Consider the following 140,606-nt stretch of genomic DNA (forward strand, 5'->3'; position numbering starts at 1 on the left):
AACTGAGCACAAAAAGGGGAAATGAGGAACAAAAGGGGAAACTGAGGCACAAGGGAATGAGGTAAAATGGGGGAAACTGAGGCAGAAAAAGGGAATGAGGTAAAAAAAGGGAAACTGAGGCACAAAATGAGGAAACTAAAGTAGGACACGGGGAAATTGAGGCCCAAAAGGACAGGAGGGAGTTGGCGAACGATGCGGGGAAACTGAGGCACAATGTGAGGAAAACAAAGCAGGACGGAAAACTGAGACACAAAAGGGGACAGTGAGAGAAATTGTGAGAGAAAAGGGGAAACTAAGGCACGGTGGGGAAATCAAGGAATGACATGAGGAGAGAGGCACGACGAGGGGCAACTGAGGCAGGAAAAGGGGAAATTAGGGAGCAACACGGGGGAAACTGAGGCACAAAAAGGGAAACTGAGGCACAAAAAGGGGAAATTATCAAGCAACATGGGGAAACTGAGGCACGAAAGGGAAACTGATGTAGGAAATGGTGAAATTAGCGAGCAACATAGGGAAACTGAGGCACAAAAAGGTGAAATTGAAGAGCCACAAGGGGAAACTGAGGCACAGAAGGGGAAATAGCGAGTAACATGGGGAAACTAAGGCACAAAGGGGAAACTGAGGCACGAAAAGGGGAAATGAGGGAGCAACGGGGGAAACTGAGGCACAAAAGGGAAACTGAGGCACACAAGGGAAACTGAGGCACGAAAAGGTGAAATTAGGGAGGAACATGGGGAAACTGAGGCACACAAGGGAAACTGAGGCACGAAAAGATGAAATTGGGGAGCAACATGGGGAAACTGAGGCACACAAGGGAAACTGAGGCACACAAGGGAAACTGAGGCACGAAAAGGTGAAATTGGGGAGCAACATGGGGAAACTGAGGCACACAAGGGAAACTGAGGTACACAAGGGAAACTGAGGCACACAGGGGAAACTGAGGCGCGAAAAGGTGAAATTAGGGAGCAACATGGGGAAACTGAGGCACACAAGGGAAACTGAGGCACGAAAAGGTGAAATTAGGGAGCAACATGGGGAAACTGAGGCACACAAGGGAAACTGAGGCACGAAAAGGTGAAATTAGGGAGCAACATGGGGAAGCTGAGGCACACAAGGGAAACTGAGGCACACAAGGGAAACTGAGGCACGAAAAGATAAAATTTGGGAGCAACATGAGGAAACTGAGGCACACAAGGGGAAACTGAGGCACACAAGGGAAACTGAGGCGCGAAAAGGTGAAATTAGGGAGGAACATGGGGAAACTGAGGCACACAAGGGAAACTGAGGCACACAGGGGAAACTGAGGCACACAAGGGAAACTGAGGCACGAAAAGGTGAAATTAGGGAGCAACATGGGGAAACTGAGGCACACAAGGGAAACTGAGGCACAAAGGGGAAAATAAGGGAGCAACTCGGGGAAACTGAGGCACACAAGGGAAACTGAGGCACGAAAAGGTGAAATTAGGGAGCAACATGGGGAAACTGAGGCACACAAGGGAAACTGAGGCACGAAAAGATGAAATTAGGGAGCAACATGGGGAAACTGAGGCACACAAGGGAAACTGAGGCACACAAGGGAAACTGAGGCACGAAAAGGTGAAATTAGGGAGCAACATGGGGAAACTGAGGCACACAAGGGAAACTGAGGCACAAAAAGGTGAAATTAGGGAGCAACATGGGGAAACTGAGGCACACAAGGGAAACTGAGGCACACAAGGGAAACTGAGGCACGAAAAGGTGAAATTAGGGAGCAACATGGGGAAACTGAGGCACACAAGGGAAACTGAGGCACACAAGGGAAACTGAGGCATGAAAAGGGAAATGGGGCAACAGGGGAAACTGAGGCCCACAAGGGAAACTGAGGCCGAAAAGGATGAAATTGGGAGCAACATGGGGAAACTGAGGCACACAAGGGAAACTGAGGCCAAAAGATGGAAATTGGGCAGCAAAAGGGAAATAGGGCACACATGGGAAACTGAGGCACACAAGGGAAACTGAGGCGCGAAAAGGTGAAATTAGGGAGGAACATGGGGAAACTGAGGCACACAAGGGAAACTGAGGCACACAAGGGAAACTGAGGCACACATGGGAAACTGAGGCACACAAGGGAAACTGAGGCACGGAAAAGTAATAGAAATTGGGGAATGAGCAACAAGGGAAACTGAGGCACAAAGTGAATGGAAACTGAGGCACACATGGGAAACTGAGGCACACAAGGGAAACTGAGGCACACAGGGGGACCCTGGCCAGCCCTCCCGGTGCCCCCCGGTCCCGGTGCCACTCACGGCTGCAGGGCGGGCAGGGCGGGCACGGCTCCTCCGGCTCCTCCTCCGCGGGGCTCCGCGCTGCGGGGTTGGAGCATTTTGGGGTTTTTGGGGTCGTTTTTTTGGGGTTTTTTGTGGGTTCGGGGTGGTTCTGGGTACTCACTGCGGGCGCAGGGTGGGCAGCGGCTGTCGCAGGGCTCGGGGACCCCGCGGGGACACGGGGGGCACCCCCCGGCCCGCCCCGGCACCTGCGGGCACAGCGGTCCTGCCTCAGTTTCCCCTCAATCCGATTCCCACCCCCAACCATGGGAAAGGGGTTTGGAGGGGGGGATTGAGAGCAGTAAAAATAAATAATGAGAAGGAGAGAGGAATAAAAGCGGGGAATCAAACGGGAAGAGTAAAAAAAGAAATAAATAGTAAATAAAAATGAGATAAAAGGCATTGGAATGGAAAGGAATGAAGAGAAATCAGCGAAATAAAAAGGAGGAGAAAGGAAGGGGAAAGCGGAACTGAATTAAAGTGGAAGGAAGGAAAAGAACGTGAAATGAAGGAAAATACAGGAAAATAAAGGAAAAGTAAAGGGAAAAAAAAGAAAAATAAAGGAAAATAAAGGAAAATAAAGGAAAATACAAGAAAGTAAAGGAAAAAAAAGAAAAATAAAGAAAAATAAAGGAAAATAAAAGAAAGTAAAGGAAAGTAAAGGAAAGTAAAGGAAAGTAAATAAAGGAAAATAAAGGAAAATAAAGGAAAATAAAGGAAAATAGGATAAGTAAAGTAAAATAATAAAGTAAGAAAATAAGGAAAGGAAAACAGGAGAAGATGAAACAAACCAGGGAAAATGAAAAAGGAAAATAAAAAATAAAAGAGGAAAATAAAATGAGATTCAATAAAAGGAGAATGAAATAAAAGAGGAAAATTAAAAAAAAAAAAAAAAAAAAAAAAACGATGATAAAAATAAAACCATAAAAAGGAAAATAAAAAGAAAACAAACCAGAAAAATAAAAGAAAATAAAGGAAAAAAAGGAGGAAAATGGAATAAAATGAAGGAAAAGGAACTGAACCGAAACGACCCAAATTTAACCGAACCAACCCCAGAAAACTTCAACAAAAGCCAGGGAGCGAAGTGACCCGGAGCGCCCCGGGGCAGCGGGAGACCCGGCCCGTCCCATCCCGCTCCCGTCCCGATCCCGTCCCGCTCCCGTCCCGCCCGCACCGGGCTCAGCAGCAGCAGCAGCAGCGGCACCGGGAGCGGCCGCATCGCCGCCACCGGCCCGGGACCCGCTGCGGGCCGGGCCGAACCGGGGCCGGACTGCTCCGAGCCGCTCCGAACCGCTTCGGCCCCGTCCGGCACCGCTCGGCCTCGCTTCGGCCCCGCTCCGTCCCTGCTCTGTCCCGTTCGGTCCCGTTCGGCTCCGCTGGGTCCCGGTTCGGCTCCGTTCAGCTCCGCTGGGTCCCGGCTCAGCCCCGTTCGGTCCTGGTTCGGCTCCGTTCGGCCCCGCTGGGTTCCGGCTCGGCCCCGTTCGGGCTCGGTTCGGTTCCCTTCGGTCCCGGTTCGGCTCCGTTCGGCCCCGCTCGGCTCCTCTCGGCCGCCCCGTCGCGCCTGGGCCGGGCCGGGCTGGGCGTGGCTCCCCCGGGCAGGGCCGGGCGGGGCGCGCTCCCATTGGCTGCATGCGGCTTGGTGGGCGTAGCCAGACGTGGAGCCCCGCCCCTCGCAGCTCCCTGGGTCCCGGGTTCGAGTCCCGCCTAACTTGGACCGGACCGGTCCGAACTGGGATGGACGGCACCGAAGGGACGGCGTCACCCACTCCTCCCGCCACCTCCCCACGGCTCTTCCCCGCGGGAATAAGCGCCTGGAAGCGGGAGAAGCAGATTTATTGAGCCCCAGTGTGGGTGCAGCGTCCTGGAGTGGGTGTAGGATGTGGGAATGGGTGCAGTGGGAGTGGGCGCAGAGTGGGAGTGGGTGCAGTGGGAGTGGGTGCAGGGTGTGGGAATGGGTGCAGGGTGGGAGTGGGTGCAGGGTCTGGGATTAGGTGCAGGGTGGGAATGGGTGCAGTGGGAATGGGTGCAGGGTGGGAATGGGTGCAGGGTGTGGGAATGGGTGCAGGGTGTGGGAATGGGTGCAGGTGGGAGTGGGTGCAGGGTCTGGATTAGGTGCAGGGTGGAATGGGTGAGGTGGGAATGGTGCAGGGTGTGGGTGCAGGGTGTGGAATGGGTGCAGGTGGGAATGGGTGCAGTGGAATGGGTGCAGTGGGAATGGTGCAGTGGGAATGGGTGCAGGTGTGGGAATGGTGCAGGTGGGAATGGGTGCAGTGGGAATGGGTGCAGGGTGTGGGATTGGGTGCAGGGTGGGAATGGGTGCAGTGGGAATGGGTGCAGGGTGTGGGAATGAGTACAAGATGTGGGAGTGGGTGCAGGGTGTGGGAGTGGGTGCAGCATCCCGTATGGCCGCAGGACCCTGTTGTGGCTCTGTGACCCCAGTGTGGGTGCACAGAGTGACTCGGAGTGGCTGCAGGGTCCCGCTGTGGGTGCAGAGCCTCGGTCCAGGGTGGGTGCAGGGTCTGGGTGCGGCTGCCTCCCCCCGCCATCTCCTCTCTCTCCTCTCACCAGCCGCGCACGGGGCGCCAGAGCTCCACCACCTTGCCGCCAGCGTGCACGAAGTACACGGGGTGCATGGCGGCCGTGGCACAGGCCTGCGACAGAGGGGACACCGAGCTGCGATGTGACACGGCGCTGGCACAGAGGGGACACGCGGGGGTGACACTCACGTGGAACGGGATGAGCGCCAAGGTGCTCCCCAGCGGGAATCGCTCCAAATCCAGCTGCCCATCCGCGGCCTCCACCAGCCCGTGCTCCTGGGTCAGCCCCACCAGCCTGCACGAGGGGACACGAGGCTGTCACGGGTGTCCCCCCCCCGGCCCCGCTGTCCCCCCCGCTCCCCCGCGGGTGTCACCTGAGCTGGGGGTGGCCCTCGATGGCCGCGCAGCCCGCGGGTCCCTGCTCGCGGCCGTGCAGGCTCAGGGCGGCCCAGCCGCAGTCCAGCAGCAGCTGCCCGCGGTGCGGGTAATGCCCGATGACCCTGCTGAGCACACGGATCGCCACCTCCTCGGGCCGGCACGAGCCCAGCTGCGTCTGCTGCAGGTCTGCGGGGGGACGCGGGCTCAGCCTGGCCGTGTCCCACCCTCGCGGGTCCCTCCCGCTCCCCCCCAGCTCACCATAGAAGAGGTAATTGCCCGGGTGCACCTCGGTGAGCTGCGACATCTCCGGCACCGGGTGGCTGCACGACGGGGTGGAGCCGATGGTGGCCTGGGGACACGGGATGCCCGCCTGCCGCAGCCTGGGGGGACACACGGGGGGCACCCTCTGGGTGATCGGGGTGCGGGATGTCACCCCCGGGGCACCAGAGGTGGGTCTGTCCCCCCCGGGCACCACAGGGAATAAAAGCAGAGGTGGGTCCTGCACATCTGGGTGCCCCAAACACTCAAGGGAGCCATCCAGATGTGGCAGAGCCTCTCCCCAGTGTGCCAGGGAGAACTCGGGATGTGACCAGGACACATCCAGATGTGCCCAGGTGCCAGCCAGATGTGCCCGAGAGCCCCCTCAAAGACTCAAGGCTGGTGGGTGTCCCTCCAGATCCCGCCAGATGTGGCAGAGCACCCTCCAGATGTGCCCAGCCATGCCCAGATGTGCCAGAGAGCCACCCGTTTGAGCTGGACAACCCCGCCCAGATGTTTTGAAGCACTCCCAGATGTGTCTGGGAGCCCCCAGATGTGCCTGGGATCCCCTCCAGGTGGTTCTGGGAGCCCCCAGATGTGCCTGGGACCCCCTCAGCTGTGCCAGGCCGTTCCCAGATGTGCCAGAGATGCCCCCCAGATGTGCCAGGACACCCCCAGTGGTGCCTGGGACCCCTCCCAGATATTTCTGGATCCCCAGATGTCTTGGAACCAGCCCCAGATGTGCCCAGATTTTGGGGAGGGGGTGGAATCCGGGCTTTCCCCGCCACCACCCGGTGCCACCACGGGCCGGTGGCCCCCGGGACGTGTCCCCAGGTGGGCACATCGCTGTCCCCGGCGTGGCGGGGGTGGCGGTTCCTCCCCCTTTTCCCAGCAGGGCCCATCCGGCCGCAATTCCCCGCAGGATGCGGCCCCCGCCGGGATGAAAGGGCGACAGGCGGGAGGGAGGGGACAATGCCCCAGGTCACAGCCACATCAAAGGGCAGCGGCGCCGCCACCACCCCCCGGTGCCCCCCGGGCGGGCTTTGAGGGCCCCTTTATGGGGGCGATTCGCATTTACAGCCGACAGCCGCGCCGTGGCGAGGGGACAGCGGCCGCCTTGACCCTTCCTGTCCCCAAATCCCCAAATCGCCAAATCGCCAAATCCCCAAATCCCCGCTCGTCCCGGCCACTCACGCGGTGACGAATTCCAGCACGGCCGCCGTGGTGTCCCTGGCGATGGCCTGGACGGCCGCGATGTCGCGACAGCCGTAGGTGTTCCCGCAGTGCGCGTAGACCCCCACGAGTGTCACCAGCTCCGGGGAGCCCTGGGCGATGGCCCGGGCCAGCGACAGCGCCTCGGGATCCGTGGGGCGAATCCCGGCTGGGGAGGGGACACGGTGTGACAGGGGGTTGGGGACATGGGTGAGGGGACAGCGGGACATCGCCCCCATGGAGCGTCCTGGCGGTGGGAATGTGGGAATGGGGTCTGAAAGTGCCTTGGTGGGGATTTGGGGCCGTTTCTGCTGCACCAGAGGTGGCTGGGGAAAATGACTTTGGAGGGCTGAGGTGTTCCCGTCGTGGTTGGGATGGAGAATTTAGGGGGCTTGGAGGGAAATGGGGATCCCTTCGCATGCAGCACCCTTAAATGATGATTTTAGGGGGAGTTTAGAGGGTCCATCATGGTTGGCATGGAGGATTTGGGGGCTTGTAGGGAGATGAAGATTCCTTCCCATGGAACATCCTTAAATAACGATTTGGGGAGGGTTTAGATGCTCCATCATGGTTTTGATGGAGGATCTGGGAGGCTTGGAGCGACATGGGGATTCCTTCCTACAGAGCACCCTTAGATAATGATTTTGAAGGGGTTTAGATGCTCCATTGTGGTTGGGATGGAGGATCTGGGGGCTTGGAGGAACATGGGGATTCCTTCTCATGGAACATCCTTAAATAACGATTTTGGGAGGGTTTAGGTGCTCCATCATGGTTTTGATGGAGGATTTGAGAGCTTGAAGGGAGATGGGGATCCCTCCCTATGGAGCACTGTTAAATAATGATTTTGGGGCACTGAGATGCTCCATCATTGTTTTGATGGAGGATCTGAGGGCTTGGAGGGACATGGGGATTCCTGCTCATGCAGCATCCTTAAATAACAATTTTGGGGTGGCTGAGATTCTCCATGGTGGTTGGGATGGAGGATCTGGGGGCTTGGAAGGACATGAAAATCCCTCCCTATGGAACACCTTAAATAACGATTTTGGGAGGGTTTAGATGCTCCATCATGGTTTTGATGGAGGATTTGCGGGTTTGTAGGGACATGGGGATCCCTCCCTAAGGAACACCCTTAAATAATGGTTTTGGGGGGGTTTAGATGCTCCATTGTGGTTGGGATGGAGGATCTGGGAGGCTTGGAGGGACATGGGGATCCCTCCCTATGGAACACCCTTAAATAACGGTTTTGGGAGGGTTTAGATGCTCCATCATGGTTTTGATGGAGGATCTGGGAGGCTTGGAGCGACATGGGGACTCCTTCCCATGGAACATCCTTAAATAACGATTTTGGGAGGGTTTAGATGCTCCATCATGGTTTTGATAGAGGATTTAGGGGTTTGGAGGGACATGGAGATTCCTTCCTATGAAGCACCTTAAATAACAATTCTGGGGGGGGGTCAGATTATCTATCGTGGTTGGGATGGAGAATCTGAGGGCTTGAAGGGACATGGGGATCCCTCCCTATGGAACATCCTTAAATAATGATTTTGGGAAGGTTTAGATGCTCCATCATGGTTTTGATAGAGGATCTGGGGGCTTAGAGGAACGTGGGGATTCCTTCTCATGGAACATCCTTAAATAACAATTTTGGAAGGGTTTAGATGCTCCATCATGGTTTTGATGGAGAATCTGAGGGCTTGAAGGGAGATGGGGATCCCTCCCTATGGAACATCCTTAAATAACGATTTTGGGAGAGTTTCGATGCTCCATCATGGTTTTGATGGAGGATTTGAGAGCTTGAAAGGACATGGGGATCCCTCCCTATGGAACACCCTTAAATAATGGTTTTGGGGGAGCTGAGATGCTCTATTGGGGTTGGGATGGAGAATTTGAGAGCTTGAAGGGAGATAGGGATCCCTCCCTATGGAGCATCCTTAAATAACAATTTTGGGAGGGTTTAGATGCTCCATCATGGTTTTGATGGAGGATCTGGGAGGCTTGGAGGGACATGGGGATTCCTTCCCATGGAACATCCTTAAATAACAATTTTGGGGGGGTTTAGATGCTCCATCATGGTTTTGATGGAGGATCTGATGTCTTGGAGTGACGCAGGACATCCTCCTCCTAGGAACACCCTTGATCAATGACTTTTGGGTGGCTTCAATGCCCATCCTGGTGGAGATGCCGGATCTGGGGGCGCTCAGAGCACCCCACCCCACGGGCCAGCACACGATGTCCCCTCCCTGCACCCCGGATGGGATTTGGGGCTCACCTACCCCGGGCATTGCCGCAGTCCAGCTTGAGCCAGACCAGCCAGCGCTTCCCGCCGGGCAGGGGGTTCTGCAGCAGCATCTCCAGCCCCTGGGGGCTGTCCAGGAGCACCTGGAACTGCTGCAGGCGCTGGGCCAGCGCCGAGCACTCGGCCAGGCGCCAGCGCGGCACCGGGAACGCGTACAGGATGTCATCGAAGCCCCCGGCCGCGAAGAAACGCGCCTCGGCCAGCGTGGACACCACGATGCCACGGCGGGAGCCGCCCGTCGCCAGCTCCGCGCCCTCCCTGCCAACGAGGGAGTGAGGAGGAGGAGGAGGAGGAGGAGGAGGAGGAGGAGGAGGAGGAGGAGGAGGAGGAGGAGGAGGAGGAGGAGGAGGAGGAGGAGGAGGAGGAGGAGGGAATGGCAGGGGGTGCTGGAAGGTGTTCTTAGAAGGTGCTGGGGGATGTTGGGTGATAAGGGAGAGTTGGGGGATACTGGGAGTGTGGATGGGGGGATACTGGGAGTGAAGATGAGGGGATAGTGGGATGGAGGATGGGGATACACTGGGAGAGAGGATGCGGGGATACTGGGAATGAGGATGGAGGGGTACTGGGAGGGAGGATGGGGAGATACTGGGAGGATTAGGGGGATCCTGGGAGTGAAGATAGTGAGATACTGGGAGTGAAGATGAGGGGATACTGGGAGGGAGGGTGGGGGGATACTGGGAATGAGGATAAGAGGATACTGGGAGAGGGGATGAGGGGATACTGGGAGTTAGGGTGAAGGGATACTGGGAGGATGGGGGGATACTGGAGTGAGGATAGCGAGATACTGGGAGAGGGGATGAGGGGATACTGGGAGTGAGGATGGGGGGATACTGGGAGGGAGGATGGGGGGATACTGGGAATGAGGATGGGGGATACTGGGAATGAGGATGGAGGGATACTGGGAGGGAGGATGGGGAGATACTGGAAGGGAGGATAAGGGGATACTGGGAGTTAGGGTGAAAGGATACTGGGAGGATGAGAGGATACTGGGAGTGAAGATGGGGGGATACTGGAGTGAGGATAGCGAGATACTGGGAGAGGGGATGAGGGGATACTGGGAGGGAGGATGGGGACATACTGGGGATGAGGATGGGGGATATTGGGAGTGAAGTGGGGGGATACTGGGAGTGAGGATAGCAAGGTACTGGGAGTTAGGGTGGGAGGATACTGGGAGAGAAGATGAGGGGATACTGGGAGAGAGGATAGGGGGATACTGGGATGACAGGTGGGGATGGTGAGAGGGAGGATGAGGAGGCTCCTGGAGGGATACTGGGGGAGAGGTTGGGTGCAAGGGAGAGGATGGGGAATACTGGGAGGATGGTGGGGGGATACTGGGAGGGAGGATGGGGAAATACCTGGGGGGGAGGTGGGGCTGGGGGGGATTCTGGGGAGGGGCCTGAGGGAAGCTGAGGGGTGCCAAGGGGGACACTGGGAGGGATCTGTAGGAATAATGGAAGATACTGGGGAGGGGGAAGTTGAGGAATGCTGAGGGGGGATTTGGGGAATGCTGGAGGGATTCTGTGGGGGAACGTGGGGAGGATGCTGCAGGGATGATGGGGAGAGGCTGGGGGTGAAGCTGAGGAAAACTGGGGCAGGACTGGGACATGCTGGGTGGGAAGGTGGGGTGTCCTGAGGGGAAGATGGGGAGACACTGGGATGGATACTGGGAGGATGCTGGACAAACTGGGGGATACTGGGGTGGGATGCTGATGGGGAGGGTGGGAGATAGTGGGATGATGGGGAGGATGAGGAGATGCTGGGGGGAAAACTGTGTGAAGGCTGAGGGGTACTGAGGGGAGCCAAAGGGATGGGGGGCATTCAGGGGAGACCCTGGGTGGCTCCGGAGTGGCACTCACAGGGTGTTGGGGGGCTCTGGGGGGCACTCACAGGGTGTTGGGGGGCACTCACAGGGTGTTGGGGGGCTCTTGGGGGGCACTAACAGGGTTTTGGGGGGCTCTGGAGGGCACTCACAGGGTTTTGGGGGGCTCTGGGGGGCAGTCACAGGGTTTTGGGGGGCTCTGGGGGGCAGTCACAGGGTTCTGGGGGGCACTCACAGGGTGTTGTGGGACCGTGGGGTGGCACAGGGTGTTGGGGCACTCTGGGGTGGCACTCACAGGGTTTTGGGGGGCTCTGGGTGGCACTCACAGGGTGTTGGGGGCTCTGGGGGCCACTCACAAGGTTTTGGGGGGCTCTGGGGTGGTGCAGGGTGTTGGGGGGCTGTGGGTGGCACTCACAGGGTTTTGGGGGGCTGTGGGTGGCACTCACAGGATTTTGGGGCACTCTGAGGGGGCACTCACAGGGTTCTGGGGGCTCTGGGGGGCACTCACAGGGTTTTGGGGGGCTCTGGGGGGCTCTCACAGGTTGTTGGGGGCTCTGGGGGGGCACTCACAGGGTTTTGTGGGACCGTGGGGTGGCACTCACAGGGTTCTGGGGGGCTCTGGGGGGCACTCACAGGGTGTTGGGGGACCCTGGGGTGGCTCAGGGTTCTGGGGGGCTCTGGGGGTCACTCACAGGGTTCTGGGGGGCTCTGAGGGGCACTCACAGGGTGGCACTCACAGGGTTTTGGGGGGCTCTGGGGGGCACTCACAGGGTTTTGGGGGTCTCTGGGGTGGCACTCAAGGGGGGGCACTCACAGGGTTTTGGGGGCTCTTGGGGGGCACTCACAGGGTTTTGGGGGGCTCTGGGGGCACTCACAGGGTTTTGGGGCTCTGTGGTGGCACAGGGTGTTGGGGCACTCTGGGGTGGCACTCACAGGGCTCTGGGGGGCACTCACAGGGTGTTGGGAGGCTGTGGGGTGGCACTCACAGGGTGTTGGGGGGCTTTGGGTGGCACTCACAGGGTTCTGGGGGGCTCGGGGGGCACTCACAGGGTTTTGTGGGACCGTGGGGTGGCACAGGTTGTTGGGGCACTCACAGGGTGTTGGGGGCTCTGGGGGCACTCACAGGGTTTTGGGGCTCTGTGGTGGCACAGGGTGTTGGGGGGCTCTGGGGGGCACTCACAGGGTGTTGGGGGGCACTCACAGGGTGTTGGGGGGCACTCACAGGGTTTTGTGCGTTTTCACGTGGGGCCGCAGGCGCAGCCCCAGCGCCCGGCAGCGCTCCCGCATCCTCTCGGCGTTCCCGCGCAGCGTGGGCAGGTCCAGGGTCAGCGCCGGGGTGGGCAACTGCTCCAGGGGGGCTCCGAGCCACGAGCTGGGAATGTGGGGATGTGGGGAGGGCCGGGAGAACCTGCTGGGAGCCCCCTCCCCAATATAAACCCACCCTGCACCCTCAGAACCTGCTGGGAGCCCCCTCCCCAATATAAACCCACCCCGCACCCTCAGAACCTGCTGTGAGCCCCCTCCCCAATATAAATCCACCCCGCACCCTCAGAACCTGCTGGGAGCCCCCTCCCCAACCTAAACCCACCCCGCACCCTCAGAACCTGCTATGAGCCCCCTCCCCAATATAAACCCACCCCGCACCCTCAGAACCTGCTGTGAGCCCCCTCCCCAACCTACACCCACCCTGCACCCTCAGAACCTGCTGTGAGCCCCCTCCCCAACCTACACCCACCCCGCACCCTCAGAACCTGCTGTGAGCCCCCTCCCCAATATAAACCCACCCTGCACCCTCAGAACCTGCTGGGAGCCCCCTCCCCAGCCTAAACCCACCCTGCACCCTCAGAACCTGCTGTGAGCCCCCTCCCCAATATAAACCCACCCTGCACCCTCAGAACCTGCTGGGAGCCCCCTCCCCAATATAAACCCACCCTGCACCCTCAGAACCTGCTGTGAGCCCCTGCCCAACCTAAACCCACCCTGCACCCTCAGAACCTGCTGTGAGCCCCCTCCCCAATATAAACCCACCTGCACCCTCAGAACCTGCTGGGAGCCCCCTCCCCAATATAAACCCACCCTGCACCCTCAGAACCTGCTGGGAGCCCCCTCCCCAACCTACACCCACCCTGCACCCTCAGAAACCCCTGTGCCCACCTTACACCACCCTGCATCCCCAGAGGAGGGGGCTGGGGGTCCCTGTCCCCAGGTGGGGCTGTGGGATCCCCCAGGGATGTGGCCCTGGGGGGATTTTGGGTGGGGATGGGGCTGGGGCAGCTCCAGGGTGTCCCTTCCTCCCTGGGGGTTCCCTGGAGTCAGGGGGATGCTGGCACTGGGGTTTGGGAGAGTGGGAAATGGAGCGGTGGGACAGCTGGGACAGCTGGGACAGCTGGGACAAGGACACCCGGGTCACCTTGGAGAGAGATACTGGAAGCAGGGATACCTGGGACTGGGATCTATGGAACAGGGAGGGACACCTGGGACTGGGAAAGCTGGGACTGAGACACCTGGGACTGGGAAAGCTGGGAATGGGACACCTGGGAATGGGAAAGCTGGGACTGGGACACCTGGGAATGGGAAATATGGGACTGGGACACCTGGGAATGGGTGGTTTGGGATGGGGACACGGGGCAGAGGGACACCTGGGACTGGGAAATCTGGGATTAGGAAAACAGACTGGGACACCTGGGATTGGGAAAAGTGGGACTGGGACACCTGGGATTGCGACACCCGGGACTGGGAAAACTGGGATTGGGACATATGGGACTGGAACACCTGGGAATGGGTGGTCTGGGATGGGGAACGGGCAGAGGGACACCTGGGACTGAGACACCCGGGAAAGGGACACTTTGGGGGCGCTGCTTGGGACAGGATGCCCTGAGCTGGGTCACCTGGGATGGAGCCAAAATCCGGGATCAGGGACACCAATCCAATCTCCATCGGGACGGGAACACCGTCCAGCAGCGTGTCCCCTCCATCCTGGTGTCACCTGCCCCGCGCGTGTCCCCCCCCATCCTGGTGTCACCTGCCCCGCGCGTGTCCCCTCCCGGCCGGGCCCTGCCCACCTGTCCGTGTGTCCGTCCATGGCTCCGTCCCGCTGTCCCGGCGGTGCCGCGCTGTCCCCGCGGGTGCCCTCGGCCCCACGTGACGCGGTGGCACGGCCGGCGGAGCGGGGACAAGGGTCACTGCCAGCCGAGGGGCCTCGCGGGGGTGGCAGGGCCAGCGCAGGACACGCTCGGAGCCGCGGCCAGCACCGGACGCGCTGCCAGCTCCGGATGCGGAGCGAGCGCGGGAGACAAAGGCGGAGCGGGGCGGGGGCGGCCGGGACCCCCCGGGCTGGGACACGGGACAGGGGGCTGGGGACACTCGGCTGGTGACAGGGGTGAGGGGCTGCTGGGGACCCGCTGCCCTGCCTGGGACACGGGGGACACGGCTGGTGCTGCTGAGACCCCCAAACTCGTGACACATGTGGGGAGCTGCTGAGACCCCCCTAAACTCGTGACACATATGGGGACCTGCTGAGACCCAACTGTGACAATTCGTGAGACCCCAACTGACATATGTGGGGACCTGCTGAGACCCTCTAAACTCGTGACACGTGTGAGGACCCGCTGAGACCCTCTAAACTTGTGACACATGTGGGGAGCTGCTGAGATCCCCCAAACTTGTAACATGGGGCTGCACAACTGCTGAGACCCATCCACACTCATGACACACATATGGGGAGCTGCTGGGACCCCCTAAACTTGTGACACGTGTGGGGACCTGCTAAGACCTCCCTGATAAACTCATGACATGTATGGGGACCTGCTGAGACCCCCTAAACTTGTGACACACGTATGGGGACCTGCTGAGACCCCCCCTAAACTCATGACACATATGGGGAGCTGCTGAGACCCTCTAAACTTGTGACACACATGTGGGGAGCTGCTGAGATGCCCCCCTAAACTCATGACACATGTGCGGACCTCCTGAGACCCCCTAAACTTTGTGACATGGGGGTGCACAACTGCTGAGACCCATCCACACTCATGACATGGGGGTTTAGAGCTGCTGAGACCCCCCCCCAACTTGTCACACCTATGTACAGCTGCTGCTGAGGACCCCCACACTTGTGACAGGTGTCTGTACAGCCACTGAGATCCCCCAAACTGGTCACAGGTGTGTGTGGAGCTACTGAGACCCCCTAAAATTGTGGCAGGTGGGTACAGAGCTGCTGAGACCTCAAAAACTCGTGGCAGGTGGGTACAGGGCTGCTGAGACCCCCTAAAATTGTGGCAGGTGGGTACAGAGCTGCTGAGACCCCTCCCAACTTGTGACACGGAGGTTCACAGTGGCTGAGACCCCCGCTTGTCACCGCTGCCTACAGAGCACCTGAGACCACCCCAGACTCATGACATGGATTCCAGGGTTGCTGAGACCCCTCCCCACACTCATCTCACGTGTGTGTGCAGCTGCTGAGCCCCCTGCCCATAACAGGTGGGCACAGAGCTGCTGAGTCCTGCCCCGCTGGTGACACGAGTGTCCCCATGTCCCACAGCCTGTGCTGGGACCCCCAGAGTGGGGGGACACACACAGGAGGGGGTGTATCCCCACCTTGGGGCAGCCACGGGCCTCACACCTTGATTTCCCACAGATATATTATTATTATTAATTATTATTATTATTAATAATAACAATTCTTTTTCTGTAAAACCTCTAAAAATGGATAGAAATAAAAAATAAGGGGTGGAGGGGGGGGGACACCCACAGGCTGCTGGCTCCTGGCCAGCGGGCACGGTGTGGGGGGGGCTGTGCCACCCCCCTTGCCAGCGAGGGGTCCCCAGCTCCTGCTGTCCCCACCCCCTGTGACAACGGGGGGAGGCGTCCCCCCAAAATCCAGGGGGGCTTGGACACCCCAGTGGGGCTGGATAAGGCCACGGATGTTGGGCAGGACGGGGCTCTCCGGGCCCCCCTCGGTGCCCGGGGGTCCCCCAGTCCGTGTGGGGGGCACGGGGCCCCCAGGATGGGTGATGGGTGGGTGGGTGCCAGCCTAGGCCCTGCCCTCGGCGGGGTTGTATTCCGTCTCTCCGGCCGACACCTGGGAGATTCGCCGCGTGGAGCGCCACAGCCGCCGGTGGAACTGGCCCGGCCGCACCTGGGGACGGGGGGAGCGCCGTTCCCATCCCCAAATCCTTCATCCATCCCCTCCACATCCCCATCCCAGCCCAAGGTCCTCATCCCCATCCCAAGGTCCTCACCCACTTCTCCATCCTCATCCCAAGGTCCTCATCCCCTCCTCCATCCCCATCCCATTCCAAGATCCTCACCCACTTCTCCATCCCAGCCCAAGGTCCTCATCCCCATCTCCATCTCCATCTCCATCCCCATCCCATCCCAGCCCAAGGTCCTCATCCCCTTCTCCATCCCATCCCATCCCATCCCATCCCATCCCATCCCATCCCATCCCATCCCATCCCATCCCAAGGTCCTCACCCACTTCTCCATCCCCATGCCATTCCAGGGTATTCATTGCCTTCTCAATCCCCATCCCATCCCAGCCCGAGGTCCTCATGCCCTTGTCTATCCCCATCCCATTCCAAGGTCCTCATCCCTTTTTCCATCCCCATCCCATCCCCTTCTCCATCCCCATCCCATTCCAAGATCCTCATCCCTTTCTCCATCTCCATTCTCATCCTAATATCCTCATCCCCTTCTCCATCCCCATCTCTGTTTCTCATCCCATTCTTCCTCCTCATTTCTTCCCAGATACCCATCTGCTTCCCCATCCCATCCTCTTCTCCTTCCCTATTTCCATCCTCATCTTCCAGATCCTCATCCTCTTCTCCATCCCAATCCCCTTCCCAAAACTCTTTATCCAACCCCATCTTCATCCCGTTCTCTATCACCATCTCCTTCCAGACCCTCATCTTCTTCCCCATCCCCATCCCACACCCCCTTCCCCATCCCACCCTGGTCCCCCTCAGCTCTGGAGGGGACACACCGATATCCCCACCCTCAGAACACCCAGGGGACACCCAGGGGACACCGAGCCACGTCCCTGTCCCACCCAGCCCTGGCTGGGGGTCCTGCTCACCTCCGCAGGCTGCCCAGCGCCCACCACGATGAGTTTTCCATCCTCCAGCCCCACCAGGATGTGGCTCTTCTCCTTGGTGACAGACACGCTGTGCACGGGCACCCGCATGGGCACGGGGGGCACGGCCGCCCTCAGGCTGGGGACACGAGCCATGGCGTGGGACACAAGGCATGGCATGTGACACAAGCCATGGCACGGGACACCACGGCATGGATATCATGGCATGGGACACCACAGAATGGGACACAAACCATGGCATGGGACACCATGGCATGGGGCACAAACAGTGGCACGGGACACCATGGTATGGGACACAAACCATGGCACGGGACACCATGGCATGGGACACAAACCATGGCACGGGACACAAACCATGGCACGGGACACCATGGAACAGGACACAAACAGTGGCAGGGGACACAAGCCATGGCAGGGGACACAAACCATGGCATGGGACACAAACCATGGCACGGGACACAAACCATGGCATGGGACACAAACCATGGAACAGGACATAAACCATGGCACGGGCCACCATGGAACAGGACACAAACCATGGCATGGGACACAAACCATGGAACAGGACACAAATCATGGCACAGGACACAAGCCATGGCACGGGACACAAATCATGGCACGGGACACAAGGCATGGCATGGGACACCATGGAAAAGGACACAAGCCATGGCACGGGACACAAACCATGGCACGGGACACAAACCATGGCATGGGACACAAACAGTGGCATGGGACACAAGCCATGGCACGGGACACCATGGCATGGGACACAAGCCATGGCACGGGACACAAGCCATGGCACGGGACACAAACCATGGCACGGGACACAAGGCATGGCATGGGACACCATGGAAAAGGACACAAGCCATGGCACGGGACATAAAGATGGCACGGGACACCATGGAACAGGATATAAGCCATGGCATGGGACACAAGCCATGGCACGGGACACAAACCATGGCACGGGACACCATGGAACAGGATATAAGCCATGGCACGGGACACAAACCACAGCACGGGACATAAACCATGGCACGGGCCACCATGGAACAGGACACAAACCATGGCATGGGACACAAACCATGGAACAGGACACAAATCATGGCACGGGACACAAGCCATGGCACGGGACACCATGGAACAGGACACAAACCATGGCATGGGACACAAGCCATGGCACGGGACACAAGCCATGGCATGGGACACAAGCCATGGCACAGGACACAAGCCATGGCACGGGACACAAACCATGGCACGGGACACCATGGAACAGGACACAAACCATGGCACGGGACACAAACCATGGCACGGGACACAAACCATGGCACGGGACACCACAGCACAGGACACCCTGAGGGCGTGCTGGGGACAGGACAGGGCACAGCCATCGCTCACCTCTGGAGCTCACGGATCTCCAGGCCGCACTCCGAGGTCCCCAGCACCACGAAGTCCTCGGTCAGGCACATGGCTGTCACCTCCCGGTCCAGCGGGACGGAGGACAGGAGCTTCCCGTTCACCGAGTACAGGTGCAGCGCGAACCTCTCCTGCAAGGAGCACACGGGGACCGTGGGGCGGTGCTGGTGGCCGGGAGGGGACCATGGGGACACCTGGACGTACCTTGGAGCAGGAGGGCTGCCCCACGGAGGTTTGGGCCACCACCTGTCCCTCGGGCCCCACGGCCAGGTGGGACAGGACGGCGGGGGGACAGCTCTCGCCGGGCGGCCGCAGGGAGCGGATGAAGAGACCCCGGCGCACGGTGTGGGTGATGATGGTGCCGTCCTGGGGGAGGAAGGGGACACAGGGTGACAATGGTGGTGGTGGCACTGCCCATCCCACGCCCACCCCATGGTGTCACCAGCTCACCTTGGAGCCGGACACGGCCATGTCCAGCTCGGTGCTGATGGCCACACACGTCACCTCGGCGTCGTGGCCGTACAGCACCTGGACGGGTTTGGGAGCCAAGCCGCTGGAAAAGCCACCCTGGTTGTGGGGACACGGGGACATCAGTGACACTGCTGGCAGTGCTCACCACGAGCTCCCCCTGCTCCTCGAGCCCTTACCTGCTGTAGGACCTGCCACACCATGCAGGTGGTGTCCCGTGAGCCAGAAATGAGGTAGATGCCACACAGGTCGAGCGACAGGCAGGTGACAACATCTGTGACAGCCAGAGGGACACCATGAGGTGCCTGTCCCCTCCCACCACACTCGTCCCCCTGACACCATGGGATGGCACCACAACGTGTTTTTGGATGTGGAATTGCTGCCAATCCCATTCCAAGATGTATTTTGGGCTGCTGCTCCTCACCCCACTCCAGCTCTGTGGATAAAACCTGGATTGTCCCCAGGAGATGGAGACACTGGGAGATGCCCCTCATGGTGTCACCTGCCTCCCACCATGGCCCTACAACCCCATCAGGGCATTATCAGATCATCATCATCATCATCACCACCACCACGGGAGGAGGACGTACCTATGTGCCGGGTGATGTGCCCCACGACCTTGCCTTTGGCCAGCGAGGTGACACGGAGGCTGTTGTCCCAGTGTCCCCCGCTGAAGAGCAGCTTCCCGTCGGGGGACACGGCCAGCGTGCGCGAGCTCAGGTCGGCCCCGGGGGCGAAGGGGCCCTGCAGGAACCGCTGGGTCCTGTGGGGAGGACGTGGGATGGTGGTGGTGGATTGGTGGCACCTCCAGGGACCATCCCTGGGGAAGCCGTGCCCCAGTGACTCACTTGGCGTTGGTGACAGTGGGGTCTTTGGTGAAGCTGAAGTAGTTGGAGATGTTCTTGTCGTAGGGCAGCCAGTTATGGGTCCCCAACAAGCCGTTGGCACTCACGGTGACCTGGGCAGAGGAGCAAGGGAGGTGACACCACTCTCACTGCTGGGATCCTCCCTGGTCTGGTCCTGGACCCCCCCCGGACCAGCAAAATGCCCTTGTGCCTCAGTTTCCCCACACTCACCAGGATGTCGGGGGATCCCTGAGTGATGAAGGAATGCGCCTGGTTCTTGGGGACCACGGCCTGCACCAGGGCCACCCCATCGCTGATGCCCTGTGGGGACACAGCAGCTGCTGAGCACCCTGCTGGCCACCCCACCCTCCCGGGGCTGCCCAGGGGGTGTCCTCACCTCCACAAAGAAGGACTTGAGCTGGCCCAGGTTCTCGAAGACGTTGGGGGAGCGGGTGTCGAGGGCGGCCAGCCTGCGGGCGGCGCTCTCTGCCGACAGCCGGGCGGGGTGCGGCTCCTGGGGGCGCAGGCGCCCGTCAGAAGTGGGGAGACCCCCAAAAGGGGCTGGTTTTGGGGGGTGGGGGTCTGAGCTACCTTGAGCAGCTGGCAGGGCGTCTGCCCAAAGTTGCTGATGATGCCCTCCAGAGCCTTGCGCTGCGTCTCGTCGGTGATGGCGTCCAGGTCCACGGCCCCTGCGGGTGGGGATGGTCATGGTCACAGGGGGACACACCCTTGGCAGTGTCCCCCTGCCTCTGCCCCTCACTCACCCTCATAGGTGCAGTAGTAGAAGACATTGAGGGCCTCCACGGCGGCCGGGCCGCGCTGCTTGTACCCAAAAATGAGGTCGATCCACTCGTGGAGGTGGGCAGAGACATATTCCGACTCCTGTCCAAGGATGGGGGCTCAGGGCGGGGTGGGAATGGCCCCGGACACCCCCCGGGCTGGAGGGGCTCCCCATCTCACCAGGGCTTTGCGGTGCTGCTGGATGAAGTCCTCGCGGGAGCGCGCCCACCGCGGCAGCACCACGTCCCCAACCTTCTCATTGGAGAGCTGGAGGCAGCCCAGGTCAAAGCCTGCGGGCAGGATGAGGATGATGAGGGACAGACACAGACCCTGCTGTGCTCCCCTGGTGGTGACAGTGGTGTCCCTTACCGTTCTGGTTCTCCAGGAACTCCGGGAAGTAGAAGAACTCTGGGATGAGCTCCTTGACATCCACCGGGTTCTCCATGCGGGCTTGCCACGCTGCCGGCACCGAGTGGAACTGCCGGTCCGAGCAGTCAAACCTGGAGGCACAGCACACCTGGCTGCAGCCTGGCTGTCCCCACGATGTCCCCTCTGCAGGACCCACCTGCCAGGTGCCCACCTGCCGCTCTGCAGCTGGATGTGCAGCGTGGTGAAGGGCTCGGTGCGGATCAGGTAGTGCATGACCCCGGCGGCGTTGGAGTAGTGAGTGCCGTAGTGGAACTTGTCCACCGTGCCCGTGGGGTCCTCGAAGCTCTCGTACCTGCAGGCCAGGTGGGATGGGGTTCACCAGGAGCTGGCCAGGTGCTCCCTGCACCCCCAGCCCTTGGTTTGTGGGGCACTCACTTCTCCTTGACGTCGCGGGCGTGCCGCTCGTTGGCCACGCCGATGGGCTTGGACAGGTCCCGGAACACGGCCGGGTTGGTGAGGTCCAGGGTCTCCGAGACATAATCCCGCAGGATCCAGGGGAACTGGGTGGGGGCGGGAGGTGGGTGAGGTGTGGGGGCACCGGGTCAGGGTGGGGACAGGGGGGGACACAGGGGCTCACCACGGGGTACTGGGACAGGTCGTTGTAGGTGCGGCCCGCGATGGTGTTCAGCTGCATGAGGTACTCGAAGTTGGAGATCTCCCGCAGGACCCATTTCTGGAGAGAAGGGAGAGGGAGGAGATGGGCTTGGGGGCAGAGGAGGCAGGGCAGACACCCCCCACCACACAGCAGTGCCTGTCCCTTGGCCATCCCTGGTTCCAAAGTTGTCCCCAGTCTTATGACCATCACCGGCTGCTCCGCTGTGCATCTCCAGCATCGTTAGTGTGTCACCTACCAGCATCCCATCCCATCAAAAGCCATCCTGGTCCACAGTCACCTTGTCCACCATGGTCACCCTCATCCCACAGCCATCCCCAGTCCCATGTCCACTCCCAACAGCCATCCTTCATCCTCTGTCCATGTCCATGTCCATCCCTGGTCCCATGGCCGCTCCCAGCTCCACAGCCATCCCTGATCTCCTGTCCATGTCCATCCCTGGTCCCATGGCCACTCCCAGCTCCACAGCCATCCCTGATCCCCTGTCCATGTCCATCCCTGGTCCCATGGCCGCTCCCAGCTCCACAGCCATCCCTGATCCCCTGTCCATGTCCATCCCTGGTCCCATGACCGCTCCCAGCTCCACAGCCATCCCTGATCCCCTGTCCATGCCCATCCCTGGTCCCATGGCCGCTCCCAGCTCCACAGCCATCCCTGATCCCCTGTCCATGTCCATGTCCATCCCTGGTCCCATGGGCATCCCCACGTTGTCACCCTCCCTCTTCCACCTGGGAAGGGGACACACAGAACATGGACAGGCGTGGTGGGGCCGGTACCTGTGTGAGCCCCGAGGCTTTGAGCAGCTCCTGGGGGGACCGGCTGCCGAAGTAGGTCTGGTTGGGGGGCCGCAGGCCAAGGATGCTGGAATACACCTTGTTCCTCACCTGGAGGGGACGGAAGGAGCTGCCAGAGCTCGGGCAGAGCCGAGGCCCTGGGAGGGAGCTGGGAGGGGATGAGGGGGTCCCCACCTTCTTTCTGAAGTTGAGGAAGTAGTTGGCCTGGTCGATGAAGAAGAGCTCGAGGGCGGAGCGGCGCAGGTTGTAGCGGCGCAGGTGGACCTCGCGCAGGTGGGACAAGGGGCGCTTGAAGTCGTAGCCGATCCCTGCCGAGGGTGGGGGCGCGCAGAGCCCCCCAGGGGTCACCATCCCGCCATTCCCGAGGCAGGGATGGGGCTGGGCGGGGGTTCCTCACACCCCTCAAGGAGTTACCTCCCTCCGTCTCCTCCTTCTCGCTGCTGCCGTCGTAGAAATAAACGTGCTGGGTTGTCACCTCCAGGCGCCCAGGGACCACGGCCACCGTCGTGATGAGCTCGCAGTCCTCTGACACCACCAGCTTCTCCCGCTGGTTCTGCTCCTTGGGCTCGGCCCTGATGGCACAGCGGGGTGAGGACACTCTGGTGACACCCCCAGCCCGGGTCAGCCCGTGCTGTGGCAGGGCAGGGGTCACTCACTGGTTGTCCAGGACAGGGAGGTCCTCCTCGGCCAGCTGGTCATCCTCCAGCTCGCTCACCTTGGCCTCCTTGGCCATGGCGAGCGGGAGGGACTCGGCGGGGTTCTGGAGGTGGTCAGCTCCTGAAATGAGGAGGGGTCAGCAGGACCCTGAGCTGGGAGCAACTCCTGTGAAGCGCCCCCAAATTCAGCGCTGTCCGTGCCATCTCCCAGCCCAACCCCACCAGTGACATCCTTGCCCACGGCACGGAAGGACCCACGGGTGCCCCAGTGCCACCACCTCACCCAGATTATCCCGCAGGGCGCTGGCCTCCAAGTGTTGGTCAAAATTGAGGTTGGGCACCAGCTTCAGCCTCATCCTGGAGTAGGTCTCGGCACTCGACAGCTTCCAGCGAACCTCGGGTGGGTTCCTGGGGACAGCTGGGGGTGAGGCACCCTGGGGACGCCCTGGCTGTGCCAGCCCTCCCTGGGGACAGGGCGGGCACTCACCGGTCGGCCCAGGCGGAGCGGGGCGAGGTGAGCAGGCGGCACAGGGAGCGCCACTGCTTGAGCACGGTGCTGTGCTGGTTGTTGGCCTGCTTGAGGACGTTGGCGTGCCGCGCGTTCTCCGCCTTGCAGCGCTTGGCCGCCGGCTCCAGCACCAGCTCCTGTCAGGGGGGCACCAGAGGGAGGTGACAACAGGGCTGGGGATTGGGGACATCCATAGGGTGACGTCCTCAGGGTAAGGAGAACATCGCCAGGATGATGTGGTTGGGATGAGGAGTGTATCCCTGAGGGATGATAACCCCAGGATGTGGAGCACAGCCCAGGGATAATGTGCCTGGAACGAGGAGCACATCCCCAGCACAGTGTCCCCAGGAGGAGGAGCACCTCCTGAAGGCAATGTCCCCATGGGGTGAAGAGCACAACCCCAGGATTAATAGCCCAGGGAGAGGAGCACATTCCTAGAATGACATCCTTGGAGTGAGGAGCATGTCTCCAGGATAAGGAGCTTATTCCCTGGATGACATCCTTGGGGTGAGGAGCATGTCCCCAGGCTGAGGAGAACCCAGAAAGACATCCTAGGGGTGAGGAGCCTGTCCCCAGGCTGAAGAGTACATCCCCTGGATGACATCCTTGGGGTGAGGAGCATGTCCCCAGGCTGAGGAGAACCCAGAGTGACATCCTTGGGGTGAGGAGCCTGTCCCCAGGCTGAAGAGTACATCCCCTGGATGACACCCTTGGGGTGAGGAGCATGTCCCCAGGCTGAGGAGAACCCAGAGTGACATCCTTGGGGTGAGGAGCCTGTCCCCAGGATAAGGAGCACATCCCTGGATGACATCCCTAGGATGAGGAGAATGGCCCCAGGCTGAGGAGAACCCAGAGTGACATCCCTGGGGTGAGGAGCCTGTCCCCAGGATAAGGAGCACATCCCCTGGATGACATCCCTAGGGTGAGGAGAATGGCCCCAGGCTGAGGAGAACCCAGAGTGACATCCCTGGGGTGAGAAGCGTGTCTCCAGAGTGAGGAGCACATCCCTGGCGACATCCTAGGGGCGAGGAACGTATCCCCAGGATGAGGAGCACCCAGATTGACACCCCAGGGGTGAGCAGAGTGTCCCCAGGATAAAGAGAACCCCCCAGGGTGACATCCTGGGGACAAGGAGGTGGCAGTACCTGGAACAACTTGCGGCTGGCCGCCTTCTCCTGCTCCCGGCGCTGCGAGCTGCTCATCATGGCATCGTAACAGGCGTTCCAGAAATTGGACATCAGGTCGTGGCTCCTGGCAAACGTGTCCATCTCAAACTGGGCCATGGTGGGCTGCACCTGCACGGGCAGAGAGCCATTCCCAGGGCTTGGCACAGCAACAGGCAACCCCACAGCGACCATCCCGCCCCGCGGCACCCACGTGCTTCTCGATGAAGCCCCTCCACTCCGGGGTGGTGCAGAAGAGCTGGAAGTCCTCGTAGAAGGTGGGGCTGCCGTTGGTGGGGGGCAGCGAGGGCAGGAACTGCTGCAGCTGCAGGGTCTCGTAGCACTGGTCCATCAGCGTGCGGATGATGGGCACCAGCCAGGAGAAGGCCTCCGACCTGGAGTGCAGGGAGCGCCGCAGGGGCGTCTCCAGCTTGCCCAGCAGGTAACAGGCCTCGTCCCTGCGCGGGGCCGACGTGGTCTGCAGGAGGCTGTGCAGCTTCACGTAGGCCAGGGAGTGCAGCTGGGGGGACAGGGGACATCAGGCGGGGACGCCTCACTTTGAAGCAAATTTCTTAAAAGAAGGGAGGTCTTAAGAGTTGAAGCCATAATTAGAGGTAAACTGTTGTCCTAGGGGAAGATTTGTTCCACTTCCTCATTCATTTTCGGTAAAGTGTTTTAAGTACACTACACGTTATGCCAGTTTATATTCATTTGTTTTGTGCCTCCCAAGTAACATGATGAAGGCGAACCCAATTTATTATGACAAACTACGCAGGTAATTAGAACCACGTTTAGATCAAATCTATTACTCCACTAAATCTGCATTTAAAACGAGCAGCAAATGGACTTCATGGGGTGCTCAGTGTAGCAGAGAGGGGTGCCCAGGGAGGGTGACCCACCTGGGGGTCCTGCAGCAGGATGTACCCCACGAGCACCCGCAGCCCCGTCTGCGCCATCTCCTTCAGGTCCGAGGTGCCGTTGGCCAGGTGGTGCCACACGCCCAGCTTGTCCAGCAGGCTGCTGACCCCCTCGTAGATCTGGGGGGGACACCGTGAGCCCCCAGCCCGGGCAGGAACCCCAGCCCTGCCGAGCCAGCAGCCCCACCACCCAGCCCTGCTCGGATTCGGGTTTGGGTTCAGGATTAGGGTAGAACACAACTCACGACAAACCAGGTTTGAAATGAGGTTGGGGCTCAGGATTTATGGTCAGGGGTCAGATTTAGGGGTATAGGGTTGGAGCTGGGATTCAGCTTTAGGACAAAGGTATAGCAGTAAGGTTTGGGATTAGGATGTAGGAAGTACAGTGAGATCACAGGCCATGAGTTAAGGTTAGGGTTTAGGTTTATAGAAAGAGTTAGGGTTAAGATTAGGAATTAGGGTTGGGCTTTATGACAAAGATGTGGAGTTAAGGTTTAGGATCACGATCTAGGAGGAACAATTAAACTGAGAATTAGGGGTTAGGAATAAGGTTTAAGGATTAGAATTGGGGTTCAATTTACGATTACAAATAAGGCAGAGGTTATTTCCTAAAATTAGGATTAGGCTTTGAATTAAATCAATTAAATTGAGGCTGAGGTTATTTCCCAAGGTTAGGATTAGGCTTTGATTTCAATTTAGGAATAAGCCTGTCCCTAAACCAGGACAGGTTGTGCTCAAGTTCTGCAGGTGGGGCTGGTTTTAGGGCCAGGGCTGACACTGGGGATTAGCAGAGGAATCCCTGCTCACTCCCATCCACCTTCTCGCTCCACAGGGCCTGGTTGTTGTGTCCCTCGGAGAAGAGGAAATCCTGGAGCAGCCGCAGCAGCTTCAGGGCGTTGTGGGTGAGCCCGGGCAGCGCGGCCGGGCCCGACTCCTTCAGGTCGGTCAGCGCCGACTCCAGCATCATCTCCAGCAGGCTGTGGGACAGCAGCAGCAGCTCCAGAGGGTGCCCTTCCCTCGGGATCCACCCCGGGACGCGGGCGGGCCTCACCTGCGCTTGATCTCGTCCGGGGGCCGCACCAGCTCGCAGGCCGTGCCCAGCTTGGTGAGCACGGAGAAGACCTGGCCCCGCTCCCTCCAGGCCGCCTCGTCCCAGCCCTCCACCCCGCGCCACGTCACCGAGAAGATGATGTTGGTCAGGAGGTTGCACAGCTCCTCCTCGGGGGTTTGCTGCCAGCGGAGAGCGAGGTGAGGGGCGCCCGCAGCGCCCCGGGATGGCGGGGACAGGGGTTTGGGGCTCACCTGGGGGTTGCTGGTGTTGGAGACGTTGTCGCTGGGCAGCGCGTCCTGGTAGCTGCTCTCGTCCAGGACGTTGGACAGGCTGGAGCTCTTGCGCGCCCGCATTCCCGGGAAGGGCTTGAAGCTCTCCAGGGGTGAGGGGGTGCCGGGGCCGCTGGCCGGGGTCTGGGTGCCGCTCTCGGCCGTGGCCATGGAGCTGGTGCTGGCCAGGTCCAGCCCCAGGTCGAAGGGCGACGTGGAGAAGGGGGACAGCGGGTGGTAGACGCCGTCGAAGGCGGGACCGTCGCCGGGGTTGGAGGACGAGCGGCTGGCCCGGTCCGAGGAGTCGAAGGACTTGAAGTTGTAGGAGTGGAAGGACTTGGTGCGGCCGCTCGGGGAGATGGAGAGGTCGGAGAAGCCCTCGGAGAGCTCCTGGTCCGAGGCCTCGTACCCCAGCGGGAGGAAGACATCGAGCTCCTGGAGCTCGGCGGGCGGTGGGCTCGTCCCCGAGGGCTCGGAGAGGCGCAGCAGCTCCGGGCAGCCCACGGGGCTCAGGCTGGGCTGGCGGCACTCGTACGACTCCTTCACGTAGAGCTTGGTGAGCGTGTCCTGCCAGCCAGCCAGCCTGGCCAGCTGCTTCACCAGGTCCTGCTGCGCATAGATCAGGTGGAAGAGCTGCAGGAGAAGGAAAAGGAGATGGGAAATTAAGGACATTGGATGCTGCTGCCTCAGCTCTTCCTCCCCCAGAACAGTAGCACCCCAGATCCTCCAAAACCACCATGGGGTGCTGGAGCTGCACCATCTCCATGCTGGCAGATCTGTGTCACCACCAAGCCCACGGCCACCATTTTAGGGCACAGCTGGGTGTCCAAGGAGCTCAGCCCTGGGGTGACACCTCTGTCCCCTCTCCCAGAACAGGAGCACCCCAGATCCTCCAAAACCACCATGGGGTGCTGGAGCTGCACCATCTCCATGCTGGCTGATCTGTGTCACCGCCATCCCCACAGCCACCATTTTAGGGCACAGCTGGGTGTCCAAGGAGCTCAGCCTGGGGTGACACCTCTGTCCCCTCTCCCAGACCAGGAGCAACCCAGATCCTCCAAAACCACCATGGGGTGCTGGAGCTGCACCATCTCCATGCTGGCTGATCTGTGTCACCGCCATCCCCACAGCCACCATTTTAGGGCACAGCTGGGTGTCCAAGGAGCTCAAACCCAGGGTGACACCACTGTCACCTCCCTCTGTGTCCTGCCCCGCTCACCTTGCGGCAGATGTCGAGTCGGATGCTCAGCTCAGCCCGGTGGGACAGGTACACCACGGCCACCAGGTCCTTGTAGTTGGGAGGGTCTGCGGACAAGGAGAGTCAGCACAGTGGTGGGACACGTCCTGCTGTCCCCAAAAGCCACCAAGCCCAGCTGAGCCTCGTGGGAAGCCACCAGGGATGATGCCATGGCACGTGGCTGGGATGGTGGCCTGCTTTCTCTGGCACACGGTACCTGCCCCCAGGACCTGCTCCGAGAGGCAGCGGAAGAGCAGCATGGAGCCGGGAATGTCGCTGAGGTAGGAGATGAGCCCGTGGTACCCGATGTCCTTCAGCTTCAGGCGGCTCTTGCTGCGCTCGGGGACCTTCTCGTACTTCAGCATCTTGTAGAGGACCTGGTGGGACAGCGACAGGAGGCCACCTGGCTGTGACATCCCTGCTGGGGGCAGCAGGAGGTGGGCGCTGGGGACCTGCCCTACCTTGAAGACCCTTTCCCTCACTTCATCCGAGAACCTCTTCTGCACCAGCAGGGAGAAGAGCAGCTCCACGTGGCCCGGCTCGAAGAGGAAGGCGAAGAGCTGCTCCTGGGCTGGGGAGCCCTTCAGCAGGCTGTGGATCACCTCCAGCGCCCCACACACCTGCAGGACACCGGGATGGTTGTCCACTGCCCTCCAAGTGTCCCACTGGGATCTCAATGGCTTTTCCCCATCCCATGATTCGCTGAGGGGTGTGGGGACCACGGCGTGGCCGGTGACACACCTGCTGCTCATCCTGTGCCCCTGCCAGGTAGTTCAGCAGGCTCTGCATCTCCTCCCCGGAGAAGCTCCTGCAGAAGAAATCCTTCACCAGGCTGAAAAGGGACGTCTGCACCGTCCTGATGTCATCGGTGGCCGCGGTCTTCTCCCTGGAGGTGTTGATCAGTAGACATGCATGGGGACGTGTCCCTTGTCACCCACCACCCACTGCCAGCATCGTCCCAAATCCCAACACAAAGCCTGAGGAGCTCCAGGGATCTTCTGCCACCCCACACATTTGGGTCTGCTTGTTGCAGAAGCCACCACACTCTTGGTGGCTGCTGGGGGTGGATTTTGGAGCTGGGATGGGACATGGAAGGTCCTGCACCCACCACAACGCTCCCAACTCTGGTAGGAGAGACGTTATCTCACAAAAGTGGTGTTTAGCCAAACCACAGCTCCCAGGGGTGAAGCCCATCCCCAGTCCCACCCCGGGATTCCAGGCATTCCAGGAACCCTGGAATTCCAGGATTCCAGCCCCGTGGGGCAGCTGACCCGTAGTAGGTCCGGATGGAGTCCAGGATGAACTGCACCCCGTACTTCTTGCGGATGCGCTGCTTGTGGTCCTTGACCACGCTGGCCAGGTACTGGATGTGACCTGCAGGGAGCAGGTGTCAGGATCCCATGGATGGCATGGGTGTCAGGATCCCATCCCGTGGGATGGACATTCCCAGGTGGTCCCTGCTCCCACCTAAGCGCACGGCGAAGTCGCTGTTGCTCCAGATGCGGAAATCAAAGAGCAGGTGCTGGTAGAGGAGGTGCAGCAGGAACCCGCTGCCCTCGGAGGCCACCTGCTCCATGAGGATCTGCGAGGCCACCAGGGTGCTCATGTCCAGCAGCGTGCCAGGGACCTGCCGTGGGTGACAGGGGACACTTCCAGCCCCTTGGGAACGGCAAGAACGGTGGGATGGGGTTTTGGGAGCCTCCCAGACCTTGTGCAGCAGCGCTCCGATGATGGCCGGCCCGTGGCACTGCACCAGGCTCTCCTGGTTCACGGCGTGGTTCCGCAGGAAGTTCTTCACCAGCAGCAGGAAGGCGGCCACGCTGTTCCTCTCCAGCCTGCTCTCTGCAGGGCACCGGGAGCTGTGAGCCCCAGGCCCACCCAAACCCAAACTGCCTGGAGATCCCAGCTGCCGTCTCTCCAAACTTATCACCCTGTTCTCCTGCTTTCTCCAGATTGAAGGAGATGGAAGTCTCTGCTGCTTTCAGCTTGGGAATGAGCAGCTGGATGTCCGGAGAAAGCACATTCCACCTATGCCAAAGGTTCCTGGAGCCACCCTCACCATCCCAGAACTGTTTGTTTGTGGCTAACTGGGTCATAACAACATCCCAAGGGGTTCCTCCATCACCCCATAACTCCTGGAGCCTCAGACAAGACCTCTCCTGCCCGTGGTGGACACCTGCCAGGCCCAGGAACCCCTCCATGGTCACCTCCACCCATCCAAGCAGGACAGCTCCTGCTTCCCATCGCCTGAACTCCTCACCTGAGGACTTTCCCAGCGGGATGAGCATGCCCTGGGCGTTCCTGGAGGACGTCAGCTCCGGCCCCACCAGGTCGTTGGTCTCCTGCTCGTCCTCGGGCTCCTCTGTCTTGGACACCACCTGCTCGAGCAGGGGCAGGAGCACCCCCATCCCACCCACGCAGTTGACCACGTCCTGGGGGAGGGAAGGAGGGAGGAAAGGGAGAGGCTTTGCTGGGTGGTGACACCAGTGTGGAGGAGGAGGAGGAGGTCCATGGCAGCTGGGCTCCCCAAAAGTCACCTGTTCCCCTGCACCACCCACGGTGTCCACCCTGGATGATGAGGACCCACGGGACAGATGGGTCACAGTGGACACAGTACCACAGTGAGAGTCCCTGCAGGGTCCAGGGGACAGTGACCCAGCAGGGACCCCCTGCCTCCAGGCCATGGGGTGGACAGGTCACCCTGTGCCCAGCCTACCTTGATGTCCCAGTTGACCACCTTGTGTCCCGTCAGCCTCCCGTCCAGGCCGTGGCTGGGGGAGAGGTCCAGGCAGATGTTGTTCCTGCAGGCCTGGAAAGGAACACCATGGGAGCATCCTCATGCTCCTGGACATGTCCCTGGTGGCACAGGGTCCACCAGCGCTGTCCCTGTTCCTGTCCCCAGGGGGGTGGGACAGCTCTCCTCACCTGGGGGGTGTAGTACAGCAAGAGTTTACTGCTGAGCTCCACCAGGTCCCCTTCCAGTGTGAACGGGGATGTCACATTTGGTCCTGGAGGAGAGGGCTGGGGTGAGCTGGGACGTGGTGGAGGAGACCCCGGTCACCACCAGCACCCTGGGGACATCCTCCATGTCCCACCCTGACACACCTGCACAGAAGAGAGCCTTGACCTGGGCTTGCTGCAGAGCCTCGCAGAAGATGGCCACGGAGCCCAGGTGACCCTCCAGCGAGGTGGGGCTGCCCCACTCCGTGTCCTGGCTTCCGGCTGCTGTGGTGGCCACCACGCCCTCCGTGGGCAGCTGGGTGGGGGTCCAGGAGTGGGGACCGAGGGTGGCAGGGACGGACTGGGAGCGCCCCAGCACCGGGTGCTGGGTGAAGACCAGCTCTGGCCCGTGGGGTGCCGGAGGGTGGCTGGCAGCGGCGGCGGCCGTTGTGGTGGTCCGGTGGCCAGCAGAGCCGATGCAGCAGGAGGTGAAGGACTGTGAGGGAGCAGGGATCACACTCAGCCCCCAGGGAGGCCAGGCTGAAGGGTCTGGGGGTGCTGGGAGGATCCCCCACCTCGTGGAGGGAGGGGAAGCGGAGCTGCGCCGTTTTCCGCAGTTGTCCGTCGGCGTAGATGCTGACGATGTTCTGGCCGAAGGGCCGGCGGCCGGCAACGTGGACAATGTCAACGCAGTGCTGAGGGGACAGAGAGGGACATCAGGGCATTGTGGTGTCCCTGATGGGGACAGGGACGGGGATGGGGGTGATCCTCACCCAAGCAGAGTCATTGAAGGCAACCTCGGGCAGTGCCACCGTCATGTAATCCTTCTTGGTGCACACGGCCACCACCAGCACGCCGCCCGCGGTGAAGAACGCCTCGAAGCCCGTCCCGCCCGCCGTGAAGAAGCTGGTGGAGAAAACCACGGAGAAAACCACGGTGGGGATGGTGCTGCTGCCCCTCCCCTCCCTCCCCTCACCTCTCCAGCGAGCATCACCTGTAGAGCTGCCTCCTCTTGGGCCTGGCCGGCGGCTCCGGCTCCTCCTCGCTCAGGCACAGCCAGGCGTGGAAGGCGAAGGCGCCGCCGGGCCACTTCTGGATGGTGGGCACCATGATGCCGGCCATGCCGGGGCTCAGGTCGAAGCTCTGCAGTGCCCGGGGAGGCCCCTCGCCCCTGGCCATGCCAGACAGCGCCCGGATGACCGGAGCCACGTAGGGATGCGGCCCCCGGCCCCGCTCGCGCCGCAGCAGCCGCAGCAGCTGCCGCAGCTCCCCGGGCCGGATGGAGAGGCTGCCCAGGGAGCGCAGCAGCTCCAGCAGGTTTTGGGAGCAGGCGCTGGGAAGAGCTGGCTCGGCGGCCAGGGCGGCCAGCAGGGAGCCCACCATGCCCGCCTTGACGCAGGTGAGGCGGCTGGGCAGGGAGGCCTCGCAGAGGCGCCGCAGCCACGCCGACAGGAACTGCTGGAGATCCCGGCACTGCAGCGCCGGCAGCCACGCCAGCAGGATCAGCAGGGGCTGCTCGTTGCGGATGGGACGCACTGGGAAGGAGCTGTGGTCGCCCTCCACTGCCTGCAGGGACACAAGAAGGGGTTGGTGCAGCTGCAGTGCTTGGAGAGGGATGGATCCATCCCAGGCAGAGACCTTGCGTAGGCCCTTGCACATCCAGAATCTTGGAGACTCCCATGCAGCCAGAATCTGGAGACCACAGACATCAAAGGGTCTCATGGATTAAAGATCTTGGAGACCCTGGTGCATTAAGTATGTCAGAGACCTTTATGCATCAATCCTTCTGGAGATCCAGTGCATGAAGAATTCTGGAGACTCCATGCATCAAGAACCTTAGGTAGCTCCATGCATCAAGGATCTTGGAGATCCTCATGGATTAAGGGTCTTGGAGACTCCCATGCATTAAGAGTTTTGGAGATACTGTGCATCCAGAATTTTGGGGGAACCCAAGCATCTTGGAGACCTCCAAGTATCAAGGATCTTGGAGATCCTCATGCACCAAGCATTCTGAGGATTCTTGTGCATCCAGAATCTTGGAGCATTAAGAATCTCTGTGCGTGAAGTGCCTTGGAGGCCTCCACGAATCAAGGATCTCAGAGACCCTCATGCATGAAGCACCTTGGAGACCCTCCTGTGTCCAGCAGCACCAGAGTGAGCAGCTCCACATCCAAAAGGGCTCAAAACTCCCAAACCCAAGCACAATTCCGAGTGAAAGATGGACCCAGGACCCGCTGGGAGGAAGCTGCTGAGAAACCAGCAGAGTGGAGAGGATGGGGGGCTCAGAATGGGGGCTGAGATCCACAGGAACCCCCAGTGCCGAGAGCTTTGCATGGAGTCAGGAGAAGTGGGAATGCTCACCATGTTGAGGAGCTCCTGGAGCAGACGCTGGGTGGGCTGGCCCTGGCTCCTCAGCACCTCGTAGAGGTGGGTGTAGCCGATGCGCTCCTTGAACACCTCCTGGAGGCACAGGGACACTGTGAGCTGTCACCTGGGGCTGAGCCACCTCAACCCGGGTGAAAACACCCAAATCCCTCTGGTTTTGGGGTGTCCTCCTCAGGGGAGGTCTCCTGCCCACCTTGGCCGAGGGCGAGTTGCTCATGATGGCCGTGAGCACCCTGAGGGCGTGGACAGCGATGGCATCGGAGCTGCTGGCACTGACCTGCGGGGACACGGGAATGGGGACGTGGGGATGAGGGGACACAGCCCACCAGGGGTGGTGGTTGGGTCATGGGTACCTGCTGGGATGTGGGGATGAGGGGACACAGCCCACCAGGGGTGGTGGTTGGGTCATGGGTACCTGCTGGGATGTGGGGATGAGGGGACACAGCCCACCAGGGTTGGTGGTTGGGTCATGGGTACCTGCTGGGATGTGGGGATGAGGGGACACAGCCCACCAGGGTTGGTGGTTGGGTCATGGGTACCTGCTGGGATGTGGGGATGAGGGGACACAGCCCACCAGGGGTGGTGGTTGGGTCATGGGTACCTGCTGGGATGTGGGGATGAGGGGACACAGCCCACCAGGAGTGGTGGTTGGGTCATGGGTACCTGCTGGGATGTGGGAATGAGGGGACACAGCCCACCAGGGGTGGTGCCTGGGTCATGGGTACCTGCTGGGATGTGGGAATGAGGGGACACAGCCCACCAGGGTTGGTGGTTGGGTCATGGGTACCTGCTGGGACGTGGGGATGAGGGGACACAGCCCACCAGGGTTGGTGCCTGGGTCATGGGTACCTGCTGGGATGTGGGGATGAGGGGACACAGCCCACCAGGGGTGGTGGTTGGGTCATGGGTACCTGCTGGGATGAGGGGACACAGCCCACCAGGGGTGGTGCCTGGGTCATGGGTACCTGCTGGGATGTGGGAATGAGGGGACACAGCCCACCAGGGGTGGTGCCTGGGTCATGGGTACCTGCTGGGATGTGGGAATGAGGGGACACAGCCCACCAGGGGTGGTGGTTGGGTCATGGGTACCTGCTGGGATGTGGGGATGAGGGGACACAGCCCACCAGGGGTGGTGCCCGGGTCATGGGTACCTGCTGGGATGTGGGGACACAGCCCCCAGGGGTGGTGCCTGGGTCATGGGTACCTGCTGGGATGAGGGGACACAGCCCACCAGGGGAGGTGCCTGGGTCATGGGTACCTGCTGGGATGTGGGAATGAGGGGACACAGCCCACCAGGGGTGGTGCCCAGGTCATGGGTACCTGCTGGGATGTGGGAATGAGGGGACACAGCCCACCAGGGTTGGTGGTTGGGTCATGGGTACCTGCTGGGACGTGGGGATGAGGGGACACAGCCCACCAGGGGTGGTGGTTGGGTCATGGGTACCTGCTGGGATGAGGGGACACAGCCCACCAGGGTTGGTGGCTGGGTCATGGGTACCTGCTGGGATGAGGGGACACAGCCCACCAGGGTTGGTGGTTGGGTCATGGGTACCTGCTGGGATGTGGGGACACAGCCCACCAGGGGTGGTGGTTGGGTCATGGGTACCTGCTGGGATGTGGGGATGAGGGGACACAGCCCACCAGGGGTGGTGGCTGGGTCATGGGTACCTGCTGGGATGTGGGGATGAGGGGACACAGCCCACCAGGGGTGGTGGTTGGGTCATGGGTACCTGCTGGGATGTGGGGATGAGGGGACACAGCCCACCAGGGGTGGTGCCTGGGTCATGGGTACCTGCTGGAGTCCATCCCCATTCCGTGTGGGAATCTCGTCCTGGGCTTCACCCGCCTCCCGCGAGCTGCCGAGGTAGAGCTGTGGGACACGGGTGGGCGTGGGACACTGGGAGGGGGCTCTGGAGGGTCCCCACCCCAGGGATGTGTCCCAGGATTGTTCAGAGCCAGAAATGGTGAGGATGGAGATGGAGGTGCCCAACCCTGGTGTCACCAAAAGGGACACATCACCCTGTCCCATGATCAGTTAGAGGAGGGGAGGGTGAGGATGGAGATGAAGGTACCCAACCCTGGTGTCACCAAATGCCAGTCCCAGGGTCATTTAAAGAGGAAAGGGAAAAGGAAAAGGAAAGGGAAAGGGAAAGGAAAAGGGAAAGGGAAAGGGAAAGGGAAAGGGAAAGGGAAAGGGAAAGGAAAAGGGAAAGGAAAAGGGAAAGGAAAAGGGAAAGGGAAAGGGAAAGGGAAAGGGAAAGGAAAAGGTGAGGATGGAGATGAATGTATCCAAACTTGGTGTCACCCTATCTCAGGTTTGTTTAGCATCAGAAAGGTGACAAGGATGAAAATGAGGATAGGGATGATGATGGAGATGGAGATGGAGACGAGGACAGGGATGAGGATGGAGGATGGACATGAGGATGGAAGATGAAGATGAGGACAGGGATGAGGATGGAGGATGGACATGAGGATGGACATGAGGATGGAGGATGGACATGAGGATGGAGGATGGACATGAGGATGGAGGATGGAGATGAGGACAGGGATGAGGATGGAGGATGGACATGAGGATGGACATGAGGATGGAAGATGGAGATGAGGACAGGGACGAGGATGAGGAACAGGGGACGGGGATGAGGACACTGCTGTGCCACCCCCTACCTTGCTGTTCTGGAGCAGGCGGATGATGTGCTCGAAGCAGTTGTTGCTGAGGAACACGGCCTGGAGCACCGGCCGGTCCTGGCAGCTCAGCATGGCCGGGATGGCATCTACAGACACACAGACACACAGACACACAGACAGACAGCCTGGCTCAGCCCCATCCCACCCCACACCCCCACACCCACCCTGCTCCCCACCTGCTGTGGTGTGTTCTTAAGTTCGTTAGTTTGCTCCCCCCATTTTCTGTATTACTTCCTGCTGCTACCCTGCCAGTTAGGTTGCTATGGAAATGAAACTGCTCCTCCCTTGGTTTCTCTTATAAAGTGAAAGTTGTTTCCTCCTTGGGCTCAGTCAATCACTCTTTTTCTCCTCCCAGGTTTCGAGAATTTTCTTTTCTCTGGGAGTTATGGTTGGCTGTAGCCCCGGAGCCCCTCCTATGATTTATAACAGTTGGTTACTTTGGTGTATCAGTTATGTTTCGTACCTCCAAATATGTATTTCTATTGGATAGCCGGGTTTCCCTGCCTTTTCCCCCCTTTTCCCTTAAAACCCTCTCCTGCCCCTTGTTCGGGGCCATTTGCTGGGTGTTTCCCCTCCTTGTTGGTTCTTCTGTAATAAACCGACAGTTTACCCCCAGCAAGTGGTCGCCTCCTAATTCGTCTCTCACCGCGCTGCTCCGAGCTATCCCCCAGCTCAGCCCTAGGCCAAGACGCCGAGGGGGGCTGGTTTTGGATGCACAGAGGCCCTGGCCTTCGCCCCTCACCAGAGAGCCGGATCCAGGGCCGTTCACGCCCCCGCTCCCCACCTACCCAGCATGAGCACCCGCAGGGCGATGAGGCCGCCGGGCGGCGCGGGCAGGTGCGAGTTGAGCACCCTGAAGAAGCCGTCCAGGAGGCTCCGCAGGGACACGGGGCCGGCGCCGGGGCTGGAGCCGTGCAGGACGTGCACCGCAGCCACCACGGAGCGCAGCGTCACCTCCAGCAGCGCCCCGCTGCCGCCGCGCTGCAGAACCGCCAGGAGAACCTGCAGGGCCGCGGGCGTGATGGCCTGGAGCGCGTTGGGCTGCGGGATGTGGGAACAGCAGGGAATTCTGTCACCCGTGGGACCCATGGCACGGAGCCCTGCACTGAGCCCTGCACTGAGCCCGCTATTTACTGACCCCAGACCCCAGCGCTGCGGATTTTACCCTGGGGTAGATTTTACCCCCAGCGCTGCAGATTTTACCCTGGGGTAAATTTTACCCCCAGCACTGCAGATTTTACCCTGGGGTAGATTTTACCCCCAGCGCTGCAGATTTTACCCCCAGCGCTGCGGATTTTACCCTGGGGTAGATTTTACCCCCAGCGCTGCAGATTTTACCCCCAGCACTGCGGATTTTACCCTGGGGTAGATTTTACCCCCAGTGCTGCAGATTTTACCCCCAGCGCTGCGGATTTTACCCTGGGGTAGATTTTACCTCCAGCACTGCAGATTTTACCCTGGGGTAGATTTTACCTCCAGTGCTGCAGATTTTACCCTGGGGTAGATTTTAGCTCCAGCGCTGCAGATTTTACCCTGAGGTAAATTGTACCCCCAGCACTGCAGATTTTACCCCCAGCACTGCAGATTTTACCCTGGGGTAGATTTTACCCCCAGCACTGCAGATTTTACCCCCAGCGCTGCAGATTTTACCCTGGGGTAGATTTTACCCCCAGTGCTGCAGATTTTACCCTGGGGTAGATTTTACCCCCAGTGCTGCAGATTTTACCCTGGGGTAGATTTTACCCCCAGCGCTGCAGATTTTACCCTGGGGTAGATTTTACCCCCAGCGCTGCAGATTTTACCCCCAGCGCTGCAGATTTTACCCTGGGGTAGATTTTACCTCCAGCACTGCGGATTTTACCCCGGGGTAGATTTTACCCTGGGGTAGATTTTACCCCCAGCGCTGCGGATTTTACCCTGGGGTAGATTTTACCCTGGGGTAGATTTTACATCCAAGCGCTGCAGATTTTACCCCGGGGTAGATTTTACCCCCAGCGCTGCAGATTTTACCCTGGGGTAGATTTTACCCTGGGGTAGATTTTACCTCCAGCACTGCAGATTTTACCCTGGGGTAAATTTTACCCCCAGCGCTGCAGATTTTACCCTGGGGTAAATTTTACCCCCAGCGCTGCAGATTTTACCCTGGGGTAGATTTTACCCCCAGCACTGCAGATTTTACCCCCAGCACTACAGATTTTACCCTGGGGTAGATTTTACCCCGGGGTAGATTTTACCCCCAGCGCTGCAGATTTTACCCTGGGGTAGATTTTACCCCCAGCGCTGCAGATTTTACCCCGGGGTAGATTTTACCCCCAGCACTGCAGATTTTACCCTGGGGTAGATTTTACCCTGGGGTAAATTTTACCCCCACCACTGCGGATTTTACCCTGGGGTAGATTTTACCCCCAGCACTGCAGATTTTACCCTGGGGTGTGAATTGTTTAAAGCCAATTTTGGAGTTATTGAACTAATTGAATTATTGAGTTATTAATTGAATTATTGAGTTAATTGAATTGATTTTTGGTTGCCGCAGAAGTTAAAACTGATTCCAGGTCCAAATTACTAATCCAAGGGTTTTCCAGCTTCCAGCCCAGAGGTGGACTAGAGGTGAAGCAGCAGATTCAGCTTAAAAGCTTTCCATAACTTAATTATTTAATTAATTTTAACAATTTAATGTGATAGTCCAAGAAAATAATTTAATTCAGTAATTTAATTATTGTATTTAACTATTTCATAATTAAGTTTAAATGAAGTTTAAGTATTATAAAGTTTTAAATATATTTAAAGTTTTAAATATATTTAAGTTTTAAAATAACTTCATTTAATACTTTAACTATTCAATAATTTAATTATTTAACTTAATTATTTACATATTTTGTTTTATTTTATTATTTCTTTTATTTCATTAATTGTATTATTTTATTTCATTTTTTAGTTTTATTTTATTATTTCATTTGTTGTACTTCATTCTTTAATTCCTAATTTAATAAGTGTTTAAAATAATTTTATTTAATTTTAAATTATTTTGTCTTGTTTCATTATTTTGTTTTATTTTATTTTAATACTTTAATTTTATTTAATTTTAAATTATTTTGTCCTGTTTCATTATTTTGTTTTATTTTAATACTTTAATTTTATTTAATTTTAAATTATTTTGTCTTGTTTTATTTTTTGTATTATTTTATTTTTTATTTTAACACTTTAATTTTATTTAATTCTTAATTATTTTGTCTTGTTTTATTATTTTGTTTTATTTTATTTTATTTTAATACCTTAATTTACTTCCTCAATTTAATGACTTAATTTAACGTTTCTGAGCTGATCCCACTGAATTTAAGGCTGGAAAATGAAAGGATTTTTTAAAAGCTTTGGAAAATTCAGTGACCTAATTCCAGCCTTGGAATGAACAACACTTTGGGGTTTATCTCTGGAATGAGGAGCTCCCAAGGGTACCTTGGATCCGGAGAGGATGGCTCCAAAGAGATGGATAATCCGGAGCTGGATTGTTTCTGGGAGCTGCTTCCCGCCTTGGAAACTCTCTGGGAGGATGAGGAGGGAAGGATTTCATCACAGGAGCAAACAGCAAAACAAAAAAAACCCCAAAACCACACAGAAAAAGGTAATTTTCTAGCTAAAAATAGGGAAAAAAATCATTTTTTCACCCCAAAAAACAGAGAAAAATCCCAAATCCACCCCATGGGGGTGCTGGACCCTGCTGGTGATGGAGAGGATGAGGATGCTCCGGGTTTTCCAGCTCTGGTTGTGCCAGGAACGGGGTTTTGGCCCCAAAAAAGGGGATTTCTGCCAAACTCCGGTTCAGCTGGGGGTTTATGGGACGGAGTTCTAGGGGAATTTTACAACGGTGCTGCCTCTAAAAGGGGATTTTTGGGGCTTCCCTGATAAAAATCCCCCTTTGTGTTGATTTTTGTGGGTTCTGCAGGTGGTGCTGGGCTTAAATCCTGCTCTGGGATCCTGTTCCTCTTCCCAGGACACGGGAGCAGGTACAGAATCCTAAATTTCTGAGGCAGGCATTGGATAACCTGGAACAGCATCCTGTATTTGCCTTGGAATCCTGTAATAATCCTGGGATCGGTACAGGATAACATGGAGCAGGTGTGGGATCCCAGATTTGTGGGATAATACAGGATAACCTGAACAGGTGTGGGATCTTATATTTGTGGGATAATACAGGATAACCTGGAGCAGGTGTGGGATCCCAGATTTGTGGGATAACACAGGATAACCTGGAGCAGGTGTGGGATCCCATATTTGTGGGATAACACAGGATAACCTGGAGCAGATATGGGATCCCATATCTGGGATAACCTGGAGCAGGTGTGGGATCCCAGATTTGTGGGATAAATACAGGATAACCAGCAGATATGGGATCCCATACCTGCTGGTTATCCTGTACTTATCCCACAGATATGGGATCCCATATCTGTGGGATAAACACAGGATAACCTGGAGCAGGTGTGGGATCCCAGATTTGTGGGATAACACAGGATAACCTGGAGCAGGTGTGGGATCCCAGATTTGTGGGATAAATACAGGATAACCTGGAGCAGGTGTGGGATCCCATATCTGGGATAACCTGGAGCAGGTGTGGGATCCCAGATTTGTGGGATAAATACAGGGATAACCAGCAGATATGGGATCCCATATCTGTGGGATAAGCACAGGATAACCTGGAGCAGGTGTGGGATCCCATATTTGTGGGATAACACAGGATAACCTGGAGCAGGTGTGGGATCCCAGATTTGTGGGATAAATACAGGGATAACCAGCAGATATGGGATCCCACATTTGTGGGATAACACAGGATAACCTGGAGCACACAGGGATCCTTTAAGGTCCTTGGATCAATACCTACCCCTGAATACAACATTCCTCCATGGATCCTATAAATATTCCCTGATCCCATCCCCCCATCCCTGGACATTCTTCCCATTTAGGGATCCCACACCAACCCTCCCCTTTCCCAAATCCCAATTTTACCTTGGAAAAAGGCACCGAACTCGGGGGGCAGCGGGGCGGGGGCGAACTTGTATTTGCTCTTCTCCTTGGCACTGATGGATTCCCTGGAAAGGGAGAGGGGTGAGGGGGGGGATCCGGGATGGGAGAGGGATTTTGGGGTGCAGGGGGGGGTCCCTCACCCGCTCAGCTGCCGCCGCCAGGTCTGGTAGGGGTCGAGGAAGCACTCGCAGAGGTGCAGGGCGTGCAGCATCCCGTTCTCCAGCTGCACCCGGCCCTCCAGCTGTGCCCCATTTTCTGCCCGTGCTCCCTTCTCCAGCTGTGTCCTCTTCTCCAGCTGTGCCCCATTTTCCAGCTGTGCCCCATTTCCATGGCTCTCCAGCTGTGTCCCATTTACCGGCTGGGTCCCCTTTTCCAGCTGTGCCCCATTTTCCAGCTGTGCCCGGCTCCGCTCGTCCCCCGGGAGGCTCCGCAGCTGCCGGGAAAGCCGAGCTTTAATCCCTGACACACTCCAAAAATGGGATGCATTTTTTGGGGAGGAAACTGCGCTTTGTGGGGAGAATGGGATCATCAATCAATCAATCAATCAATCAATATACCAATCAGAGCCCAGAGCAGCACAAGCTTGGATGTGCTGACCAATCAGCAGCCAGAGTCACACAACCTGTAGGGCTCTTGACCAATCAGAACCCAAAGCTGCACTGACCCAATCAGCACCTGGCACTGCAAGGCTCTCAGCCAATCAGCATCAGCTGCGGACTCATGAACCAATCAAATTACAGAGCAGCACAACCTGTACAGCTCTCAACCAATCAACATCAAGAATCATACAAGCTGTGGACTCATGACCAATCGCCAACCAGAATAATACAACCTAGAGACCTGCTGACCAATCAGAACTCAGTCACACAACCTGTGGATGCACTGACCAATCAAATCCCAGCACAGCACAACCTGTAGAGCTGACCAATCAGCACCCAGATTCACATAATGTATGGACTCAGTGACCAATCAGCGCTGAGCCCCTCCCCTGCCCATTTCCATTATCAGGGCTATTCCCAGTCCTGTTCCCAATCCACTTCCCATTCTCATTCCCATGACTGTTCCCATTCCCACTCCCCATTCTCATGAGCGTTCCCATTCCCATTCCTCTTCCCACTCCCATGATTGTTCCAATTCCTGTCCCCATTCAGATTTCCACGACCCTTCCCACTCCCGTTGCCCTTCCCACTCCCCATTCCCATTACCACTCCCATTCCCATTCCTGTGCCCATTCCCATTTCCACTCCCATTATCATGACTGTTCCCATTCCCCTTCCCACTCCCCTTCTTATTCCTGTGCCCATTCCCATTACTGTTCCCATTCCCACTCCCACTCCTGTTCCCATTACTGTTCCCATTCCCATTCCTTTGACTGATTCCATTCCTGTTCCTGCTCCCACTCCCATTCCCCTTCCGATTCCCACTCCCGTTCCCCTTCCCATCCCCTTCCTGTTCCCATTCCCACTCCTGCTCCCATTCCTGTTCCTGCTCCTGTTCCCATTCCCGTTCCCATTCCCTCTTCTCCTTCCACTCTCATTCCCTCTCCTGTTCCCACTCCTGTTCCCGCTCCTGTTTCCACTCACCTTCCTGTTCCATTCCTACTCCCATTCCCGTTCCCGTTGCTGCTCCCACTCCCATTCCTGTTCCTGTTCCCACTCCCGTTCCCATTCCCACTCCCATTCCCATTCCCCCTCCTGTTCCCGTTCCCATTCCCACTCCCATTCCCCTTCTGTTCCCGTTCCCACTCCCATTTCCACTCCCGTTCCCACTCCCATTCCCATTTCCCCTCCTGTTCCCATTCCCATTCCCATTTCCCCTCCTGTTCCCGTTCCCATTCCCACTCCCATTCCCATTCCTGCTCCCTCTCCCTCTCCCATTCCTGTTCGATTCCTGCTCCCACTCCCGTTCCCACTCCCATTCCTATTACCTCTCCCACTCCCATTCACATTCCCGTTCCCATTCCCATTCCTGCTCCCGTTCCCATTCCCTCTCCCACTCCCATTCCCGTTCCCCCTCCTGTTCCCGCTCCCATTCCCATTCCCCCTCCTGTTTCTGTTCCCATTCCCACTCCCACTCCCCCTCTGTTCCCATTCCCACTCCTCCTTCCACTCCCGTTCCCATTCCTGCTCCCTCTCCCATTCCTGTTCGATTCCTGCTCCCACTCCCGTTCCCGCTCCTGTTTCCACTCCTGTTCCCACTCCCATTCCTATTACCTCTCCCACTCCCATTCACATTCCCTCTCCCACTCCCGTTCCCATTCCTGCTCCCATTCCTGTTCCCATTCCCTCTCCCATTCCCGCTCCCATTCCCGCTCCCATTCCCGTTCCCATTCCCATTCCCATTCCCGCTCCCATTCCCATTCCCTCTCCCATTCCCGCTCCCATTCCCGCTCCCATTCCCATTCCCACTCCCATTCCCTCTCCCATTCCCGCTCCCATTCCCATTCCCATTCCCGCTCCCATTCCCATTCCCTCTCCCATTCCCGTTCCCATTCCCATTCCCACTCCCACTCCCATTCCCATTCCCTCTCCCACTCCCATTCCCATTCCCGCTCCCATTCCCGTTCCCATTCCCGCTCCCATTCCCATTCCCGTTCCCGTTCCCATTCCCATTCCCATTCCCTCTCCCATTCCCATTCCCTCTCCCATTCCCATTCCCGTTCCCATTCCCGTTCCCATTCCCATTCCCATTCCCATTCCCATTCCCTCTCCCGCTCCCATTCCCGCTCCCATTCCCGTTCCCATTCCCGTTCCCTCTCCCACTTCCATTCCCTCTCCCATTCCCATTCCCTCTCCATTCCCTCTCCCTCTCCCATTCCCGCTCCCACTCCCATTCCCGCTCCCTTTCCCATTCCCGTTCCCACTCCCGTTCCCATTCCCATTCCCGTTCCCATTCCCGTTCCCACTCCCATTCCCACTCCCGTTCCCGTTCCCGCTCCCGTTCCCACCTGGCTCCCGCAGAGCCGCAGCAGCCGCAGCACGTGCGGGAGGCAGCCGGGGCTCCGGTCGGGCTGGATGTTCTCCAGGTTCCTGGAACGGAAAACATCGGGAATTCACCTGCACGGCTGGGGAGGGAATCTGGGAAGGGGAAGCGGGGAATCTGGGGGGGAATAAAGTGTTTGGGACAGGGAAAATGCCACAAAAATTTCTTCTATTTTACACAATTTTTATTATATTATGTTGTGTTATTAATTTTTTGTTATTAATAATAAAAATAAATTTTTTTAGAGATGTGATGCAATTTGGGGGGAATGATGGAATTTTGGGGAGAAGAATGGTTTCCTATTCTTATATTTTCATTACATTATATTATTTATTATTATATTCAGTATTACCGTTAAATATATTGACTACTAATAATAGTAATTATTTTCTTTTTTTTTTTTTAAATATATAATGCATTTTAGGGAGGGAACTCCCCTGGGAGAGAATGATGGAATTTGGGGGGAATGATAGTTTAAAATTATTATATTTTTATTAGATTACATTATTAAACAATATTATTATTAATAATCACGATTTTCTAATTATTAGTTTTAGAAACATGATGCACTTTTGAAGAGGCACTACATTGGGGGAATGACAATTTTGAGGGGCAATAACGCTATTTCTTAATTATTATATTTTTAAAATAGTTTGTTATTTTGCACTATTATCAATAACAATGCAAAATATTTACATTTTAATAATTATAAAAACATAAAAATATATAAACACAAACATATAGAATATTTATATTTTTACAATTATTATTAATTTATTATTATTATAGGTTTATTATTATATATTATATATTATTATATAATTATTATATATTACTATAATATTATATATTATTATTATATATTTAAAATATTTTTGTTATGTTGCATTATTATAATTATGGCTAGTATTATTATCGTGACTATTATTATTATTATTACTACTATTAAATAATATTATTATTTTCACTACTAATACTAGTACTACTACTACTGCTACTACTTATTATAATTATTATTATATTTTTCTATTATTATTATTATTATTAATAATAATAATAATAATAATGAAAATAAAATAATAATAATAATAATAATAATAATAATAATAATAATAATAATAATAATAATAATAATAATGTTATTATATTTTTCAAATTTTGTAAGATTTTTCAATGCACTTTAGAGGGGATGCTGTGATTGGGGGGATCCCAGATTTCACAGGGGGATGATTCCCCTCAGGGAAGAATTCTATGGGATTTTTTTTGGGGTGGGGGCCGCACACCCCCAAAGCCACCGGACACTTTGGGACAAACGGGGACCTGGAGGGGACACAGAACCCCCAACGCTGGGGCTGCTCCGTGCTGGGAACAAAGCGGGGGGCACAGAGGGATTTGGGGTCACCCACCTGCAGATGATGATGAAGAACTTGAGCAGCAGCAGGGCCTGGCCCAGCCCCTGTGGTGTCCCCTGTGTCCCCTGTGTCCCCAGGGCCACGCAGTGTCCCAGCCGCTGGCTCAGCACCTGCAGCACCTCCCGCGGCAGCGCCGGGATCTCGGAGCCCGGCTCCTCGGGCCTGCCCAGGATTGGGGTGCAGGATGTCACCCCCCCGCTGTCCCCAGGGCCCCCCTGCCCGAGGCACCGGATGGCTCCGACCACGGCGGGCGGATGAGGCACCACAACGCCCACGGCGGCGCGGCTGGGGCCCCACGGGGGGTTTGGGGACACACGAGGGCTTGGGGGACACTCGGGGGTGTTGGGGACACCTACAGGGGTCACTCGGGGGTGTTGGGGACACCTACAGGGGTCACTCGGGGGTGTTGGGGGGCACTCGGGGGTGTTGGGGACACCTACAGGGGTCACTCGGGGGTGTTGGGGGGCACTTAGGGATGCTGGGGGCATCCAGGGGTGCTGGGGTCACCTACTGGGGTCACTTGGGGGCGTTGGGGTCACCCAGGGTGGTCACTCAGGGTGCTGGGGTCAGCCAGGGCTGCTGGGGACCACTCAGAGGGGTCACTCAGGGATGTTGGGGTCATCCAGGGTGGTCACTCAGGGGTGCTGGGGTCACCTACTGGGGTCACTTGGGAGTGTTGGGGGGCACTTAGGGATGCTGGGGTCATCCAGGGGTGCTGGGGTCACTCAGAGGGGTCACTTGGGGGGGGTTGAGAGTCACCTACAAGGGTCACTCAGGGGCGCTGGGGACCACACAGAGGGGTCACTTGGGGGTGATGGGGGTCATCCAGCGTGGTCACTCAGGGGTGCTGGGGTCACCTACAGGGGTCACTTGGGGGTGTTGGGGGGCACTCGGGGGTGTTGGGGGACACTCAGGGGTGCTGGGGTCACCTACAGGGGTCACTTGGGGGTGTTGCTCAGGGATATTGGGGTCAGCCAGGGATGCTAGGGGTCATCCAGGGTGGTCACTCGGGGGTGTTGGGGGGCACTCAGGGATGTTGGGGTCCGTCAGGGATGTTGGGGTCATCCAGAGGTGCTGGAGGTCACTCAGAGGTGTTGAGGATCTCCTCCATGGGTCACTCGAGGGTGCTGGGGGCCACTCAGGGATGTTGGGGTCATCCAGGGTGGTCACTCAGGGGTGCTGGGGGCACTCAGGGATATTGGGGTCAGCCAGGGATGTTGGGGTCATCCAGGGGTGCTGGAGGTCACTCAGAGGTGTTGAGGATCTCCTCCATGGGTCACTCGAGGGTGCTGGGGGGCACTCAGGGATGTTGGGGTCATCCAGGGTGGTCACTCAGGGGTGCTGGGGTCACCTACAGGGGTCACTCAGGGGTGTTGGGGGTCACTCATGGATGTTGGGGTCACCTACAGGGGTCACTCAAGGATGTTGGGGTCATGCAGGGGGATCACTTGGGCAGGACATTTAGGAGTGCAGGGATCACCCAGGGGTGTTGGAGGCCACCCAGGAATGCTGGGGGTCACTCAGAGGGGTCACCCATGGGTGCTGGGGTCAACCCTGGTGGGGTCACTCAAAGGGTATTGGGGTCACTCGGGGATGTTTGGGGTCCCCGCAGGGTTTTGGGGTCCCACCTGCGGGGCTCCAGCGAGGGCAGGGCGATGACCCTCTCGAAGCTGGTGACGAAGGCCTCCAGCCACTGCTGCAGGTAGGACAGGTCCTTCTGCAAGGGAGGGCGGGGCTAGAGCCAGCAGCCAATCACGGCTCTCCATAGCCCCAGCCTGCAGGGATTGGCCAATCACAGCCAGAGAAACCAGCCCCGCCCTCTCAGGTGTGTGACACACCCCTGGGAGCCACTGACCAATCACAGCGCAGAACCGCACAACCTGTGAAGCCACTAACCAATCACAGCCCAGCACAGCACAACCTGTGGAACTCACTGGCCAATCAGCTCGCAGAGCACCTGTCCCTGCAGCCAATCAGGGCACAGCGAGCCCTGCCCGGCCCATCTGGGGTTGTGCAATGGGGACAGTAGGGACAGTGGGGACAGAGGGGACTCACCCAGGGCTGGCACCCCGAGGTGCCACCTCCAGGTGTCCCACGCCCCTGAGCACCCCAGTGTGGCACCTTGGGGTCACCCCAGTCCTTGAGCACCCCAACAGTGCAGTTTTGGGGTGCCCTGTGTCCCTCAGCATCCTGGTGTGGCACATTTGGTGTCACTCGAGTCCCTGAGCACCCCAGGGTGGCACCTCCAGGTGTCCCATGTCCCTGAGCACCCCAAGGGTCACTTTTAGGGTCACCCCATCCCTGAGCACCCCGTGCTGCCCTTTGGGGGTCACTCACAGCCCTGGCGGCCCCAAAGCATCAATTTGAGGTCACCCACATCCCTGAGCACCCCACTGTGGCACCTTGGGGACACCCACGCGCCCACGCAGCACCTTGGGGTCACCCCAATCCCTGAGCACCCCAGTGCGGCACTTTTAGGGTCACCCCCATCCCTGAGCACCCCGAGTTCCCCCATCCCCGGCGTGTCCCCCCTTTTCCGGGATCCCGCAGGCTCCCCCACAACGGGGCGGGGACCCCAAAATCCGCCTCCCCCGCGCTTCCCGCTCCACCCCGAGCGTCCCTGGGGACGCGCCGGGGGTGTCCCCGTGTCCCCAGCGCCGGTACCTGTCCCCGGCGGTGCCCGCGGCCGTCCATGGCCCCGCAGCCGTGGCAGCGGCGCCGGCGCAGCGGGGCCGGAACGGGCTGCGGGGAGGGGGTGCCGAGGGGGGCCCCCCCCTTTTTGTCACCGCTGTCGCTTGTGCAAAAGCCACCAAAGAAAAAAAAAGCCCCAGAGCTCTCAGGAAATGCCAAGTCACCCGCGGCCCCAACGGCGCTTCCTGCCCCGCTGCCGCCTCGGGGACACCGGCCCCGCTTTGGGGACACCGGCCCCGCTTGGGGACACCGCGGTGCCACCGCCGCCCCCGGCCCTGCGCCCCCGGGATGTCCCCGAGCCCGCGGTGGCGGCAGCACCAGGAGCGGCGTGGGTTCATCCCGGAATTCCCGGCAAATCCAAGCCCGAATCCTGCCCGAGCGTTGGGTTTGCCCCGGGATACCCGGGGAGCTGCAGCCCGGAATTCCCGGTGCGATCTCCCGGAGCCGGTACCCCGGAATTCCCGGTGCGATCTCCCGGAGCCGGTACCCCGGAATTCCCGGTGCGACCTCCCAGACCCGGTACCCCGGAATTCCCGGTGCGATCTCCCGGAGCCGCTGCCCCGGAATTCCCAGTGGGACCTCCCGGAGCCGCTGCCCCGGAATTCCCAGTGGGACCTCCCGGAGCCGGTATCCCGGAATTCCCAGTGGGACCTCCCGGAGCTGGTACCCCGGAATTCCCGGTGCGATCTCCCGGAGCCGGTACCCCGGAATTCCCGTGGGATCTCCGGAGCCGGTACCCCGGAATTCCCGGTGCGACTCCCGGAGCCGTGTCCCGGAATTCCCGGTGGATCTCCCGGAGCCGGTACCCCGGAATTCCCGGTGCGATCTCCCGGAGCCGGTACCCCGGAATTCCCGGTGGGACCTCCCGGAGCCGGTACCCCGGAATTCCCGGTGCGATCTCCCGGAGCCGGTACCCCGGAATTCCCGGTGGGACCTCCCGGAGCCGGTACCCCGGAATTCCCGGGGTTCCCACCTGGAGCTGCTGTTCCGAAATTCCCGGGGCGCCCGCGCGGAGCTGCATCCCGAGCCCGGATTCCCGCTGCGCCCACCGGAGCGGCGCTGCCGCGTCCCCGGGGTGCCCTCCCGGTGCCGGTGGCGGTGGCGGTGCCACCCTGCGGAGCTGTCGCAGCCGGTTCCCGGCTGGCAGAGCCGGTTCGGCGGCTTCGGGGCTCGGCCGGCGCGGAGCCGCCTGGGAGCGCCGGGAATCCAAACCGGGAATGCCAACGAATCCAACGGATATCAACGGGAATCCCAACCGGGATACACCGGAATGCCACCGAACGACCGGGAATCCCAACCGGGAATCACGAGACGAAACCCGGGAATCACCGAATCCGAACCGGGAGTACGAACCGGGAATGTCCAACCGGGAATCCGAACCGGGAATGCCAGACTGGAATCCAAACTGGGAATCTGAACTGGGAATGCCCAACCGGGAGTCCGAACCGGGAATGCCGAGCTGGGAATGCCAGACTGGAATCCGAGCCGGGAATGCCAGACCGGGAATGCCGAGAAGGGAATGCCCAACCAGGATTAGGAACCGGGAATCCGAACTGGGAATGTCCAGTTGGGAATGTCGAACCGGGAATCCGAACTGGGAATGTCGAACCGGGAATGTGGAACGGAGAATGCCCAGCCGGGAATGTTCAGCCCGGAATCCAAACCGGGAATGCCCAACCTGAATGTGGAACCGGGAATTCCAACCGGGAATGTCCAGCCCAGAATGCCCAGCCTGGAATCCAAACCGGGAATGTTGAACTGGGAATGCCCAACCGGGAATCGGAACCAGGAATGCCCAGCTGGGAATGTCGAACCGGGAATGCCAGACCGGGAACATTGAACCTGGAATCCGAACCGGGAATGCCAGACCGGGAATGTGGAACCGGGAATGTCCAGCCCGGAATGCCCAGCCTGGAATCCGAACCGGGAATGCTGAACTGGGAATCGGAACCGGGAATCGGAACCGGGAATGTCGCTCCTCCGCCGGGAGCCCCCAGAAAGTGACAGTGACAGTGGCGCGGGGATGTCACCCCTGCTCTGAGCGCCACCGGTGACACCGAGTGACCCCGCGGGGCTGGCGCTGGGGTCACGCTCCCGTGCTGGGACAGCACGGCCACCCCTGGGGACAGCCCTGGCCCTGGCCCTGTCCCTGTCCCTGCCAGGCCGGGGACAGCGGCTCTGTCCTGGTTTAAAGCCACCGCAGGCACCGCGGCCATGCCCGGGCCACCGGCTGGGGGGTGGCAACAGCGACACGGCCATCGAGTGTGACAGGGACACTGCCATCGAGGGACACTGCCATCGAGTGTGACAGGGACACGGCCACAGAGGGACACTGCCATGGAGGGTGACAGGGACACGGCCATAGAGTGACACTGCCATCGAGTGTGACAGGGACACGGCCATCGGGTGACAGGGACGGTGCCATCGAGTGACACTGCCATGGAGGGGACAGACACTGCCATCGAGTGTGACAGGGACACGGCCATCGAGTGACACTGCCATCGGGGGGACAGACACTGCCATCGAGGGGACAGGGACACTGCCATCGAGTGACACTGCCATCGAGGGGACAGACACTGCCATCAAGGGGACAGGGACACTGCCATCGAGTGACACTGCCATGGAGGGTGACAGGGACACTGCCATGGAGGGGACACCGCCATCACCTGGGCCATGTCCCCCATCCTCGTCCTCAGCAGGCCCTTGGGGACATGGCTGTGGCCAAGGCCACAGGGTTTTGCTGTGACCTGCCTGGGGAGGTGACACCGGGGTCTGGCCCTGTCCCTGGGGCCTCAGAGGTGGCACGGCCACCCCGCTGGTGTGGCACAGAGAGCAGGACACCCCGACAAGTGGCACCTGTCCCCACACAACCGTGGGTGACACCTGTCCCCTGAGAGTGCCCTGGCAGGGACCCTGCAGGGCCATCAGAGCCTGGTGGCACCACACGTGTCCCCATGGACATGACAGTGTGACACATGTCCCCTGCCACCACACACCCCCTGATGGATGGCACCTGTCCCCTGTGTGACCATGGGCACTTGGCAGAGTGGCACTGTCCCCACACAGCCACACCAGCTGGAACAAGTGACACCTGTGACACCTGTGCCCCTGACACATCTCAGCAATGGCACCTGTCCCCACCCAACCACGGCCACCTCGATGGTGTGGCACCTGTCCCCACATGGCCATGGTCACCTCAGTGCTGTGGCACCTGTCCCCAGAGCACCACGGCCACCTCGATGGTGTGGCACCTGTCCCCACATGGCCACCCTGACCATGTGGCACCTGTCCCCATGGCACCATGGCCACCCTGACCATGTGGCACCTGTCCCCAGGGTACCACAGTCACCTCAGTGCTATGGCACCTGTCCCCAGAGGGCCACCCTGACCATGTGGCACCTGTTCCCAGGGTACCACAGTCACCATGCCACCATGGCCACCCTGACCATGTGGCACCTGTCCCCACATGGCCACAGTCACCTCAGTGGTGTGGCACTTGTCCCTGTCCAACCACAGCCACCTCAGTGACTCCACAGCCACCCTGACAATGTGACACCTGTCCCCACATGGCCACAGCCACCTCAGGGCACCACAGCCACCCTGACATTGTGGCATTTGTCCCTGCACAACCACAGCGACCCCAGTGGCACCACGGCCACTCTGACAATGTGGCACCTGTCCCCATGGTCACCCTGACATTGTGGCACCTGTCCCCACGGCACCATGGCCACCCTGACAATGTGGCACCTGTCCTCACAGCAACACAGTCACCTCGATGGTGTGGCACCTGTCCCCACATGGCCATGGTCACCCTGACCTTGTGGCACCTGTCCCCATGGCACCATGGCCACCCTGACATTGTGGCACCTGTTCCCAGGGTACCACAGTCACCATGCCACCACGGCCACCCTGACAATGTGGCACCTGTCTCCACATGGCCACAGCCACCCTGACATTGTGGCACCTGTCCCTGTCCAACCACAGTGACCCTAGTGGCACCACGGCCACCCTGACAATGTGGCACCTGTCCCCACATGGCCACAGTCACCTCAGTGGTGTGGCACTTGTCCAACCACGGTCACCTCAGTGACTCCACAGCCACCCTGACAAGGTGGCACCTGTCCCTGTCCAACCACAGTCATCTCAGTGACCCCATGGCACCACAGCCACCTTGACAATGTGACACCTGTCCCCACATGGCCACAGCCACCTCAGGGTGCCACAGCCACCCTGACATTGTGGCATCTGTCCCTGCACAACCACAGTGACCCCAGTGGCACCACGACCACTCTGACAATGTGGCACCTGTCCCCATGGTCACCCTGACATTGTGGCACCTGTCCCACGGCACCATGGTCACCCTGACAATGTGGCACCTGTCCTCACATGGCCACCCTGACAATGTGGCACCTGTTCCCAGGGTACCACAGTCACCTCAGTGCTATGGCACCTGTCCCCAGAGGGCCACCCTGACAATGTGGTACCTGTCCCCACATGGCCACAGTCACCTCAGTGGTGTGGCACTTGTCCAACCACGGTCACCTCAGTGACTCCACAGCCACCCTGACAAGGTGGCACCTGTCCCCATGGCACCACGGCCACCCTGACAATGTGGCACCTGTCCCCACATGGCCACAGCCACCTCAGGGCACCACAGCCACCCTGACATTGTGGCACCTGTCCCAATGGCACCATGGCCACCCTGACATTGTGGCATCCCTGCACAACCACAGTGACCCCAGTGGCACCACGACCACTCTGACAATGTGGCACCTGTCCCCATGGTCACCCTGACATTGTGGCACCTGTCCCCACGGCACCATGGCCACCCTGACAATGTGGCACCTGTCCTCACAGCAACACAGTCACCTCGATGGTGTGGCACCTGTCCTCACATGGCCACAGCCACCCTGACATTGTGGCACCTGTCCCTCTTCAACCACGGCCACCTCAGTGTTCCCACAGCACCACGGCCACCCTGACATTGTGGCACCTGTCCCTGCACAACCATGGTCACCTCAGTGGGGTGGCACCTGTCCCCACGCAGCCACAGCCCTGTGGCACCTGTCCCTGTCCAACCATGGTCACCTCAGTGACCCCACGGCACCACAGCCACCCTGACAATGTGGCACCTGTCCCCACACAGCCACCCTGACAATGTGGCACCTGTCCCCACAGCACTACGGCCACCCTGACAAGGTGGCACCTGTCCCCATGGCCACCCTGACAAGGTGGCACCTGTCCCCACACAGCCAAAGCCACCCCGACAAGGTGGCACTTGTCCCCATGGCCACCCTGATGTAGTGGCACCTGTCCCCACACAGCCAAAGCCACCCCGATGCAGTGGCACTGTCCCCATGGCCACCCCGATGCAGTGGCACTGTCCCCATGTCACCGCGGCCCTGTCCCCCCAAAGGGGGTGTCCCTGTTTAGGGCTGCAGAGGAGGGTCCCAGGTGACACTGCAGGGCCAGCTGAGGTGACAGGCCCCATGGATGTCCCCAGCCCTCCCGGTGTCCCCAACCCGGGCCACAGCGGCGTTTTTGGGGAGCAGTTTCACCCCAAACCCACCCGGGGGTGACACGGAAGGGGGGTGGTGACACTCGGTGCCACCTCCCCTGCAGGACCCGCCCCCACCCGGGGTAATCGAGGACAAAACGACGCCCGAGCGACTTTCGGGGTGGCGCGGGGGGGTCCCCACGCAGGGACCGCCTTGGGGACATCCCCAGGGTCCCCAAACCCAACCCCAAATTCCCCCCCCGGCCGCGCTGTCCCCACCCTGCTGTGCCGCTCCAATGTCACCGCGCACCTGTCGCCGGGCGGTGGCGCCGGAGCGGGGGGGACACGGGGACCCCAAAAACCCTCCCGGGGAGGGCGGGGAGGGGCGGGGGGACCCCGAATTCACCCCGAGAATGGGGAGCGGGGCGGGCGGGGGGGTCCCCAGGGAGGGGACACGGGGGGCTGGGTGGCCTTGGGGACACAACGGGGAGCGCGGGTGGGGGGACGCGGTGACAAACGGGGGTGGCGCGGACACAGCGGGGGGGTGCGGGGTGTGACAGCGCAGGGGGGATGCGACAATGGGGGACAGCAGGGGATGGGGACGGGGATATGGGGGGGTGGGAAGGGAGGGCGGGGGGGTCCGCGGTGGCGGTGGCGGTGCCCGGCGGCGATGGCGGTGGCGGTGCCCGGCTCACCTTGGCGAAGTAGAGCATCCAGAGCTCGCAGAGGCGCTCCCGGGAAGAAGCCATGCCCGGGGCCGGCCCGGCTGGGAACGAGCGGCGGCTCCGCCCCCCCCCGGCCCCCCCCCCCCGCCCGTCCCGGTACCTCCCCCAGGTGTGGGGGGCGGGGACTCCCCCTCCCCTCCCTGCCCTGCACCTGCCGGGGCCGCTCCCCGCGCTCCGCTTCCCCTCCCTATCCCCGCATCCCCGCGCTCATCAATGGGGGCAGCAAGGCAAAGCCCCACCCCACCCCAAATAATTAACGCTAATTAGCGCAGCTCAGCCCTGCTCGCCATCCTAACAAACAGAACTCGACGCTTTCGCCTCGTGTTCCCTTTTAATCCCCTTTTAAAGCGTCCCCAAATATTTAATGGAGAATTTTTTTTTCCTTCTCCCCCCACCCCAACCCCCCCAATCGATTGCTGGCATCGATACGCTCGGCGCTCGGCGCGCCAGGCCTGCCGCGCATGCGCGCTGCGCGCTGTACGGCAACGGGACGCGGGATACAAGATGGCGGCGCCCGGTGGCGGCATGGAGGGCGCGGAGGAGCCCGAGGGGTTCGTGCTGGGGCGGCTGGAGCAGGAGGCGCTGAAGCGGCGGGAGCGGCTCAAGGCCCTGAGGCAGCGCACGCTGCAGGTCCGGCCGGGCTGGGCGCTGCGAGGGCGGGGAGAGCCCCCGGAGGGACCCGCGGTGGGGCCGAGGCTGCGGAAGGGGCCTGGGGGTGATGGAGGGAGGCGGAGGATGCTGAGGATTTTGGGGTATTTGGGATCCTCAGTGCTTTTGGGTGGGGCAGAGTTTGAGGATCCTGAAGTTTTTGGGATATTTGGGATCCTCGATGCTTTAGGTGGGACAGGGTTTGAGGGTTTTGGGGTCCCAGAGCGTCTGGATTGGGGATCCTGAGTTAAAACGGATATTTGGAATCCTCTGTTATTTGGGTGGGACTGAGTTTGAGGACTCTGACATTTTTTATGATATTTGGGATCCTCAGTGCTTTGGGTGGGACAGGGTTTGAGGGTTTTGGGGTCCCAGAGAGCCTCAGGTAGATGCTGGGTTTTTGGGATGTTCTATTATTTGGGTGGGACAGGGTTTGAGGATTTGGGATCCCAGAGAGTCCCACGTGGATCCTGAGATTTTTGGGATGTGGTGGGATGGGATTTAAGGATTTTGGGGTCCCAGAGGGTCTGGAATGGGGCTGGGAGAGAGTCAGAGGGTCCCATGTGGATCCTGAGTTATTTGGGATATTTGGGATCCCCAGTGCTTTGGGTGGGACAGGATTTGAGGATTTTGGGGTCCCAGAGGGTCTGGGAGTGTCAGAAAATCCCAGACAGATCCCGAGTTATTTGGGATGCAGCAGGAAGGGATTTACGGATTTTGGGGTGTCAGAGGATCCCCCATGGATCCCGAATTTTTTGGGATTTGCTGGGACAGGGGATCTGGCCCTTGCCAGCCCTCAGCCCCTCATGTGCAGCCTCTGGGGTGTTTGGGGTGCTGCTCCTGGGACAGGGTGGAATTCCCAATCCCACTAGGAATGTTGGACTCCATCCCAAGGCTTCTCCAACCTCGACAATTCCACAATTCCAGAACTCTTTTCCCATCAACAGTGGAGGAAATTCTTGCCAAAAACCCCATTCCAATGATTTTCCTTCTTTTCCTGGTCCAGGATCTCCCTGTTTCCTGCCAGGGAGGGTTAATTCCTAAAAAATCCCAGCAGAAAATCCCCAGGATTGGATTTCCCTGCTGCCATTCCCATCTCCATGGCAATGCACACGGAGATTTCCCTAATTCCCCTTCTCCATTAAAAAAGGATTAAAAAAAATCTCCTTGGGATCCCAAAGCCCATCCCAGGCTCCTTTCATCTCCTGCAATCCCAGCTGGATTTGCCCTTTTGTGGTGGAATTTGGGATGGGATCCGTGGAAATGAGCGGTGACACTTCGGGATGAGCTCAGAATTCTGCTGGGCCAGAATTCCCAGTGGGAATTCTCTGGGCCTTCTCCTGCTTCCAGCATGGGATGCTCTGGTGGGAAGGACCTTCAAGCTGATCCCATTCCTAGGACAGGGAATTCCAAGCAGCTCTTTGGGTTTTAATGGAGAATTCCTGGTTTTCCAAGGATGGAAAGCTGAGAGTGGGAAAGGTAAATTTTTCCAACTGGGTGGATCCAGTGTCATTCCAGAGGGATGGACAGCTCCAAGCTCCTGGAAAGGAGCTGGGATATAGAGGGAAACTTTTCCCACCTTGCTGGAAGATTCTGGCAGAGCTCAACCATTCCCAGCCCTCAGGGGAAAATATGGGAATTCTGATGTGGAAAATATTCGGATTGAAAATCTTGCTTTATTAAACATTGGAGAATCTCAGAATCCTGGATTTCTTTTTGGGGAAGAGCCTTAAAGCTCATCCAGTTCTGTGGGCTGGGAATTCCAAGCAGCTCTTTGGGTTTTAATGGAGAATTCCTGGTTTTCCAAGGATGGAAAAATGAAGGCAGGAAGCGAAGGGTGGGAAAGGAAAAATGGTGGGAAAGAAATTTTTCCAACTGGGAGGATCCAGTGTCATTCCAGAGGGATGGACAGCTCCAAGCTCCTGGAAAGGAGCTGGGATATAGAGGGAAACGTTGGGAGATTCTGGCAGAGCTCAGCCATTCCCAGCCCTTGTGGAGAAATTTGGGAATTCTGTGATGTTGTGGAAAAGGTTTGGGTCAAAATTCTTGCATTATTAAACCTTGGAGAATCTCAGAATCCTGGATTTCTTTTGGGGAAGAGCCTTAAAGCTCATCCAGTTCTGTGGGCTGGGAATTCCAAGCAGCTGTTTGGGTTTTAATGGAGAATTCCTGGTTTTCCAAGGATGGGAAGCTGAGGGTGGGAAAGGAAAAATGGTGGGAAAAAATGGTGGAAAATAAATTTTTCCAACTGGGAGGATCCAGTGTCATTCCAGAGGGATGGACAGCTCCAAGCTCCTGGAAAGGAGCTGGGATATAGAGGGAAACTTTTCCCACCTTGCTGGAAAATTCTGGCAGAGCTCAGCCATTCCCAGCCCTTGTGGAGAAAATTGGGAATTCTGTCATGATGTCATGATGTGGAAAAAGTTTGGGTCAAAATTCCTGCTTTATTAAACCTTGGAGAATCCCAAAATCCCAGATTTCTTTTGGGAAGGACCTTCAAGCTGATCCCATTCCTAGGACAGGGAATTCCAAGCAGCTCTTTGGGTTTTAATGGAGAATTCCTGGTTTTCCAAGGATGGGAAGCTGAGGGCAGGAAGAAAAGGTTGGGAAAGGAAAAATGGTGGGAAATTTTTCCAACTGGGTGGATCCAGTGCCATTCCAGAGGGATGGACAGCTCCAAGCTTCTGGAAAAGAGCTGGGATATAGAGGGAAACTTTGGGAGATTCTGGCAGAGCTCAGCCATTCCCAGTTATCAGAGGAGAAATTTGGGAATTCTGTTGTAATGTAGAAAAGGTTTGGATTGAAAATCTTGCTTTATTAAACATTGGAGAATCCTAAAATCCTGGATTTCTTTTGGGGAAGAGCCTTAAAGCTCATCCAGTTCTGTGGGCAGGGAATTCCAAGCAGCTCTTTGGGTTTTAATGGAGAATTCCTGGTTTTCCAAGGATGGAAAGCTGAGAGTGGGAAAGGTAAATTTTTCCAACTGGGTGGATCCAGTGTCATTCCAGAGGGATGGACAGCTCCAAGCTCCTGGAAAGGAGCTGGGATATAGAGGGAAACTTTTCCCACCTTGCTGGAAAATTCTGGCAGAGCTCAACCATTCCCAGCCTCATGGGAGAAATTTGGGAATTCTGTGATGTTGTGGAAAAGGTTTGGATCAAAATTCTTGCATTATTAAACCTTGGAGAATCCCAGAATCCTGGATTTCTTTTTGGGGAAGAGCCTTAAAGCTCATCCAGTTCTGTGGGCTGGGAATTCCAAGCAGCTGTTTGGGTTTTAATGGAGAATTCCTGGTTTTCCAAGGATGGAAAGCTGAGGGTGGGAAAGGAAAAATGGTGGGAAAAAAATGGTGGAAAATAAATTTTTCCAACTGGGAGGATCCAGTGCCATTCCAGAGGGATGGACAGCTCCAAGCTCCTGGAAAGGAGCTGGGATATAGAGGGAAACTTTTCCCACCTTGCTGGAAGATTCTGGCAGAGCTCAACCATTCCCAGCCTCATGGGAGAAATTTGGGAATTCTGATACAGAAAAGGTTTGGGTTGAAATTCCTGCTTTATTAAACCTTGGAGAATCCCAGATTTCTTTTGGGAAGGGCGCATGAAGCTCACCCAGTTCCGTGGGCAGGGAACCCAGAACATTCCAGGCCTGAAATCCATAGGGGAGCAAAGCTGAGGCTGTGATCCCAGCAGGAATTCCAGTTTTTAATGGGAATAAATGCTGGATATTCCAGGAGGAGCCATCCTGGGACGATCCTGAGCTGGTGAAAATTCCAGCAGTTTTTGTGGAGCAGCTCAAGGTCCTTGGGAAGCTTTTCTTGGTTTTTCTTTTGGCAGCTGTGAAAGGGATAAAAGCCAGGAAAAGCCTTTCCTTTATTCCCTGTTGGTTCCATTCCCTTTGACTGCTCATCCCTTTGTTTTCCAGCCTTCATTCCAGAAATGCAAATGATCCCGAGCTTCAGATCTCTGGGAAACATTTCAAGGTCGAGGATTTTCACTGGGGAAAAAAAAAATCCTTGGAATTCCCAATTCCCAATCTTCCACCCATCCCTGCCCTCTGGCACTGGGAGCCATTCCCTGTGTCCTGTCCCTCCATCCCTGTCCCCAGTCCCTCTCCAGCTCTCCTGGAGCCCCTCCAGGCCCTGAGAGGAATTTTTCCTCTTTTCCAGGCTGGACATTCCCAGTTTTCCCAGAGCAGAGAGGCTCCAACCTTGGAGCAGCTCCATGGAATCCTCTGGATTTGCTCTGAGCCCTTCCTGCCATGAGAATCCCACCCTGAATCTGTGGGATCCCATCCAACCCCCCTCTTATCTCCAACATTCCCAAGCTGGAATTGTTGGGAAGAACCTCCAGGATGAAGCATTTCCCGTGTTCCAGCCCTTTCCCAATTCCCTAAAAAAGCCTGGATGGGAATGGATCCTTTGGAGCCCTCTGGGTGTTTTATCCTGGCTGGAAAAACTTCCCTGGGCTCTGTTTCCACAGCAACACTTTTCCCCAAGCCATGGGCGCTGCATCACGAGGGGAAAAAAACAAATCCCAGCTCTGGGAAAACACAAATCCCGGCGTGAAAAAAAAATCCAGGGAAAACAAGGAGAGAAGGAGCCAAAGTGTGGGACTGTCCGGGGCTTTGGGAAAGGGTGGAAAAGCAGGAAAAGCCTGAGGAAAGGAGCAGTGCCAGCCCTTCCTCCTGCTGGGAAGGTGTGGAGGAGCAGGGATGTGGCTCTGGAGCAAATCCAGCCGGGAACAAAAGCTTGGGATGCAGCCAGAGGAGTTCTTGCAGCTCGAGGAGCAGCACAGGGAATGCTCCGGAGCAGGGAAGGAGCAATGGGAGACCCTTCCTTCCCATAAAAACACGGAAAAGCTCCGGCTTTTCAAGGATTTGGGGATGAAAAAGCAGGAGAAGGAGGTGTGGGGATCTTGGATGAGGAGTTTTGGGATGGGAGAGGGAATCTGAGCCTGGAATTCCCACAGCGATCCCACCTGGATTTTGCTGAGGGATCCTTTGGGAAGATCAGCAGCATCCCCACAGATCTTAAAGGAGAGGAATTCCCAGGGAATTTTCCATGTGAATTCCCAGGGAATTTTCCTTGTGAATTCCCAGGGAATTTTCCTTGTGAATTCCCTTAGAGTGGAATTTTGAGATATCAAATCCCATAGAATTTCACAGCAAGGGGAAAAGCTGGAAATCTGGCATGTGCCCAATGGGAAATGCCAAATATTGTCCCAGCAAGGAATTTTTTCCTTAAATTATGGTGAAAGTCCCTCATCCCCCAGTTTCTACAGAAAGAAAGGAAAAGTGGGAATCCCAAAGCAGGAATCCCTAAATTCCCTTAAATTCTCTGGGCAATCCTTGAATATATTCCCACAAAAAGCTTTCCCACAGCTCAGCCTCTGCTGGATTCGCTCAGGAATCCAAACACTGCAGATAAAGGAGCAGCTTCCCATTTTTTTTGTGGAATTTTCACTCAGGAATCTCCTTATTCCATTGATTTATTCTCCTCTCCCATTATTTTTTTCACTTAAATATTTTTGGAGAATTTTCCTTGAGGGAATCTGATCCTGAAACTGAAGGAGCAGACAGAAGTAATTCCCTGATTTTGGTGCCTCCAACCCCAAGAGAATCCCAAAAAACTTGGATTTTTTTCCACAGGCAGGACACAATCCGGGTTTCTCCATGAACATTCCCGTTGTTTTCAGTGGGAATAACCCAAAATTCCATCCAGGAGTGACAGGAAAACCCCAATTCCTGACTGTGATGGAATTCCCAGAGCAGCTGGGGCTGCCCCTGGATCCCTGGAATGCCGAAGGCCAGGCTGGAGCACCCTGGGACAGTGGGAATTCCCTGCCCATGGAATGGGATCATCCTTAGGATCCCTTCCAGTCCAAGTCTGTGTGTCCGTGGGCTCAGGGAATGTTGGGAATTCAGCTCTGGGAATTCAGGAGTGCCCCAATCTCCTTCCTCCTGCCCGTGTCCTGCTCCATAGGGATAAAATTGGGATAAGAGCAGGGTTTGCAGTGCCCATCCCTGCTGCCATTCCTGGGGAATCCAGAGCTGTGCTGGCTTCTTTCCTGCCCTTTTGCTTCCTGCCCTTTTTTCCCCACCATCTTTCCCTCACGATTTTCCCCTGCCATTTTTTTTTTGGTCTCCCTCTGTTTTTCCCTTTCCTGCCCTTTTTTCCCGCCATTTTCCCCTCATGATTTTTTCCCCCACCATTTTTGTTTCCCTCTGTTTTTTCCCTTCCCTATCTTCCTGCCCTTTTTTCCTTTCCCTCACCATTTTTTTCCCCCTCACGATTTTCCCCCCACCATTTTTGTTTCCCTCTGTTTTTTCCCCTCCTCTTTTTCCCTTCCCACCCTTTTTCCCTGTCATTCTTCTCTCATGATTTTTCCCCCCACCATTTTTGTTTCCCTCTGTTTTTTCCCTTCCCTTTTTTCCTGCCCTTTTTCCCTCACCATTTTTTCCCTCATGATTTTCGCCCACTATTTTTGTTTCCTTCTGTTTTTCCCTTCCCTATCTTCCTGCCCTTTTTTCCTTTCCCTCACCATTTTTTCCCCCTCACAATTTTCCCCCCACCATTTTTGTTTCCCTCTGTTTTTTCCCCTCCTCTTTTTCCCTTCCCGCCCTTTTTTCCCCGCCATTTTCCCCTCATGATTTTTTCCTCACCATTTTTGTTTCCCTCTGTTTTTTCCTTTCCCGCCCTTTTTTCCCTCATCATTTTTCTCCCCTCACGATTTTCCCCCCGCCATTTTTGTTTCCCTCTGTTTTTTCCTTTCCCGCCATTTTTCCCTCATGATTTTTCCCCCACCATTTTTGTTTCCCTCTGTTTTTTCCTTTCCCGCCCTTTTTTCCTGCCATTTTTCCCTCATGATTTTTCCCCCACCATTTTTGTTTCCCTCTGTTTTTTCCCTTCCCTCTTTTCCTGCCCTTTTTTCCTTTCCCTCACCATTTTTTTCCCGCGTGATTTTTCCCCCACCATTTTTGTTTCCCTCTGTTTTTTCCTTTCCTGCCCTTTTTCCCCTCACCATTTTTTCCCTCATGTTTTTCCCCCCACCATTTTTGTTTCCCTCTGTTTTTTCCCTTCCCTATCTTCCTGCCCTTTTTTCCTTTCCCTCACCATTTTTTTCCCCTCACCATTTTTTTCTCTCACGATTTTTCCCCCACCATTTTTGTTTCCCTCTGTTTTTTCCTTTCCTGCCCTTTTTCCCTCACCATTTTTTCCCTCATGATTTTCGCCCACCATTTTTGTTTCCTTCTGTTTTTCCCTTCCCTATCTTCCTGCCCTTTTTTCCTTTCCCTCACCATTTTTTCCCGCATGATTTTCCCCCCACCATTTTTGTTTCCCTGTTTTTTCCCTTCCCGCTCTTTTTTCCCCGCCATTTTCCCCTCATGATTTTTTTCCCCTGCCATTTTTGTTTCCCTCTGTTTTTCCCCTTCCCTTTTTTCCTTTCCCTCACTATTTTTTCCCTCACGATTTTTTCCCCCGCCATTTTTGTTTCCCTGTTTTTTCTTTTCCTGCCCTTTCCCCCTCACCATTACCATTTTTCCCCTCACGATTTTCCCCCACCATTTTTGTCTCCTCTGCTTTTTCCATTCCCTATTTTCCTGCCCTTTTTCCCTTTTCCTCCCCATTTTTTTCCCTGCCATTTTTGTTTCCCTCTGTTTTTCCCTGCCATTTTTGTTTCCCTCTGTTTTTCCCTGCCCATTTTTTTCCCCTTTTCCCTGCCCATTTTTTTTCCCTTTCCCCTCCTCATTTTTCCTTTCCCTCTCTTTTCCCCCACAGCTTCCCTGGAAATCCTTTGCCTTGATTTTCTAGGAATATCCCCAATCCTTTAAAACACTTTGGATTGAATGGGAAAGAACCCAGAATTGGGAATTTTGGGCGAGCTCGTGGCAGGATTGGAATATCCAATATTCCAACAGCCAGGAAAAGCAGGAATTGTCAGGAGTGGGAGCAGCCAGGGCTCCTGGGAATATTTGTGCCCAGTATTTCCTTATCTTGGAACCCTCTGGATAAAATTCCAGCAGGAGTGAGGGGAATGCAGGAGAGGAGTGGGAAAGGACTCGGAGTGTGGGAAGGGACTTGGAATTCCACGGATTCAAGGTTGGCTGAACATTACCCAGCTCGGAGCTGCAGCAGGGAATTCCAGAGGGCTCTTCCCAGTTTTATTGAATTTATGGAGCAGGGAATTCCTGGGAATATCCCAAGGTTTTAATGGATTTAAAACAGGGAATGAAAACAGAATTAAATTGGGATTTTAGGGATGATTATTGTCGGTTTTCCCTTGAAGAAAAACGGGAATGTTTTCCTTGTCCCCAGAGCAGGAGCTGAACCTGAACAATTCCAGCCCTGGCTCCCTTCCCTGTTTGCTGGGAATGTAATTTTTAACCCGGATTGTGGAGGAATTTGGAAGAAGAGGGATCCAGGGAATGAGTCAGCACTTTGGGAAACATTCCCAGGCCTGGAGGAGCTCCTGGGTAATATCAGGATCCTGGAGCTGGTGCTGGGAGAGGGACTGGGATAAGGGATGGGAACCAGGGAATGGATCCCAGTGCCTGAGGGCAGGGAGAGGGGGGATGTTGGGAATTCCCAAGGAATTCCATGGCTGCTCATCCCTGGAAGTGTCCAACTTGGAGCAGCAAGGACTGTGGGAATTCCCTGCCCATGGAATGGGATCATCCTTAGGATCCCTTCCCATCCAAGCCTTTAGGGAAAATTGGGAATTCAGCCCTGGGAATGGAGAGGGCTAAAATCTCCCCATTCCCAGTCATTTTCCATGGAAATAAAAAGTCAGGATCAATGGAGCAGAGCAGTGTTTGCTGTGTCCATTCCTGGGAAATCCAGAGCTGCTCCTGCTGTTTTTGGGAAGTTGGGATGTTCATTTCCTTCCAGGATTCCAGAATTCCATGGCTGCTCCTTCCCAGCACCATTCCATCCCTGTTCCTGCCTGGATAGTGCATGGAAGTGGGAATTCCTGCTTTTCCTGGGATCTGCTGCTGCCCATGGAGCCTCTTTCCCTATTCCAGAAAAACTGGATTTTGCTCCAACGTTTTCCTGGAGCTGGAATTCCTTTGTTGTGCTGCTCCCTGTGGGATTCCATGTTTTCCATCCCAAATAATAAATTAGAGAAAAAAAGAATCCCATTCTGTGAATTCCCAGATTTTTATGGCTTCTCATCACTCATTCCCAAATAATTTCTTATCCCAAAAATATCCCAGAAATATCCCAGAAATATCCCAGAAATATCCCAGAAATATCCCAGAAATATCCCAGAAATATCCCAAAAAATATCCCAGAAATATCCCAGAAATATCCCAGAAATATCCCAGAAATATCCCAGAAATATCCCAGAAATATCCCAGAAATATCCCAAAAAATATCCCAAAAAATATCCCAGAAATATCCCAGAAATATCCCAAAAAATATCCCAAGAAATATCCCAAGAAATATCCCAAGAAATATCCCAAGAAATATCCCAGAAATATCCCAGAAATATCCCAGAAATATCCCAAAAAATATCCCAGAAATATCCCAGAAATATCCCAATCCCAGAGGATTTCGGGGCTTTTTGCTCTCCTGGTTTTCCAGAGAAGCCAAAATCTGATGGATTATCCCATTTTTTTTAAATTTTTTTTCAGAACAAGGAGGGTGGAGAACCTGAACCCAAAATTCCCAGAGAAGATGAGGAAGAGGAGCCAGTCAAGCACAGGTAATTCCTTCTTTATTCCCACTTTTCCCAGGAGGATTTTCCCTTGGATCTCTGTGATTAAATAGGAATTTTCCCTCGGAATTTGGTGCGAATAATTTGGGATGAGGGGATGGGTGGATTCATGTGGGAGGCAAAATTCCATGGATCAGGAGGGAGTGTTGGGAGCTTCCCTGAATTCCCAGCCATTCCTGCAGGGATTGGGATTTTTCCATGGATTCTTGTGGCTGTTTTCCCTGGAAAATGGAACCTGAGGCAGATCCTGCTGATTCCCGCCAAGAATTTTTTGGGATCAAAAATTTAGGTGGAAAATGTGGAATGTGACCAATTCCTATGGATTTATCCCTAAAAACCTCCTCTGTGGGAGAAACGAACCAGGAAAAAAAATGAGGAAAATCCTTTTCAAAAATTTTATTTTATTTTTTTTTTTGGGAATGACTCTTTTTGGAAAAAGCAAATCCTGGTGGAGAAAATCCCACACGGATTTGGGGCTGGAGGAGCCAAATTTCTTGGCAGAGGGAAATTTCTGTGCTTGGAATTTGTGCCAGAAAAGGCTCCGGGGGTGAAACCAGAGCTTGGGAGGCTCCTGAAAAATGAATGGATCGGGAGCTCTCAGATTCCAGCGCTGCCACCGGATCTGGAGCTGATGGAATCTGGCTTGGTTTTTCCAGGCCTGGTGGAATGAGAAATTCGTCCTCCAAATCCCAGAAAATAAAATCCTGGTTTGGGCTGATTTTCTCCTGGGAATCATCCTCTAAATCCCAGAAAATAAAATCCTGATTTGGGCTGATTTTCTCCTGGGAATCACCTTCCAAATCCCCCAAAAAATTCTGATTTCAGTTCATGTTCTGCTGGGAATCATCCTTCTTATCCCCAAAAAATCCTGGTTTGGGCTGATTTTATCCTGGGAATCATCCTGCAAATTCCAAGAAAATCCAGGTTTGGGCTGATTTTTATCCTGGGAATCATCCTCCAAATCCCAGAAAATAAAATCCTGATTTGGGCTGATTTTATCCTGGGAATCATCCTCTAAATCCCAGAAAATAAAATCCTGATTTGGGCTGATTTTATCCTGGGAATCATCCTCCAAATCCCAAAAATCCTGATTTGGGCTGATTTTATCCTGGGAATCATCCTCCAAATCCCCCAAAAAAATCTTGATTTGAGCTGATTTTCTTCTGGGAATCATCCTGCAAATTCCCCCTAAAAAATCCTGGTTTGGGCTGATTTTCTCCTGGGAATTATCCTCCAAATTCCCAAAAAAATCCTGGGCTGAATTTATCCCTGGAATCATCCTCCAAAGACATCCAGGTTTGGGCTGATTTTGTCCTGGGAATCATTTTCCAAATCCCCAAAAAAAAATTCTGATTTGGGCTGATTTCATCCTAGGCATCATTTTCCAAATCTCCCAAAAATCCTGGTTTGGGCTGATTTTATCCTGGGAATCATCCTCCAAATCCCAGAAAATAAAATCCTGGTTTGGGCTGATTTTGTCCTGGGAATCACCTTCCAAATCCCAAAAAAAAAAATTCTGATTTCAGTTAATGTTCTGCTGGGAATCATCCTTCTTATCCCCAAAAAATCCAGGTTTGGGCTGATTTTTATCCTGGGAATTATCCTCCAAATGCCCAAAAAAATCCTGGGCTGAATTTATCCCTGGAATCATCCTCCAAATCCCAAAGAAATCCAGGTTTGGGCAGATTTTATCCTGGGAATCATCCTCTAAATCCCAGAAAATAAAATCCTGATTTGGGCTGATTTTATCCTGGGAATCACCTTCCAAATCCCAAAAAAATCCAGGTTTGGGCTGATTTTTATCCTTGGAATTATCCTCAATATCCTCAAAAATATCCGGGTTTGGGGTGATTTTTCTCCTGGGAATCATCCTCCAAATCCCAAAAAAATTTTCTGTTTTGGGCAGATTTTCTGCTGGGAATGGTGCTGGGATTGCCTGGAGGGATCTGAGGGCTCTGTGAAATTCCTGGAGTTCCATTCCTGCTGTTCAGCAGCACCAGGAATTTTTCCATGGATTTTCCTTCATCCAGTGGCAGATCCAGCCAAAATCCTTCCCCTGCCTCCAAATGATTTCCTGGAAAATCCAAGGAAGTTGCAGGTGGAGAGGGAAAGTGCGGAGTGGGGAAATTCCATCCATCCTCAAAATCATGGAATTCTTTGGGATTCTCCCTTTTCTGGGGGAAATCTTCACTTCCCGATGGATTTCCCTGTTTTCCCCACCCTTCCCATCTCCTTGAGCAAAATCTGCTCCATGGGAAATGTTTGAATCCCAAATTTTGCCTGGATAATTCCCAACTTTTGATGTTGTTTTGCTTTTCTTGTGGAATGTCTGCTTTTCCCATGGGAATTGGATCTGGAAGAGCCCATCCCTTAATTCCTTCATGGATTTGGATTTCCCAAGAATCTCCCTATGGAAAAGGGAACTTTCCCTGGGGAAAATCTGCTGGAATTTCACCTGGATTTGGGAAATGAGGAATCCTGGTAGCTGGAATCTCTTTTCCCTCCAAAGCATTTCCAGGAGCTGGGTTGGATTTTCCAGGCAGAAGGAATTCTGTGGGATAGGGAATGTGGTGGTTCAGGGAATAATCCCGTGGTTTGTGGAGCAGAATTCCAGGATTTTCTCTCCTGGCTGCTTCACTTCAGCTCCATCCCAGCCTATCCAGGGATGGAATTCCAGGTTGGATTGGCTTGGAATCCTTGCTGGATCCCTGGGATCCTGAGGATTCTCCACAGGCTCTGGCTAAATCCCAGGAATGGCTGGAGAGGGAAAACTCCAGGAGTCATCCCAAGGATTCTTTTTTCCGGCTTTTGCCTTTAGTTATGAATGGATTTTTGGGAATTCCCTCTCAGCCACTTGGGATAATGGGGAAATCCCATCAAATTCCATCCCTGGAAGTGTCCAAGGCCGGGACAGTGGAAGTGTCCCTGCCCATGGAATGGGATCGTCCTTCCAAACAATCCATTCTGGAATTCTGGGATTCTCCCACCCCTTCTCCACACGTTTCCCTCTGCTCATTTTTCCAGGAATCCCTGGCAGATCCCACCTGCTCTGGGCATCCCAATGCTGCTGGGAAAGCTGGAACAGGGAAAATTCTGGAATGGTTTGGGTGGGAAAGGATCCAAAGGATGATCCCATTCCATGGGCAGGGACAGCTCCCACTGTCCCAGCCTGGCTTTGGGCACTTCCAGGGATGGAGATTCCCAACTTTTCTGTTCCAGTGGCTGCAGGAAGGACAAGATCCTCTCAGCTCTGGTTTTCCCAACATTTTTCCCAACATTTTTCCCATTTTTTGGCCACATCCTGCTTTATTCCTGCTCCACTCCAACCTCCCCATCCCCTTTTTCCTTCCTCATTTTCCTGCAAATTCCCAGCCCTGCAAGCCCTGCTCTTCTCCCAGGAATTCCAGCTGCCATCCCTGATCCAGATTCTCTCTGGAGCTGTGGAAAAACTCGGATCCTTTGGATTTTTGTGCGGACCAGGAAGCGGAGCCGCTGCTCCGCCTTTCCCAGGAAAAGGGTGTGGGAGGATTTCGGCCTTTCCGCCTCATTCCCGCGGGGTAAAACGCTGGATTTGGGAATCAGGGACCTGCTGGAGCCTGGAATTCCCATCCCTCAGCTCCCAGCCTTGGAATTGGGCTCCTTGTGCTCGTCAGAGGTGGGAAAAGCGGAGTTAAAAACCCAAGGAAAAGCTTGGAGAGGGACGGGAGAAAAATAATCCTGAATTTCCCAGCTTTAGGAAAAGTGAATCCACACTGGAGCCTGCCCTTGGACACGGAGTTATCCTGGGAAGTTGCAGCTCCTGGTCTGGGGGAGGAGCGGGCTTGGGAAACCCGATCTCCCTGAGGAATTCCTCCCTCTGGAATGTCACCAGGCAGGTCCGGAGCGCTTTTGTTTGTTAATCCCTGCCTCAAAATCCCTCGGGATTCTGCTCCAGACGGGGGGTTGGGCTCGCCAGGAGAATCCAGGACCTGATTTCCTTCATCCCGGAGCGTGGAAATCTCAGGGAAGGGGTTTAGGACAAGGAAAAGAATGGGGGGGAAAAAAATAATCATCCTCCAAATCCCAGAAAATAAAATCCTGGTTTGGGATGATTGTCTCCTGGGAATTATCCTCAATATCCTCCTGGTTTGGGGTGATTGTCTCCTGGGAATTATCCTCAATATCCTCCTGGTTTGGGGTGATTGTCTCCTGGGAATTATCCTCAATATCCTCCTGGTTTGGGGTGATTTTTCTCCTGGGAATCATCCTCCAAATCCCAAAAAAATGTTCTGATTTGGGCAGATTTTCTCCTGGGAATGGTGCTGGGATTGCCTGGAGGGATCTGAGGGCTCTGTGAAATTCCTGGTGTTCCATTCCTGCTGTTCAGCAACACCAGGAGTTTTTCCATGGATTTTCCTTGATCCAGTGGCAGATCCAGCCAAAATCCTTCCCCTGCCTCCAAATGATTTCCTGGAAAATCCAAGAAAGTTGCAGGTGGGATCTGAGCTGGGGACCCGGGCAGGGTTTGGGTGACACTTCCCGGGATCTGCTCCTGCTTGGACACGGACTTGGAGCATCCCAGGGATCCCTTCCCATCGGGAATGTGCTCAGGAAAAGGAGTGGGAATGGGTAAAACTGGGAGCTGCCACATTTTGCTCCAAGCTGGAAAAGGGAAAACAGGGATTGAATCCCTCTGGAATCTGAGAGCACCGGGATCCAGGCTGGGAACATCCCTGAAGGTTCTGATCCATGTTTTGGGCCTTTGTCCCTCTGGAGCTGGAGGATTTTCCCTCAGGATGGAGCTGATCCATCCCTAGGGAAGGATCCATGGATCTTCCCGTGATCCTGGATTTTCCCTGGGATCGGGATGAGCCTCCAGAGGTTCCCCCTGCTCCTTCCAGCCCTTGGCTCTTCCCAGCACTCTGCTCTTTTCCAGAAAACATTCCTGGGAATTCACCCACCCCACGGTGTTTTGGGCATGGATTTCTGGGTGCTCAGACTTCCAGCTGCCCATCCTGGGGGAGAATTCTGGGAATGGGAGCACATCTGGAGCACCTTTTTGCTTCCAATCTTTGTGCTGGGATGGTGGATCTGATCCCAGGGATCCCAGCTGTTATCCCAGCTGTTATCCCAGCTGTTATCCCAGCTGTTATCCCAGCTGTTATCCCAGCTGTTATCCCAGCTGTTATCCCAGCTGTTATCCCAGCTGTTATCCCAGCTGTTATCCCGTGGCCATCTCGGTGCTCCCAAGGTGCCTCCAGGGCTCCTTTTGGTTGAACCTCAAGGGTGGAAGTTGGGTTTGGATCCGTCCCAACCCGGAGGAGCCGCAGGAAAACATGGATGAGGTTTGTCCTCGTTCCAGCCTTGGTGTTCCCAGCATGGCTGGGGTGGGAATGGTTTGGAATATCACCCGGCTCCAGCAGGATCCCACGCTCCACATGGAATGTGGGCTTTGATTCATGGATATTGAAATTCATGTCCACCTGGAAGAGCTCAGGTGCTTGGGAAAGCCCCGTGGGAATCCTGATGGATTTGGGATCTCCTCCAGCTCTCCTGGAACACCTGGATGTCTCCCAATCCTTGCTCCAGCAGGGAGCACGTCCTGGAAAACCAACCGGCCTGGCAAGTTTGGTGTGGAGAGGGGTGGGATTTTTTTGGGATTCCTTCCTTCTGGAGCCACTCTGGGAGCAGGACAGGCTTGGACACGCTCGGGCAGGAGCGGCTTTTCCAGGGAAGAGCTTTTCCCTCTCCTGGATCTCTGCCTGCTCCTCCTTTGGTGCCTTGGGTGAGGAACCCGGGAACGTCGGCAGCACCTGCTGGAGTCAATCCAGGGGATCCCATGGAGCTGCTCCAGGCTGGAGAGCTGGGAATGTTCCCCTGGAGAGGAGAAGCTCCAGGGAGAGCTCAGAGCCCCTGGCAGGGCCTGAGGGGCTCCAGGAGAGCTGGAGAGGGACTGGGGACAGGGATGGAGGGACAGGACACAGGGAATGGCTCCCAGTGCCAGAGGGCAGGGATGGGTGGGAGATTGGGAATTGGGAATTGTTCCTGTGAGGGTGGGGAGGCCCTGGAATACAATCCCCAGAGCAGCTGGGGCTGCCCCTGGATTTCCAGGTCCAGGCTGGTCAGGGCTTGGAGCAGCCTGGGACAGTGGGAGGTGTCCCTGCCCATGGCTGGGGGTGGCACTGGAGGATCCTTGAGGTTCCTTCCAACCCAAACCATTCCAAGATTTCATGTCACTTCATTCCCATCTGTGAGAAATGAATTTGTAGAGAATTTTTAAAGTTTGACAGAGGAGTTTGGAGAGGAGAAGCTCCAGGGAGAGCTCAGAGCCCCTGGCAGGGCCTGGAGGGGCTCCAGGAGAGCTGGAGAGGGACTGGGGACAGGGATGGAGGGACAGGACACAGGGAATGGCTCCCAGTGCCAGAGGGCAGGGATGGATGGGAGATTGGGAATTGGGAATTCCACCCAGAGCAGCTGGGGCTGCCCCTGGATCCCTGGCAGTGCCCAAGGCCAGGCTGGAGCACCCTGGGACAGTGGAGGTGTCCCTGCCATGGCAGGGGTGGAATGGGATCACCCTTCAGATCCCACCCATCCCATTCCAGATGATTCCATGATCTCCATCCATTTTTCCTGCTGTTCCTGGAGGTGAAGCCTCATCCTCCGAGGGTGGGATGGGGAATCTACTCCTGAAGCAGCTCCAGGGATCCCTGGATCTGGATCAAAAGTCATTTGTTATTCCAAATGACTTTTGGGAATAACAACAGCAGCAAGGGACCTGTGGCACTGGAAGAAATCCCTGTTCCAGCTTTTCATGGCACAGCCATTCCAGGTGCTCCTGCCTCAAGGATTTTGGCAGCCAGGAGGCTTGGAAGAATCTGTGGAATTGTTTGTTCCATGAAAGCCTTGGGGCTGGAGCAGAGAAGCACAGGCCAAGCTCGGAGGGGCCTGGTTTCCATCGGGAACACTCCGGGCATTCCGCGCATTCCCGGCGTGCCGGTGCCAAGGGCCTCCTCCCAAAAAAGCTGGGATTCCTCCTGCTTCCCCAGCCAGGAGCCCTGGGCCTGAGGGAAACACGGATTTGGGATATTCCCCACCCAAACCAGGGAATGTGCTACCCCTGGCAGTGTCCATTGCTTCCCTCTGGAATGCTGCACTCCCCAAATCCTCCCAAGTCCTTTCCGGGAGGGAATTCCTGGCTGGGAGGGTGGGGAGGGGCTGGGATGGAATTCCCAGAGAAGCCGTGGCTGCCCCTGGATCCCTGGAAGTGTCCAAGGATGGGGCTTGGAGCACCCTGGAATCATGGAAAGTGTCCCTGGCCATGGCCCTGATCCCAAGGGTCACTTCCACTCTGCAATTCCATGATTTACCTCAGGAGCACATCCCAGTGTTCCCAGCCCTCCCACGGAGTGGCTCAGACTCTTGGCCAGGAGATTCCCATGCTGGAGCAGGAATGGGATGCAGTGGGAAGCGTTGGATTTTCCACCCGTGCCCTGCTGACTTCCAAGGTTGGATTTTTGGTGCTTTCCATAAAAACCTGGTCCTCTGCTTCCCAACCTTCCCAGCTTCTCCTGGAGCCTTAATCCCGATTAATCCCATCCTTGGTGGTTAATGAGCTTCACCTCCCTCATTATCCCCGTGGGCTGAGCTTTTCCATGGATCCTGCAGCCTCCGGAGTGTCCTGGAGCTGGGATGAGCTCCTGCAAACCGGATTTTCCAGGGCTGTGGCTTTGGGAATTCCTCTTGAGGCTTGCAGGGTTTGGTTCCAGTGAGGAATCACTCCTGGGAATGAGGGTGTCCAATTATGGCCCAAATTAGATGGGAATGTCCTGGGATTGTGGCTCAGTCCTGACTCCTGAGCTTCCCTGGAGGAGAGGGAAACATGGAAAAGCTTCCAGGTGATGTTTGGGTCCCTCATTCCCTCAGCTCCACCATCCATTTATTCCAGAACCGGGATTTGCTCCCTGATTTTAGCACTTCCAGAAATGCTTGGATAACCACTTTGTATCCTAAATAATAATTTTTTTTCCCCTTGTCTTTCCCTGTTATATTTTTTCCATTATTTTGGATCTTCCCTGGGGTCTCCATCCGGAGTATCCCAGATTTTAGACCCAAAATGTTGGAGCCAGGTGGGAATTGGGTTCTTCTCCCAGGGAACAGGGACAGGACAGGAGGGAACAGCCTCAGGCTGTGCCAGGGGAGGCTGAGGTTGGATATTGGGAATATTCCTCATGGAATGGGGAATGGGAGTCCCCATTCCTGGTGGGATTTAAAAGCCATGGACGTGGCGCTTGGGGACACGGATCCCTGGTGGCCTTGGCTGGATTTGATGATCTTGGAGGCTTTTCCAGCCTCAACAATTCCATGATTCCAGCTGCCTCTGGCCCTGACTCCAACATTCCTGCTTTTCCTGAGTGCCCACTGGGCTATCCCAGACTTTCCTCACTGCTCTTCCCACTTTTCCCAGGGAGATCAAGCTGCGGAATTACGATCCCGAGGATGAGGAGCTGAAGAAGAGGAAGCTGCCCCCGGCCAAACCTGCCTCAGGTGGGAGAAACCGGGAATGTGGGAAGGGAAACCAGGCCTTGGGAAGCTCCGTGCCCTTCCCAAGGTGGGAGATCCACTGGGATGAGGTGTCCATGGAGGGGCTGGAATATCTGATCCTGTCACCCTCACGCCCAGCATTGCACAAGAGGGGTGGGAACACTCCCAGGCCCAAATCCGAGGATTCATCCTCAGAGGAGCCTCCCGGAAATTCCGGCTGCTTTTTGCTGGATTTATCTTGAAGGAAATCTCAGGCAGGAGTTGAGGGCGTTGGGCTGGAATTTCCTCACCCGGAACTTCCATAAATCACCTGAGGGGGAAGTGAAGGAGTTCCCCGGATCCTGAAATGTGGAGTTTGCCTGGAATAAATCCCTTGAAAAAAAGCCCTGAATAAAAAGGGAGGGCTGGGAATGGCTGGGAATTCTGGCACTGCCCTTTCCTTGTATTTTTGTAGGAGCTTAAAACTTCCATGTGAAAGGGAAGTCATGGGAAGGCTGGAGCGTGTCCAGGGAAGGGAGTGGAGCTGGGGAATTCCTGAGGGAGCTGGGAATGTTATCCTGGAGAAGAGGAGGCTCTGGGGGCTGCACAATTCCCTGGCTGGAGCCCAGGGGGAATTGGGATCCACTCCCAGGGAACAGGGACAAGGAGAAGGGGAATAACCAGGTTGGGTATTGGGAAAACCAGTTATCCCACAGTGGTGGAGCCCCATTCCTGGAGGGATTGAAATCCCTGTGGATGTGGCACTTGGGAATGTTTGGACTCAATCCAGGAGGGCTTTTCCAACTGAAATTGTCCTTGATTCCACAAAATCCATGTGCTGGAGTGGGATGTGCTCCCTGGTGCTGCAGGGTGGCTTTTTCCATGAGGGTTTTCCCGTTATCCTGGATATCTCCAGAGCTTTCCCCAAGGCCTGGGCTGGAGCTTGACTCCTCCAAAGTGTCCCAGACCTGGAAATAAATCAGGGAGAGGAAAATTTCCTTTGGAGCAGCTGATCCCTGCAGATGTTGGGAGAAAAGGCCTTGATCCCAACTGGCTTCCGGCTGCCATTCCTGTTTGTGGGATTTCCATCCTTCCCAGATAATTTCCAGGATGGTTGGGATACCAAAGGGATGTACTCAGGTGTGGGCACCATGTTTTCAAGTAAAGCTGTGGGAATGGGGTTTTAGGGAAGCTTTTGGGAGCCGAGCCTGGAGCGCTGGTGGAATTCCTGGTTTTCCATCACTGATCCTGTTTCCCCATCTAGTGGAGGACACGGTGAAGGAGCAGCTGGAAGCGGCCAAGCCGGAGCCAATCATCGATGAGGTGGTAGGTAAAGCTGGAATTCCTGGGAATCCAGAGCTGGGAAATCTGGATCAGGGGAATCTGGAGCTGGAAATCCGTATTGGGAAATCCAGAACTGGAAATCTGGATCTGTGAATCTGAACCTCGGAATCCAGGTCAGGGAAATTTGGATCTAGTAATCCAGATCAGGGAAATCTGGATTGGCAAATCTGGATCTGGGAATCCAGAGCTGGAAATCTGGATTGGGGAATCCTGACTGGGACATCTGGATCTGGGAATCCAGATCTGGGAAATCTGGAGCTGGAAATCCGTATTGGGAAATCCAGAACTGGAAATCTGGATCTGTGAATCTGAATCTCGGAATCCAGATCAGGGAAATCCAGATTGGGAAATTTGGATCTGGGAATCCAGATCAGGGAAATCTGGATGGGCAAATCTGGATCTGGGAATCCAGAGCTGGAAATCTGGATTGGGGAATCCTGACTGGGACATCCGGATCTGGGAATCCAGATCTGGGAAATCTGGAGCTGGGAATCCAGATTGGGAAATCTGGAGCTGGGAATCCAGATTGGGAAATCTGGAGCTGGGAATCTGGATTGGGAAATCCAGAACTGGAAATCTGGATTGGGGAATCCAGACTGGGACATCCGGATCTGGGAATCCAGACTGGGAAGTCTGGATCTGGGAATCTAGAGCTGGAAGTCTATATTGGGAAATCCAGAGCTGGAAATCTGGATTGGGGAATCCTGACTGGGATATCCGGATCTTGGAATCCAGATCTGGGAAATCCAGAGCTGGGAATCTGGATTGGGAAATCCAGAGCTGGAAATCTGGATCTGTGAATCTGAACCTCGGAATCCAGGTCAGGGAAATCCAGATTGGGAAATTTGGATCTGGGAATCCAGATCAGGGAAATCTGGATTGGCAAATCTGGATCTGGGAATCCAGAGCTGCAAGTCTGGATCTGGGAATCTAGAGCTGGAAGTCTGTATTGGGAAATCCAGAGCTGGAAATCTGGATTGGGGAATCCAGACTGGGACATTTGGATGTGGGAATCCGGATCTTGGAATCCAGATCTGGGAAATCTGGAGCTGGGAATCCAGATTGGGAAATCTGGAGCTGGAAATCCAGATTGGGAAATCTGGAGCTGGGAATCTGGATCTGTGAATCTGAATCTGGGAATCCAGATCAGGGAAATCCAGATTGGGAAATTTGGATCTGGGAATCCAGATCAGGGAAATCTGGATTGGCAAATCTGGATCTGGGAATCCAGAGCTGGAAGTCTGGATTGGGAAATCCAGAGCTGGAAATCTGGATCTGGGAATCCAGATCTGGGAAATCTGGAGCTGGGAATCCAGATTGGGAAATCTGGAGCTGGGAATCCAGATTGGGAAATCTGGAGCTGGGAATCTGGATTGGGGAATCCAGATCTGGGAAATCTGGAGCTGGGAATCCAGATTGGGAAATCTGGAGCTGGGAATCCAGATTGGGAAATCCAGAGCTGGGAATCTGGATCTGTGAATCTGAATCTCGGAATCCAGATCAGGGAAATCCAGATTGGGAAATTTGGATCTGGGAATCCAGAGCTGCAAGTCTGGATCTGGGAATCAAGAGCTGGAAATCCAGACTGGGGAATCTGGATCTGGGAATCTAGAGCTGGAAGTCTGTATTGGGAAATCCAGAGCTGGAAATCTGGATTGGGGAATCCAGACTGGGACATCTGGATCTGGGAATCCGGATCTTGGAATCCAGATCTGGGAAATCTGGAGCTAGGAATCTGGATTGGGAAATCTGGAGCTGGGAATCTGGATCTGTGAATCTGAATCTCGGAATCCAGATCAGGGAAATCCAGATTGGGAAATTTGGATCTGGGAATCCAGATCAGGGAAATCCAGATTGGGAAATTTGGATCTGGGAATCCAGATCAGGGAAATCTGGATTGGCAAATCTGGATCTGGGAATCCAGAGCTGCAAGTCTGGATCTGGGAATCTAGAGCTGGAAGTCTGTATTGGGAAATCCAGAGCTGGAAATCTGGATTGGGGAATCCTGACTGGGACATCCGGATCTGGGAATCCAGATCTGGGAAATCTGGAGCTGGGAATCTGGATTGGGAAATCTGGAGCTGGGAATCTGGATTGGGAAATCTGGAGCTGCGAATCCAGATTTGGGAATCCAGATCTGGAAATCTGGAGCTGGAAATCTGAATTTCGGAATCCAGATCTGGGAAATCTGGAGCTGAAAATCCATATTGGGAAATCTGGAGCTTGAAATCCAAGTCTGGGAATCTGGATTGGGTAATCTGGATCTCAGAATCCAGATCTGGGAAACACAGAGCTGAAAATCCAGATCTGGGAATCTGGAGCTGAAACTCTGGAGCTGCTCTGTCCAGGCTGGAATGTTGCCTTTGCCTTTCATTGGATGTCTCCTCTCCTTCCCTAGGATTTGGCAAACTTGGCTCCCAGGAAACCTGACTGGTGAGTGCCTATGGAATGCTGCTCCTGGGAAAAGGGGTTTGGAGTCAAAACAGGGGGGGGTTTCCAACACCTTGGGGTTGTGCTGGAAATATCCAGGAAAACCTGAGCCGGGGGTTAAAAATGCCAGGAAAATCCTGTGGGAGGTTGGAATGAGCTGATCTTTAAGGACTGTTCCAACCCTGAGCATTCCATGATTCCATGGAATTGTAAAACCCTCCTGGCTGTGGAGGAAGACACAATTCCCTTTTCCTGCTGATTCTTTGGAATGCTCATCACTGAGGGATGGGTTGGTTTTGGAGCAGGTAGGAGAGAGAAGGAATCTCCACTGGGAAAGGTGGGCCCTGCCTGGCCATGGAATTGTCCTGACCTTGTGGCTCTCCTCTCAGGGATTTGAAGCGGGATGTGTCCAAGAAGCTGGAAAAGCTGGAGAAGAGGACCCAGAGAGCCATCGCGGAGCTGATCCGTGCGTTCTGGAGCTGTGGGAATGGGGTGGCTCATTCCAGAGGGATTCCCTGATCCGTGCTGGGATCCATGCAGGGAGGGATTGGTGGGGTTTGATCCCTTCCCAAGTGGATCTGGGAAGCTGTTGGTGCCAAGGGGCTTCCCAAGGAGGCTCCAGGAGCACTTGGGTTGTGCCAAGGGAAGGGTTTCGGGGTCCTGCTCTGGGTCACTCCCAATCCAACCCATCCATCCCTTCTGTCTCAGTTTGGAGAGACAGGAGCCTGCAAGGGAAGGCAGGAGCCTCCTCTGAAATGGAGAATGTAAACCCTCCCCACCCCTCCCAATTGCTATAAATTTTAAATTAAGGGGCTCTCAGGCAAAAATATGGGAGCAGGGAATAACAGTTCTTTGATAGGAAAAAAAAAAAGGATAAAATAACCAATGCAGTAATTAAAACAACACTGCCAGAGTCAGAACCCAACCTGACACCCTGTGGGTCAGGGTGTTGGCAGCATTCCCATTGGAATTGTGGCTCAGCCCTCCTGCAGTGTCAGGGGTGGTTCTGCTGGAGCAGGATCCTGGAGAAAGCTGCAGTCCTCCTCCTAAGATCCAGGGAAAGGAGAGGCAGCTGCTGCTCCTCTGGGAAATCCAGTGGAGAAACCACGCAGTTATTCCAGAATCCCCAGATTGTATCCAGGCAGGAATGCTTGGCTGGTGTTCCAGAATCTCCAGATTATATCCAGGCAGGAATGCTGGGCTGGTGTTCCAGAACCCCCAGATTGTATCCAGGCAGGAATGCTTGGCTGGTGTTCCAGAATCCCCAGATTGTATCCAGGCAGGAATGCTTGGCTGGTGTTCCAGAATCCCCAGATTGTATCCAGGCAGGAATGCTTGGCTGGTGTTCCAGAATCTCCAGATTATATCCAGGCAGGAATGCTTGGCTGGTGTTCCAGAATCTCCAGGTTATATCCAGGCAGGAATGCTTGGCTGGTGTTCCAGAATCCCCAGATTATATCCAGGCAGGAATGCTTGGCTGGTGTTCCAGAATCTCCAGATTCTATCCAGGCAGGAATGCTTGGCTGGTGTTCCAGAATCTCCAGATTATATCCGGGTAGGAATGCTTGGCTGGTGTTCCAGAATCTCCAGATTATATCCAGGTAGGAATGCTTGGCTGGTGTTCCAGAACCCCCAGATTCTATCCGGGTAGGAATGCTTGGCTCCTCCCCCTGGGCTCCCATCTCCCAATGGGATGCTGTAGTTCTTATCAGCCATGCAGGGACGTTCAATAGCTGTTATCAGCAATGTCCCCCCAGAGGGAGGAGTGATTGTGGTCACTCAGAGAGAGATAAGGCAAACTGCCCACTTGGCAAAAGATAAATCCGCCATACAGATGGTAACGGAACACATCTTGCCTTGCAATCTGGGACACCTTCTCCATGGTGGGACACCTTCTCCATGGTGGGACACCTTCTCCATGGTTTTTTTCCTGGCAGGAGAGCGCTTGAAAGGGCAGGAGGGGGAGCTGGCGTCGGCTGTGGGATCAGCAAAGCAGGAGGGAAGCGACTCCGACTGAGGAGAATCCATCAGGAACGGGCTCTGGATCTGCCTGGCACCGACCCTGCGTCCCTCAGTCCCTCCCTGCTCGGGACTGCTCATCCCTCTTCCCAAACTTCCCCAAATCCTGCTGTGCCTGGAGGAGAGGCAGATCCAAGGAGCCTGGCTGGCTGCTGAGGAACTTCCATGGAAAACTTTCTGGGATTTGGGGGGATTGATGGGAGCAGGACAGATCCCCCCCCAGTTAGCTGGAACTTCTTTGGAGCAAGGAGAATTGGAAAACTCCAGGCTGGGGCTGGAAAGGTCAATCCAGACTGGCTGGGAAAGGAGGGGGATGCCAGCAGCCCTTGGAAAAGCAGGATCATTTCCCAGGGATTGGTGCTCCTGTTCCTGTGCAGACACTCCTTGAGGCTCTGAGTGTTTGGGAATATCCATGGCCAGTCTTGGAATTCCTCTGGGAAGGGGCAGTGTGGCTCGGGAATTGTTGGCTGCTCTGCATCCAGCTGAGTTTAATGTGGGATTTGCTTTGCTCCCGAATTTCCTGACCCTCCAGGAGCATGTCCTGCTCCTCCTGGAGGTTTTTTATTGTTAATGGATCTTTTCCTAATAAAACAATTCCATGTGGAAAAAGTTGTCACTTGTCCTGCAGAAGAGTGGGAAGAGGAGCAGTGGGATTGAGCCCATGGAAGTTGGAGTGGGATTGAGCCCATGGAAGTTGGAGGAGGAGCAGTGGGATTGAGCCCATGGAAGTTGGAGTGGGATTGAGCCCATGGAAGTTGGAGTGGGATTGAGTCCATGGAAATTTGAAGAGTAGTGGGATTGAGTCCATGGAAGTTGGAGGAGGAGCAGTGGGATTGAGCCCATGGAAGTTGGAGGAGCAGTGGGATTGAGTCCATGGAAGTTGGAGTGGGATTGAGTCCATGAAAATTTGAAGAGTAGTGGGATTGGGTTCCTGGAAGTTGGAGGAGCAGTGGGATTGAGCCCATGGAAGTTGGAGTGGGATTGAGTCCATGGAAATTTGAAGAGTAGTGGGATTGAGTCCCTGGAAGTTGGAGGAGCAGTGGGATTGAGTCCATGGAAGTTGGAGTGGGATTGAGTCCCTGGAAGTTGGAGGAGCAGTGGGATTGAGTCCATGGAAATTTGAGGTGGCCACAGCAGGTCAAGCACAATTCCTGGGATGGGCTGATCCAGGTTATTGTGTGATCCAGGTTCCTGGGGTGATCCCAACCCTGTGCCTCTGGAAAAGGTGAGCAGGTGGGATCTGCCAAACTGATCCTGCATTTTCCCTGGAAAACTTTATTGTGGCTCTGGGAGATCTTGGAGGATGGTGCTGGAATCCTCTGGGTTTGATTCCAGAGAGGTTTTATCCCGAGAGGAAATGTCTGGTGCCAACACAAGATTCCAGCTGGGATCAGAGCTGTTCCTGGTAATTCCCACATCCTGCTGCTTTTGTCCTGGTGGATCATTCCCAGGGTGGTGGATCCTTGTCCCTGTGCCAGGATCTGCTCCATGCTCTCCCACCTGCCAGAGCCCCATTCCTGCTTCCAGAGGGTGCCTGGGAGCAAAGAGCAGCTGGAAAATTCCCTGATTCCTCCTCCATTCCCAGCTTCCTTCCCTCTCCTGTTCCCAGTGTTTGCAGCCATTCCTGCTCCATCCTCTCCCCTTGGAGGGGCCATTCCCAGGTGTGTGGGGACAACGGGGACATTCCATGGAGCAGTGGGAGAGCTGCAGCCACCGGGGCCAGGCTCGGTGTTGGGATGTGCCTCTGGATTCCCTCTGGATTCTCAGGTGGGAAAACACCTGGGCTGGTGTCCAGCCATCTCCCTGTAGGGTGTTTTTGGTGGTTTTCCCTGTTTTTTCCTTGGATGGGAGACATCCAAGTGCCCCTCACCCTTGTCCTGGGGCAAAATATTTCTGGAAAAGCAGTGGGAAGGTTCCATCAGGGAATGCTGTGGTTCTCCCTGGATCCCTGGAAGTGTCCAAGGCCAGGTTGGACAGGGCTGGGAGCAGCCTGGGATGGTGGGAGGTGTCCCTGCCCATGGAAGTGGGAGGGATGGGATGATCCTTAAGTCTGCTTGCAACCCAAATTATTGTGGAATTCCCTGATTCCATGGAATCTCTGGAATGACCTGTAGATGTCAGCAGATCTCCATGCACAGAACTGCCGTGTCCAGCTGTTCCCAACAGCTGGAATCTGGATGAAGCCAGGCTTTGCATCCCTGACTGGGATGCTCCCAGTGGAATATCTTCCCTTCCCTTCCCTTCCCTTCCCTTCCCTTCCCCTTCCCTTCCCTTCCCTTCCCTTCCCTTCCCTTCCCTTCCCTTCCCTTCCCTTCCCTTCCCTTCCCTTCCCTTCCCTTCCCTTCCCTTCCCTTCCCTTCCCTTCCCTTCCCTTCCCTTCCCTTCCCTTCCCTTCCTCCCCCCCCTCCCCTCCCCTCCCCTCCCCTCCCCTCCCCTCCCCTCCCTGGCTGAAGCCAGACCAAAGGTGGGAAGCAGAAGAATTTTCCCTCGTTAACTTTCAAGGAAAAAAATTCCCTTTAACCTGGCTTCCAGTTCCAGGCACAGCTTTTCCCAGTTCCTGAAGGGATAATTTTCACTTTTTTGCTCTCCCAGAAAATCTGACTCAGAAATGAAAAATCCCAATGTTTTTGTTTAGGACAAACAAAATCAAATGAAATGTCCTGAATTTTCTCCTTCCCATGTATTTTTGGCTTTTTTCCAGGCTGAAATTAAGCCAGGATCAATCCCAGAGCCCTGGATAGATGTGGGATCCTGGTGAGGGATTGGGATCCTGGTGTGGGAATGGTGTCCTGGTATAGGATTGGGATCCCTGCATGGGGCAGGGATCCAAGGATGGGAGTGGGATCCTGGCATGGGACACAGATCTTGGAATGGGACTGGAGAGCCAAGCACAGGGTGAGGATCATGGAGTGGGACTGGGAATTCGGTGTGGAATAGGGATTCCAGCATGGAACAGGGATCCTGACAAGGATCCTGGCATTGGAATGGGGTCCCTGTACAGGAGAACAGGAGAGGGATCCTGGCATGGGACAGGGATCCCGATATGGGATCATGGAGTGGGACAGGGATCCCAGTGTGGAACAGGGATCCTGATAAGAATCCTGGTATGGGAATGGAGTCCCTGTACGGGAGAGATCTTGGCATGGGACAAAGATCCTGATGTGGGACTGGGATCATGGAGTGGGACAGGGATCCCAGTGTGGAACAGGCATCTCAGCATAGGACAGGGATCCCCATGTGGGACAGGGATCCTGATAAGAATCCTGGTATGGGAATGGGGTCCCTGTACAGGACAGGGATCCTGGCATGGGACAGAGATCCCGATATGGGACTGGGATCATGGAGTGGGACAGGGATCCCAGAGTGGAACAGGCATCTCAGCATAGGACAGGGATCCCAGTGTGGAACAGGGATCCTGATAAGAATCCTGGTATGGGAATGGAGTCCCTGTACAGGACAGGGATCCTGGCATGGGACAGAGATCCCGATATGGGACTGGGATCATGGAGTAGGACAGGGATCCCAGTGTGGAACAGGGATCCTGATAAGAATCCTGGCATTGGAATGGGGTCCCTGTACAGGAGAACAGGAGAGGGATCCTGGCATGGGACAGGGATCCCAATATGGGATCATGGAGTGGAACAGGGATCTCAGCATAGGACAGGGATCCTGATAAGGATTCTGTTATGGGAATGGGGTCCCTGTACAGGACAGGGATCCTGGCATGGGACAGAGATCCCGATATGGGATCATGGAGTGGGACAGGGATCCCAGTGTGGAACAGGGATCCTGATAAGAATCCTGGTATGGGAATGGAGTCCCTGTACAGGACAGGGATCCTGGCATGGGACAGGGATCCCAATATGGGATCATGGAGTGGGACAGGGATCCCAGTGTGGAACAGGGATCCTGATAAGAATCCTGGTATGGGAATGGAGTCCCTGTACGGGAGAGATCTTGGCATGGGACAGAGATCCCGATATGGGACTGGGATCATGGAGTGGGACAGGGATCCCAGAGTGGAACAGGCATCTCAGCATAGGACAGGGATCCCCGTGTGGGACAGGGATCCTGACAAGAATCCTGGTATGGGAATGAAGTCCCTGTACGGGAGAGATCTTGGCATGGGACAGAGATCCCGATATGGGACTGGGATCATGGAGTGGGACAGGGATCCCAGCATGGAACAGGGATCCTGATAAGAATCCTGGTATGGGAATGGAGTCCCTGTACGGGAGAGATCTTGGCATGGGACAACGATCCCGATATGGGACTGGGATCATGGAGTGGGACAGGGATCCCAGAGTGGAACAGGGATCTCAGCATAGGACAGGGATCCCCGTGTGGGACAGGGATCCTGATAAGGATTCTGTTATGGGAATGGGGTCCCTGTACAGGACAGGGATCCTGGCATGGGACAGGGATCCCGATATGGGATCATGGAGTGGGACAGGGATCCCAGAGTGGAACAGGCATCTCAGCATAGGACAGGGATCCCCATGTGGGACAGGGATCCTGATAAGGATTCTGTTATGGGAATGGGGTCCCTGTACAGGACAGGGATCCTGGCATGGGACAGAGATCCCGATATGGGATCATGGAGTGGGACAGGGATCCCAGTGTGGAACAGGGATCCTGATAAGAATCCTGGTATGGGAATGGAGTCCCTGTACGGGAGAGATCTTGGCATGGGACAAGGATCCTGATGTGGGACTGGGATCATGGAGTGGGACAGGGATCCCAGCATGGCCCAAGAATCCCAATGCGGGACAGGAATCCTGGCATAGGACAATGATCCTGGCATGGGACAGGGATCCTGGCATGGTGCTGGGGTTCTGGTGAGGAACAGGAAAATCAGGGATTCCTTCATCCATAGGAAAACCTGTTTTCCTTTGGCTGGTTTGGAGCCCGATGTCGCTGCCTTTTGTGGGGGAAATGTGGAGAACACCAACAAAGCCCCAAACTGGCACCGGCGTCAAACCCATCCCTCAGGATCCTCCTGGCCATTCCCTCTGGATTATCCCCCGCCAGCATTCTGGCCTTTTAAAAACTGGGATGTTTCTTTCTGCCCTCCTTGGAAATGCCACCTCCTGCCTCTTTTCCTTTTCATTGGATTCCCTCCTGTGCTCTCCACGCTCCGGCCTTGCAAGTTCTGACATCCCTCTGTCCTATAAAAACCAGGCCCTGGGATGCTCTTGGCCGGGATGAAAGGCACCAGGGTGGGCTGGAATGTGGAGGAGCCTCTGACGGCTCCGTGACACGAAGCAGGAGCGGCCCCGGAGTGCTGGGCTGGTTGGGATTCTCCAACCTGCTGGGATGATGGAGAGGAGCCTTCATCCCGAGCCCTCGGCCCTGCAGGCCGTGGTTTTGGAGCGGTCACACCCGCGGCCAAGGTCTGGCTTTCAAGTGTCCATCTGCTGCAGGGACATGAAAGGAATTCCCGGTTTTTGACAGCTGCTGAAATTCCTTTTGTGGCGTTCCCGGCCGGACTCTGCCCGAGCTGAGGGTTTGTGTTGCCTCTTCCAGCCCTGGAGGATTTGGGATTGTTGCTGCTTCTGGACATCAACCCCTCTGCTGGGCTCCAGGCCTGACTCCCCAAGCTTCCAAAGCAGGTTCCTGGGATTTTTTCCTTTGGAATGTCTGAGCTGTTGGGACCAGTTTTTTTCCTTAAACATTTGGGATGGTTGGAAAATGCTTGGCAGGTTCCAAGGTATCTCTGGGATGCTCTGGGATGGTTGGTGGATGGGGTTTGGGAGCCCTGGCAGACCTGTGGCAATGGCAGGGGGAGAGTGGAGGGGTCCCATGGGATGTTTCCTACGGCACAGGATGCTCAGATGTGGGAATTGGGAATCCACACGTTGGAAATGGCTCTGAGGGAGTGGGAAAGGGCAGCTCTTGGAATTCTTTGGTACCTTCCAAAGGGATGAGACCCCTCCACTGCAGAGCTACCCCGGGGCCTGGCCAATGACTCCAATGAATTTCCACTCAGGGAAATTTTCCTGGGATTTTGCCATCCTTTTATCCTCCTGCTCCATTTATTTGTTGTTCAACTCTTCCAGCCAACGTTGCAGGAATTGCCTTGGGAAGTTTTCCTGTGCCTGTGGGGGGAAGAATGGAAACTTTGGGTGTTGGAGCACGAGGTGCAGCCTCTGCTGGACACAGCCCGTGGGATTTGCTCCTGCACCTGCTCTGAATTCCCAGGAACAGCAACGAGCCCTGGGCAGGGAGGAGCACATTCCTGCTGGCATCAGAGCCTGTCACATCCAAAGGCAATTCCTGGAAGGACAGCTGCTCCTGCTGCCCATGTCCCACTTCCAGCTGCTTTTCTGCCTCTGGCACTCCATGGAAGTTCAGAGAAAGTCGTCACTGGGAGCCGGGACAGCTGGAGCAGGATCCTTTCATCCTCTCCTCTGCCCATCCCGTGTCCATCACTCATGGATGGTGAGTGTGGAACTCGTGTCCCTGTGACCACTGCAAGGTCGTGGAATCATGGAATGCTTTGGGTGGGAAGAGACCTTAAAGCCCATCCAGGGCCACCCCTGCCATGGCAGGGACACCTCCCACTGTCCCAGGGTGATCCAAACCCCAATGTCCAGCCTGGCCTTGGGCACTGCCAGGGATGCAGGGGCAGCCACAGCTGCTCTGGGTGGAATTCCCAATTCCCAATCTCCCATCCATCCCTGCCCTCTGGCACTGGGAGCCATTCCCTGTGTCCTGTCCCTCCATCCCTGTCCCCAGTCCCTCTCCAGCTCTCCTGGAGCCCCTCCAGGCCCTGCCAGGGGCTCTGAGCTCTCCGTGGATCTTTCCCTTCTCCAGGGGAACATTCCCAGCTCTCCAGCCTGGCTCCAGCCCTGCAGCAGCTCCAGCTCCTTGTGCTGCTGGATCTGGGGCAGCTCCTCAGTGGGGTCTCACCTGAGGGGCAGAGGAGCAGAATCCCACCCCTGGATACTCTTTTCCAGCAGAAAATTCCAACTTTACTACAGCACCCCTTTCCTTGGCCCAGCGAGGCTGTTCCTGAAGAGTTTTTGCCACTGGTTCAGAACGGTTCTTCCTGTTAAAATCCCTGTAAAAACAAGAAAACCAGGAGCTGCTTCCAGCTCTGTAGGATTTTTTCCCCCCGCTTGTATTATGATATTTGAAATAAAAACACCCTGGGAGTTCCCATAAAAGTCCTGCTGAATTTATGACGTGATTGTTAGAGAGCAGAAAACGTCCAATAAAAAGGATTTTTCAACAAGAGCCCAACCTCCCACGGCTCTTCCTGGGCTCCATCTGCGGTGGATGGAGCTGGAAGGAACAAAACATCTCGGAGGCGTTTGGAGATTGTAAATGTAACTAAAAATAGCAAATCTGTGCCTTGATTGAGGATTTTCCTCTCCAGGGAATCTGAAGGATTGAGGAAAAGTGGAAGCTGGATGAGCTCATCCCACCCAGGTAGCACCAGGAAAGGTTTTTCCTGGGAGTTTTTCCCTTCCAGCTGCCCGGCTGCGGGATTGTGACCTATTGTTCCCAAAAATAATGACATGAAGAGAAAAGAGGGAAGGACTTGGCATTCCTCCGCGTTTAATGGAGAATTATGGATGTTTGGGAAGCTGAGGGTGGTTCTTGCCCTGGGAACACTTGGCAGAGCCATCCTGGCTTGATGTTTTCCAAAAACGCTTCCCGGGGGCGCTGGAGCTACTGGGATTGTGTCCTTCAGAAAGCCGAGGAGCAGCTGAAGTGTGGAATTCCTTCAGGAGCCGTCCGTGTCTCTGCATGGAACAAAAGCTGGGAGAGCCAAAAAACAGCCTGGCAGCTGGAGATGTAAGGAGAAGGCTCTTCCCAGGCCTGTCAGCACTCGGAGTCAGGAAAGAGAAAAGCTTCCCAGTAGGTCCCCGTTGGAGCTGGGGTCGGGATGTGCCTGGAAAGTTTATTAATGGAAATGCCTGGAAGTCTGGGGGAGGCCTGAAATAGCAGGAAAAGCTTCCCTTTCCATGTTCTCCCAGCTGGAAAATCGGGACAGGTATTTGGGCAGCGGGGTTGGGTTAAAAGGGTCTGGAAGGTTCTTCTGAAGGTCCTTCTGGGAGGTGACTCCACACCTCAATCCCAGGAGGATTCTGCTCTCCTTTATCCCTTTGCTGCCTAAAACTTGTGGAAATCAGGAGGAGCTTGGCTGATGAAGGATCTTTGATTTTGGTTGATGAAGGACCTTTGATTTTGGTTGATGAAGGACCTTTGATTTTGGTTGATGAAGGACCTTTGAATTTAGTTGATGAAGGACCTTTGATTTTGGTTGATGAAGGATCTTCAAGTTTGGGAAATGAAGGACCTTTGATTTTGGTTGAAGAAGGATCTTTGATTTTGGTTGATGAAGGACCTTCGAGTTTAGTTGATGAAAAACCTTTGATTTTGGCTGATGAAAAACCTTTGATTTTGGTTGATGAAAAACCTTTGATTTTGGCTGATGAAAAACCTTTGATTTTGGTTGACGAAGAACCTTCAAATTTGGCAGGAGGTCATTTTCGAACATTCCCACCTCCCAGTGATCCAATGGGGATTATTTTATTGCCCCCAGTGAGGACGGAAATCCTTCCTCATTCTGTGGGAATAATAAAGCAAAGGAATTTTAAACTTCTTGACGCTTCTTTAATCCCTGTTGGTGTTTTGGAGATGGAGATTCCAGCCGGGCATCTCCTTGTAAAGGGATAAAGAGGCAGAGCCAGAGCCTTTGGAAATCAGGGAAAAACTTCCACTGACTTTAGTGAGTTTGATCCAGATCCATGTGGATCCCACATCCAAGCAGAGCACAAAGTGGGATGGGAGGTAAATGAATATAATTGCAAATTAAAGCGCAGCTTAATCAATAGGGAATGATTTAATTCCTGGGTTTTTCCTCAAAATCAGCCCGGATGAGCATCAAGGAAAGCTGAGGGTTTTGGGCGGCTGACAGGAATTTCCCGCTGTGATTGTTCATAGGATCATGGAATGATGGAATTCCAGAGTGGCTTGGGTTGGAAGGGACCTGAATGGTTTGGGTTGGATGGGGCTTGGAGCAGCCTGGGGCAGTGGGAGGTGTCCCTGCCCATGGCAGGGGTGGAATGGGACGATCCTGAAGGTCCCTTCCATCCCAAACCATTCCCAGATTCTATTCTATGATCATTTCCCTTCCCAAAACACCTCACCCCTTCTTCCACAGGATCCAACCCATCCTGGGGAGTCACATTTCCCAGACAGCTCCCTGTGGAATTAAAAATTCCCTCCAGTTCATACACGACAACACCAAGGTGACTTGTCCTTCCCTTTCCCGCTCTTCCATCCCACGGCATTCCAGAGGCCAGGAATCCTGGCTTTCATGGGTCTGTTCCCACTGAGCTCCTTGAGAGCAGCTGTGGATAACAACCGAAGCAATTCCCAAATCCCGCTCGCAGCCGTGCAGGGACGCACGCGCGCTCCCGGCAAGAGCCAGCCGACGTCAGGATGCAAATTTATGCAAAGTGCCTCGTTCTGCCACGGAAAGCTTTTCATTCTTGACTCCGCTCCAAGCAAAATCCCATTAGGTCCTAAAAATTAATTTCAGGCACGTTTCCCCAGTTGTTTACAATTCCCCTCTCCGCTAATTCCTGCCGCATGCCGGGCCCCTCCTGCTGCTCTCCTTGATTTATTCCAGCCCCATCCACAGCCGCGCTGTGTGTGCTGGAAAAGCACAGGACTCCAGGCAGGGATTGTGTGGGGATGGACAGAAGCTTTATCCCTGGATTCCCCACGGAGCTGTAAAGCAGGGTGGGATGAGGGGCCGGGATGTGCTCGGGTTTTGTTGGAGTTTATTCTTCATCCAACGAGAAGATGGGAGTTGGGAATGTCTTGGAGCGAGTTCTGTTCCACCTCAGTGCTGGCTGCACCAGAATTCCAAGGCAGAGTGTCCTGTTCCATAATCATCATCAAAGTATGGAGTGGGTTGGGTTGGAAGGGACCTTCAGGATCACCGCAGTCCTGGCTACACCAGAATTCCAAGACATAATGGCCTTTTTCCATAATGATCATCAAATTATGGAGTGTTTGGGTTTGAAGGGACCTTCAGGACCATCTCACTCCTGGCTACACCAGAATTCCAAGGCAGTGTCCTTTTTCCATAATCATCATCAAATCATGGAGTGTTTGGGTTGGAAGGGACCTTCAGGACCACCTTGGTCTTGGCTACACCAGAATTCCAAGGCAGAGTGTCCTTTTTCCATAATCATCATCAAATCATGGAGTGGTTTGGGTTGGAAGGGACCTTCAGGATCACCTTGGTCCTGGCTACACCAGAATTCCAAGGCAGTGTCCTTTTTCCATAATCATCATCAGATCATGGAGGTTTGGGTTTGAAGGGACCTTCAGGACCATCTCACTCCTGGCTACACCAGAATTCCAAGGCAGTGTCCTTTTTCCATAATCATCATCAAATCATGGAGTGTTTGGGTTGGAAGGGACCTTCAGGATCACCGCAGTCCTGGCTGCACCAGAATTCCAAGGCAGTGTCCTGTTCCACAATCATCATCATCAAATCATCATCATCATCAAATCATGGAGGTTTGGATTAAAAGGGACCTTCAGGACCACCTTGGTCCTGGCTGCACCAGAATTCCAAGGCAGAGTGTCCTTTTTCCATAATCATGATAGTCAACTCATCATCATCAAATCATGGAGTGGTTTGGGTTGGAAGGGACCTTCAGGACCACCTTGGTCCTGGCTACACCAGAATTCCAAGGCAGAGTGTCCTTTTTCCATAATCATCATCAGATCATGGAGGTTTGGGTTGGAAGGGACCTTCAGGACCATCTCACTCCTGGCTACACCAGAATTCCAAGGCAGTGTCCTGTTCCACAATCATCATCATCAAATCATCATCATCATCAAATCATGGAGGTTTGGATTGGAAGGGACCTTCAGGATCACCTTTGTCCTGGCTACACCAGAATTCCAAGACATAATGGCCTTTTTCCATAATGATCATCAAATTATGGAGTGGTTTGGGTTGGAAGGGATCTTCAGGATCATCCTGTTCCATGGTCCTCTCCTACTCCAGTCCAATCAATCCCAAATCCTTTGGTGCACCATCAAGCCCAGAATTTCCCAAATTTTCACCAGGAGAGCAGGGAATTCCTTTTCGCCCCAAAGGCTGATGGGCAGGAGCTGCTCCATGACGAGGTCCTGCTGCTCCTGGAGATGCCACCAGGAGAAATCCAGCTGGATCTCCTGGCCCCTGCTCTGGTTCTGGTGTCCCTCTCCAAACTCCTGGGAGGTTTTTAGGAATGGTGGCTTTTCCATGATTTGCTTTTCCAGCTGGAATAGCACCCAAAGGGGTGGGATGTACTCAGACTTTAGGAAAACCCTCTCCGATATTCTGGATATCTTTCCACATGGAAATCCCTGATTTTTTTCCACTCGTGGCTTCCTTGCTCCCTTCCTGCTCCTGGTTGGAGCTTTGTCCCACCATCCCCATTGTTCCTGTCCTTTCCAAGATCCTCTCCTTACTCCATCAGCTCTTCCTGCTCCACACCTCTGAAATTCCAGCCTTTCCCAGATTTCCTGGCCCACATCCAGTGACAGGAAAGTGTCCCAAATCCTGAGAAATTTGGGATGACCCAAGACCCAGGATCTCTGGATGCCCCTCATTGGATGGTACTTGGAAACAAAGTGGAGAATAATTTCAGTGGAATAATTTAGGTGGAAAGGGAATTTTGGGTTCCTTAATCCATCCCCAGGTATCCTTGGAAATCCCAGATGGTGCCAGGCACTTCCAGAGGCTTCTCCCCTGATGTCCCCGTGGTGTCCCCTCATTGTCCTTCTGTTCTGCTCTGTCCCAGCCTCCACTGCACCAACCCCACGGACAATTAGTTTAATTAATTTTTTAATTAGCAGGGGCAGGAATTCCAGTAGCTCTGGATCAAGGGATTTATTGGGAATTACCACTTCAGTGGAGGGAAAAAGGAAAAGGGCTGCGTTTCCCTGCTCCCATGATTGCAATCCCGGGAAATTCTGATCCCTGCTCCAAACCAGGGGCTGTTCTCCTGCGGCTTGGATGAGGTTTTGGGAAAGAATTCCAGGCTGGGAGGGTTGGGAGGCCCTGGGATGGAATTCCCAGAGCAGCTGTGGCTGCTCCTGGATCCCTGGAAGTGCCCAAGGCCACTGGATGGGGCTTGGAGCAGCCAGGGACAGTGGGAGGTGTCCCTGGCCATGGATGGAGTGGGATCATCCTTAAGGTTCCTTCCAAACCATTCCAGGATTTTACTATTCCATGTCTAACCAACATTTTAGGGAGAACAGAAGGGAATGATGGAAGCAGAAGTTCACCAAATTCTGGTGCATCCTCAGCCAAAAATAAGGAAAAAGCTCAGGAAATCCTGGATTTGATCGCTTCTTGCTCCTAAGCCTTGTCAGGTCTCTCCTCCTCCACAAGAGCAGGAAAAAGGTCAGGAAAAGGGGGAATTCCATGTCCTGAATAAAAGGAACTCGTTCTTGAAGGCTGACCTGGCTGTTCCCAGATCCTGGTGTCCCACCATGCTGCTTTTCCAGAGGTTTTCCTGCAGGAGGAAATATTCCTTGGGATATTTCCTGTGAGTGGATGGATTTATCCAGCCATCTGCAGAGGGCTCTCTCCACACGGCGATGGAGAAACTCTGGATTCCGTCCCAGGAATTCAGCAGGGTGAAATAACCGAGGCTGGGGCCGCCATCGGCAGCTGGGCTTTTATGATCCTGGGATAATAAAATTTCAGGCATTAATATGGAGTGAAACACGATTCCCAAATGTTGGAGCGAGCTCTGGGAGCAGCCAAGGAGGAGGTGCCACAACTCCAGCATCACTGAGGAGCTGCTTGGGAAAAGGGAAGGTCGGATCCTGATCTTGTTGGAATCCAGGGATGAGGGAATTGAAGTGTTGGGGGAAAATTCCTGGCTGTAGAAAGATGGGATTTACTGGGAGAATTGATTTGAGGAGGTAAATTAATTTATTTGGGGAAAAGTGCTGTGCACAAAGCTGGGATTCCATCAGATCCACCAGGGAAACCGGTCACCATTGTTGGGGTGGGCTGGGGTGGAGGGAAACACCTCTGGGTGAATTCCCTTCCCTATGGAATGAGGGTTTGTTCCCTCTGAGAGTGAGAAATCCCCACACAAAACGGAAAGGAAAAGAGGAAATAAATGATACAAGTGAGGAAATGCACACTGGATTTTGGGAATATTTCAGTTGTTCTCCATAGAATCCCAGAAAGGTTTGGTTGGAAGGGAAGCATTTCCCACTCCAGCCAGCCCAGGGTTTGTGCCTTTCCCTGCAGTTCCGTCCCTGCCCCAGCTCCGTGACCCATCCCACAGAAAAACCTGGGAACGACAGGATTCCTCTTTATTTCCATACACACGGGCCATTGATCCCAGGCTCTGTTTTATGGGATGAGGAGGGGGGAAAATGGGATGGGAACAGGATGGGGGAGACCATGAGGGAATTTCATTTATGAAGTCAAGCCCTGTTCTGGTGGAAATCAAAATTCCTGTTCTTTTTTTTCCCCCCTCTCTGTATTAAACTCCCTGTCCTTTTACAGGAAGCGTTAATAAATTCCTTTGGGATCTTTCAAATGGAATTTTCCAAAATCACAATTCCCCCATGGAAGCCTCGGGATCCACCTCAGGGGGAGAGCCTGGAGCCAGGGAATGTTTGGAAGCCTGTAAAATCTCCTCGTTAAGTTGGAATTCTCAATGCTTTGCCTATGGAGAAAGTTCTCCAGGAGCTCCTTCCCATCCCTGGAGCAGAGGGAAAAGATGGATTTTCCAAGCCTGGGATGGAGGGAGAGCAGCACTTGGAATGAGGGAGGGAAGAACCCTCTCAGACCTTCTGTTCCAAGGATCCCTCCTTTTTCCTGGTGCTCCTCACAAAGAGATTTTTCCGTGTGGGAGGGGATGGGAAGAGGCCTTGGAGTGCTGGAATTGGGTCAGGAAGGGACCGTCCCAGTGGGATTCTGATCTGGGATGCAGCAAGGAGGGAACAAACACGGAAAGGCTGGGAAGGGATGATCCCGGAAAGGTGGAGAGCCCAGGGAATGAGCAAGGCAAAATCCAGAGGAATGGGAATAGGGATAGGAATGGGGATAGGAAAAGGGATAGAGTGTCCAAAACCATCCAAAATCCCTTCAGGATTATCCCTTTCCTTGTCCCTTCAGCCAGGAGCACAAAGGGAGAGCTGGAGAGGGACTGGGGACAAGGATGGAGGGACAGGACACAGGGAATGGCTCCCAGTGCCAGAGGGCAGGGATGGGTGGGAGATTGGGAATTCCTGGCTGGGATGGAATTCCCAGAGCAGCTGTGGCTGCCCCTGGATCCCTGGAATGTCCAAGGCCAGGTTGGACATTGGGGTTTGGATCACCCTGGGACAGTGGGAGTTGGGAATGGGATGAGTTTTCAGCCCCTTCCATCCCAAACCATTCCAGGATTCTGGGATTCAGCCACTGAGCAGAAGCTTTTCCTAATCCTGCATCCAAGCCCAAGCCGAACATTTTTCCCTTCAAGTTTTTCCTCCAGGTTGTTCCATCTCTTTCCTATCATTACATATGAATCCATTATTAAACATTAATCCATTATTAATCCCCAGGAAATCCATCCCAGTCCCTCCCCACCCTCCGTTTCCAATATCCCATCTATCCCTGCTTAGATCCAATCCTTTCCAAGCAGTCTGGAGCCATAAAAGCCCTAACTCTGGAATTCTCCTATTCCCCTGCCCCTATTCCTCCTATTTTTCCCAGCCTGGAGGAATTTTTGGGAAAAACCTCCCAGACAATGAATCCCCTTTGTGTGGTTTAATATCCCAAATATTTTGGGCATGAAATTCCTCCTCTGTGGAGCGTGTCCCAATCCCAAGCAGCAGAATGAAGCTCACACTTCCTGCTGGAATTCAATTCAATTCCCATGGAAAACTCCCCCTCGTTTCCCTGGGATCAGATATTCCACGTTTGGGATCAGCCTTGTCTGGGGTGGGTGGCACCCTCAGGACTCATTCCATGATTTATTAAAGGACAAATTCCTGTCCCTCCCAAGACCTTTATCATTCCATGGACTCATTCCCTTCTTTTTCCTTCCAAAGAGTAAAAGGATTGAGAGGAAAACCAGGATTTGCAGCTTTGGACTGGGCAATGATGCTCCAGGGCGGCTTTTCCTTCCCAAACCCCTAAAAGGAGAGTTGGGAAATATGGATTCCCACTTCCATGGACACAGCAGCCTTTAAAATCTGGGAAAAGGGGATTTCAGAGGGATAATTCCATGATCCCCCATGAGAGGGCATCTCTGCCCTTCCTGTGGAGCGTCCCAAGGCTGGAGCTCAGGTCCCTTCAACCTTCAGCCCCTTCCCAAAAACCTTGGGAATCCTGGAAAAGATGGAATTCTTTTCCCTGCCTCACTTCCCCTCGGAGCAGGGAATGTCCTGGGCAAGGATTTTTTTGGGGAAAATCAGACATTTTTGGGGTTTTGCTGTGTTTTTAATCCCTCCTGAGTGTTTTTATGACCCATTATCCAAAGCACAGCGGGGATTCAATTTCGCAGGAGCTCCTCAAAGCTCGGGAAAGCCATTCCAAGGAAAAGAGGGATTTCATCCATCCTTGTCCCAAAAAACGAGACTCAAGGGGAGCAGGAAAGTTGTTGCTGTTACCTTGGTTTGGGTCCAGTCTGGGAATTTTGGGGAGGTTTTTAAAATTGTTTCTTTTTTATTCATTGGGTGTTTTGACATCCAGGAATTCTGATAATTCCCAGTGGAATTTTTAAATTTCCCATCTTCATCTGTCCCCTCCTATTTCTGGGAATTCTCACTCTGGGTTTGGGCTGAGGGTGCAGCCCCCGGTTGGGAAGGGACTGAGAATTCCCAATAAAACCAATTTTCCTCCAGGACCAATCCCATTCCCATCCTCACAATCCCACAGCTGGATCAAACCTTGGTTTCCCGCAGGAATTCCGGTTCCTGGTGATGGAAGTTCAGGAAAACCAGAGCCAGGATTTTGCTGCTGGAGTCATTAAATAGAAGAATTGGAAATGTTGGGAATGTTCAACCTGGAGAAGAGAAGGATCCAGGGAAAACTCAGGGCTGGAGAGGGACTGGGGACAGGGATGGAGGGACAGGACACAGGGAATGGCTCCCAGTGCCAGAGGGCAGGGATGGGTGGGAGATTGGGAATTGGGAATTCCTGGCTGGGATGGAATTCCCAGAGCAGCTGGAAGTGTCTGCAAGTGCCCAAGGCCAGGCTGGAGCACCCTGGGACAGTGGGAGGTGTCCCTGCCATGGCAGGGGTGGGAATGGGATCATCCTTCAGATCCCTCCCAACCCACATTCTGGAATTCCAGGATTGGGCAGCACTTATTTCACACAGGTAGCACAAAATAAATTCCAATGGAGTCACAGACTGCTGGGACATGGAGTATTCCCAAGAAACTCTGAGGAAAACCACTTGGATTTTCCTCAAAGTGGATCCTCAGCTCCTGCTGGATTAATCCCACTGTCAGACTTATTTAAATGCCTTTTCCGGAGGTGCAGACACGGAATGTCAGGGCAAGGAAAAGCAGAGGGACGCCAAGGAAACAGCTCTGGCTCCCAGTGAGGAGAGTGGGAAGAATCCAAGGATAATTCCTGACTATAAAGTTTAACTTCCCAACTTTCTGGGATGAGTGTGGAGCTGGGAAATACAAGGAAAAGTCCATCCTCCTGCTCCTTGGAGGCTTTAAAGCTCCTGGAGGACATTTTCCCCTTCCCAATCCATGGAAAAATGTGGCTGTTCCTTGTGGCTGGGAAGCTGCAGGAACACCCAGAGGTTTTCCTTAAAATCCCTGGGTTTGCCCAGGGATTGGTAAAACTGCTCTTTGGAATTTTTATTGTGGCTTTTCCTGCCTTTAGGCCCAGCTCCTGAATCCTATCCCAGAGAGAACGTTGGGAACCACCTCCACCAAATCCCATCCTGCCAGGAGCACGGGAGCCTGGAGGCTGAATTTCCTTTGGAAAAGCAGGAAAGGGAAAAGGCCGAGCTCCACAAACCTCTGCCAGGAACGATTCCTTCAGGACAAAAGGATGTGGAGCTCCAGGTGCTTTTGTGCCCGCTGGGTGAGGAGAAAATCTGGGATTTGCTGGAGCTGAAGGCCCAGGGTGGCTCAGGTATCCTTGAAATCCTGGGGGAAACCCCAAATCCAACATTTTGGCCCCATCCCACTGGCAGGGAATGGGTATTTTTGGAATAATGGGGTCGTGTATAACCACGTCTCGCCTTCCAGGATGTTCTTGGAAGGATTTCTCTGCCTCCCTGGAATTCCAGCTGGCAGGAGGGGGCTCCAAAAGGACGGGGGCTGTGTTCCTACAATCCACTGTAAACTGAGTGGGGAAAAGGGAATAAAGGCAGGGAATGAAAGCTGAGCTCGGTGAGGGGGCACCAAGCAAAGCTTGGGAGCCCCAGGCCTCTCTCACCATTCCTTTGACTTCCAGAGCAGATTCCCACTGGATTTGTTTCATTCCATGCTCAAGTGGCCAAGTTATCCATCATAAAAAATGAGGAGAACCCCTCAAAATTCATGGATCCAGCCTTTGTGCTCTGGGATCATTTCCCCCTCAATTCCTTCCTAAATCCGGTTCCCAGGACCCATAGGAGCCCTCTGGTGTCCCCATCCCAATCCAGGCTCCTCTCTGCCCATTCTTTTCCTCACAGTATCCATAAAACTTGTGGAAACTGGGATGGACTCCAGCCCACCCCCTTTTATCCATCCCTGGCAGGAATCACCCCAAATCCCTGAGTTTCAGGGAAAAGCTGGATCAGCAGCTCTGTAAGGCACCTCCAGCTCTGGCTGGATTTGGAGCTGTGGGGAGTTACCTCACAATTATTCCTGACACCAATCCCAAAGTATTTCCATGTGGGAATGTTGTTTCATCCCAAAATATTCTGTTTTTCCAACCTCTCCTAACGGGATTTCTGCCAGGCTTGGAGATCCCAGGAAAATCAGTGTGGGGATTTTCAAAGGACCCGAATCCTCCACAGCAATCCCCAGTTGTCATTACTATTATTTTTATTTTTATTTTTAATTTTATTTTTATTTTTAATTTTATTGTTAATGTTATTGTTATTTTTATTTTTAGTTTTAGTTTTAGTTTTACTTTATTTTTATTTTTAATTTTAGTTTATTTTTATTTTTATTTTTATTTTATATTTATATTTATATTTATATTTATATTTATATTTATATTTATATTTATATTTATATTTATATTTATATTATATTTTAATTTTATCTTTAATTTTATTTTAATTTTATTTTTATTTTAAATTTTATCTTTAATTTTATGTTTATGTTTATGTTTATGTTTATGTTTGTTTATTTTTTTATTTTTATTTTTTATGTTTATATTTATTTTTGTGTTTATTTTTGTGTTTATTTTTATTTTTATTTTTATTTTTATTTTTTATTTTTAGTTTTAGTTTTAGTTTAGTTTTATTTATGTTATTTTATTTAGTTTATTTACTTATTTTACATTTTTATATTTACATTTATAGTTTTATATTTAATTTATATTTATATTTATATTTATATTTATATTTATATTTATATTTATATTTATATTTATATTTATATTTAAATTTTTATTTTATATTTAATTTTATTTTTAATTTTATTTTTATTTTTATTTTTATTTTTATTTTTATTTTTATTTTTTATTTTACATTTTTATTTTTTATTTTTATTTTTATTTTTATTTTTTATTTTTTAAATTTTTTTATTATTGGAATTTTACAGGCTGAAAAATCCCATTTCCTTCCTTGTTTTCCAAGGAATTTTCCCTGCTCTCAGGCCTGGGCAAGGCAGGACAAGCTGGATTTTTCAGGATGGGCTTGAGGCAAAGCTGGCCCAGATTCCTTGTCCTTTTTATAATCCAGCTCATCATTTTAATCAAGAACAGCTCCAGGGTTTCTCTGCAATCCATGGAAAGCTCTGTCCTGTGAGAATTCCCTGCTGGATCATCCTTGGAGTTTGTCTCTTCCCTGGAAGGCGCCACATCTGCCCACAGCTGGTTCCTCACCCTGCACCAGTTGTTTGAAGCCAGCGAAGAACAAGCAGGAGCCCAGCCCGTTGCAGGCGTGCAGAATCCATGGATTTACGGCCACATCCCATAAAACCAAGCCATGAAATCCTATCTGTCACCAAGGGAATGAGCAGTTCCTTGTTCAGCACCTCCTGGCCACATTCCAGCGGCAGGACAAGGATCCATTGTAGCTGCTCCGAGGTTCCTCAGCCCCAATTCCCACCTTCCTTGTTCCCAGCTTCTCCTTTCATTCCATTTCCATGCCCTTGGAATGTCCTTGTTGCTGGAGAATCCAACAGAAAACCAGGTTTGGTCACTTTATTTTTTTTTTTTTTTTATTCTGGAGGGATTCTGCTGTTCTTTTATGGATTTGTGCTGGAAAATCAGAGTCACTGGGCTTGGAAGGCACCTCTGCATATCCTTGGATCCCAATTCTTTGCTTTCAGTGATGTCTCCATCAAAATGTGGGATCTGAATGAATTCCCATCTCTTTTTGGGGTTAAAAAACACAAGAACTGCCCAATCCAACAGGTCATGGAGGGAGACCAAACTCCATATCCATGAAATATATCCAGGATGAAAGGAATTCTGTCTTCATAGCGGAACAATGAGAGGGACAAAAGGGAAATGGGGATCCCAAGGGGCTGAGTTTGATCTCTGTTTTCTCTCCTCTCCATCCTCTCAGGAAATCCAGGGTGCCAAGGAAGTTCAGCTGGAATTTCTGGAGCGCACTTGGGGTTCTCCGGAATCTGGAAAATCGCTGCTTTATCCTGCTGGTGATTTTTCATCTGGATTCCCCACAGCCTGGAATTCGGTGGGGTGGGATCTGCTCTTGGCATCCCCTGGAGCAGCAGGATCCAGGCCTTGCTCCACGTCCCCTCCCTGGGACAGGCTCTGGTGGCACTTTGGAGCTCCGGGATGGGGGAAGAACCTGGAGCTGCTGAAGGACTCGGAGGAAAAGTGGAGCTTCCATCCTTTATCTTGGAAAAAGGGAAAGGTTCTGGATATTCAGCACCAATCAGTGGCTCTTAGGGGTGTAATCCCAGAAATTTCATCCTCTCACAGAATTCCCGGGTGGTTTGGGTTGGGAAGGATCTTAAGGATGATCCCATCCCACCCCTGTCCCAGGGTGCTCCAGCCTGGCCTTGGGCACTGCCAGGGATCCAGGGGCAGCCCCAGCTGCTCTGGGTGGAATTCCCAATTCCCAATCTCCCATCCATCCCTGCCCTCTGGCACTGGGAGCCATTCCCTGTGTCCTGTCCCTCCATCCCTGTCCCCAGTCCCTCTCCAGCTCTCCTGGAGCCCCTCCAGGCCCTGCCAGGGGCTCTGAGCTCTCCCTGGAGCTTCTCCTCTCCAGGGGAACATTCCCAGCTCTCCAGCCTGGCTCCAGCTCCCTGTGCTGTTGGATCTGGGACAGCTCCTCAGTGGGGTCTCACCTGAGGGGCAGAGGGGCAGAATCCCCTCCCTAATCCTGTGTCCCACCCTTGGGATCATCCCTGGGGCAGGGGGAATCTCTGGCCTGGGCACATCCAGCCCCTCATCCATGAGCATCCCAAATCCTTCCCTGCAGGGTTCTCCATCCATTCTCCACCCAACCCCTGTTTGTGCTTGGGGTTGCTCCCACCTGGATCCAGGACCTTGCCCTTGCTGAGCCTCATGAGATCCCTGAGATTCACCATGAGATTTCTGAATTCCCATTTTAACTGCTGCATGCTTGTGCATTTATCCACATACAATTCCCGCAAATCAGCAGTAATTCCTGCAAATCAGGAATATTTCCCATGAAATCAGTGACACTCGGACAAACCAGGCTCAGGGCTCCTCGCTGCCGTTTGTGCCGAGGGTTTTCCCCTCCAACCTCCTTCAATGCTCTCTTGTGCACTTCCCATTTCAATTTAGCCCCCAAATCCTCATTTCCTTTCCCGTTTTTCCCTCTGGGCATTCCCAGGGGCAGGAGCTGCAGGATTAACCCCCTCTGCCTTGGGCTCTGCACAAAGAGGCTGCACAAGCTCCGGGAGAGCCTGGACAGAGGCGCTGGATTGAAAGCATTCCCTGGCTCCCTCGGACAGCGGGAAGCTCTCCTCTGTCAGAGAGTTTTTCCCTGTGGCTTCCAGCACACACATAATTTTTGGGAACGAGGCCCCAGGGCCCTGCTGCAGCGGGGAACTGTTTTGATTGTAACAGGCTTTGATTCAGAGCAGCCAGAAATTATTTATTTTCCTTTCAGCTTTCCCTCCTCCCCCCCTGCATTCCCAGTCGGGATTGAGGAGCTCTGTGTGCCCGGGCCCTGGGATGAGCAGAGGGATCCTGATGGAGCAGGACACCAAATCTCAGAGTTCAGATGCTCCAAAATCTGTGCCCCTCTCCCATTCCCTGCAATTGGTGCTGGCAGGAAGGAATGGGAAACCCAGGAATGTTGGTGCCTTTGTAGGGAATCTCCCTGCCAGGAGTGATTTCCCTGCAGGAATGACAAGGAATTCCACACGATCCTGATGTTCTTGCCATAAATCAGTGGAAGATGAGCAAAGCCCTTCCCTGTTCCTCACTTTCCAGAGTATTTTGGGACAGGAAATTTTGGGACAGAAAAATCCCATCCAAGAGAACACGGGATGAGCCATGGAAGTGACAGCTCCAGAAGGGATCGGTGCAAATGGACCCCAAAAAATGTATCCCAGAAAGGATTTGGGAAGGGAGAAGGGAATTTTGGGAAAACTTTTATCCAAGTCTGTTTGCACAGAAAATCCCTGGTGTTTGTGCACAACAGGAAATATCCAGGAAATCCCAGGATTGTCCGAGTCCCAGGATTGTCCCAGTGTTGGGATGAGATGTCTCTCACTGCCCATGAGGGAATGTCAGCAGCCTCCCAGGCCCTTGGATTGGGATCCTGGATTCCCAATGTTCCATTGCTGTGACCTCTCCCTTCCTGCAGGACCCCAGGCCCCGCTCCAGCAGGATTGGATGGATAATTGGATTATCCATCCAATCCTGGATAATGGGATTTCTGCCCATGCCAGAGGGGTTGGGAGCAGATCATCCTGAAGGTCCTTCCAACCCCACCACTCCATGAATTTGTGATTCCATGACTGTATTTAATTAGGTCCAGCCTTAATTTGGTCTCTCTTGGGAACCACTGACGATTCCACAGGAATCCTGAGGGAGTTTCTGGAGCTTTGCCAAGTGACTGCTCCTCATTTATTGCTCCCAAAAGTTTGGAGGTGGATCCCAAAGCTAAATAAAGGACTCTGAGGTCCACGTTTGGGAACCATGACCACCAACTCCTTGGCTTGATGCTCCAGCTGAGGTGGAGCTCTGGAAAATTCCTGGACTGCAGATAAGACGTGTAGATAAGGGGGAAGGTGATGGAACACCAGCACAGGTGCCCAGAGCAGCTGTGGCTGCCCCTGGATCCCTGGAATTGCCCAAGGCCAGGCTGGATGGGGTTTGGATCACTCTGGGACAGTGGGAATTGTCCTTGGCCATGAAATGGGATTCTCCTTAAGATCCCTTCCCACCCAAGCCATTCCATGACTTTGAGTTTTTCCTGAATTTCTGAATTTCCATCTGATTTTTCCACAGCACAGTGAAGTGACCAGGGATGGATTTGATCGTTGATCCAGATTTTTGGGAATATCAGAACCAAAGCTCTGGAGCTCTGCTTGGATTGGCCTCCAATGGGCAGTGAGAGACATCTCATCCCAACACTGGGACAATCCTGGGACTCGGACAATCCTGGGATTTCCTGGATATTTCCTGTTGTGCACAAACACCAGGGATTTTCTGTGCAAACAGACTTGGATAAAACAGTTTTCCCAAAATTCCCTTCTCCCTTCCCAAATCCTTTCTGGGATACATTTTTTGGGGTCCATTTGCACCGATCCCTTCTGGAGCTGTCACTTCCATGGCTCATCCCGTGTTCTCTTGGATGGGCCCTGGCTCCATGATCCCATCAGGGATGGACCGTGGCCTCTTCCCTGGATGGGAGCTCAGGATTCATGGAGTGACAATGACAAAAAGCCAAACCAGCTCAACCTGATCCATCTTGTCCTTGCAGGAATCAAGGATTTGGGAAGTGTGAGACCTCCCCAGGATTTGGGAAGTGTGAGACCCCTCCTTCCCACCGCGAGGTCAGGCTGATCCAGGTAATTCCAGTTTTCCCCTTAAATCTCCGATGTCTTGGCAGAAATTTTGGGGTGGAAAAATCCAATATTTCCACTTCTCCTCCTGCCGAGACAGGAACAAACAGGGCCAGGAGTGAATTTGGCCATCGGGATTTCTGTGGCTGTGACTCACCTGCTCAGGGAGACCAAACCCTCCCTCAGCCCAGCCTGCCAGCGGGGAGAGGCCTTGGAAGGGATCCTGAGACAACCAAAACTGGAACCTCTCACCCCATCCCCACCTCACCTCCATCCCGGAGTGACTGAGGAGCAGAAGATCCACAGCATTCCATCCTCCCACCGGCTCCATGCTCCATTCACAAATTCTTTTCTTTTCACTTTGCTCCGTGGGATTCCTTCCAGAACATTGTAAATGATTCTAATTTTGGGTTTCTTTCAAATCCAGGCAGGATTTGGGCTCTGCACAGCATTTCCCTGGTTGGCAGAGACTTTTTGGGGTGAATGAAGGAGTTTATGAAGGGAAACAAAACCTCAGCTGAGTTTTGGTGACTGGAAAAGGAACAATTTGTTTCCGGAGCTGTCAAGGCAGTGTTTTTTTTTGTCGACACCTCCTCTCACCAAACTGCAGAGCTCATCCCTGAAAAAACACTGCGGATCCATTTCTCTTCCCATTGAGAGCGTGGCTGGCATTCCTGGGTGATTTATCTGCCCACTTTTACGGATCACGCATTGGGAGCTAATTTGGGCTTGTGACAGCTGCTTAAAACTCATCCATTTGGAAAAAATTCCTGCTGTCAGAGGAATGAAACCAAGCTGATCTCTGTTTCTTGTAATGCTCAGGATGACAGGGACTCATGAGCTTCAAACGTTTTTTTTTTTTCTGATTCTGGCCCAAATTTTGAGTCATTTTTCTTGGGTTTCATTGGTGGACGCTCAGCTGTAAGAAATCAGAGGAACTGAGTGGGATGGGTGGGTTTATAGATGGAATGGTTTGGGTTGGAAGGGAATTTAAGGATCATCCCAGTGCCACTCTGCCATATGCAGGGACACCTCCACTGTGCTCCAAGCCCCATCCAGCCTGGCCTTGGACATTCCAGGGATCCAGGGGCAGCCCCAGCTGCTCTGGGAATTCCATCCCAGCCAGGAATTCCCAATTCCCAATCTCCCATCCATCCCTGCCCTCTGGCACTGGGAGCCATTCCCTCCATCTCTTGTAATCAGACTCGTCATGCGATTCCTCATCCCTTATTATTCTTTTGACATTGCTTGGATAACAGGGACACTCCTGGAGAGTCCTTTGGCCAGAATGAATTCCCAGGATTTGCCATTGAAATATTTTGCTTCTGTGTTTCTGTGCCTTTGGGTTTTCTTTCCAAAAGAAAACTGGCTCTGCAAGTCTTGGATGGTTGGTTTGGTTGTGCTTTAAAAACAACCCCACAGGGACTAAAGAAATGCTTTATTGTCATTATCATTATCATTATCATTATCATTATCATTATCGTCATAATTATTCTTTTTTATTGCTATCTCCCTTCCAACTTTATTTTTTCCTTTGGGATTCTCTGAGGATCAGAATCATCCCAGGATTCTTTTGCTTCCTTTGCCCAGCCTTGTCTCCTCTCAGTCGGTGTCTTTGGGCGCTGGGGAGGAGCGGCGGGAAGGTGACGAGCTCCAAGAGCCAGCTCAGCCCCTTGGGAAAAGCTGGGAGGGCTGGAGGGGGTCCCATCCCACATTTGGGAAGGGAACCCCTGTGTGATCCCCTCTGGCTGCGAGGCAGGGATCAGCTTTGGGAGATGAGATGTTAAAAATGTTCCTCCTTTCCCAGTGGGTGCATCCAGATCTTCTCCATGGCAGCGCCTCGGATTGGGGCTCTCAGGATGCTCAGGGGCCATTCCCAAGATCCAGGCTGGGAGCACCAACCAGGATCCACCTCCCCTCTCTTAGTACGGAGCTCTCTGGATCCTTGATGGAATCACGGAATCCTTAAGTCTGGAAAAGATCTCCAATATCAAATCCAACTGTCCCCAGCACTGCCAAGGCCACCACCGACCATGTCCCCAAGTGCCACCTCCACATGGATGTAAATCCCTCCAGGAACGAGGCCTCCATTGCTCCCCGGGGCTGGACAGCTCTTTCCAGGAAGAAATTTTCCCAAAATCCAGCCAAAACTCCTCTGGCCCAGCTCGAGCGCAGCGACTGCACCTTCTCAGCCTCCTGGTGCTCTGAGGACATTCCAGGTGCACATTCCGGCTGGATCTCATCTCCAGCACGACAGGAGATTCCCCAGATAACTCGGGAACAACCTCAGTGGGAATCAGGCTCTGAGTGGTCCTGTCAGCATCTTCCCAGATCCCGCTGAACTCCTGCTCCTGGGACTGTGAATCGCTCTAAAATCCAGGAATCCGAGCCGAGGTGATGCGCGATTTATGAAATCCAACACCACGGGAGCTGTAAAATCCAGGGAATTCTGGAGTTCATATACACATCAACGCCACGGAGCGAGGAGTCCCGGCAGGGAGGGAAAAAAGGCATCTGGACATCTTGACACCAACAAAGTGTCAGCAATTTGGAAGGAAAACACGGAAAAACATGGCCCAAAGGGCTCCCTCAGCCCTTAGGAAAATGAAAATAACAAATCCTCTTCAGTTTATTAAATAAAACTGCGGATGTTTTCCTGGGGTTTTCGTAGTCATCTGGAATATATTAAGGGGAAAAGAGATGTCAGAAAATTGGGAATCAGGATCAAATAGCAGATGACATTTCAATTTCGGATCTCACTTCCGTGAGCATGGGACTCATAAAAATAACCTGGGTATCAGACACAGAATGCGCCGGCACAGGCAATCAGTTCTCCAAGGATTTTGGGAATGAAATTCATGGATCATTTAAATTGCACCTGAGGGAGATCCGAGCAGGACCTGGACCTTGGGAGAAGCCTCTGCTTCATCACTGGAAGAACTCGTTTATAAATGACCAGACCTCTGTCTGAATGGCATTTTATATCCTGGAAATGGGAATGTTTTCCATGGCTGGATAATCTCTGTCTCTGCTCCCATGTGGATCCTGCAGGCAGAGTCCCAAAGGTTTGCTTGGAAATCTGTGTGGAACAGCCCAAGAGATCCAGCTTTTATCTCCTGACCCTGATCCTGGTGAGAGGATGGGATCTGGGGTGAGTCAAATTCCAGGCTGGTGCTGACTGGAGGAATCCAGGAAGAGTCCCCATTCCTGGAGGAATTTGATATCCCTGTGGATGGGACGCTTGGGAACGTGGTCAGTGGTGGGGAAGGGTTGGACTCGATCTTGGAGGGCTTTTCCGGCCTCAGTGGTTCTGTCCTGCTGTCATCCCAAGTCTGCCACTGAGAACTCCATCCCAAATGAGGTTTCCCTCCCTAAAAATAGGGATAATGGCTTGTTCTGGAAGAGGCAAAGAGCAGCCACTCCATCTGCACCACCGGGATTATTCAGACATTTCTATGCCTCTTATAACTCCTCATTTTCATGGAATGAAGAGGGACAGTCCTTCCCCAACTGGGGTCTGCTTTTCCCTCCTCACCATCCTCATGGTCCTGCTCGGAACATCAGGAAGAACTGAGTGCAGGATGTTCCCATGGCTTTAGCAATCCAAGTTTCCTTGAATTTTTTCAGAGATGTCCCTTATGGATATCACCCGTTATTCCAATTAATAGGGATTTTCCTGGGGGTAACAGGGGCTTTTGGAAGTGTAAAAGTTCTGTTTGTATGAGGAGAACCTCTGGAGAAGGGAAGGAAGGAAGGAAGGAAGGAAGGAAGGAAGGAAGGAAGTGGCGGAAGGAAGGAAGTGGCGGAAGGAAGGAAGGAAGGAAGGAAGTGGCGGAAGGAAGGAAGTGGCGGAAGGAAGGAAGGAAGTGGCGGAAGGAAGTGGCAGAAGTGGCGGAAGGAAGGAAGTGGCGGAAGGAAGGAAGTGGCGGAAGGAAGGAAGGAAGGAAGGAAGTGGCGGAAGGAAGGAAGTGGCGGAAGGAAGGAAGGAAGTGGCGGAAGGAAGGAAGGAAGGAAGGAAGGAAGGAAGGAAGGAAGGAAGGAAGGAAGGAAGGAAGGAAGGAAGGAAGGAAGGAAGGAAGGAAGGAAGTGGCGGAAGGAAGGAAGTGGCGGAAGGAAGGAAGTGGCGGAAGGAAGGAAGGAAGGAAGGAAGGAAGGAAGGAAGGAAGGAAGGAAGGAAGGAAGGAAGGAAGGAAGGAAGGAAGGAAGGAAGGAAGGAAGGAAGGAAGGAAGGAAGGAAGGAAGGAAGGAAGGAAGTGGCGGAAGGAAGGAAGGAAGTGGCGGAAGGAAGTGGCGGAAGGAAGGAAGGAAGGAAGGAAGGAAGGAAGGAAGGAAGGAAGGAAGGAAGGAAGGAAGGAAGGAAGGAAGGAAGGAAGGAAGGAAGGAAGTGGCGGAAGGAAGGAAGGAAGTGGCGGAAGGAAGGAAGGAAGTGGCGGAAGGAAGTGGCGGAAGGAAGGAAGGAAGGAAGGAAGGAAGGAAGGAAGGAAGGAAGGAAGGAAGGAAGGAAGGAAGGAAGGAAGGAAGGAAGGAAGGAAGGAAGGAAGGAAGGAAGGAAGGAAGGAAGGGGCGGAAGGAAGGAAGGGGGAGGAAGGAAGGAAGGAAGGAAGGAAGGAAGGAAGGAAGGAAGGAAGGAAGGAAGGAAAGGAAGGAAGGAAGGAAGGAAGGAAGTGGCGGAAGGAAGGAAGTGGCGGAAGGAAGGAAGTGGCGGAAGGAAGGAAGGAAGGAAGGAAGGAAGGAAGGAAGGAAGGAAGGAAGGAAGGAAGGAAGGAAGGAAGGAAGGAAGGAAGAGGGAAGAAGGGAAGAAGGATAAAAAGGAAAAAGGGAAGAAGGGAAGATTGCCTTCAGACTTCATGCAATCCATTAAAAACGGCCTGTGCATTCCACTGACAGAAAATCAGGGAATTACAGAATTGCTAAGGTTGGAAAAGACCTTTAAAATCAAGTCCAACCACCAACCCAGCACCACCACCGTGTTCACCATTACAACGCGTCCTTGAGTGCCACATCCACGCTTTTTGGAACATTTCCAGGGCTGGTGATTCCACCAGCAGTCTGTTCCAATAATTTACCCCTCTTTCCATGAAAAAAATCTCTAATATTGAATCTAAACCTCTTTATATGTCTGCAATGTGTTTCTCGTGGTTTTAATCTTGAGTGAGGGAAGGGAGGGATGAAGTGGTGATGAGGCAGGTCCAAAAGCTGGGAGGGACACTTGGAACAGGACATTGGGAATTCTGGCTGGCTGTTTTCCTCAATTTATGGCTTTGCTGTGGGAATTCTGGCTGGCTGTTTTCCTCAATTTATGGTTTTGCTGCTTCCTAAGTTCCTGCAGCTCCTGGGCTGAATCCAGCACCATTCTGCAGGAGCTGAATTTGAACCTTTGCTCGTGGTGGAAACCATCAGACACGGCAGCACCTGGACCATGATGGGAACTCATGGAAAACATTTAGGAAATTGGGAGCAGCACCCAAAACTGTTGTGAAATGTGCTGCAACCACGAGTTGATGTTCCCACTCCATCCCTTGTGGAGCCATTTCATTCCATAGGGGTAAAAAAAATTCCTAAATTTCTTCCCCGTGACCTCTTGCAAAGTAAACTGGGCTGAGCTTAAAATCTGGGTTATTTCAAGCTTAACTTTAGGCAGCTTTAGCCGAGGGGTGATGGATTTTGCCTCTAAAACCTTGGATGTGTTTCCCACAGGGTGCCCTTGGGGCTGTAATTGCAGCGCTGATGACATTTCCATGTCTGGAATCGTAACGGAGACATTTCCATGGAATACCTGGGGCATTCCTGCCCCGTGTCCCGGCCACGCTTCCATCCACCCCAGCCCAAACAGAAGCCTCACTCTTGTGGCCATGGCGCGTTTTTCCCTCCCTACGTTTTTGGCCGTCAAAGCCTCCGCTCCCTTTCTAAATCCGGCCCTGGGACTGGGCTTTGCAGACTTTGGCAAAGGTGAATTCCACAGGATGTGGGGCCATTTCCTCTAATTTCTCTTAAATATGGCCGCTAGTTAAGTTTTACGGACTGTTTTCCTGACTCTTTTCCTGTTCTCATTTCAGGGAGCGGGAGCGGCGGCGCTGCCGGCCGACCCTGCTGCTGCAGCTGGATTTTCCTCTCCTGGTTTTCCACTCCATGGAGATTCCCAAACCAGAAACATCCCCAAACCAGAAACATCCCCAAACCAGAAACATCCCCAAACCAAACTCCTTTGCTGTTGGGGAGGATCCAGCACCTCCAAGAATGGTGATCCCCCTTTTCCAAAGGTTTTATTCATTCCCAGTGTCTCTGCATGGAGCGCTGGGATTTACTGGGTCAGGCTGAGGTTTTGGTGTCCTCCACTCTCCTCCTCCCTCAATCCAATCCCAATTCCCCCTGGAAGTGTCCAAGGCCAGGTTGGAGCACCCTGGGACAGTGGGAGGTGTCCCTGCCCGTGGCAGGGGTGGCACAGGATGGGCTTTACTGTCCCTTCCCACCCAAACCATTCCATGATTCCATGATAACAGAAAAGGCCAGGAACAGCATCCCATAAAACCATTGGAAAGACAACAAGGTGCTGTGCTCCATAGTTGGAACTGTAAATTATTATTTTTTTTATTTTTTACTGACATTTTTTTCTTTATTTCTTCTTCCAAGAAAGAATTCCCTGAACCCCAGTTCCCCAGCAGTGGAAGGAGGGATGGACCTGCAGCAAGGGCTGCCTTAGGAGTGAGCAGCCTTCCCAGAATCCCAAGGCTGGAACTGAAGGAAAAACACTCTGCAAAGGTTCCCAGGCCAAAGCCCTGGGGCTACTGAAAGCTAAATTAAAAGGGGAAAAAAAATGAATATTCCCTATTAAACCCAAACCCCAAAGCCTAAGGAAAACACTAAAAGCAATGATTAATATGACAACTGGGCAGCTTTCCCTGAAGACCTGAATTCCCATCAGGATAATCAAATTTGTCTTAAAAATGATAAATAGAGCTACCACTGACCTAAAAATGTTCCTTGATCCCACCACGCTCCAGCTCTTCAAACAGTGGCTGCTTCATCGGGAAAAAAACCCATTTAAATAAACAAATCATATAAAACAAAACCCACAGGCCCGACGCGGATTTTTTCAACGTTCCCTCAGTCTTTTTTGGCTGTTCCGTTCCCTCCCTGGTGTCCAGGTGTAAACAATTCCCAAAAAGAGACGTCTGTATCCCTGAATTCCAGCAAAGGTAGCGCTTTGTCTTTCTCTCCCAGAAAGGCTCTCTTTGTGTGCAGTTTCTCCACCAAACCCAGCAATGTTTGGGCCTTTTGATTATTTTTCCCCACTCCATTTTTTTTTTTTTTTTTTTTTTTTTCAACATTCCCGTCTCCTTCCATTGGTGGCTCTGGATTCCTTAACGAGATTCCTCTTCCTCCAATGGCCTTTTCCACTGCCTGCTCCCCACAAATCCCACATTCCTGGGCAAAGCTTGGGCCCTCATTCCCCATCTCCTTGGAGATGGTCTGGGGGCACCAGGACTTCCCAGGTGAGGATGGACAGGGATCTTCTGCATGGATCAAAATCCCACGAGGAGAAGGCCGTGCTTTGCTCTTTGGGCAGCAGCATTCCTGCAGGAGAAAATCATGGAATTCTTGGAGTTGGAAGGAACTTTAAGCCCATCCCAATCCACCCCTGCCATGGCAGGGACACGTCCCACTGTCCCAGGGTGCTCCAAGCCCTGTCCAACCTGGCCTTGGACACTTCCAGGGATCCAGGGGCAGCCACAGCCTCTCTGGGAAATTCCAATTAAGCCTCTCTGGGAAATTCCAATTAATCAATATCATGATTCCAATAAATCTGCTGCTCCAGGTGTTGCCTACAACGCCCTTATGCTCCAATCCAGCATTTTTCTCAGAGATGGTCCCTAAGAATGTGGGAATTTTCAAGGATTGATTGAAGTTGGGATTTCATCGTCCTCTCGTTGCCTAAACCACAGATTTCGATTTCAAAGGGATGTTCTGGACACTGTCAGTCACTGTGGGAACATGACAGGGTTTTCCATTGGTCCATCCCACCCTCAGGTGGGGTTTGGATCCCTGGCATGAATCACCTGGGTCCCATTTTTTCCACCTGCCTCAGTTTCCCTGGTCGGCCCCATTTTCCTGGCATTGGTGGGTTGGGAACCACTGTCCTTGCTCTTCATTTGGAATCTTCTTGGGATGTGAGCAGTGGGCTGGGGGAACTGCTGAGAATTTCAGATTTCTGTGCTGCAGGCACTGACCCCCAGGAGAACACTGCACTGACCTGAGGCCGTGGAGAAGCTTCCAGAATGGAATGACAGAACTGGGATGGTGGGTGTGGGGTTTGGATAGGAGTGTGTGAGATCACAGGGTGGGAAACTCAGAGTTTAAGGGTTTAGAATGCAGTAATGGATATAAAGCAAGGTGGAGGTTTTAGGGTGGAGGCTGAGCCTATTTTCTTTTTTTTCTTTTTCTTTTTCTTTTTCTTTTTCTTTTTCTTTTTCTTTTTCTTTTTCTTTTTCTTTTTTTTTTCTTTTTCTTCTTTTTCTTTTTTCTTTCTTTCCTTTTCTTTCCTTTTCCTCTTTCCTTTCCTTTCCTTTCCCTTTCCTCTTTTCCTTTTTCTTTTCTTTTTTTCTTTTTTTTTCTTTTTTTCTTTTCTTTATTTTTTTTCCCTTTCCCTTTCCCTTTTCCTTTTTCTTTTCTTTTTCTTTTTCTTTTTCTTTTTCTTTTCTTTCTTTCCCTTTCCCTTTCCCTTTCCCTTTCCTTTCCTTTTCCTTTTCCTTTTCTTTTCTTTTCTCTTTTTCTTTTTCTTTTTCCTTTTCCTTCTTTCTCTTTCCTTTTCTCTTTTTCCTTTTTCTTTTCCTTTCCTCCTTCCTCCTCCTCTCTCTTCTTCCTTCTCCTCTCCTTCTCCTCTCTTCTCTTCTCCTTCTCCTTCTCCTTCTCCTTCTCCTTCTCCTTCTCCTTCTCCTTCCCCTTCTCCTCCTCCTCCTCCTCCTCCTCCTTCTCCTTTCTTCTTGGGTTTGGGTGGTATTTTGTAACTGGACCGAAAAGTCTGCATTGCGGACTTCGAGTGATCAGTTATTGGGTTAAAAGTGAAAATAATTTAGGTGTCATTTCTTAATTGGGCAGTTTATCCTTAAAAGGCCTTGTAAGGAAAGATATTTGGCCATTTTGTGCCTCGTTGGTGAAGAGCTGCAGAACTCAGGGCTGTGAGACTGTGACAGAGATAGGAAATAACAAACACCCGAGTGTGGATGTGAGCTCTTGTCTCGAGTGCCTCCAATCCCCACCTGGACAGAGGCAGAAAAAGAAGCCAAAATCCGGCGTCCCCCATGGAATGGGATGATCCCTAAGTTCCCTTCCAACCCAAACCGTTCCAGGGTTCCATCACTCAGCTGAGGTTCCCAGGTTCCAGCTGTTATTTTTCACTTTCCAACGGCGGCAGCTTCCCCCAGCAGAGCTGGGCTGGATTCCTCCTGAATCCTTCCACGTTTTCCTGTTTATCCCAGTGCTTATTTCCAGTTTATTCCAGTTTATTCCAGTTTATTCCAGTGCTTATTTCCAGTTTATTCCAGTTTATCCCAGTTTATTCCAGTTTATCCCAGTGCTTATTTCCAGTTTATTCCAGTTTATTCCAGTTTATTCCAGTGCTTATTTCCAGTTTATTCCAGTTTATCCCAGTTAATTCCAGTTTATTCCAGTTTATTCCAGTTTATCCCAGTGCTTATTTCCAGTTTATTCCAGTTTATCCCAGTGCTTATTTCCAGTTTATTCCAGTTTATCCCAGTTAATTCCAGTTTATTCCAGTTTATTCCAGTTTATCCCAGTGCTTATTTCCAGTTTATTCCAGTTTATTCCGGTTTATCCCAGTGCTTATTTCCAGTTTATTCCAGTTTATTCCAGTTTATTCCAGTTTATCCCAGTGCTTATTTCCAGTTTATTCCAGTTTATTCCAGTTTATTCCAGTTTATTCCAGTTTATTCCAGTTTATCCCAGTGCTTATTTCCAGTTTATTCCAGTTTATTCCAGTTTATTCCAGTTTATTCCAGTTTATTCCAGTTTATTCCAGTTTATCCCAGTGCTTATTTCCAGTTTATTCCAGTTTATTCCAGTTTATTCCAGTGTTCCCATGGCCCTTCCCTACTCCAAACCCAAAACCTGCCTCTAGTGAGTGCCCCAGAATTCCAGCTATTCCCACCATGTCCTGTGCACTTAGGGATCTACAATTTATTGGGAAAGAGAATTTCTTTATTCGTCACAAAAACATAAAACCCCTCAGAGCACTTCACCCGTATCAGTTGTGATAAGGACCTGGTATAAAACCAGCTGATAACAGGAGCTCCATCTTTGACCCTAATTAAAAAATCCTTAAGTAAAAATCCCCAAATAAATGGATTATTTTAATCCCTTGGGAAATGAGGAGAAAGGATGGGAAGCAGCAGGGAGTGGGAACCCGAGTTAACAGGCAGGGAATTTGTTGTTCATTCACCTTGGGCGCTGCTTTTCCATCACATCCAGGGCTTATTATTAAAAATCCATCCCAGTCTGACTCCAAAATCTTATTTTCTCCCCTTCTGCAGTGAAAGGGACTCAATTATTTGTCAGAGCTTCCTCTGGGATAATTTATGGCTCTGGATGAAATGATTGCTCCCTCCAGACTCCATGGATGGCCCTTCTCCCTGAATATGGGACAGAGTTCAGGGATAAACCTTTTAAATCCTCTCATTCCTATAAAAATGTTCCTTATTCTTTGCAAGAAAAGGGAAAATTTTCCTCAGATAAATTTGGAAGCAACTGGGAGATTATGAGGACAGTGAGGGACAAAGAATTCAGTTTCCTGCTGGGAATCAGAGATGAAAGGAGGAGGTTGAAAAACACCAGAGCCACTTTGATTTGGGATTGGGAGATTTCAGACTGATCCATCTGGGATCTGGGATGGCAAAGGCACTGTGGCCTGCCTGAGAAGGGTAAATTATTGTAATCTCTGCAAATTGTTGTAATTAAATTATTGCAATTATTATTTATCATTAAACTTATATTATTATTTAAATTATTATGTCATTATTTGGATTCCATTATTCAATTATTCCATTTTGTTTAATTATTATTTAAATTATTATTTTATTATTATTATTATTATTATTATTATTATTGTAATCCCTGCTGGAAAGGTTTTTCTCAGGCATAGGGAATGTTGATTCCAGATAAATAAAAAGGGAATTATCCTATATATTCTCTATATCCTATCCTCTATATCCAAGTGTCTCCTTTTCCAATAGAATGAATCCCAGCAGGGTCAGAACTGGGACTCGTGGCAGGGAGAGAAACACAGGGAAAAGGGAAAAATAGGGGGAGAAAAGGCTGGGAAAACAAAGGGGAAAAGGGAGAAATTCAGGGAGAAAAGGCATGAGAAACCAAGGGGAAAGGGAGAAACTCAGAAAGAGAGAAAGAGAGAGAGAAAAGGAAAGGAAAGGAAATTTAGGAAAGGAAATTTCAGGAAAGGAAAGGAAAGGAAATTCAAGGAAAGGAAAGGAAAGGAAAGGAAAGGAAAGGAAATTTCAGGAAAGGAAATTCAAGGAAAGGATTCAAGGAAAGGAAATTTCGGAAAGGAAAGGAAGGAAAGGAAAGGAAAGGAAAGGAAAGGAAAGGAAGAAAGGAAAGGAAAGGAAAGGAAAGGAAGGAAAGGAAAGGAAAGGAAAGGAAAGGAAAGGAAAGGAAAGAAAGGAAAGGAAAGGAAAGGAAAGAAAGGAAAGGAAAGGAAAGGAAAGGAAAGGAAAGGAAAGAAAGGAAAGGAAAGGAAAGAGAAAGGAAAGGAAAGGAAAGGAAAGGAAAGGAAAGAAAGGAAAGGAAAGGAAGGGAAAAAAAGAAAGAAAGAAAGAAAGAAAGAAAAGAAAGAAAGAAAAGAAAAGAAAAGAAAAGAAAGAGAAAAGAAAAAGAAAGAAGAAGAAAGAAGAAAAGAGAAAGAAGAAAAGAAAAGAAAAGAAAGAAAAAAAGAAAAAAAAAGAAAAGAAAGAAAGAAAGAAAGAAAGAAAGAAAGAAAGAAAGAAAGAAAGAAAGAAAGAAAGAAAAAAGAAAAGAAAAAGAAAAGAAAAGAAAAGAAAAGAAAAGAAAAAAAAGAAAGAAAAGAAAGAAAGAGAAAGAAAGAAAGAAAGAAAGAAAGAAAGAAAGAAAGAAAGAAAGAAAGAAAGAAAGAAAGAAAGAAAGAAAGAAAGAAAGAAAGAAAGAAAGAAAGAAAGAAAGAAAGAAAGAAAAAGGAAGGAAAGAAAGAGAGAGAGAGAAGGCTGGAAAAGTAAAGGGAGAAAGGGAGAAAGAAGGGAGAAAAGTCTGGAAAAATGAGGAGCAAAGGGAAGAATCAGGGGGAGCAAAGGCTGGAAAGCCCAGGGAGAACGGGAGAAAGTCAGGGAGCAAAGGCTGGAACACCAGCCCAGAGAAGAGATTTTGAGAGCTGAGATTTCAGGGGATCCTCCAAGGCGAAATCCCAGCAGAGAAGGAGCTGCCTTGGCTTCCTGGGAATTCAGGAGGTCCAAGAAATTCCCATTTTCTCCGTGATTTCCGTGTCCACCTTCCTGAGCTCAGCCTTCTCCCTGCCCCAGCACTCCCGGGGCACCTCAAGGGTTAACCCAGCAGGACGGGAGATCGATTTTCGTGCCCGGAGTTTGTAACCCGAGCCGGGCTGCGGATGGACAGAGCAGCCGCGGGTTCGATTCCCAGCCTGGAATCTGATCCTGGAATCTGATCCTGGAATCTGATCCTGGAATCTGATCCTGGAATCTCACCTCCAGCAGCAGCTCCGCGATTTTCCCAGCGCGCTCCGGGAGCCAGATGTGCTCCAAATCCAGAGCCCTCAGAGCGAGGATGCTCCCAAAAAATCCTAAAAAGGCGGAGGTGGCTCTGGCAGAGCCCTGGATGCTGTTTGGGAAGCAGGGATTGGGAAAAGCTGGGCTGGGAGAGGTTTCTTTGCTGCTGCTTTGTCTCTGGGATTGGTGGGACCTCACCAAAAAATCCCCCCAAAAAATAACAAACAAAACCCAAAAAAACAACACTCCCCACAAAAAGATCAAACAAATACAAAGAAACAACAAAAAACCTGAAACCAAAACAAGCAAAAATAAACAACACCAAAAAAAACCCTCAAAACCCCCCACCAAACAAACCCAAAACAAACAAAAAAAAACCAACAAACAAGAAAAAAACAAACAAAACAACACAAAAAACCAAAAAAAAAACAAACCCCCAAACAAACCCAACAAACAAAGAAACAAACAAAAAACCTGAAACCAAAACAAACAAAAATAACAACAACAACAAAAAAAACTCAAAACCCCCACAAACAAACCCAAAACAAACAAAAAAAAACCCCAAAAAACCAACAAACAGAAAACAACAACCCCCCAAAAAACCTCCAACAAACAAACAAATACAAAGAAACAAACAAAAAACCTGAAACCAAAACAAGCAAAAATAAACAACACCAAAAAAAAAACATCAAAACCCCCACCAAACAAACCCAAAACAAACAAACAAAAAAAACCAAACAAAAAACCAACAAACAGAAAACAACAACCCCCCCAAAAACTCCAACAAACAAACAAAGAAACAAACAAAAAACCTGAAACCAAAACAAGCAAAAATAAACAACAACAACAAAAAAAACCCCATCAAAACCCCCCACCAAACAAACCCAAAACAAACAAAAAAACAACCAAAAAACCAACAAACAGAAAACAACAACCCCCCCAAAAACTCCAACAAACAAACAAATACAAAGAAACAAACAAAAAACCCCAAACCAAACAAACCAAAACAAGCAAAAAATAAACAAAAAACCCCCCAACAAACCCAAAACAAACAAACAACCCAAAGAAACAACAAACAAGAAACAACAACCCTCTCCCCAAAAACTCCACAAGCAAAGAAATACAAAGAAACAAACAAAAAACCCCAAAACAAGTAAAAAAACCCACCCCCCAAAACCCCCCAAAACCCCCCAAAAAACCCCAAAAAAAACCCTCAAAAACCAAGAAACCACAAAAAACCCCAAAAACCTCAACCCAACAAAACCCACCATAAAGGAGATTTCAGGTCCTCTGCTCCCAAGGGATTTGGGTTTTTTTTGGGACAGGCTGCTCTTGAGATGGGACATTCCAAGCTGGCTTTGTCGTACAGGAGATTCCAGCTTTTATCTTTTTTACAGAAATTCCAGCTTTTTTTTGGTTTTTTTTGGATTTCCCCAAGGGGAGCTGCACCAACCACAGCAACCTGGGAGGGTTTGTTTGGTTTCTCCAAGAACTTGTCCCAAGTCCTTCTCCAGCTGCCATTTTTTTTCATGGAGATTTTAATAGAGATTTTTATGGAGAAACTCCAAATCCTGCCCTTCCAAGCTTGGGTGGAGTCCCAGTTTTTCTCTCCATTAATTGGGATATAAAGTGTCTGTGAGTCCCATGAGCAGGAGAGTCCCACAACCACCCCAATCCAAGGATCCTTGTGCATTTTCCCAGTTCAACTCCTTCTTTTTCCATGTAAGATTCCTCCTAGACCAGTTCCAAGCACATTTTCAGGGGCTGAGCAAGCTCTGATACTTCCATTCATTCCTTGGAAAGTTTCAGGAATTGTAAACAAAGGATCAACACTAAAATTGAAGGAACTGAAGGATTCAGTTGAAGGAATGGAAAGATTGTTCTGTTGCTGCCAGATGTAATTAATTACATTTAATTTAACTTCAATTCTGAGCCAGGAATTAAATCTGAATCCTGCAGAAGCCACCTTGATGAAAATCCCTGGATTTTTCTACCTCTTTCTTTCCTCCCATTTTCCACTTGACTCCAATTCCTTCCTTCCTTCCTTCCTTCCTTCCTTCCTTCCTTCCTTCCTTCCTTCCTTCCTTCCTTCCTTCCTTCCTTCCTTCCTTCCTTCCTTCCTTCCTTCCTTCCTTCCTTCCTTCCTTCCTTCCTTCCTTCCTTCCTTCTTCCTTCCTTCCTTCCTTCCTTCCTTCCTTCCTTCCTTCCTCCTTCCTTCCTTCCTTCCTTCCTTCCTTCCTCCTTCCTTCTTCCTTCCTTCCTTCCTTCTTCCTTCTTCCTTCCTTCCTCCTTCCTTTCCGCCACTTCCTTCCGCCACTTCCTCCGCCATTCCTCCGCCACTTCCTTCCTTCCTCTCTCCTTCCTTCCTTCCTTCCTTCCTTCCTTCCTTCCTTCCTTCCTTCCTTCCTTCCTTCCTTCCTCCTTCCTTCCTTCCTTCCTTCCTTCCTTCCTTCTTCCTTCCTTCCTTCTTCCTTCCTTCCTTCCTTCCTTCCTTCCTTCCTTCCTCCTTCCTTCCATTCCTTCCTTCTTCCTTCTTCCTACTTCCTTCCTTCCGCCACTTCCTTCCTTCCGGCCACTTCCTTCCTTCCTTCCGCACTTCCTTCCTTCCTTCCGCCAACTTCCTTCCTTCCTTCCGCCACTTCCTTTTCCTCCTTCCTTCCTTCCTTCCTTCCTTCCTTCTTCCTTCCTTCTTCCTTCCTTCCTTCCTTCCTTCCTTCCTTCCTTCCTTCCTTCCTTCCTTCCTTCCTTCCTTCCTTCCTTCCTTCCTTCCTTCCTTCCTTCCTTCCTTCCTTCCTTCCTTCCTTCCTTCCTTCCTTCCTTCCTTCCTTCCTTCCTTCCTCCACTTCCTTCCTTCCTTCCTTCCTTCCTTCCTTCCTTCCTTCCTTCCTTCCTTCCTTCCTTCCTTCCTTCCTTCCTTCCTTCCTTCCTTCCTTCCTTCCTTCCTTCCTTCCTTCCTTCCTCCTTCTTCCTTCCTTTTCCTTTTTACTTTTCCCTGGAATTTGGAATTCCTGGTGGAAATGGGAATGGGATACTCCTGGTTTTCTCCTCAATGGCTGTGAAATGAAGATAATTCTCTGATTTAAATCCCTTTTCTCCTCCTTCCCACCTCCTTTCCCAATTCCTCTCATTTCCAGGTTTCTCTGCTCCTGTAATTTTCCCCAAATCTCAGCTATTTCTGCATGTCAGGGTGTTTGGAGCTCAGCACCACAAGGAACCTCTCAGTAGGATGAGAAATCCCTTAGGAAATGTCCATTTATAAAATATTCCATGGGAATAAGCCCTGAGGGAGAGCAGCTCCAGGGAGAGAGGCAGCACAGCCTTTACTTATAATTGGAATTGTTTTGCACAGACAGAATCAAACTCACTGCGCCTGGGGGAAAAAAGAATTCCCAGCAAAGAGAAAAGAGCAGGTAATCCAGATTTTTTTATCTTAGATTTATGATCCAGCCTGGGGAATATAAATTCCAGGTTATCCGGTGAGTCTGACTGCAAAATCCTTGATTTTAACAGCCTCATTTCTCCCCCAGCAGCTGCATTTTCTAAAGGACTCGGAGGAAATGAAAAACGACACCCAAAGGCCCCATTTCCCCCCCAATTTTCAGGACAACCTTCCCTGTTTCCAGAGGATTATTTCCCATTGCTATGAAAAAGGTGCAGGAAGAGCTGCTTGGAACGTGTCTGAAATTCCTCTTCTGCTTCCACGCCCTCTGGAGCCGCCTCTGTTTTTTTAAATAAATTATTTTCCTGCTGCAGATTTGTGCAAACTCCGAGTTCTCCCATGGCCAGGAGAAGATGAGACCCCGGAGGTCTCTTCTATTCCCAGCCCTGTGTGATTCCCTAAAACGTTTTGCATCATCCATTGCCTCCGTTTCCGCCGTTCCATGTGGGAATTCCGGCTTTCCGTGAGGCTTTGCTCCCTTCCTGGGCATCTCTGTTTGGGTTCAAAGCCATGGAGCCATCCCAAAATCCAGTGGGAGCTGCCAGAGGGGTATTTTGGGATCGGGCACAGCCGTGCTTCCTTGGCTGGGGGCCAGAGCTCCGTAAATACGGAATGGGACAATGGAATCATCCCTCGTGCATCCGGAGCAGCACAGGAATGGGAAAGGTCCAGACCTGGAGCTAAAAAATGCTGCAGGAATGATCCCAGTTGGTGTCCAGCAGTTGGGTTTGTTGGATTTCCCTGGAATTTTGCACAATGGAGGCCTTGGCTGGTTGGTACCAAAGGGAGAAGGAAGTGGATCCTATTCCCGGTGAGAGCGGGATGTTCCTGATTCCTCATCCTCAATACGGAATGGGACAATGGAATCATCCCTCGTGCGTCCGGAGCAGCACAGGAATGGGAAAGGTCCAGACCTGGAGCTAAAAAAATGCTGCAGGAATGATCCCAGTTGGTGTCCAGCAGTTGGGTTTGTTGGATTTCCCTGGAATTTTGCACAATGGAGCCCTTGGCTGGCTGGTACCAAAGGGAGAAGGAAGTGGATCCTATTCCCGGTGAGAGCGGGATGTTCCTGATTCCTCATCCTCCTTCCAGAGGTCCAGCTCCTCCCAGAACCATGGAATAGTTGAGCTTGGAAGGAACCTTTAAAGGTGATTTAGATTCGTGATCCACCTGGAAAAGAGCTCAATCCTTCTGTGGACTTTAATTCTGGAATCTCTATGGAGAGGAGGAAAACCCTTCCCTTGGGCCGAAGCCAGGAGCTTCCCTTTCCCTTCCACCTCCTCCTTTTGCTGTGGGATTCTGGATGCTCCCACAGCATGAACTGAAATTCCAGCAGGGCCAACCCGCTGTTCCTGAAGGAGAAGATGCTCCTGGAACCTCCCAGAAATCCCAATTCCCATCAAGTTCCCTGGGAACTTGGAATGGTTTGGATTGGAAGGGACCTTGAGGATCATCCAGTGCCGCCCCATTCCATGGGCAGGGACACCTTCCACTGTCCCAGGGTGCTCCAAGTCCACCTTGGCCTTGGCAAATTTATTTCACCACCCTCACAGGGAGGAATTCCTTCTCAATTTCCCACCTAAATCAGCCCTGCTCATCCAGGCAACTCCCAGGCACGTTTTGGAGCTCTGTGCAGGTGAAGAAGAACTTCCAGGGGGTGCTGAGCGTGCGACCACCACGTTGTGACATCAAAATGGAGCCATGGAATCCTGGAATCTGCTGAGCTGGAAGGGACCCATCAGGATCACTGGCAGGGTTTAATTTAATTTGATTTAATTTAATTTAATTTAATTTAATTTAATTTAATTTAATTTAATTTAATTTAATTTAATTTAATTTAATTTAATGTTAATTCCCGGCCAGGAATCCTGAAGAAGCAAAACTGGTGGGAGGAAGATCGATCATCCCTCCTTCCCAAACTTTGCCACCTTGCTGCAAATCCCTGGATTTTTCTGCCTGTTTCTTACCTCTCAGTCAATTTTCCAGGTGTTGTTCCACATTCCACATTCCATGATTCCAAGGATGTGTATCCAGGACCCCAAACCCCGTAAGGAGATGTGGCCAAGGGCATCCCAACCTTCTGTCCAGGCTGAGCAGAGCCAGAGCTTCCCAAACTGTGCGAGCAGCACTTCCAACAGCATGGAAGGAAATCCAGGGATGAGTGGAATTTGTGCTTCCAACAGCATGGAAGGAAATCCAGGGATGAGTGGAATTTGTGCTTCCAACAGCATGGAGGAAAATCCAGGAGTGGAATTTGTGCTTCCCAAGGACACAGGTTCATTCCCAATGTAATGACCGGTGATCCTTCACTCCAGCACCCTTAAATGAATTTTTTTGCTCATTTTTTGGCATCCAACAGCGAAAGTGAGCCTGGAAATAATTTCCCACATCTGTTTTTCCAGCCTCTTTCCATGGATTACCCCTCACACCTTTATAAACTGAATCTTCACAGCTTGTTGATGGCCACCTGGAAGTTTATAGGGAAAAGCTTCCGGAATGGAGGGGAGGAAAAAGAGCCAAGGAATAACAGGTGATTCCTCACCGAGATTCCACGTGCAGACCTGGATTTGGAGCCTCTGTCTCATCCAGGAAAAGGGTTGTTGGGAGTGACATCATGGGATACCCTGTTAATTTTGGGATTGAGTTTGGGGTCCAGCTCAGGTTGCACTTGGCAAATCCCTTAGACGGTTTTTATAATCTTGACAAGGAGCATGGAGTGACAGCAGCTCGTTCATCCCACTGCACCTGCATCCCAGGGGAAATTCCCTGGAATTCCTGGGGTTGCTGCCTCCCTCCTTATCAGCATCCCTGGAAGCTCAGGAGGTTTGTGGATGTGGCACTTGGGATGTGGTTTAGTGGGGGAATAAAATTTTCTCTGAAGCCTGAGCAGGTTCATCGTCCAGCCAAAGCTGGAAGGGAGCAGCACCTCCCTATTCCAGGGATTCCTTGGCTGGAATCTCCATGGCCTGGCAGGACCAGAAGTCAGGGAGATGCTTTGGGACCATCTCCAAGCTTCTCCTCCTCCCTGAGCTGCATTCCAGGATTATCCCTGCTTGGATCAGGTGCCAAACCCCGCTCATGAGGGGGCTCATCCCATGGGAACGCTTCTCCTGACCATGGAAGGGGGGTCACATTCCTGGGATTCCCATGAGGAGCCCCTTCTCACCCATCCATACCCTCTGTGGGCTCTTCTTTTAGACCTCAACTGTGCAAAGGGTTTTCTTTACCCACTCACCCACAAGAGAAATCGAACAAATCCAGCTGGAAACCTCTAAATTCTGAATATTCACTTTTTTAGGTACCTGTAAATAAAAAAAAAAAAAAAAAAAAAAAATGGGCTCAAAGTCTTGTCTGAAGTCCTGTGGACAAGCTCTGGTGGAAAATGGGGCGAATGCAAAAATCCAGGCGGAATCTTCCAACTGAAAGCAAAGGAAACACACACCAAAAAAAAAAAACCCCCCCAAAAAAACCAACCAAACAAAAAAAACCAACCAAAAAAAAAAAAAACCAAGAAAAAACCAACCAACCAACAACAACAACAAAAAAAACCCAAAAAACCCCCACCACAAGTGGAAAAGGAACTTGAAATATTCCCAGTGGAGCTTTCCCAAGAGTTGCCAGCAGTGTTTGTAACTCAGGGCTCCTTTGGTTGATTTTTCCTGCTTGGGTTTGGATGCAGGCAAAGGAACAGGTGGGAAAGCAAACGGGACAAGGCTGGAAGGTCCATCCCAATCCCTGCATCCCTGGGATGTGGCTTCCACTCATCCCTATCCCTCTTTTTAAGGCCCAGAATTTGGGATGGGATTGCTCCTGCACCATCTGTGGGAATGACCTCGCCAGCTGCCTTTGCCAAGCACGAGGAATCGTTGGAATGGGGAAAACACATCTCTGGACCCTTCTGGATGCGTTTGATCTTGGATCTGCTTCCACCCAAATCCTAAAATAAGGGCCAGGAGCTTGGATCTGCCCACGGACCCAGGCTGTGAGAGGATGGGGAGCAGAACCCTCCGACCGCAGCGGATTTCAGCTTCTGGAGGCACATCTGGGCTGGATGCGCCGTTCCCTGGTTCCAACCAAAAAATGTGGAGCCAAGATGTGTTCCCTGCGAGGAGCCGTGCTGCTGGCAGGGCTGGGAGGTGATGAGTGAGTGAGGGAGTGAGGGGGAGTGATAACCCGGCTCCTGCGTGACATCCCGGGATGCTGGAGCAGGATTTGGGATTGCTTTCCCTGTCTCGACGCCCCCTCCTGCTCCCAAATGCCAGAGGGGAGGAATGTCTGCACCACAGAGCAGGCTGAGCACGGGATGGTTTTCCTGAGCCCCTCCTGGCTTCTTCCTGCGCTGCTGGGCCTGTGGATTAATGGAAAACGGGAGGATCCATCCGTGCCAAAGCTGGATGTGGACAAGACGGATGTTCTGGATGTTTCTGGCCCCCCTGGGAAGATTTATTGGAATTTAATCGATGATGATCTCATCCAAAAATTGATAAATCTGTGATAAATTGATAATCCAAAGGGATTCTGTGATTTCCTGCTTATTTCTGTGGGAATCACCATCTGACCTGGAGACATTTGGAACTGGATTCATCCCGATGTGCTCCAGTTCTGGGCTGGGATTTGTCCACTTCCACTGATCCAAATGCTCCAAGTCCTGTCCAGCCTGGCCTTGGACACTGCCAGGGATCCACAGCTGCTCTGGGAATTCCATTCCAGTCCTTCCCCACCCTCCCAGCCAGGAATTCCTTCCCAGTATCCCATCAAAACCTCACCTCTTTCTGTTTAAACAACCTTGGCTGATTTGATAGTGAAGGAAATGCAAAATTCACATCCCAGTTGTTTTATCTTCCAAAAATTATGGTTTTATCCAAACAGGAAGATCTGGGAAGACTGGAACACCATCCCTGGACAAATTATTCCCTAGGACAGCTCCAGGGTATCAAGAAGACCTCACCTGCTCTGCCTCTCTGGATCTCCACGGATTCCAAGGTTGTGTGGTGTGGGATCTCAGGATCTGAGTCCTGAGGTGCCGAGCCACCGAGACCACCCTTGGGGGGCTCGGGAGTCCTGGAATGTTCCAGAAGTGTCTGGTGGCTGGACTTTGATCCTACACAGGAGACGACACCTGTATGAGGACAGGAGGGTTTCACCAGGGTGAATGGTGAAGGGATTGGTTAATTAGAGAGTGAAACACAGGTTTAGGATTTCTGTACAGGGGGGTTTAGAGAAGTAAGATGGAGGAATTGGGGCGTGTCCTGTCCTCCTTCTTCTTCTTCTTCTCCTCCATCTTCTGTGGTGATGGTGGCACTTTTAGATTGGTCATTACTGAAAGTGCACCCAGCAATAAGAATAAATGGTATTGGGGAAAAATGATAAATATTGTACACGTAACAATGGGTATAAAGATAGGTGACCGCCCGGAGGGCAGACAGTGTGCTCATGGCTGGCTGCTGAGCAGAGCTCTGTTGGGCCGAGAGAAAATCTTTTAGATAAACAATTAATAAACATAAAAACCGAAAGAAGAACTGAAGCCTCTTCTCGTCCTTCGATACGCGGGCTGCCCCAAGGCCACCCCGGGCCTTTCCAGGCCCTTCAAACAGCCGAGAAAACCCGACAGTGTGGGACATCCGAGCTTCTCCTCCCTGTCCTGTGCCTCCGCCACCGGCTCTGCTCCGCAGCTGGCACCACTCGGAGCCAGGAAAAGGCAGGAATGGTGTCTGGGAGGATGAGCCTGAGCAGCTCCTTGACGCAGCTGGGAGCAGATGTTGGGAGCCGAGGAGCTCTGGCACGGCTCTGATTCCATGGGAACACATGGAGGAGGGAGGAGCAGACCTGACTGGAACTCCTTCAGACAGGGATGAAACATTCCTCTTGGAAAGACGCTGGAATATTTCAGCTTGTCACTCAGGCCCTCTCTTTTTTCCCTGCTTTTTCCCTAATTTTTTTCTGGTTTCCAGCTGTGCCGATGAGATTTCGCTTGTGAAGTTTTTTGGAGGAGCAAAAGCCAGTTTTGACTGAAAAAATAAGGTTCCATGAGTTTTTTTAATTTAATTGTAAAATTTTTGATTATTCCATGGATCTGCGTGGAGGTGGAAGCACTCCCATTCAGGAAAGTTTACCTGATTTTTGTGTAATAAAAGAAATTATTTCACTGATTAATGCTTGCCCTGGGCTGCATGTGCAGATCATAGAATGTATTTCTGGATCACGGAATGTATTTCTGGATCATCATGGAATGACACAACCAATAAAAAAAAAAAAATCAACAGAAATTTGTGTCTGCTTTGAGTTAAATTTTTTAATTTTATTTTTTTTTTTTGTATGGCAATCACTGCTGGTGGAATTCTTCTTGGGCAAAGTCAACCATTCCATGGAAGGCAAAGGAACAGCAATTCCCAGGTTGTGTGGGATTTTCCCACCCCATGCCTCAGCTGGGATCTCTCCCCTGCTCCACGTTTTCCTGTGGGCCACTCCATGGATCCAACAAAGCTTGGAATTCCCGTCTATGCTGGATCAGTGCCCTCCAACGTGACAACCCCTCTCCCTAAAATCAATTTTAAATTCTGCAATATTTTTACTCAGCACTTTCCTGAGTAATCCAGGTCAGGCAGTTGATTCCTTTTGTCCCCAGCTTTATCTTGGGATCAGCCAGAAGGAATCTGGGGTTGTGATGCCGTTCCTCTGCTTTCCTGAGGGGCTGGAGCATCCTGGGACTTGGAATGACAAAAATCCTTCTCCTGTCTCACCTGGATCCTCCTGGGGCTGCTGCAGGGTTTGTTATGAGGGGCTGGAGGGTGTCCAGGGAAGGGAATGGAGCTGGGCAGGGGCTGGAGAATCCCTGAGGGAGCTGGGCAGGGGCTGGAGAATCCCTGAGGAGCTGGAAGGGGCTGCAGAATCCCTGAGGAGCTGGGAAGGGGCTGCAGAATCCCTGAGGGAGCTGGAAGGGGCTGGAGAATCCCTGAGGGGCTGGGAAGGGGCTGCAGAATCCCTGAGGGAGCTGGAAGGGGCTGGAGAATCCCTGAGGGAGCTGGGAAGGGGCTGCAGAATCCATGAGGGAGCTGGAAGGGCTGGAGAATCCCTGAGGAGCTGGGCAGGGCTGCAGAATCCCTGAGGGAGCTGGGCAGGGGCTGCAGAATCCCTGAGGGAGCTGGAAGGGGCTGGAGAATCCCTGAGGGAGCTGGAAGGGGCTGCAGAATCCCTGAGGAGCTGGGCAGGGGCTGCAGAATCCCTGAGGAGCTGGGCAGGGGCTGCAGAATCCCTGAGGAGCTGGGAAGGGGCTGCAGAATCCTGAGGAGCTGGGAAGGGGCTGCAGAATCCCTGAGGAGCTGGGCAGGGGCTGCAGAATCCCTGAGGAGCCGGGAATGGGCTGGAGAATCCTGAGGGAGCTGGAAGGGGCTGCAGAATCCCTGAGGGAGCTGGAATGGGATGGAGAATCCCTGAGGGAGCTGGAAGGGGCTGCAGAATCCTGAGGGAGCTGGAAGGGGATGGAGAATCCCTGAGGAGCCGGGCAGGGCCTGCAGAATCCCTGAGGGAGCTGGGCAGGGCCTGCAGAATCCCTGAGGAGCTGGGAAGGGGCTGGAGAATCCCTGAGGGAGCTGGGAAGGGGCTGCAGAATCCCTGAGGAGCTGGGAAGGGGCTGGAGAATCCCTGAGGAGCTGGGCAGGGGCTGGAGAATCCCTGAGGAGCTGGAAGGGGCTGCAGAATCCCTGAGGAGCTGGGCAGGGGCTGCAGAATCCCTGAGGAGCTGGGAAGGGGCTGCAGAATCCCTGAGGAGCTGGAAGGGGCTGCAGAATCCCTGAGGGAGCTGGGAAGGGGCTGGAGAATCCCTGAGGAGCTGGGCAGGGGCTGGAGAATCCCTGAGGAGCTGGGAAGGGGCTGGAGAATCCCTGAGGAGCTGGGCAGGGGCTGCAGAATCCCTGAGGAGCTGGGAGGGGCTGGAGAATCCCTGAGGGAGCTGGGCAGGGCCTGCAGAATCCCTGAGGGAGCTGGAAGGGGCTGGAGAATCCCTGAGGGAGCTGGAGAATCCCTGAGGGAGCTGGGCAGGGCCTGCAGAATCCCTGAGGGAGCTGGGCAGGGGCTGGAGAATCCCTGAGGGAGCTGGAAGGGGCTGCAGAATCCCTGAGGAGCCGGGCAGGGGCTGCAGAATCCCTGAGGGAGCTGGGCAGGGGCTGGAGAATCCCTGAGGGAGCTGGGAAGGGGCTGCAGAATCCCTGAGGGAGCTGGGCAGGGGCTCAGCCTGGAGCAAAGGAGGCTCAGGGGCCCTTGTGGCTCTGCACAGCTCCTGCCAGGAGGGCACAGCCGGGGGGATTTGGGATCTTATCCCAGGGAACAGGGACAGGAGCAGAGGGAACGGCCTCAGGCTGGGCCAGGGTGGAAATTGGGAAATGGCCCAAAGGGAACATCCAGGAGAGCTGGAGAGGGACTGGGGACAAGGATGGAGGGACAGGACACAGGGAATGGCTCCCAGTGCCAGAGGGCAGGGATGGATGGGAGATTGGGAATTGGGAATTCCTGGCTGGGATGGAATTCCCAGAGCAGCTGGGGCTGCCCCTGCATCCCTGGCAGTGCCCAAGGCCAGGCTGGACAGGGCTGGGAGCACCTGGGACAGTGGGAGGTGTCCCTGCCATGGCAGGGGTGGCCCTGGATGGGCTTTGAGGTCCCTTCCAATCCAAACCATTCCATGATAACATTCCTGGGAGGAGGATGTCCAGGTGTTCCTTGGATCTCCCCTGGACTAAACACCCAGGGAGCTTTATTCCCTGCAATGATGGATGTTTGGTTCCAATCCAAACTAAAATTTGTGACAATAAAATGAAATCCCCATGGGTACCTATGGGGCGTTACCTTCAGTCAGATCCAGAGGTCTGTGTTCCACAAAAAGTGTTTTCCATGCAATATTTCCCTCCTTTCCCTGACCAGCATTCCCAGGGCAGTGGTGGAGTCTTGGGATCTCTGCTGCTCACAGTGACCCCAAGATAAGTTGGAAAGTCTCTTTTCCCAGCCCGGTGCTCGAAGAAGGAGTCAGAGCTCTTCATTTCTCAGTATCTGTCCGGTTTTCGGCTGTTTGGAGGGCCTGGAAAGGCCCGGGGTGGCCTTGGGGCAGCCCGCGTTTCAAAGGACGAGAAGAGGCTTCAGTTCTTCTTTCGGTTTTTATGTTTATTAATTGTTTATCTAAAAGATTTTCTCTCGGCCCGACAGAGCTCTGCTCAGCAGCCAGCCATGAGCACACTCCCTGCCCTCCGGGCAGCCACCTATCTTTATACCCATAGTTACGTGTACAATATTTATCATTTTTCCCCAATACCTTTCACCCTTATTGCCCGGTGCACTTTTAGTAATGACCAATCCCAAAGTGCCACCATCACCACAGAAGATGGAGGAGAAGAAGAAGAAGAAGAAGGACAGGACACGCCCCAATTCCTCCATCTTACTTCTCTAAACCCCCCTGTACAGAAATCCTAAACCCTGTGTTTCACCCTCTAATTAACCAATCCCTTCACCATTCACCCCGGTGAAACCCTCCTGTCCTCATACAGGTGTCGTCTCCTGTGTGGGATCAAAGTCCAGCCACCAGACACTTCTGGAACATTCCAGGACTCCCGAGCCCCCCAAGGGTGCTCTCGGTGACACCTCAGTCCTGAGGTGCTGAGATCCCACAGGTATCAAGGTTGTTTATTGCATCTTATCTATAAAATTCCTTCTCCTGTCCTGTCGAGGTCCACTCAGCAGGTCAGACAGAGGCACTGTGCCTGTCCCTGGGGCAGTGTTATATTTTTATACTAAAAACTACATATACAATATTTACAATTACTTCCCAATACCTATCACCTGTGTTAGACAGTGAGCTCCTACTCTAAACCAATCCAAAAGTGCCACCATCACCCAGGAGATGGAGGCCAAGAAGAAGAAGGAGAAAGGTTGGACGTGCCCAGATTCCTCCATCTTGCCCCCTGAACCCCCATTCTAAAAACCCCAAAAAATCTATTTTTCACCCCGTGATAAATTCACTATTATTCTACTTAGATTTTCATGGCTTGCAGATCTTCATATAAGGTCGGAATTTTTTCCATGAGTTAAAATCAAAGTCACAGGGGTCCTGGGATCTGTGCCAGGGTCTCTGAGCCCCCTGGCAGGGATTTTGGCATTCCAGGACAGCCAGAGGGATGTCCTGAATTTCGACAGTGGAGCCCCATTCCTGGAGGGATTTAAAAGCTGTGTGGATGTGGCACTTGGGGACAGGATTCAGTGGTGGCCCTGGGGCTGGGGAATGGTGGAGTCCATGATCTTGGAGGGCTTTCCCAGCCCCAATGATTCCATGATTCCCTGGTTTAGCATGCCTGGAGCAGCCGGGAGTTGGAGTCCATGATCTTGGAGGGCTTTCCCAGCCCCAGTGATTCCATGATTCCCTGGTTTAGCACGGCTGGAGCAGCCCAGAGTTGGAGTCCATGATCTTGGAGGGCTTTCCCAGCCCCAACGATTCCATGATTCCCTGGTTTAGCACGCCTGGAGCAGCCGGGAGTTGGAGTCCATGATCTTGGAGGGCTTTCCCAGCCCCAGTGATTCCATGATTCCCTGGTTTAGCACGCCTGGAGCAGCCGGGAGTTGGAGTCCATGATCTTGGAGGGCTTTCCCAGCCCCAGTGATTCCATGATTCCCTGGTTTAGCATGCCTGGAGCAGCTCCGAGTTGGAGTCCATGATCTTGGAGGGCTTTCCCAGCCCCAGTGATTCCATGATTCCCTGGTTTAGCACGCCTGGAGCAGCCGGGAGTTGGAGTCCATGATCTTGGAGGGCTTTCCCAGCCCCAGTGATTCCATGATTCCCTGGTTTAGCACACCCAGAGCAGCCAGGAGTTGGAGTCCATGATCTTGGAGGGCTTTCCCAGCCCCAGTGATTCCATGATTCCCTGGTTTAGCATGGCTGGAGCAGCCAAGAGTTGGAGTCCATGATCTTGGAGAGCTTTCCCAGCCCCAGTGATTCCATGATTCCCTGGTTTAGCATGCCTGGGGCAGCTCAGAGTTGGAGTCCATGATCTTGGAGGGCTTTCCCAGCCCCAGTGATTCCATGATTCCCTGGTTTAGCACACCCAGAGCAGCCGGGAGTTGGAGTCCATGATCTTGGAGGGCTTTCCCAGCCCCAGTGATTCCATGATTCCCTGGTTTAGCACGGCTGGAGCAGCCGGGAGTTGGAGTCCATGATCTTGGAGGGCTTTCCCAGCCCCAACGATTCCATGATTCCCTGGTTTAGCATGGCTGGAGCAGCCCAGAGTTGGAGTCCATGATCTTGGAGGGCTTTCCCAGCCCCAACGATTCCATGATTCCCTGGTTTAGCATGCCTGGAGCAGCCGGGAGTTGGAGTCCATGATCTTGGAGGGCTTTCCCAGATCCAGTGATTTCCATGATTCCCTGGTTTAGCATGGCTGGAGCAGCCGGGAGTTGGAGTCCATGATCTTGGAGAGCTTTCCCAGCCCCAATGATTCCATGATTCCCTGGTTTAGCATGCCTGGGGCAGCTCAGAGGTGGAGTCCATGATCTTGGAGGGCTTTCCCAGCCCCAATGATTCCATGATTCCCTGGTTTAGCACTGCTGGAGCAGCCGGGAGTTGGAGTCCATGATCTTGGAGGGCTTTCCCAGCCCCAACGATTCCATGATTCCCTGGTTTAGCACGGCTGGAGCAGCCCAGAGTTGGAGTCCATGATCTTGGAGGGCTTTCCCAGCCCCAGTGATTCCATGATTCCCTGGTTTAGCACGCCTGGAGCAGCCGGCTGCCCTCGGAATGTTCTCCTGACCGCTGCGTGAACCCCCTGCTCCCTGACCTCGCTCCGGTGGGTGTGGAAGTGTTGGGATGGATCCAGAGCCGGGAGGGGTGAGGATGTCACCGACACCCCGCACCCTTTGTGTGTCCCCGTCCGGAAGGAGCGGAATTCTCCGCGAACACCGAGGGAAAGGGAGAGCGGCCAACAATTCCCAGCCTTTGTTCCTCTCCTTCATCCCCCATCTCCAGGGGCAGCGCCTCCATCCCGCCCTCTGGCAAAGAGGGATCCCAGGCCATGGAGCCTGACGTGGATTTTCTCATGAGCTCATCTTTCCTCATGAATCCAGGGAGGCTCCAGGCACTGGAGCTGTGGGAAGGAGGGAGGCAGCTCCTGGAATCTGCTCCATCCCACATCATTCCAGCTGGAATGGGGGCACATCCAGGATCTTCCTGGCACGGGAACACCGGACATGGCACCAGCTAGGCGTGCCCAAGGTGGCACCTGTGGGGTCTGAGGTGATTCCTTCCCTGCTGAGGGTCTGGAAAACGGGAACAGGCACCTGATGGAGGGATTTGACTGCCCTGGGAAGCGTGGGGAATGTGGGAGGTGAGCAGGGCTGGTAAACACAGCATTCCTACCCCCACCCTTCCGGGCAAAACACAAAATCAGGGATTAATAGCAAACAGACAATCCAGCTGTCCGCAGCTCTCCGGTTACGAGGTGATTCCTGCTCCAGACAATCCCCAGGAACTGCTGCTCTTATTCCTGATAAAAATGAGGGAATTGCTGCAAGGATGAAATGCCACCATTTTCCTGGAGTTTAGGTTTGGTTTCCAGGATTCCTGGGGAAAGGAAAAGTCTTATGCAGCAGCTGGGGAACGTAGAATTCCCAAAGGGAGAGGCAGGAGGGCCAAGAATTCCTGAGCCAAGGGCTGGATGCCCATGGGAGCTGGAGCATCCCTTACATGGGTGTGTTCCAAGGTGCCCTCACCAGGAAAAACAAGGAAAAAACAAAGACTCTCCAAGAATTAATGCCTTGAATTGTGGAGATTGGGAAAAATCCAGTTCCTACGAACTGAAATAAATGATTTCACACAGAGCCATGATTTCCATGGGATAGGGAACATCCTGCGTTGGAAAAGCTCCTTCCCTCCCTGTGATATCTTGGTGCGCTCTGCCCTGAATCTTCCATGGTTTTTTGGGATCTGTTTTTCCAGGCTCAGCTCTCCCATCCCTTCCTTTAACATTTTTTCCCCTAAGGAGTTGATTTTCCACTGGTTTGGGTCTGCTCAGGAGACCCCGTGGGCTCTTCCCGTTGGAGTTCCTCAATGTTTGGAGCTGTAAAAATATTTATGGCTCCTGCATTCCATGCCTGGAAGGAATTCCCACTGCCAGGAGGCTGGATTGCTTCTAGGGGGTGATCCAAGCGTTCTGGTGGCCTCCATCAAGTTCTGGAGTAGGGAAAACACCTCCCTAAGGGTCACCAGATCCAAAAAGGAGCAGAAATCCCTCGATATTCCTACATGGGCTGATGGAGAAATGGTGCTGGGAAATCCATGGGAGCAAACAGCTGATCTAAGGACAAGGCCGTGATCCAAAGGGAGGCAGAACTGGAATTGGGAGGCAGAAACCCTTGGGAGAACGGTTTGGAAATGAGCCAACTCCATGGGGAGGGAACAGAAAAAATCCACAATTTTAGGGAATGTTTCTCATGGAAGGGAACAGGGACTCTGACAAAAAAAAAAATATTTTCAGGAATAATCTGGACAGAAAGGTCTGGGATTTGGGATTTCACCTCCTCCCTTTCCATCAAATGGAGGTGAGGCTGTGGCTGCCCCTGGATCCCTGGAAGTGCCCAAGGCCAGGCTGGATGGGGTTTGGAACTGTCTGGAAGGTGTGAAGGGGGCGGAATGGAATGATCCTTGGGATCCCTTCCCAACTAAATCATTCCAGGATTCCGGGATTAAAAGGTCACAGTGTGGTAGAAAACCCTCAAATCACAACAATTTGAGATTCAAATCACAACAATCTCAACTTGGGGCAACAAAAAAATTCAAATCCAAATTTTTTTTTCCCCCCCCCAATATTTACCCAATCATGGCAGGACAGAGCTGTAATTGGCTGCGAGGATTTAATGGGCAATCCCTGGAATCTCATCAGAGCCTGAAAATCCCAGACCACTCACAGCAAGGAGGGGGTGCCAATAATTCCAGACAAAACAGGATAAATGCCGAATAATTCCCTGAAGTGACGATAGAAAATCCCTCTGTGGCTGTGAGTCCTGCTCTCCTCGTTATTCCCTGGATAACAGATGGGCTGGGAGGTGTTTGGATGCTCTGACATGTTGTCCATGAGGAAAGAGATTAAATCTTCAAATAAACGGCCCAGCTTTCCTTGGCTGGGGGATCCATCTTTTCTGGATAAAGGGTTATCAGGAATGGAGGATATTTATCACTGACACTGCGAGCAGAGCTGGGTTTCCAGCACTTGTCCTGTTTGGAGAGGATGGGGGAGCTGACAGAATCCATCAAGGACTCCAAGGATCCTCCAAGCTGGAATTAAAGCTGGGATTATTGTCCCAAAGCGGTCACCTTGAGATATGGGGTATGGGATTTATGGGATATATGGGATATATGGGATATATGGGATACATGGGATATATGGGATATATGGGATATGTGGGATATATGGGATATATGGGATATAGGATATGGGAAATGGGGTATGGATATGGGGTATAGGGTATGGGATATAGGATATGGGGTATAGGATATATGGGATATATGGGATATATGGAATACGTGGGATATGTGGGATATATGGGATATATGGAATATATGGGATATAGGATATGGGAAATGGGGTATGGATATGGGGTATAGGGTATGGGATATAGGATATGGGGTATAGGATATATGGGATATATGGGATATATGGGATATATGGGATATATGGAATACGTGGGATATGTGGGATATATGGGATATATGGAATATATGGGATATAGGATATGGGAAATGGGGTATGGATATGGGGTATAGGGTATGGGATATATGGATATATGGGATATATGGGATACAGGGTATGGGGTATGGGATATGGGATACAGGGTATGGGGTATGGGATATGGGATATGGGGTGTGGGATATGGGGTATTTACCACTGACACTGTGAGCAGAGCAGGGTTTCCAGCACTTGTCCTGTTTGGAGATGATGGGAGAGCTGACAGAATCCATTGAGTGTTCCAAGGATCCTCCAAGCTGTAATTAAAGCTGGGATTATTGTCCCAAAGTGGTCATCTTGGGATATGCGGTATGGGGTATAGGATATGGGATATGGGGTATGGGATGTGGGATATGGGATATAGTGTATGGGATGTGGGATGTAGGATGTGGGATATGGGATTTGGGATATATGGAATATGGGATATATGGAATGTGGGGTATAGGATATGGGATGTGGCATATGGGATATGGGATACGAGGTATGGGATATGGGATATATGGACTATGGGATATATGGAATACGGGGTGTAGGATATGGGGTATGGGATGTAGGATATGGGATACGGGATATGGGATATGAGGTATGGGATATGGTGTATGGGATATATGGGTTATGGGGTATGGGATATAGGATATGGGGTATGGAATATTAGATGTGGGATATGGGATATGACATATGGGATATTAGATGTGGGATATGGGATATGGCATATGGGATATATGGGGTATGGAATATGGGATATGGGATATTAGATGTGGGATATGGGATATGGTACATGGGATATGGAGTATGGGGTGTGGGACATGGAATATGGGATATGGCATATGGGATATATGGGGTATGGAATATGGGATATGGGATATTAGATGTGGGATATGGGATATGGTACATGGGATATGGGATATGGAGTATGGGATATGGCATATGGGATGTGGGATATGGGATATGGGATATGGGGTATGGGATATGGCATATGGGATGTGGGATGTGGGATTTGGGATATGGGTTATGGGATATGGAGTATGGGGTGTGGGATATGGAATATGGGATATGGGAAAAGGGGTATGAGATATGGGATATGGGATATGGGATATCCGACACCATCCCATGTCCGTGGGCTCGGAGTGGGATGAAGGAGCTGCTGAGCAGCCCAAGGGTTTCCCTGCATTGCATCAGCATCAGCACAGGCTGCTGATTGGCTGGAGACGTTAATGAATATATGAATATGCAAATGATATGTTAACGATCCCCTGAGGCTGTCCCGGCTCTGATAAGGATTCAGAGCCTGCTCCAGGCACAATTTCCCACCTCTCCTGCTTTCCCTGCCTTTTATGCCCCTCATTCCGAGGCTCCCTGTCCCGGTGCCTCGGGATGCAGCCTGGAATTCCAGCACAAAGCTCTGCAGTCCCTTCCCAGCGCGCTGTCCTGTTGGGTGGCAGCCTCCCAGCCCTGCTCCCGAGGCCGGGATGCAATCCAGGCCTGGAGGGGGCTGCCTGTTTTCCAGAGAATCCCTGGGAGACTCCGGAGCTCTCCCTCCAGTCTTTCTTCCCTTATTTTTTTTTTTCCCTCCTCGGTTTCAATTATTTCCCTTTGTGAGAGGGAACAACATTCCTACGGAATGGGGGACTGACATCTCGCAGAGCAGAGCCTTAAAATCCACATGGGTGGCTCCCAGGCGGAGGGAAATGAAGGAGGAGGGAATTTTGGGATGTGTCCTCTCTCTCCATGGCATTCCCGGCTGTCCCATGATGTGACATTGACAGAAAATCCCTAAAACAAACGGGCTCCTCCCACTTCCCAGCTGGATTGGGAAGCAGGGATGGATCATGGAGGGAAGACAGGGAGCACAGGGAAAGGACAATAAAATAAAAAATAAATTCAGGGGGTTACGGTGATGCCTCAGGTTTGAGCTTTTATATTTTCAGATTCTGCGCTGCTTTAGTGTGTGGGTCTGAGCTCCACATCAGGGCATGGTGAGCTCTGTGCACAGAGCAGGGAGACAAAACAATTCCTGCTCCAGCTGGGCACCAAGGACAAATGATCCAAATCTCAGCCCAGGAGCACAAACCCCGTGGGCTGGAGAGAGAAAAACAAGCAGGGTGGGACTGCCTGGGCTAAAGCTGGGATGGGACAATGAACTGCAAGGTGCAAATGGAGCAGAACTGATCCCAGGGAGAGAGCCCGGGAGCGCTCGTGCATTTTGGGGCCATTTTGGAATTTGGGATTTTGCTGAGATTTGGATCTCCAGGCCCAGGTGTGAGGGAGAGGCTGGAGAGCTGCAATCCAATCCTGCCTGGCACCTGCACTTCACCTTCCTTATCCCTGGGAGAAAGGTGCCTGGAATTTTCCCTGGAATTCTGCAGGGGCTGTGCTGTGCTGGTCCTTCCCTCCTCCTTGAAGAAGTCGTGTGAGCTGCGGTTTTTTCCCCCCGATCCTAATCATTCCCACCGCTGGAATAAATCTCATCCAGCTGCCATGTGTGTGCTCACCACAGAGGCCTCAGCAGCTTCCTGCAGGCTCTGCTTTCCCAAAGCTCAGCAGCTTTTCCACCCCTGGGATCCTGTGTCCTGCAGGAGGGACCACCCAGCAGCTCCTCTGCCTTTGTTCCTCTGGGATGCAGAGTGGGAGAGGCTGGAGCTGCAGGTGAATCCCACCCAGGAGGATGCCAGCCTGGATAAGGGAGACTTTGGAGCTCCTGGCAGGGCCTGGAGGGGCTCCAGGAGAGCTGGAGAGGGACTGGGGACAGGGATGGAGGGACAGGACACAGGGAATGGCTCCCAGTGCCAGAGGGCAGGGATGGGTGGGAGATTGGGAATTGGGAATTGTTCCTGTGAGGGTGGGGAGGCCCTGGAATACAATCCCCAGAGCAGCTGGGGCTGCCCCTGGATTTCCAGGTCCAGGCTGGTCAGGGCTTGGAGCAGCCTGGGACAGTGGGAGGTGTCCCTGCCCATGGCTGGGGGTGGCACTGGAGGATCCTTGAGGTTCCTTCCAACCCAAACCATTCCAAGATTTCATGTCATTTCATTCCCATCTGTGAGAAATGAATTTGTAGAGAATTTTTAAAGTTTGACAGAGGAGTTTGGAGAGGAGAAGCTCCAGGGAGAGCTCAGAGCCCCTGGCAGGGCCTGGAGGGGCTCCAGGAGAGCTGGAGAGGGACTGGGGACAGGGATGGAGGGACAGGACACAGGGAATGGCTCCCAGTGCCAGAGGGCAGGGATGGGTGGGAGATTGGGAATTGGGAATTCCTGGCTGGGATGGAATTCCCAGAGCAGCTGTGGCTGCCCCTGCATCCCTGGCAGTGCCCAAGGCCAGGCTGGAGCACCCTGGGACAGTGGGAGGTGTCCCTGCCATGGCAGGAGTGGCTCTGGATGATCCTCTGGAGCAAATGAGGCAGGAGGGACCAGGATTTATCCCATTTTATATCAAAACCAGAGCTCTGGGATTCAATGTAACAGACAATCAGGGATCTGTTGAATTCCAGCAGAATTCCAGGGATCACTTCTGCTGTCCATACAAAGGCAGCAGGAGTTAAAATAAGTTCAGGTCATTTAAATATCCAAATGGGCCTGGAAAAGCCGGAATTTCTGTGGCCTTTTATGTCAGGGGGTAAAGGACAGAAAGGACAGGGAAAGGAGAGGGGGTGGAGGGGTTAAATTAAGCAGGGAGGATTTAACTGGAGATAAGGAAGGAGGGTTCCAATGAGGGTGGTAAAACACTGGGATGGATTTCCAGAGGAATTGGGGTTGTCCCATCCCTGGAAATGTCCAAGGCCAGGCTGGACAGGGCTTGGAGCTGCCTGGGACAGTGGGAGGTGTCCCTGCCATGGCAGGGGTGGCACTGGGTGGGCTCTGAGGTCTTTTCCAGCCCAAATCATTCCAGGATTCTTTTTTGCAGCCTTCCAGAACCTGAAGGGAGCTACGAGAAAGATGGAGAGGGGCTTTTTCCAAGAATATGGAATGCCGGGATGAGGGGGAACGGATTCAAACTGAAAACCAGTGGGGTTGGATGGGATATTGGGAATGAATTCCTGGCTGGGAGGGTGGGGAGGGTCTGGGATAGAATTCCCAGAGCAGCTGTGGCTGCCCCTGGATCCCTGGCCATGCCCAAGGCCAGGCTGGATGGAATTCTGACCAGCCTGGGATAATGGGAGCTGTCTGTGCCTGGGGATTTCCCCTCACTCCCAAAGCCTGGCCACGCCAACCCAACCCACACTCTTGGGATGGAAATTGTGGGAAATGTGGATTAAACTCCAGTCCCACTGAGATTCCCCACAGAAGTTGTGCCCTGTCCCAGCTCGGGGTCTCTCTGTCCTGCCCTGAGCTGGATGTGCCCCTCCAGGATTCCAGGAAAAGCCCAGGAAGGATTTTTCCAGGCACCTTGCTGTCCCAGTTGTGTCTGCACCCACACCTCCACTCCAGGCTCTTCCCACTGATGGAGAATAAACCCAGGAGTGCCAAATTCCAGCCTGGAGACCCTCTGGGATGGGTGGGACCTGCTCCAGAGGCTTCGTGCAGCTCGGGGAGCAGAGCCCTGGGAATTTCCAGGGCTGGGATGAGGCAATGGGACTTGAAAGGGATTGTAGGAGCTCCAGGGAACGTCCTCATGCTGCAGCTCCTAAATCTCCTTAATTGTGGTACTAATTAAGGGCTGGGTTATTAAATTATCTCTCCACTCTGGGAAGAAAACAAACAAAGGAATTCCATGGAGCTTTTAAATCTGGATTCCCGAAATGTGTGTCCCATCTGGCCGGGGCGCTGGGAACAACCCCCCGGGTGTGTTCCGTGTGGGGATGAATCCCAGGACACCTCGAGGGAATTCCCAAAGGAATCCCATTAAAACAGCCCCTTTCAGAGGCACTTTTATGGCCCTGCCACCACCAGCTGGAGATCTGAGAGGCAGCTGGGTTTGGATCCATGAGTGGATATTCCTGGGAAGGCTGAAGTGCCCTTTCTGCGCAGGGTATCCCAAAAAAATCTCATCTGGGACCAGGGAGCATGAAAACCAGGGATAAAGGAGGGAAATCCCGGTCTGGAGCAGGGAATGAGCTGGTTTCAACACTCCAACGCTTGAGAGGATTTCCAGCTGGCTGCCCTCGCTCCATCCTTAAATATTTTAGGAGCCAGGCAGTGGAATTGCAGCATTTCCAAGGGCTCTTGCACATGGAACACAGATGAGGGACTTGGGGAGAGGGAAAAGTGCAAGGCACGGCTTGGAAAAGGGAAAGACAAAGGGAGGAATTACTGAGGAATAAATCATGGAAAACTGCTGAGGAAAAGGATTGGAAGGAGTAATCCCATTATTTGGGATCCCAACCCCACAGCTCTGTTGTGAGCTGGAAAAGGGATTTATGGAAAAGAATGAGGGGGATTATGGACCAGCACTGTCCAGTCTGGGGCTTCCCAGGAGAGGAAATCCATGGAAACTCTGGAGGGAGCCCAGTGAAGGGACACCAGGATGGCTGGAGGCTGGAACAATGGGTGTTGGAGGGATCTGGAATTGTTCTGCCTGGAGAAGATCTGGGATAGAGGTTCCTCACATTTCCCTGATGATCCAGAGGTTTCCCATTCCTGGGACAGAGCAGGGCTGGGATTTCTTCAGGAGAGCCCAGGGAAGGAGGCAATATTTGGATTTGGATTTCATATTTAAAAATACCCCTAAACTAGCCAGAAGAGTGGCAGAGCTAAGGAATTCTGATCCACTTCCCACCAAATTTAGGATGAGGGAATAGAAAAAACCCCCAAGTTTCCAAACCCCTGGCAGTTCCTTCCTTTTCCACTCTTTCCTTACTTTGTGCTACTGGGAAGAGGAACAGGAAGCCTCCAGATTCCCTGGATTCCAGATTCTTTGTTATGTATTTGGAGGGTTTTTGGGAATTGCAATTCTGGATTTTTACTAGTGTAGTTGTAGGGCTTTTGGGAATTGGTAATTGCAATTCTGAATTTTTTTGTTGTGTATTTGGAGGGGTTTTGGGAATTGTAATTCTGGATTTTTAGTTGTGCACTTGTAGGGGTTTTGGAATGGCAATTGTGAATTTTTAGTTATGTATTTGTAGGGGTTTTGGAAATTGCAATTCTGGATTTTACTAGTGTATTTGTAGGTTTTGAGAATTGCAATTCTGGATTTTTAGTTGTATAGTTGTAGGGTTTTGGGAATGGTCATTCTGGATGTTTAGGGTTTTGGGAATTGCAATTCTGGATTTTTAGTTGTGCATTTGTAGGGTTTTTGGGAATTGCAATTCTGGATTTTTAGGGTTTTGGGAATTGCAATTCCAGATTTTTAGTTGTGTGTAGGTTTTTAGGAATGGCAAGTCTGGATTTTTAGTTGTGTAGTTGTAGGGTTTTGGAAATAGCAATTCTACATTTTTATTTATGCAGTGGTAGGGTTTTTGGGAATTGCAATTCTGGATCTTACTAATGTATTTGTAGTGTTTTTGGGGAATTGCAATTCTGGATTTTTAGTTGTGTATTTGTAGGGTTTTTGGGAATTGTAATTTTGGATTTTTAGCTGTGTAGTTGTAAGGTTTTGGGAATCGTGGGCCTTTATTCTTTGGAATCTTTAGGTTGGATACCAGGAAAAGGTTCTTTCCCCAGAGGTGCTGAACAGGCTCCCCAGGGAATGGCACATTCCCAAGAGGGAATTCCCAAACTCTGGGAGGGTTTGGACAATGCTCCAAAGCACAGGTGGGATTGTTGGGGACAGGGATGGGGGAATAATCCTTGTGAGTCCTTCCAGCTCAGGACATTCCCTGATTTTTCTGGTCAGGCTTCCAACCCCAAATCCTGGGTGAAACTCCTCCAGCTCTTCCTTGTCCATTTCCCCCAGCCAAAATTCTCCCTAAAAATTGAGCTGCTCCTTTCCCAGTCTGGATATTCCATTCTCCTAAAAAATCCCATAAAACCAAACTGGGAGCGGGGTTGTGACCTCATTCCCTTCATTCCAGAACCGTTTGCTCCCAAAAAACAACCCCTGTTTGTTTGCTCGTTTGTTTGTTGGAATATTTGGAGGGAATTTTCAGCCTGTTTTCTTTTCCAGAGGGGTGGGAATTCCAAAAGCCTCCACAGAGCCTCCTTTAAAACCAGCCCAGGAATTCCCTCCCACCTTCCCACTCCTAGACGGGACAGAAATAGGGAAATAAATAAATCCCTGGATCCAAACAAACCCTGTTGTTATTCTGGTGAAAATCCTGGGATCTGTGAAATTCCTCACAGGAACAGCAGCTGGCCCCAGGCTCTGACATCTCCAGGGATTTTCCTGTGCATGCATAAAAAGGGGATAAAGGGAGTGGGGCTTTGTTTTCCATCCCAAATGATTCCATGAGTTCGCCTTGGCCTTACCCATTCCCAGTCCTTTTATCTGGGAATGATCCAGGAGCAGTTTCCAACACTGAACTGTTCCATGATTTTGCAGTTAAATAAATCCAGGGACAGTTTTGGATTGAGTTCCT

General features: G+C 53.0%; 3 protein-coding genes across 6 annotated transcripts; 1 reads left to right on the forward strand and 2 right to left on the reverse strand.

The window, feature by feature from the left end:
* Positions 1–4,563: 4,563 nt before the first annotated feature.
* Positions 4,564–13,933, reverse strand: LOC135442990 (D-serine dehydratase-like). 2 transcript variants are annotated; one of them, XM_064703258.1, is made up of 8 exons: positions 13,866–13,933; positions 12,026–12,175; positions 8,962–9,242; positions 6,671–6,857; positions 5,477–5,598; positions 5,215–5,404; positions 5,030–5,135; positions 4,564–4,954 (listed from the first exon to the last, which is right to left on the reverse strand). In XM_064703258.1, exons 1-8 carry the CDS (start codon positions 13,883–13,885, stop codon positions 4,865–4,867), a joined length of 1,146 nt encoding a protein of 381 aa, XP_064559328.1. In that variant the 5' UTR covers positions 13,886–13,933; the 3' UTR covers positions 4,564–4,864. The 2 variants fall into 2 exon arrangements, with proteins under 2 accessions (XP_064559328.1, XP_064559327.1); XM_064703257.1 differs by having other exon boundaries at positions 12,026–12,211.
* A 1,589-nt stretch (positions 13,934–15,522) lies between these two features.
* NBEAL2 (neurobeachin like 2) lies at positions 15,523–54,404 on the reverse strand. Of its 3 annotated transcripts, XM_064703751.1 has the most exons (55): positions 54,341–54,404; positions 47,086–47,174; positions 45,452–45,619; positions 44,011–44,092; positions 41,204–41,496; positions 41,046–41,128; positions 39,501–39,586; positions 36,836–37,088; positions 36,027–36,133; positions 35,155–35,232; positions 33,556–33,639; positions 33,339–33,437; positions 31,972–32,543; positions 31,751–31,883; positions 31,553–31,672; positions 31,143–31,473; positions 30,963–31,045; positions 30,754–30,846; positions 30,298–30,469; positions 29,746–29,879; positions 29,505–29,664; positions 29,309–29,411; positions 28,779–28,923; positions 28,499–28,657; positions 28,255–28,414; positions 28,020–28,105; positions 26,783–27,433; positions 26,532–26,710; positions 26,298–26,457; positions 25,463–25,600; positions 24,778–25,083; positions 24,546–24,695; positions 23,380–23,537; positions 23,176–23,300; positions 22,893–23,013; positions 22,651–22,808; positions 22,411–22,544; positions 22,219–22,326; positions 21,407–21,502; positions 21,205–21,329; positions 20,981–21,121; positions 20,770–20,900; positions 20,581–20,690; positions 20,385–20,502; positions 20,212–20,309; positions 20,018–20,134; positions 19,852–19,941; positions 19,624–19,733; positions 19,366–19,538; positions 18,955–19,049; positions 18,758–18,874; positions 18,512–18,673; positions 18,290–18,438; positions 16,877–17,012; positions 15,523–15,937 (listed from the first exon to the last, which is right to left on the reverse strand). In XM_064703751.1, exons 1-55 carry the CDS (start codon positions 54,392–54,394, stop codon positions 15,833–15,835), a joined length of 8,388 nt encoding a protein of 2,795 aa, XP_064559821.1. In that variant the 5' UTR covers positions 54,395–54,404; the 3' UTR covers positions 15,523–15,832. The 3 variants fall into 3 exon arrangements, with proteins under 3 accessions (XP_064559821.1, XP_064559820.1, XP_064559822.1); XM_064703750.1 differs by having other exon boundaries at positions 22,219–22,544; XM_064703752.1 differs by lacking the exons at positions 36,836–37,088; positions 39,501–39,586; positions 41,046–41,128; ... (3 more) ...; positions 47,086–47,174; positions 54,341–54,404 and adding an exon at positions 36,224–36,751 and having other exon boundaries at positions 22,219–22,544.
* A 389-nt stretch (positions 54,405–54,793) lies between these two features.
* On the forward strand, positions 54,794–79,635 carry CCDC12 (coiled-coil domain containing 12). The gene is made up of 7 exons (XM_064703753.1): positions 54,794–55,000; positions 64,652–64,722; positions 73,178–73,257; positions 74,498–74,559; positions 76,976–77,010; positions 77,397–77,473; positions 78,945–79,635. The coding sequence occupies exons 1-7, from the start codon at positions 54,875–54,877 to the stop codon at positions 79,022–79,024; spliced, it is 531 nt and encodes a 176-aa protein (XP_064559823.1). The 5' UTR covers positions 54,794–54,874; the 3' UTR covers positions 79,025–79,635.
* Positions 79,636–140,606: the final 60,971 nt, after the last annotated feature.

Source organism: Zonotrichia leucophrys, chromosome 2, assembly GCF_028769735.1.
Source record: "Zonotrichia leucophrys gambelii isolate GWCS_2022_RI chromosome 2, RI_Zleu_2.0, whole genome shotgun sequence".
Taxonomy (NCBI): domain Eukaryota; kingdom Metazoa; phylum Chordata; class Aves; order Passeriformes; family Passerellidae; genus Zonotrichia; species Zonotrichia leucophrys.

Bases quoted from the DNA above. Each gene is read 5' to 3' on its own strand.
- LOC135442990 (XM_064703257.1), bottom strand. From the start codon at position 13,885: ATGGACGGACACACGGACAG. The intron at 5,599-6,670 runs GTGAGTGGCCGG...GTGTCCCCCCAG, and splicing joins GTGCTGGAATTCGTCACCGC to GCTGCGGCAGGCGGGCATCC. The intron at 5,136-5,214 runs GTGACACCCGCG...CCCCTCGTGCAG, and splicing joins GAGGGCCACCCCCAGCTCAG to GCTGGTGGGGCTGACCCAGG.
- NBEAL2 (XM_064703750.1), bottom strand. From the start codon at position 54,394: ATGGCTTCTTCCCGGGAGCGCCTCTGCGAGCTCTGGATGCTCTACTTC. The intron at 37,089-39,500 runs GTACCCTTGGGA...CACATCCCGCAG, and splicing joins CCATCCTCTCCGGATCCAAG to CCCAACGCGCTCCAGGCCAT. The intron at 19,942-20,017 runs GTGAGGACACCC...GTGTCCCCACAG, and splicing joins TCAAGTCCTTCTTTGTGGAG to GGCATCAGCGATGGGGTGGC.
- CCDC12 (XM_064703753.1), top strand. From the start codon at position 54,875: ATGGCGGCGCCCGGTGGCGGCATGGAGGGCGCGGAGGAGCCCGAGGGG. The intron at 73,258-74,497 runs GTGGGAGAAACC...TTCCCCATCTAG, and splicing joins CCCGGCCAAACCTGCCTCAG to TGGAGGACACGGTGAAGGAG. The intron at 74,560-76,975 runs GTAGGTAAAGCT...CTCCTTCCCTAG, and splicing joins AGCCAATCATCGATGAGGTG to GATTTGGCAAACTTGGCTCC.